Genomic DNA, 144,179 nt, shown 5'->3' on the forward strand with positions numbered 1-144,179 from the left:
GCAACCTCACGAATTGAAACTTTTGTTTTCTATAATTAACATTGCTAACTTGCAACCTTTGTCATAATGATCATGCTCCCACTAACATGATGATTATTAGCATAACACTTATGCTCCCACTAGCTTTGACATGTACTCAGAAATCAGCTGACTTTCTTACCAAAGTTTAGATTTCTGATACTAGATTGTTTTGATAAAACTTTATCAAAATCATACACCTCTCTTAGATAGCTCACATGTGTGTCTAAACAATTTTAGAACTATGAAAAGGGATGTCGTAATCATAGTCTCAATTGTTTAGACCTTTGCCACTTCTCACAAGTCCATGTTAGTGTGCCGGTAAACCACACACGCTCCACTAACGACTTTGAGAATGCAAATATCATAATTGCTATCTAGCTAAAATCTACTTAGTGAAAGTGTTTCCTCACCATCATTTTCATGAATCGGAGAGAAACCTTATGACACTTAGATTTAATAGTGTATGTGTGCTTATCCATGTGAATTTGTCAAAACCATAATCACAAGACAAGGTTAGTGACAAATCCAAACTCATATTGATTAAACTTGTGCAATCTTAAATTCTTGCCATTTGGCAGCTCAGGTGCCTGCCATTGCTTCCAAGTAGTTGTGCAACCAATTGAGAACTCTCAGAACTCCTATGCAAAGCCAACTTGAATAGGCACAAAAATTTCAACACGATAGGTTATAAACCTCAAGTCGTGTGCTAGTGAAGGACTTTAGGTTTTATTCTTGATTAAGTCTTGAAACTTTCAAGAGCTTTAAGACTCCCACTCTCCTCTTGACATATAAGACTCCCTTGTCAAATATTCAAGAGATAGTGCGGATTCTTTATCAAGACTAACACTTTACACAATTGGCCTAAGTTGGTCTCTGTTTTATCCAAAACATCACAACTTACCAATTTCAAATGTACAAGAGTAGATAACCTTTTACTCTTACATTTGACTAGTGTTAACAAACCCTCTTTAAGATATATCACTCAAGTTACAATCTTGGAGTATGACTCTAAGAATTGTTTTGGAACGAAGTATGACTCATCTTTTTGATTTAACCATTTCAACAATTCATGACTCCTCTTCTTAGTCATAAGAATGCACTAAGATGACTTTAGAGGACCAATTGTGATATGGTATCTTAATCATTAAGATGATCATAAACATGATACTAAAGTACTCTCCCATCTTTTCAGATTTGAGAAACTTTTATCTTTCTGCCATACTTTGATTCTTCTTATTCGTTCTGTCTCACATTGAAACTTCTCCAATGCTATAGACTTATACTTAAACTTATAAGTATAACCATATTTACTGAACTTAAGTAAATCATGACGAATAGTCTTCTTGATCTTTTGTGGTGGACTTGACCAGTGCACAAGAATGTGTACTCGATCCCTTAGTCCTTTCCTTATTCAAATAAGGAATTAGTCTTAATTTTCCAAGCTGAAAGTTCTCATTCATCATACTATACAACTTGCATGATTCCAAGTTTCGGTCCAATTGAACCTTGGGTGATGAGAATCTTTCCTTATTTAGTAATATTAGACACTACCATAACCGAAAGAATCAAATCCATTTTTTCCAATATTGCTATCAATGGAATCTTATAAGCAACAACTTTTCACAAATGCCATTGTAAGGATAAATAAAATCAAAACCTTTTTCTTTTATTTTAAAACTTTGCAGAAAAAACTTATCCTTACAATCCATATGAAAACCTTGTTGTTATCTATTCCTAAGCAATATAAATATCATAACTCTTAAGTAATAGCCCAAAATTCTGATCACCGAACCATGCGATTGAAATCCATCTTCGCGATCAGAATCAGCATGTACTTAATAGAGTTAGACAATGGACTTTACCTGAAGTAGAGCCAAACTTATTGACTTTAACATCCTTAGGTAAATTTGGAAGCTTCGTAACCAATGCCCCTTCCTTTGGCAATAGTTACCTATGGACCCTTGATAATGGGACTATCTCAGACTTCGCCTCTCTCTTTACCATTGGGTCAACCGAGTTGACTATGGCCGATCCCTTTCCATTGGGAAGAGAGAGCTTTACTGGATATCCAATGTCATCATTGTCAATGTCCATAGCGTTTTAGGAAGTTGATCTTCGCAAATAGATAAGATCATTAAGGGTCTTGTCTTAGTCTGTTTCATAGGATTCCCAAAAGAACTCACTATGTGACTTAGAAAGTAGTTGAGCCACCAACTTTCTTAAGACTTTGACACCCAACTCTCCAGGCTTGTCAATATGTGACTACATCTCCAAGATGTGATCACACCTAGACCTTGCCTTGCCAATAGGGCTTGAGTGACCTTAAACTTTTTAGGAACTTGTGGGTTAGGGAGAATAATTGGAGGAGGTGAAAGAAGTATGATATCCATGGGACATCATCTTCATTTAGGAAAGCTTGTTTCAAGAGATTTGGGAAGATCATAAATGTCTAGACCAGACATCTTTTTGGGAGATATTCAAGATAGTTGATTTAAAGTCCTTAATATGACACCCAATATGAAATATTAAGGCTAGGACCCAACAAACTATTTTATAACTTAGAAGAGGGATGCCGTAATCCAAGCTATAAAATATTTGAAGGTAGGTGAATGACGATTCACCAATTTCCACCATGAAAAACGAAATAATTTATTAGGTTTTAATTGGATTTGAAAGTCCTAGATCTTTGAGATTCATTGAACTGTTCAAAGGCATGTTTCAATCTCGACTGTGCCCTTCAGGTTTTGTGACTGGGATGCCGAGGATCACAAAACAAGGTGTGAATAACCATGCAAATATACTTGGTACCCTTAATATTTACCCCTTAATCAGTGTGTCGGTTAACCACACACGCTCCACCGATACTATGATAAATATTAAGTTACCCTTTGCCTACCTTGTTAAGTCCAGGTTAGTGTGCCGGTTAACCACACACGCTCCACTAACGACTTAAGCAAAGTGCAAAGTGTAATTTCATGGGTTAGCACCAAATTCATATTTTCCTAAGTAACTAAGATTGGGTATTAATAAGAGTTTAGTTACTTAGTATTTATCATTAATACTTTTAATGAAAGGAGAATTATAGTCCTTGTCCTACCCGTTCGGCTAACGACCCTCCACCAGTCAAGGAAGCGGTGGGTGAGAGTGGACACCCATTAAACTGCCATTTTATAGGCAGTAACCTTATACCCCCCTTATAGACCGGCTTCGTGAATGAGGCCTACTAACGGTAAGACTGACTTTACTCTTATACATATATATAAATATTATTAACTTATAATATTATAAAGTATAAGGGTTGAATTTTAACTTTTAAAATTCTAAGGGCTAACTTGGAATTAAAGTATTCATAAGTGAAAACTTTTCAAATTCCAAAACTTGAGGGCAAGTTTTGAAACTATTCAAAACTAATTAATTCTATAACTTATGAGTTTAAAGTAGTTTTAATTAAAAAAAAAAAAACTCTTCAAGTTCCATAACTTGAGGACAAGTTATGGAAGACTTTAAACTAATTAATAAAAAAAAAAAATTTATTGTAACTTATGGAACTAATTAAGGTTACACTTTTTTTTTTAATTTAATGAAGAGACTCTTGAACCTCCATAACTTGAGGACAAGTTATGGAGTCATAAAACCATTTAATTAGAACTAGACTCTTCATTTTGTAACCTTTGCCAACTTTTATGAGTTTTATGATTCTTAAATGTGACTTTTCATATAACTTGAGGACAAGTTACAAAAACACACTTTGGAATCAACTCTTAGATTAAAATGGATTGAAAACAACTATTTCACACAACTTTTCTATTAATCTAAGAACCTCATAAGAACAAGATAATTCAAATCATCAATCTTCAAGAAATTAGCATGAACATACAAACTAATACAAATCTTGAAATTATGACAATTATCTTAGAAATTGGATTAGCATGAACATTACCACATAAAAAACAAGTTTATAAGTCCAAAAACATCTTAGGGTAATGTTCTTAGTCCAATTCCAGCCAAAACAATCGAATATATGCATCCAACTTGATTTTTCAGCTACTTTTGCAAGTATAACATGAAAACAAGCCTAGGCTCTGATACCACTGTTGGGTTATGAGCATTCTAACACTCCTAAGTGTACATGAAACCCTAAATACCTTGGATCTATGTTTTCTCTATTATACATACAATTATGAACATCCAAGGTATTATCCTAATCTAGCATACAAAATAATAAATATAACAAGATAGAATACATACCTCTTTGATGTAGAATGTCTTCATGAAGCTTGAGTGCCTAGTGCCCCAAGTGTGACACCTCAAATGGTTCACACAACACCAAATACACTTGGAATAACTTGAGAGAAACTTGAACACTCCTTGAAATCGTCTAGCCCTCACACTCACACATTAGTGTACGATTTCTTGAGCCATGGGATTCTTTTATATGGTGGCTATTAGGGTTACACCATGTAACTCATAACTTTACCCATTCCTTATGCTCCATGGATTTTAACCTCCATCGAGTATCCATGGGTCACCCCATGGACTTAGTCCAACATAAGGAATCTTGGATCACAAGCCCACATATATAAGAATGAATGATTTACACAATCAACCCATATATTTAATTAGTCTCCTTTTGATCACTTAATTAATTCCAAATTAATTCTTGATCAATACTAATTAAATAACCTTATTAATATATTAGAACTTATAATATATTAACCAACCTTAAGTGTTATTTCTCTCATTATAGTCTATCCAAATGCATGATGCCATGCAACCCAAACGGACCATGTCGGGTCGGGTCAAGTCTTACCAATTATAGTTATGGACTTAGACATTAATCCAACAGGTTGGTCATGCCATGGGTGATGATGCCGCGTTGGACGCGATGACATGGAGTGATTTCTCAGCCAGTTTCAGGGATGAGTTTGCACCGGTCATTGAGGTGCAGCAGTTGGCACGGGAGTTCCAGGACCTCCAGCAGACGACAGAGACTGTAGCGGAGATCACCGCCAAGTTCAGGGAGAGGGCCCTTCTTGTCCCGCAGTATGTGGCAGATGAGGAAATGAAGAAGGCCTGATATCATGAGATGCTGTGGAGTGACATCAGGCAGTTTGTGAGCAGATCCAACTGCAAGACACTGGAGGATATGATTGCTCGTGCCAGGGAGAGAGAGATCGATTTGGAGATGGAAAGGAAGAGGAAGCCAAATAAGGTTCAGGTTGCCACAGGTTTCGGCAAGAGGCCCACGGGGCCAGATGGGAGATCGGGGGATGTTCGAGGCCGCAGTCGTTGTGGCAGGTGTGGCAGGACGCATGAGGGTGCGTGCAGGAGTGGTAGTGGTGGTGATTCTGGCTGCTTCAAGTGCGGCCGAACTGGTCATTTCAGCAGGGATTGTACTGCTACCACCACCCAGGGATCAGACCTGATATGTTTCCATTGCAGTCAGAGGGGCCACAAGAAGGCTCAGTGTCCGAGTTTGTTTCCAGCAGGACAGGTGATGGCACTTGCCCCTGCGACTTTGAGGATCACCGACGGCCGTTAGGGCCGCGCGGAGGCGCCTGCGGTGGGAAGCAGGGCTTTTCAGTTATCTACAGTGGAGCCGCGAGCAGCACCGAATGTTGTAGGTGCGTATCTTTTTCTCTCCTGGTAAATTTTATTCTTGCTTATATTGTTATGGTACTGCATTGATGTTAGTAAGTGGATATTTTGGAGTATTATATTGCATGTGTATGAGTGAGTTATATGTCATCTGCATGCCATGGATGATAGAGTAGCAGTCCGAAGATGTTTCCCTTAGGTTAGGTTTTCAGGATGCAGTCACTGTAATAAGTGTAATTGGAATTGGGAAGGTGCTCTATTAGTTGGGAAGATTGGTACGGATTTGGTAAAAGTTAGATGGAGCACCAGCAGGAGTACACGTGGCTGACAGTTGGTCGACACATCGGATGATAGGAAGGATTAGAAATTCATTTCAAGCAGGGAGTGGTAAGGGATTAGCCGGATCAAAGTGGGGGAGAACCCTCCGGGTATTCAAGAGAGGTAGCATGCGAAATCTGGAGGAATTGGTGACCTTTGAGGAGGAAGGGAAAGCAGTCCGAGGGACTGTGTGGATAGAGAAGTACAGGAGTGGGAGTTTGGGAAACTTCCCAGCATCAGGTTCATGAAATTGTGATTTGTAGATGATTGGTTTGGGGAAACCAAGTCGGAGATTTTCTCGGCAGAACGCGAGAATAGCTAGGATGTAATACTACGGGATAGCTGTAGCATTCATCAATAGAGAGAGAGAAAGTATGGGAAGTGCGGTGAGATCGCAGGATGACAGTATCATTCGTTAGTTGATGGCTGGTTTGGGAAACCAGGTTGAAGGATTGATAGCAGGACTCGAGTGAGTCAAGACGCAGAGTGTATGAGCGACCGACATGGGATGTTTTCGGATTAGTAGTCAGTAGCAGAGACAGTATGGACAGTGTATTAGAACTGCGGGAGAGCCGCAACATTTCAGTAGAGGCCAGTTAGAGGAGTGTAGGCGAGGGCCCGTATCTCCTCCTAATTCAGAGGAGTGTGGGCGAGGGCCCGTATCTCCAAGATAATAGAATTGGGCGAGGCCCGTGTATCCTAGTTAGCATGACAAGAGATAGATAGAGAATAGTCATGGAGTTTCAGGAAGGTTTTAGGCCTGTGTAGCCTTAGATAGGCGAGACATGGGGGCAGGGTCGCTCAGTAGTATGGTTTGGGTGGGACCCGTAGGCGAGGCCCGAGCATCAGTAGCTAGACAGGTGAGACTAGAGGGGAAAACCACTCTAAGATGTAGTCGGGTGAGACCCGTGGGCGAGGCCCGTATGTGAGTGGCAGTACAGGTGGGACCTGGTAGAGACCTTGTGGTCAAGATAGGGGATCGAAGATCCCAAGTCTAGTAGAGCCAGAGTTGCAGAGTAGATAGAGAAGTTTAGATAGCCGAAGTTTTCTTCGGGAGTCGCTGAGAGCGACTGAGCAATTGAGCTGAGGTTTCGGTAACCGGTAAGAGTCCAGTAACCCAGTTCCTGGCAGATTAGTTGGGACCAGGGTGGTCTTGGTTCATCCGGAAGGCGGATAAGAGACATCAGGATTTTTAGTCGGGGGCAGTATTGATAAGAGATTTTTGTATGGGGCAGTTAGTTGATCGGTTGGGTAAGAGCCGTGTTTTCAGGATTGATGGTAATTAGAGTGTTCTCGGGGTTCTTATCTTCAGGGATTATTTTGTGGAAGAAACGAGCGGAAGGCCAATGGATATGGTCGGTAGGAGATTTATTCTTCGAACAGGAGTGTTGAGAATAGATTGCATGGCAGCTGGTCGTAGCAGACTTCGAGGACGAAGTCTAGTTTAAGTAGGGGAGAGTTGTAACACCCGGAATCCGGAAGACCAAGAAAGGAAAGGAAAACCCTAAGTCAAAGGGGTCAACTCGTCGAGTCCATGGGTGAACTCGACGAGTCGGAGCGGGTTCCGCGTCGAGATTTAAGTGACCGACTCGGCGAGTCAGAGGGAATGACTCGGCGAGTCAGGTCTGGGTTGGGAAACCCTAATTTCCGGATTTGGTACCCTATTTAAGCATCATTTCAGGCCTCCACCCCAGCCTCCATCACTCCCTTTACCTACTCTCGAAACCCTAAGCCTCCATTGAAGTGCTCTCAAGCTTTCTTTGCCATTTTTGGGTGATTTGAAGCTAGAAGGAAGAAAGGAACCTTTGGTGATTCAAGAAGGGGTAGTAGATCCAGAGTTGGTGTGGTATTTCAGATCATTTGAAGGTATGAAGCTCATACCTTGGTTGTTACTCATTTAGATCCCCTTTCCTAGTTAAATTTTTGTCACTTTTGGGCCATTTCCAAGGCCAATTCGTGTATTGTGCCTTTGTGAGCAAAGAGGACTTCAGATCTGAGCATTTCTGAGCTCTAGAAGCTCTGAGGAAGAAGCTTTTCTCAGCTATGGCTTCCTTTCATGACTTAGACCACCATTTTTGCTTGGATTTGGTGTTTTAGCTTCATAACCCTTTGCATGCACGTAAAGTTAGCAACTTTACGTGTGATGCTAGCCTTAGGAGTCCAGATCTACAATTGGGAAGCAATGGAATGGACTGAAATCGACAGAATGAAAATGATGAAGGTGGACTCGGCGAGTCCGTTCTTGGACTCGGCGAGTCGGGTCGAAACCCTAACCTCTTCTGGATGCGAGTCGAGTCAGTGAGTTAAGGCGGTGACTCAGTGGGTTGGTCAGAACCAGGACTAGGACTCAGAAGTTGAAGGACTCGACGAGTCGAGGGGTGACTCGACAAGTTAAGTCGCGATTGTGGGGGTTTCTGAATTCATGAACTCGGCGAGTCAATAGGCTGACTCGGCGAGTAGGGTCAACCTGGAAGGTTGACTTTGACCAGGACTTTGACTCAGCGGTTGGGGAGTTGTCAGATAGCAGTCAGAAGAGTATCAATCAGAGCTTCAGCAGTGCAAGGTGAGTTTTCCCTTTGTGTGGATGGGTCTACGGCCACAATGCCGGCCCATGTAGATATGAGTAGGAAGACACGGGGGTTAGCCCTAGGCAATGTATGCTAGTATGATATTCAAGACCAAGGTCTAATGTTAGCGGGCGGGTGCCCAAGGATCGTTTTACATGATAGTTTATACTTGTTGTCTGTGTGATACATGTATGTGCCTGGTAGGGAGGTGAGTGTGGGCGAGGTCCCGTATCTCACCAATAGCAGAGGGTGGACGGTGTTCCATACCTCATTAGTAGCAGATCAGGGGCGAGGTCCGAGATAGGAGTGGAGTGAGTGTGCGCAGGGGCCCGTATCTCACTTACAGCAGGAGCTTGGACGGGGTTCCATGACTCACTAGTAGCAGGTCAGGGGCGAGGCCCAAGACAGGCGAGGCCTTAGTACAGGAATGCAGTAGAATAGTTATGGTTTATGTGCTATGCGATATGTTATATGTTTGTATATGTTTAGCGGGCGAGGCCCAGAGACAGGCGGGGCCTAAGAGAAACAGATCTGTATCCGAGCGGGGCTCGAAGCCAGGCGGGGCGTGGAGCGGCGGGGCCGAAGTAGCGGGCGAGGCCCGAGGTAGTGGGCGAGGCCCGAAGTAGCGGGCGTGGCCCAGTATTTGTAGTATGTGATTATGCAGGGTATGTGGTAGGTTGGGGAACTCACTAAGCTTCATGCTTACAGTTTTCAGTTTTGGTTTCAGGTACTTCCGGTAGCGGAGGGAAGAGCTCGGGATGATCGCATGGCACACACCATAGTTAGTCAGCCTGGGATGTTTTACTCTGATAATAAGAACATGTTTTGAATTGATACTCCGAACTTATGATATGACTTTTGATATGGTTTTATAAATATGGTTTTAGTAATGTTTTAAAGGAAATTTTTAGTCGTGATTTTTGGGTCGTTACAAAGCAAGTGCAAGACTTGACTCTTCCAGCAGCAACTAAAAGATTTAAGCATGCCAACTCAAGGTATGGAGGACATGGGGCTCCTCAGTGTAGCAATTATAAGAAGTCTCACGAGGGAGCTTAACATGCTTTGGTATGCTTCAGGTGCGGCGAGGAGGGACATTACAGCCGAGACTATAATCAAGAAACACAGAGAGCGTGTGTTTGTTTCCACTACAACTAGAAGGACACATCAAGGCCAGTTGTCCTCTTCTGAAACAAGTGAAATGCCAGATCCAACACCTACAGATTTTAAGTTAACTAATGGATGTCTAAGGGAAAAGGAACCCACAACCAATGAAGGAGTTGTGTTGTTTCCTATCAAGGAAGAGTGAGAAACACTTGTAGGAAGTGTTTAATAGTATACTACTATATCTGTTTTTTGTACATAGTTATTAGTATGTAACCTAGTAATCATCGTCATTGCTTGTAAAATTTTATTACACAATAAAATTCCTTTCTCATGCATGTGCATTTTTAGACAAACATTGTGCTTGTCATGACCTTAACCTATTTTGGTCATGTTATGAAAAAATACCACTTACGATAGGAAAAATTAGTAATACCACGATAAGAATGTTAAAGGTCATTATAAATGACAACCATGAGTTTCTTCAAAGTCAAAAGAAGACACAGATGACATAGGATGAGTTTGATTAAGTTACAAGTAGCAGCAAATGATGGGTTGAACCCAAGTGGGGGAGAACCTACACTTATGGAGAAAGGACAAAGTTCGGTTTAACTTTCAATCTCGATATCAAGGTCCAGGAGAGTAGCAACATAAATAGATGGATATAGTTAGTTTTATTTTAGGGTAATAGAAGAATGAAATCTTCTGATAAATTACCCATAGGCTGTAATTTTCTTGCATCTCAATGAAAGATTGGTCTTTCTTTCCATGTATCTAATAGTATTTAGAAAATTTTCAGACTCCCAGGTACGACCCAGATAATGAAGAGAACCATATAGGTTTGTACATTCGAGGATGTAGGATTATTTGAACGGTTTTGAGCACTACAACAACCTTAAGGTGTACATACAACCCTAGATGCTTTGGATCTATGTTTTCTATAACTATACATGCAATTTGTTTTCCAAAACATTCATCCTAACTAGCCTACAAAACTTAGTTAATTGAATAACAAAACAAGTTAGAAAACTTACCTCTTGTTGTAGCTTAATAACTATAACCTTTAAGAGCCTAGCACCCCAAATGTAATGCCTCAAATGCTTCACAAAACACCACCAACAATGGAGGACTTGAGAGAGAATTACTTGCACTCAAATTTTGGCTATGACTCTTCTTAAGATCACTTAGGCCGATTTTGGATGCTAGAGGACCTCATTTATAGTGTGGCAAGATTAGGGTTACATCCATGCAAACCCTAATACCCATGACCATTCATATTACTTAGGATCCATGGGTTTAAACCTCCAAGGACTATCCATGGACTACCATATTGGTTTAGCCCATCCTAAATAACTATTGTCCCACGCTATAAGAATCCATGATTTAGTTAGTCTCTTTTGATCACTAAATTAATTCCAAATTAATTCTTGATCAATACTAATTAAATAATATGATTTCATATTAATATATTATACTTATAATATATTAATAAATCATAAGTAACCTCTTTCTCAAACGTCCATCCTATCAAATTGTTCTGGTGAAATGCAACCCAAATGGACCATGCTAAATCGGGTCAAGTACATACCAATTATAGTTATAAACTTAAACACCTTATCCAACATTATCCTCGTAGCACAAGATCAAGAATTCAATAGGTATTACAGTTTTCTATAGAGAGCGCCAAGTACTCAAGGGATACACCAGACTCAGGGATTAGATTTCAACCATATTAAGAAATTAGTTAACCCATGCCAAAGAATTTTAGTTATAGGATCAACATCAAGGGATAAAATGTTCTCGTAAGTAAGATTTGAGACACATAGGAGGAGACTGTTCGAAAAGGACTATGCCCATTAAGAATATGGTAATACTTAAGTGTTATATTAGGCTCCAGGGTAGACTACGTGTTTAGTTTAGTTATTCCTTTAGTCGATAAGCGTAAGAATTAATAGAAAACTAGAATCAAATTTCAAACAACATAGGTTAATATAGGACGACAATTAGACTTTAACATCTATACCATGTAGATTAAAGACCCTTAATCAATTGTAGCCTCAAAATTTAGAAAACAAAGATTGGTGGTGATAAGTAGATATTAAGGAAGGACAGTGACTAGGATAGTCTGATAATAAATATGAGTCTTTAGGCCCATCGAAGGGATGGTGACAAGAGCGACCTGGCATCGAAATCCCAGTAGTGGATATGATCACGACATAATGTGATCAAACATACCTTAATATAAGAAGAATAGTTAGAGCCATGCGATAAGGTTATTGGTGACCTAGAATTCATTATAATCTAGTAGATTGGAAGATTAGCAAGGCTTATAATGATTTTTTCACCAATATTAGAGTATTAGTGTTTTCAAGCCAGTATACCCGTTATAGCAGTTTCGGTAAAATTCAGGATGTTGGGACACCTAAACTAGGTTGGAATATCGTTTAGAATCTGGATTTGTGTATGATATGCCATAAAACCTTTTAAAGGCATCTTCTTAAAAATGGGTCCCTTTAGGATGTCGTAGGTAAAATTCCATAGTTAACCATCTTATAACCAGTCAATATTTTTACATCTGAAAGCGATCGTCAAATATAGCGTGTAGATTTTGGAAGTTCAGACAGCCGAATTCCTGGTTTTGGAAGTCTTCGCATGGAGTTCGGGAGTACGTCTACAATAGAAAACGAAGTTCTACAGCTAAATAAGTACATATGGACGAATTCGATGCGACAACGTTAGCTAGATATTAGGTTTATCTTGTAAAACCCAGTAGGATAGTGTGTGGGCATTATCCTAAAGTGCGTCAGGAGTAGGATTTCGGGGACAAAATATTTATAAGTGGGGGAGAGTTGTAACACCCCATTTTCGTCTTAAAGTATAAACGACGAGTCACTTAAACTCATATTGGCCATTTTCATGAAGTCACAACTTCATAAACTTACTAAATTCTCATTGATGACCATTTTTCCCTTTTAGTCAATATTTGACTAAAAGTCAAATCTCTCTAAATTCTAGGTTATTACATTGATGGTTATATAATTTATCAATACATTGAAAAAGGCTTGCGGTTGTTCTATTTGGATCGGTCCAAACCTGTTGGTATTTCTTTGGTGATTCGAGGTAATCTGGGGAAAGCTCATTAGGAAATGGTGTCACACCCCAAAACCGGAACGGCGGAAACATTCTGGGGTGGAGGACGTCATGTCAAGTATCACAACACATGCAGTATAGTAATCAAAGTACAACAACCATTGCATTAATAGTAATAATTTTACATAGGTTACATTTAACAACAACATCAAAGTAGATATAGAAAATAACATAAGATGCAGCTCGGTACAAGGTTGTCTTCACAAAAGCTCCCGGAGTGTACCTGTCTACTGACGACCTGAGAATACAAGTTATTTTGAAAGAGAGTATCAGCATTTTAATGTTGGTGAGTTCATAAGTATTTAATGACATTGATATGAATACATGTTTTCCTTCAAAATAATCTCACTAGATAATGGTGATTTGAGTTTACGGAGTATTAGAAATCTTTCCAGAAAATCCTGTATTTTCTAATAAAAGTAGTCTTCTACCAAGACCCAATTGTTTTATGTTTAAGGAGTAATTTCCCCCAAAGGTAACTATCATTATCAAAATATAGTTTATACTTTAAGGAATATGTGAGAAGGTCACAAGTAAAAGTAATAGGGAAAATAATACTTTTCTTCAGCAATGACGTTGCTGTTTATGAATAAATAAAATACAAACTCCAGGTAGTATTGAATGAACAATACACCTCGGGGAGTCTAAGTGAATGAAACACAGACTCCAGGCGGTATTAAGTGAACAATACGCCTCGGAGAGTCTAAGAAAATGAAATACAGACTCCAGGCGGTATTAAGTGAACAATACGCCTCGGAGAGTCTAAGAGAATGAATTACAGACTCCAGGCGGTATTAAGTGAACAATATGCCTCGGAGAGTCTAAGAGAATGAAATACAGACTCCAGGCGGTATTAAGTGAACAATACGCCTCGAAAAGTCTAAAATAGCCTTTAATCTTAAGTAGATTAGTTTAAAGGTTTTTAAAAAAAAGTGGCCTAATGTATAACTAGGAAAATATGTTATGAGGGTTTTATATCTAGAAGGTACCGTGATGACACTTATTACCTTAAAGCCATGAATTATAAGGTAATTGTAAAGATACTCATAACCATATTGATTGACGGATGTAAACTTGACGACCTGCTGGCGTCGGAATGAATGTGACATTTGTCACCCCTTGGCTTGGTCGGCCGGGACTGTAGCTAGCAGTCAGGATGTGGGATGGTCTGTCCCGTATAGATCTATACACACAATGCCCGCTCTCCCTCCAGGAGACTCTGGTTACCACTCGACAACGGTGAAATCCGCGTCATGAGGATGTATCTCGTGTTTTGGTTTCTATAAAACCTTTCTTTTTACTAAAAAGTATATGCTTTTAGAATATAGATATAACTAAGTTCTCTTTCATGAATGTTATGGTTGGTTTCTAAACTATACCTATTATAGTTTACTTGAGAAGTTATCGGAGTACCTTTGCTACCCAAAGGTATTGAATTGACTGATAGAACTTTTATAACTATATATGTATACATGATATATAACTAATATTTAAACGACCTTCGGACGGATAACCGATACCCTAAAGCCACATCCAAACAAGGAAAAGGAATTAAAGCGAGCTAGCCCTCCTAAGTCCTTTAAACATTACTTATATAACTATACATATACAGGCATGCATTTGACAATATAAAAGAAGTTTTGGTAAAACCTTTGAAAAATTAATAAATAAGAATTGATGACTTGATGTCAGCTTATAAAACAAGATTTGAAAAAAAACTTTAGCTGGATAAAAAAGTTTAACATGCAGAAATCTATTTACCTGACAGTTATTAATCACATGCGATTGATATAATAACTTATCAGTTCAACTTGTATTCCCCCCCCCCCCCATAAAAACATTTAAAATCATTTAAAAAGGTTGATTAAGGGGTATGAACTCACCTGTGGTGGGTGATTCGGATGAACGGATGGTATAGGATGTTAAGTGTCAAGTGAGGACTTGAACACACACTCGGATCCTATTTAACATGCAATGATACATTTATGTATCTAATTAGTCATTTAACAACTAATTTAGCAAGTAAAGACACCCTAATACATGGAAACACTTTGTTTCAAGTGCTAGGAGTACTAAAGGGTTGCATCTAAAGAGAGTATGGCCTCACATTGGAGTTTACTCCCCATATGGTAGCACCATATGGGTTTACGGTTCTTGGACCATTTCCCCCATGAGTTTACGGCCGTAAACTCATGGTAATGGTACCATGGGGTGTTTTAAGGTCTTATACCACCCAAGGAAGTAAGCTAGACTTGAATCAAAGGCTTAGGAAGTGGCTAGGGCTCGAAAGGGCTCACCAATGGAGTTTACGGTCCTTGGACCACCTTTGAGAGTTTACGGTCGTAAACACATGTGTTTACGGTCGTAAACCCATGAGTTTACGGCCGTAAACTCATATTTACCCAACCATTTCGTGTTTTGGTGTTTCTAGCTTATGCATGCGAGGTTCTAGTCCTTTATACAAGCCATAGAAGGTGTTAAGGGCATTTAAACACCACTTGGTGGTGTTTACGGTTCAAGGAGATCCCTTGACCGTAAACCCAAGTGTTCTTGGGGGGTTTTGATGTTCTTCCATGATTTAACAAGCATACTAAGCAAACAACTAGATAGGAGGAGTATACTTACTTATATGAAGCTTGAAGGAGTGTTTAGAGCCCAAGAACACTAGTGTGTGTTCTTGGTGTTCTTGGTGTTTTGAAGAACACTTGAAGATCTAAGAAAAGAGGAGATTTCCATAGATGAAATCGAGTATAAGCACTAGATAAAGTGTTATATGAACGAATCTAGGAAGAAAACACTTACATTTTTGGCGGATTTGAAGAAATGTGATATGATACTTGAGAGAGAATGTTGGGTGTTCTTGAGTTAGGAAGTGAAAAGTGAGGAATGAGGGGTAAACCCATGCTATATGCATGAGTTTATGGAAAAAGGGAGTTTACGGCCCAAACTTCCCTTGTTTGGCCGTAAACACCTAGTCACGGTGTTAATTGTTTATTTGTTCCGCAACACTCCTAACGGATATTTCCATTTATTTGTTCGTTTGACGGAAAATTAAAATAAAATACCCAAACGGACTTAAAACCGGCCAAAAATATACTAGGATGAATTTGACTATTATTTGATGTGCTTGACTGCGGAGTTTATAAAAATGAAAACTTCGAGTTGTCACAAATGGTCAAGTGGATCTTGCGACACTTGAAGGGAACATTTGATGTTTGTCTGATTTATAGTGTTAATGCATGATATACGGACTTGGTTGGATCGATAGAATCATACCATGGAGATGAAATGGTAATAACAAGACCATTTGCATTTGGTCTCGTTTAGAGTCTTGTTTTAAAGGTGGATAAATCTATCATGGTCTATGAAAGTTTTTTAATTCAAAAGTATGATTCCAAGGAGAATCTAGAATATATGTTGACAAGGTCGTTGCCCAGAGATAAGTTCAAGCTTTGCTTGGACTTGGTTTATGTTTGTACGTGTTAAGTCCCTACTGGGTAAAATGGCATGAAGGGGAGGAAGTTCGTGGTTTTTAGAGGAGTTTAGAGGATACTCAAGTAAAGGTGGAGATTGTTAAATGTGACTTGAGCATTAGGGATCATACATGAGGATCATGGATCATATGTACGTATCATGGATCATACGTGAGCATCAAGGATCATATACGAGCATCAAGAAGGGGGATGGTGCATCATCTGATGCACCATAAAGCAAGATATGCTACTCCCAAACAAGGTGTGCCATATTAGGTGTTGAAGCACCACTTTTATCTTAATGTACCATTGTAGTTGCGCCATTCATTATGTAGGATGTTTATAAGTTGAAGATGCTCAATGACGATGCTCATAACCTGAACATGCTTAAGGAGGATGTTCATAAGTTGATGCTGAAAGAGGATGCTCATAAGTTGCATGATGTGCCACCATGATGGATGATGCCCCATCCTGTGTGTAGCTGATGTGAATCCAATCTATCTCAAGGATGAAGGTTCTAGAAGTAATTGCATGGTGGATTGTGATTGGTTGAAACCTTTCATGGGCATATGGATTGATGGGCTTAGCCTATTAGGGTTTTAGGTACGATCTCTAGTCTATAAATAGGGATTCATGCTAGCCTTTTAGATGTTTCTTCAGTATCTTGAATTCTAGATAGTATGTGAATCTCTATAAAATTGTACTTATAACCTTTTTTGAGAACTGGTGAATAAATAATAATCCCCTCTTACCCGTGTATGTAGGTCACTTTAACCGAACCACTAAATGTTGTATCTTTTGTGTGCTTTTGGTTTTATGTGTTATCCATATTACTTCCTAACAAGGGTCATCAGAGCTTGGTAAGTGGCATCAGATATGTTATGATTTTTGACAAGTGTCGTCTGATTTCTTAACAAGGTTGGACAACCAAACTCTCAAATGAACATCTTTTTACTTCTAGCAATGATCCAAAATAAGGAAAACATCTTAGTGTGTGTGTGTGTGTGTGTGTGTATATATATATATATATATATATATATATATATATATACTATGGAGGATAAACATGAACGTTTAGAAAGTAGATGGATTGAAAATGATATTTTATAAAGTTCAATGTCGAATGGGTCAAAGTGACATTTAAAAAGTAGAGAAGTGGAAAAATATCATTTTACAAAGTAAAAGAGTGTAAATTGTTGATGGTAAAATAGAGGAGGTCTAAGTGACAATTAATCAAATTGGTAGTGTTTCAAAGTGTTTGTTTTGGCACCCTAGATCTCTTACTCGTGTTCCGCCCCTTATGCCAAGATATTTGTCGTCAACAAAAAAAATGATTTTTTGTTCGTGTATTTTGTGAATGTATGTTAAAAATAATATCAATTATATCGTTTCGATGATAAAGATAATAAGACACATATCTTATTGTTTTACTAACCATTTTATCTACCATATATATATAGGCTAGGTTATATTGTGGACAACAAATATTGTGAGGTTGAAAGAACGATTCTTGATCGTTGGATGAAAATTATGAATTGAAGTGATTTAGGGTGCATGATATTAAAATGGGAGAGCATGTATAGTATAACAACATTAAAATCTTTGGTAAGGGTATTTAAGTCATTTAAGGTAGATTTAATTATAGAAAATTCTGAATTTTAGGGGATAATTAATTCTTTTAATTTAAAATTTATGGTTTCTAAAAACTAATTCATTTTTTAAATGTTTGTATATATTAATTACAGAATTATAATGTTTTCCTGTTTTTTATTATTTTTTTAATTCGCATTCATTTAATTCTTTTAGAATATTATTAATTTATTCTTTAAGAATTCGTGGATTTCATATATTTTTACTATTTTTTTTAAAAATTTTAATTTATTGATTCATACAGATTTTAGTATATCATTGGTTTTTTTAAAAAAAAATTATATAATTCCGATTTCATATTTATAAATCCATTTTGAATATATTTCTTTAAGAATAAGTGAATATAATCTAATATATTACATTCTTTCAGAATCTGCAAACATTTGGACTAATATATAAATGATAAGCTCATACTTACATGATTATAAGAATCATATAATCAAAATGAAAAAAAAATGATATTTTCTTTAGAATGTAAACCACCTACATTTTTTAAGAAAAAAAATATAGTATTGAAATATATTCTTCCAGAATATACGGAGATAAAGAATGGATCAACAGAATAGATGGATATTCTTCAAAAATAGGGCATTATTCTTTAAGAATGAATAGGACATTATTGTTTAAGAATGGATCAACATTTTTATTCTTGAAAGAATGTTGTGATGAATGGATGCGATTTTTACCTTTGTCTTGCTTCTTTAATTTTGACATTGTTGATATCTCACCTCGTGAACTTGTCAATCTTGCAATCAAAAAATTGAAAAAAAACATCAAATTAATAATTGTGAACCGGAACTAAAAAGCGTTTAATTTCATAAGAGAAAAGAAAGTTCAAGAATGACAACTTGAACTAAAACGATCAAACTTGTTATGAAAAATCTACAAGTCTCACCTTTCCTTGCCTTGCATGATATTAGCAGCCAACTAGAACTAAAACATTCAAACAATCAATATTAATTCAAGATTAACAATAATCTTGATGTGACTGTGTAATTCTAATTGACAATTAAAGAGGAAACAATCAATATTAATTCAAGACGAACGATAATCTTGATGTGATTGTGTAATTCTAATTGACAATTATAGAGTAATTGCTTCCATATACCATGAAATATGATAATTACATCTGTATTTATGATGATAAAGAGTATCTTTGATTCCTGAAAAAATACACACAATAAAAACAAAAACATAAAATTTCTAACTGCATAGTGGAATTGTAACAATTTTTTTTTTCTTTTCTAGTTTGTTAAAACGAACCATAATCAATTTTTTTCTATATATCAAGACCTGAAAGAAAAGGCTAAAAAAATTAAAGATAATTTCTTTATAGCTTTTGACGTGAAGAAGAGAAAACATTTTTTTTTTGACTTGAAGAAGAGGAATTGATTTTTTCTCTTTTCTTGTAATTTGTTTCTGTCGAACAAAAGTAAAGCAAAGCACAATTTTTTTATCTCAACACCAAAAATAGAAGCCCAAAAAGAATAATTAAAGAATTTTTTTCTTATTGTGTTGACGTGAAGAACCAGAGTAAAAAAAAAAAAAAGGATCATACCCATGTTTATGGCATCCAAGATGAAGTTTTAAGATCAAATGTTGGTATGTTTATGGCATCCAAGATGAAGTTTTAAGATCAAATGTGGAGTACCTGTTACTAATCCAAAAGTAATGGAGCTTTGTGAAAAGCTTATCTCTTGTCGACAAAAAAAAATGCAATATTTGTTGATAAAGAATAGTTTGGTTGAGTAATAATATAATAGATATACATTTTTCTAATGGAATCGAGCCTTTTGATTAGGGCATTGAACGAAGGTGATGAATATGAGTAGAAGCTGCAACAAAGTACGAACAGAAAATGTTATGACGACGACCATTGTTTTTTGTAGGGTTTATAAACTAATTTTCCTAATTTAAAGGAAATTAAATGTTTTAATTATTTACCATAATTAAGTATAGATAAGATTACTTCTATGCCCTTGTATAATTTATTAATTATTTAATCATTCTTAAAATATGATTGGTTCATACATCCACACAATCATTGTCAATTCATATTTGAACCTACTTCTATATATATATATTAGGGGTGTGCGCGATGCGGTTTAAAGTCAAAACCGCAAACCGCACCGCATATGTTCAAAACCGCGTTATGCGGTGCGGTTTGATGCGGACGGTGTGTGCGGTTTAAGTGCGGTTTTGCGGTTTGAAGAGTTGCTATATTTTATAACTTTTGAAAAATCTAAAAAACCTTTTGAACTTTTGACATATAAAACTAGAAACTAGAAATGTTTTGCAAAAAACTCAGAGCATATGGTATGGGCAACTTGAAGTGGTGTTATGACAAGAAGCAACAAGAAGAGGGGGTGGTGTTCATGGTGTTATAACACCATGTTAAGAGGAGAGAGATAGAGAGAAAGAGAATTTGGGCAACCAATAGAAAATCACGTTGCATCTAGTCATGGCCACAACAAGAAGCAACACAACTAGATACAACAAGAACGAGATGCAACATGACCCACCTCAACAACAACGAGATGCAACCAATAACACCATGTTAAGGGTGGTGTTGATGCTTCTTAACGGCGTTGAGGATGCTCCACCTCAACAACAACGAGATGCAACATGACCCATACCTTATACTCTCAAAAACAAGTTGCTTTCCGTAATACGTTTGATAATTAATTCCTATTGTATGACTATATTCACTAATTTTAGGCTAATTAACATACCCATTTTTATACGTACCAATATTTTAACTGTTACAAACTTATAATCAGACAATTATTAGTATTTTATTAATCTTAATGATGAAACAATATACTTTCGTTTATATATATATATATATATATATATATATATATATATATATATATATATATATATATATATATATATATATATATATATATATATATATATACGAGGCGGTTTAAACCGCGACTTTGTAATTGAAACCGCACCGCATAGTGCGGTTTAACGATATAACAAACCGCAAACCGCACCGCAAAAGTTCTAAACCGCATTATGCGGTGTGGTGTGGTGCAGTGCGGGCGGTTTATGCGGTTTGTGCGGTTTGGTGCACACCCCTATATATATATATATATATATATATATATATATATATATATATATATATATATATATATATATATAGGGTGACGTTCAGTAGAGAACCATAATTAACCAAGGAGCCAATCTTTTTTTCAACTTTTAGAACTTATTTTTTATAAAAAAAACTAAAAATACAAAAATTCATAACTTTTTATCATTTTTCCAATGATATCAAATTCGATAAAAAAAATTTCGTCAAATTCACAATGTGAATCTTTGAAAATTCACAATGTGAATCTAAATTCACACGGTGAATCCGTAATATATATTTAACATTCACAATGTTAAGTTATGAATTTAGATATTTTTAGTTTTTTTTTCGATAAAGAATAAGCTCTAGAACTTGAAAAAAAAAATTGGTTCCTTGGAGAACCAATAATTATGGTTCTCTATTGAACTTTTCTATATATATATATATATATATATATATATATATATATATATATATATATATATATATACTTAGGTTATTCTATTCAAAGTAATTATTGTGTTATTGTATGCATAAATGTGGGCCAATCATTTTACTTATTTTAAGAAAGTGATTAATACATATTATTTAATTAAATATAATTAAAAAATACCATCTAATTTAACTAGAAGGGTATTTTAGTCAGTTAACATATATTTAATAAAGGAAATTTGCATATTTTAAGGGATCAAAGATTCTATTAATTTTAAAAATCCGATTTTACAAATTATAAGGTTTTTAGTTCGGACATTCTGACAGAATATGTTTGAGTATGTTCAAAAATAAAAATATTCTTGAACCATAAAATAATAAAAATATTCTTGAATATATTTCTTGATCATGACTTTAAAAATTTCTTGTAGAAAAAAAATTCTCGAACCATCAATTGAAGAATTGAAACAAAAATTATATTAATTCTTATAGAATACATGTAACAATTGCTAAGAATTACATTTATTTTTAAAGAATAAAACTAAAAAAACTTTCAAATCTAGAAAAAAAACATCAAAATCTAACAAAAACACTAATACATTCTAAAAGAATAATGTTGCTAAGAGGCGTCGTTCAAATTTCGTGGTCCGTTCTTCAAGCATCAGCTTCTGTGAAAACAAATCCAATTAATACATTAGTGAGAAGATATCCATACTCCATTCCAACATAATTGGAATTCGTGATTCCATTCTGATAGAATTGGAATTCATTTACCAATAATTATATTAATTCGGGGAATTCTAACAGAATATGTTCATGATTATCATTAAAAAAACATTCTTTTCTGATAGAATGCTATAAACGAAGAAATACAATTCTTAATAAATTTTTTTAACATAAGTAAACTTACTAAGCAGCAACAATTGAGTTATAGAAAAACAAGAACACTACTGATTCCCAACATCAGGGCTATCACGGCCTTTCTTGAAATCATCCCATCCTCTCACCCATGGTTGCCCAGGTGTAGCCCTTGTCTGTTTAGATGCATAGCTCTCCAGGTTGTTCATTACCTTGCTACGCACCTCATTGAATACCTATTATTTTTTACCAAAAACAACTTCCCCAAATCAGCGCACTCTACACAATACATACATAAGAAACAAACTAGTACATGAATTCAGGTTTTTCAGTAAAGTTTAACTCACAGGATTCGTCTCGACTGCTTCAGGAGGTTGCTCCTGTCCAGTGAGCCATTTCCACAAATATGGATTTTCCTGCAATTAAAAAGTAAGTAAGATGGATGTTAACCCTAGGTGTAATCTGTTACTGGTAATTATTAGCAATAATATTTGTGGAATTTACCAGGTCGAGGACAGTAATAAGCGATTTGATCCCCTTTACATCTAAAGATCCAATGTGATTCTCCACCCAACTTCGTAGAACTAAGTCCACCTCCAGAAAACCCCTTTGTTTGCTTCTATACAACAACCTACTCCAATTTATAACAAAAGTCACAAATCATAAATGAATCACACTTCTGGAAGTCAAATAGGGATATGAAAAATCAAACCTGTTAGTTAATCTTCGCTTGCTTTCTTCGTTAGACAAATCGAAATCTAGGGATTCGACGACGTCATTAGAAGAATAGAAACGAGAGAATGAATTAACATAAGGCCTGAAACTCACAGAAACCCATCAATAGAAGAACAAAATTTGGCAAAACACACACACACACAAGCACAAGATTATGAACCTGTAGAGAGTTTGATACGGAATGGTGGCGTTTGACGATGCGCTGCTGAGTATACGAGCCGGGGCGGCTGTTGAATTAAGGAAGCGTGATATTCCAAACAACACACTTATGAAGAAGACGATGAAGGGCAACCCCACAAAGGGTCGCTGGTGTCGATTTGTTCAATTTAGGTTTTCAGAATCGGTTTTTAGATAAAGAGGGGCAACGAGATTTAAACTGGAGAGATACCATGATTATAGGGATTATTTTTGGAAGTTATTAAACAAATGACTAAATTACCCTTATTTATTTATTTAATTATTTAATTTTTTATTTAGTTTTGATTGGCCCACATTTATGCATACAATAACACGATACTTAGTTAAAACATTTGAACCTAGCTCTCTCTCTCTCTCTCTCTCTATATATATATATATATATATATATATATATATGTATATATATATATATATATAAACTCATTTTGATGAAAACCAAACGATCGAAACATCAATTCAACACTTAATATTGCATTTGGATGTATTTTCCTAAGGACTTTGTATTATAGTTATTATAGTAAATTAAAGTATTACAGGGGCAAAATTGTAAATTAACATAAAGTTTGTTAGTTTTGGTTCTATTATGTATATATTGTAACGATGGGTGGTAATGAGATTAGTCAGTTCATTCTTAAACTATTTTCTTTCCCGCGTGTAATATGGTATCAGAGCAATGCTCAACTTCCGTTCATGATCAAATTGGTTCATCAATTTGATTTCTTTAATCTTCTTTTTCATCGATTTTGTTTATCTATTTGTTCATTTGTTCTTCTGTTTTATCGATTTTGTTTTGTGATTTGAATTCCTTAATCAACCACTCGTTGCTTAAACTATCGATGAGTTTTATTTCATTTCTTGTTGATTATCAATCATGAATTCGACACCTACTAGTTCTACAATCACTCTGATTGATGATCGTATGCACCCTTACCACTTACATCACTCCTATAGCTCTATGAAGAACAATACCAGTTTTATTGACGGTACTTTTTCTAAACCAAGTAGCTCCGATCAAGCGAGTTATAGTGTTAGTATGTGGAATAATAAATTTGTTATTCTATGGATATTGAACTCTATGTCAAAGGAAATCTCTACAAGTATCATATTCACTGAATCGGCATATGATATTTTGAATGATTTGAAAGATTGATTTCAGCATAGTAATGGTCCTAGAATTTTTTAGATCCGTAAGGAGATTCTCAATCCCAATCAAAATAAAGACTTGATTATTGTTGATTTCGCTAAATTGAAGTTGTTTAACGAGGTGTTTGCGGTTGTTGATTCTTATGACCATCGCAACCTCGACTGTTTGGTTGCTTAGGTCTTGTGGTTTTGGCTTAAGTCTTATGTTTTGAATGTCACAACTTCTTCATACGATTTTGGATTTGAACGATCTTTATAATCATGCGTTCGTATTTCAATCTACTACAACTTCGTTTAGATTACTCCAATTAAAAAGTAATATATTCTCATTTACGATTTTTATATCCATACATTTTTATGATTGTGTGTGTAAATGTTTTTTTTAATCGTAAGTACAATATTTTAATTTAATGAGATTAATCTTAACGAAAGTTGTAGTAGACTCAAAAACGAACACATGGATATAAAGATCGTTAAAATATGAGATTGTATAAAAAATTTACAATGTTCAGAACACAAGACCTAAGTCAAACTACAAGACTTATGCAACCAAGTAGTCGTGGCCACGATGAACATAAGAATCAACATCCCCAAACACCTCATTAATGATTGTCCCATGTAAGATGTCGTGACAAAAACTAAAGAAATCAGTCATAAGTACTAAATGTGTACAAAAACAACAACGACTTATTTTGCATCAAAAAAATATTGAGGACTAAATGTGTACAAAGTGAGAAATATATTACCCTACTAAGTCATTTTTCCTGGCGAACCTGAAGTAGCTGGTCATAAAGACTAAATGTGTACAATTTAACAAGTTGAAAGGGTATTTGTATACGAAAAAAAAAACTCAGTGACCAAATGTATACATTTCTAAAAGTATTTTACTTTGTTTAAGTCATTATCCCTTGTTTAAAATACGTAATCAAAAACACCCCAAAACATGTATGTTAAAGATTTTTATGTCAAATAGTCATTACGGAATTATATCATGAATCTTTGAGTTCTTAAGGGATCCTAACTATATATATATATATATATATATATATATATATATATATATATATATATATATATATATATATGTGTGTGTATATATATATATATATATATACACACACACACACGTATATGGTTAGGATCCCATAAGAACTCAAAGATTCATGATATAATTTAATAATGAAAACTCATAATTTCCCGAGAACTTGAAATCTAAAGGTAAAACGTTAGATCAAAATTAACTCATTAAGGGCATGATCATCATCTTACCAATCTCATTTAATGTTTAATTTTTTTGTGTTATTGGAAATATTAATAAAAAGGTCTAAAAATTAATATTATAAATCAAAACTTTGGAATTTTTTTATAAAATTAATAATTTCGATTTTTTTTTAAAAATGCAGATTTTTTAATTTTTTTAGAAAACATAAATTTAAAAAAATGTATATTATTTTTGAAAAAACTTCAATTTTTTCTAAAAAAAGGAAATTTTAAAAAATCATTAAATTAAAAAAAATGGAATATTTAAAAAAAAAAACTATAATTTTTTAGCCAAAAAATCAACGTTTTAGGTGTATATATGTATATTTTTTTCAAGTGCATATATGCATATTTCTTATACTATAATATTCGTAAATAAATCATAAAAAAACTCATTTTTATTTATTAATCTATAAAAAGAATAGTACAAATATATTGTTCGATACAAAATAAAATATAAAAAACAAAAAATGCTACATAATTTCAAAATATTTTCATGTCTTCATGTCAAGATTTTCATATTGTCTTCAATTTATCACTTTTCACATCTTCAATATTTTCCATTTTCAAATCTACAAGAAAATATAAAAAAAATTGATTAATGCAACAACACTCACAAAAATGCATATGTATATATCATGTAAGATTCACATATGATTATATCATATAAAATTCACATGTGATTATATCTTTTAAAAGTCAAATGTGAAATTTACAAGAAAATTTTTAAAAAAATTAACGAAGAACACTCACACAAAATATATGTGTGCATATAGATGTAATTAATATGTGATTCACTTGTGATTTACATTTGAATCACATGTAATTCATATGTGATTCACTTATGATTTACATGTGAATTAGATATGATGCATATGTGACTCACTTGTGATTCACATATGATTCATATGTAAATTACATAAGATTCAAATATGAATCACATGTAAATAATATGTGAATTACATGTTATTTACATGTGAATCATAAGTAATTCATATGTGATTCATATTTGCATTACATGTGATTCATATGTGAATTACATGTGATCCACATATGAATCATATGTAATTCATATGTGAATTACATGTGATTCATATGTGAATAGATGTGATCCACATATGAATCGTATGTAATTCATACGTAAATTACATATGAATCATATGTAATTCATACGTGAATTACATATGAATCACATGTAATTCGTACGTGATTTACATGTGAATCATATGTGATTCGTACGTTATTTACATGTGAATCATATGTGAAGTACGTGTGACTTTTTTGTTATATTGATAAAAGATTGATTAAATTCAAAAACACAAAGTCCAGAATACAACACTAAAGAAGAAGATGGTGACTATTAGTGAACTATATGCTATATGATTGGTTTATGTCCAAAAAATAATTTAAATATTAGAATGTTTGTAAAGATTCTAATTTTTTTTAAATAAAAAGATTATAATAATAATATTCATGTACCTTTCGTATATGATTACCTCAAAATCCACAGTGATGGTACATAGAGGTAAGAGGATGGAAGGGAAAAATGAAAGATAACCAAGTTCTATAAGAAAAAGATAAAATTCGAATGAAAATATAATATATATATATATATATATATATATATATATATATATATATATATATATATATATATTTCAAAAACTAATGTTTTTTTCCATAAGATCAAATAGACTAATTGGTAAATAGAGAGACAAATACATTGTTTTTTTAATTCCACCAAACCAAAAGTAGAAAATAAAATGTTGAAAGTATTGAGAAGCATTAAGATTTTCTCCTACACTAGCCATGGCAACTGTACCCATATTGGAACGTTTTAGATCCAAATGAATCTCATTACCAAAAAAACGAGTTTGATCCCCATACAAAAATCAAAAGAAAAAGCTATCAATAAATTTGAAAAAAATAAAAATAAAAATGTAATACTTGGAAAAGAGATTCCAAAAATAAATGTCAAGTGAGTTTGTATCACATTGGTTTAACATCGTTAATTTCAAAAATATTGTAGTAACAACCCAAATTATAAAAAGGATTACATACCGGAGGTGCTTCACTTCTATAATGTTTTTGGAAGGAATGAAATTTGTCAAAATGAGTTGTAATTCAATAATAAAAGTTGAATAATTTCCACATATAATAATTCTTTTTATTTGAAACCTGATTTTTAGTTTAATTGGTCTCACTGCCTAGGCATCCCAGTCTAACCGTAAAATCATGATTCATGAACACATAAACATAGGAGACTGACGTTTAATTTGAGAAAACCCAATAAACAAACTTATAAACATCGTTATTAAATGATAAACTAAGTTATGGACTGATATCAACTTATAACAATAGTGAACTTGAATAAAACCCACTGAGTAATTAAAGTTCATCATATTTTAACTTTAAACCACTCACAAAACATAACAGGTGTAAATATTAACACATGCAACATAACCGTGAGTTTTAAAAATTGTAAAATCATATCTACAATTGTCATTAAGAATGGTGATTTATAGCTTAAAGAAGAGTGTTCTCATTATGTTGAAACATAAAAAGTGACCCTCTTGAACTTCAGCTACCGCAGCCAACAAACCCCCGCAGTCAAGTCTCTTTATCAGCAGTCACCAACCGCAGTTTCTATCTACCGCAGTCTTTACTAGATTACTTTACTTTGTCTTTTTGTAATACACTCTATTGTCCAGTATGCCTTGCATGGCTACTCTTAGAGATGTAATCTAGTGATCTTTGTGAGTCTCTATAAATAGAGCTCATTCTCTTGTAAACAAATATATCACATCTAATTCTAATACACATCTCTGAAGTTATATTTTCTATCTCTCTTATTCACTCTTCTTACTTTCATAATCGATTACAACCTCTCTTCGGAGCAAGTCTTTTGTGACTTAATCACTAAGCTTGATCTCACTTATTAACTTGGCTTGAATGCATTCCTCGTTATGAATCAGCTTAAGTGTATACTTGATATAACAATTGTTGTCATTTACATTTCTTTACTTTTCCGCAACTAACTCTCTAACATCTAACTCTAAATATTATTGTTGAGCTTTTAGATCCTTCGAGATTAACTATTCCGCAATATACTTGTTCTAACGTTTGTTCAAGTGTGTCTCTAATTTTTTCTCTCAACAATTGGTATCAGAGCCATAGTGGTTGCTTTTTGAAAATCGGAACTCTGATTTTTCGAAGAGCCTTCTATACCACTGAAGCTCATTTCTTAAACAAAAAAAACTTCAAAATATGGCACAATCGTTATCTCTGAATGTTTCCAACAGTGTTGGTGGTTCTAATCGAGCCCCAATACTTGTTGCAAATGAATATCATCACTGCTCACAAAGAATGGAAAGATACTTAAGGAGACTTGGTAGAGATGTATGGCGATCCGTAGAGGAAGGACCACATGTTCCTGTCCTTACACCAGTCCAAACTGACGGAGCCACAGCAAGACTAGGAGGAGGTCAACCAGCTATGAACCGTCCCACCAAGGATGATCTCGATAAAATGGAAAATGATGTTGTAGCTTTTTATGAAATCTCCTGTGGAGTTGCTCCTGACAACTTCGATATTATCATAAATTGCAAATCAGCAAAAGAGATCTGGGATGTTCTCAAGAATCTGTACGAAGGCTCAGAACAAGCACAAGACAAGAAGCTTACAACTGCACTCAATGAGTTCAACAACTTCAAAGCTCATACTGGCGAAAGTTTGGAAGACTCCTTCAAAAGATTCAACCTGATTGTCACCAAGTTATCCAATGCGGGCACCATCCGCAGTAACCATGAAACAAACCTTCAGTTTCTTAATGGCTTGGGAAGACATTGGACTACTGCAAAGATGATAGTTCAAGGCGATAGAAAGATTCACTCCTTGTCACTCTACAAACTCTATGGGGAACTGCAAGCACAGGAATCCACCGTACTCAAAGACTGTGCTGACTTCGGAGGACCTCTTGCTCTCATAGCACAAACTCCACATAATCAATCTTACTCTCCCTCGTATGACACTTCACCGCAGTCATACGAAGCTGATTCAGAGTACGATGATGAAGAAGAATTTCAAAAGGTAATTGCTCTCGTTAGCAAACAATTCAATCGTCTATCACCTCACTCTTTTCGCAAAAACCAACAATTCAACAAACCACCCTTCAATCGTAACTTCAACCCACAAAACAATCACTCTCATTATCCTAAAAGTTCTCATCCACCACCGCAATCTCAAAATACTCAACCGAAGGAAGCACCGCAGTCTACTCAAATCACTGACTCCGGTACTCCCTCAGAAGAAAAGACTGATGTTGGAGTTTGCCACAAATGCAACAAAGAAAACCACTTTGCAAGAGATTGTAAGGCCAATGTAGTTAAAGACAGAGCATTCTACCTTAGAATGGCTCAAGAGTTGGAAGAAAAGGAGAAAGCAAGGGCATACGTAGCCCATGTCAAGAGAGACCATCAAGTTTGGTCATCTGGAGATGAAGATGAAGCCATCAGCAGTGTCCAAGGCAAAGGGAAGATCTGCATGTTGGCGACTGCGGATGATGATGGGTCTACAAAGATGGACAAAAACTACTGCTACATGGCAAAGGATGGAACTCTAAGCATCGTCGAACAGGTAAAACTCATGATCCAAACTCTAAACTATAGCATGCATGATTGTCAACCTTACATAGATAATCTTAATGACACATGTGTTGCCGTCCTTACAGACTATAACAAAGCCTTAGATGAGAAGAACATTGCGTCCCAGGAGATGTTTCATGTGAGAGGACGACTGGATAACAAAAGACTCAAAATGGCTATGTTAGAAAGAGATTTAGAGTTAGAAAAAGATGCAAGAATGTTGAGTGAAACCCAATTAGAGATAGCTTTGAACCAGAGAGATTTAGCTCAGAGTGAAATTGTACGCTTAAATCTTTTAATCGAAAAATTGTTCAATGAAAGTGAAGCTATTGAAAATTTGGTAAATAATGGAACCGTGGACAATACATACAATTGGGGTTGGTCAAATGGATATCCTACCGCAATGGACTCCTCACCCCGGTTCAATAAAGACAGACTGTATGTCCCTCTAGACCGAGAATTTCATTTCCCAGTCAATGACAAGACCTTTCCCGAAGATATCAAAACTCACTTCGGTAGACTGCATAATATAAGCAACAATTATGTTATTGAGGAAATTGTGCCTGAGGTTTCGGGTCACACAGGTGATCAAATTCCTATCTATGGCACTACTCACCCAAATTCTCAAAACTCATCCGAAGTTGATGAAGAGATTGTCATTGAGAACACTGAAGTCTCGAAAGACTTTCCATCCTTGTCCTCAGACCGCAGTGTTCCTCACTGTAGTCAAAAGTCCCACAAAAATCCCACTGAAGTCCCAACTAAGACTTACTCTGCGGTAGTCAAGTCATCCCTACCGCAGTCTTCGAACAAAAGTTCTGCCACTCTTCAAACAATTCATCATGAATTACCCATAGAAAACTTTGAAGTGGGTCAATGTTCTCAAATCCCTGAATTCTCAAGTTCTGATGACTCAAGCCCACGTTTTCACAAAATCTCAAAGGGTTCTAGGAAACCGCAGTTGAATAACAGAGACTACGGTTCACCAAAATCCTTAGCTAAAAAGGCTTTCAAAAAGGAAATTCGCTCCCGAGGCACAAATAGACAAATGTTTTCAAAAAACAAAAAGCATGTCAGATTTCAAAAATCCAAAAGTCCAGAAAAATTTGTTTTCTCTCACTATTTTTCAAAAAACTCTACCATCAAGAAAACATCCAAGAAGGAATGTACAGTTTCAACAGTCATTCCTAAGTCATCTGACACAACTCAAAAGAGTGTAAAGTCTTTTCGAAACAGTGTTTTTCAAATCTATTCCTCAGATGATCCGAGATGGAAAGGTATTTTACCCATTCCAACACATTTAAAGTCACATCAAAATTTTAACAAGTGGAAGGGTATTCTACCAAATCCAACAAAAAGGACAAAAAAGATATACACGTGCTAAACCTTTTTCAAAACAAACCTTTCAGAAAACAAACAACACTCATGTCAGATCTTTTCAACTCGGACTAGTCAAAAGCCAAACAATTCATCCTTTAGACCGCTGACCAAACGTGGTGTCAGAACTAAAGACATAATCTCAACCTGTAAATGTCAGTGTAGTTGCCAAAATCAGAAACCTCGTAACTTTGCAAATACACACAACACTCCAAAACTACACAAATACCCAGGACTAGGTTTAAAAGTTGACACGAAACCAGTCCCTGCAACCTCGGTTCACGCATCACTCAAAAACTCGTATGTTGTTCCAGGCTCCAAACTAGTTTGGATGCCTAAACTAACCGTATAATTCTCAGGCTTTGTGCAAGGAGGAACAAGAAGATGAATGGTTAATTGACAGTGTCTGCTCCTTGCACATGACCGGAAGGTTAGAATTGTTGGATTAATGTCTAAGTCCATAACTATATTTGGTATGTACTTGACCCGACCCGGCATGGTCCATTTGGGTTGCACTTCACCGACACAATTTATATGGATAGTCTTTTGAGAATAGTATATTTATGATTTATATTAATATATTATAAGTTCTAATATATTAATATATAATCATATTATTTAATTAGTATTGATCAAGAATTAATTTATAATTAATTAAGTGATCAAAACGAACTAATTAAATATGGACTCTTAGATATACATATGTGTAGTGGGCCAAGTTCATTTAGGTTGGGCTAAGTCTTCATGGATAGTCTATGGAGCTTTAACCCATGGATCCTAGGAAATGAAAGGTCATGGGTATTAGGGTTTAACCCTAATCCTCCACACTATATAAAGGGTCTTATGGTTCATGAAATTATACTAGTGGCTAGTGTGGATACACTAACGAGGGCAATAACCGATTTCATAGTGTGAGCCAAGTATCCATATTCTCTAAAGGCTTTCCAAGGTGTTTTGGTGATTTGTGATTCCACTTGAGGCTTCCACACTATTGGGGCTAAGCTCTTAAAGCTTGAAGACATCAAGTTACATCAAAAGGTATGTCATCTAACTAGAACTTTGTAGTATAGGTGCTTCATAATATGCTAGTTAGGATGAAACCTTGGAATATTTAATATTTGCATGTATAATAGAGAAAACATAGATCCAAGGTTTATAGGGTTGCATGTACACCATAGGAGTGTTAGAATGCTAAAAACCTAACAGTGGTATCAGAGACTGGTTTGTTTTCTGTTATATTGATGCAAATGTATTTTTTTTTCAAGTTGAAGGAAAAAAAAAGAAAAAAAAACATGAAGTTTGTCAAATTTTATGATAATTACTTGATTTTATGAAAAACTAATTATTTATAAAATTTGAGTCACTTTACTACAAGAGTTGAATTAGGTCAATTTATTAAAATATAGAATGATATGATTATTTTATTTTATTTGTTTTAAAAGTTTGATCTAAATGGTTTTAAGGAGTTACAAATTTTGTCATAAAATTTTGGAACTCAAAAGTTTTTTTGAAGTTATGATCTTAAGAGTTTTGAAACTTCCATAAGTTATGGATGTGAAATGTCTCATTTATTAACTCTTTAGGTTATGAATTCCAAGAGTCTTCAAAGGATAATTGTCAAAGTTTCAAGATTTGTATTAGTTTATATGATTATCTAATTTCTTGAAAATTGTTGATGTGAATTATCTTTACTTATGAGTTTAATCCAGATCATAGAAAAATTATTTGATTATTGTGTTAATTGGAATATTTGATCTTAATGGTTTTTATGAACTCCATAACTTGTCCTCAAGTTATGGAAAGTGAAGAGTTTTTCTTTTTAAAGTGTCATTAAGTCTCATAGGTTATGAAAATAGAAGAGTCACTATTTTTAATGTCATCATTAAATGATTTAATGTCTTCCATAACTTGTCCTCAAGTTATGGAACTTGAATTTTTTTTTCATTAAACCTTAATTAAACTCATAAGTTATGAAATGAAAAGTTTTGAATAGTTTCAAAATTTGCCCTCAAGTTTTGGAATTTGTAAAGTTTTCACTTATGAATATTTTAATTCCAAGTTAAGCCCTTAGAATTTTAAAAGTTAAAATTCAACCCTTATACTTAATAATATTATAAGTTAATAATATTTATATATATGTATAAGAGTAAAGTCGTCTTACCATTAGTAGGCCTCATTCACGAAGCCGGTCTATAAGGGGGGTATAAGGTTACTTCCTATAAAATGGCAGTTTAATGGGTGTCCACTCTCACCCACCGCTTCCTTGACCGGTGGAGGGTCGTTAGCCGAACGAGTAGGACAAGGACTATAATTCTCCCTTCATTAAAAGTATTAATGATAAATACTAAGTAACTAAACTGTTATTAATACCCAATCTTAGTTACTTAGGAAAATGTGAATAAAGTGCTAATCCATGAAATTACACTTTGCACTTTGTTTAAGCTGTTAGTGGAGCGTGTGTGGTTAACCGGCACACTAACCTGGACTTAACAAGGTAGGTAAAGGGTAACTTAATGTTTATCATAGTATCGTTGGAGCGTGTGTGGTTAACCGGCACATCGATTGAGGGGTAAATATTAAGGGTACCAAGTATATTTGCATGGTTACTTCACACCTTGTTTTGTGATCCTCGGCATCCCAGTCACAAAACCTGAAGGGCACACTCGAGATTGAAACATGCCATTGAAAAGTTCAATGAATCTCAAAAGAATCTAGGAATTTCAAAACCAATTAAAACCTAATAATACATTTCGTTTATCTTGGTGGAAATTGGTGAATCGTCATTCACCGACCTTCAAATATTTTATAGCTTGGATTACGGCATCCCTCTTCCAAGTTATAAAATAGTTTGTTGGGTCCTAGCCTTAATATATCATATTGGGTGTTATATTAAGGACTTAAATCAACTTTACGTGAATTTCTCCCATTGTTGATGTCTGGTTTAGACAACAATGATCTTCCCAAACCAAGCTTTCCAAATGAATATGACTTCCCGAGTTTGGCTCATGGAAGTCATACTTCTCTTCCTCCACCTTTTCCAATTATTCTCCCTAACCCACAAGTTCAAGGTCACTCAAGCCCTAATGGCAAGCAAGGTCTATGTGTGATCACATCTTAGAGATGAAGTTACATATTGACAAGCCGGGAGAGTTGGGTGTCAAAGTCTTGAGAAAGTTGGATGTTCAATCACTTTCTAAGTCACATAGTGAGTTCCTTTGGGACTACTATGAAACAGACTATGACATGAACCTTAATGATCATATCTATTTGCTTGGTGCTGCTGAATCAGCAATGATTTGGAACGATAGTAAAGCAAATTTGATTAGAAGATCAACTTCCCAAAAACTTTATGGACAGTGACAATGATGACACTGGAAATCCAGAAAAAGCATTCTCTTCCCAATGGAAAGGGATTGGCCATAGTCAACCCGGTTGACCAAATAGTAAAGAGAGAGGCTAAGTCTGAGATAGTCCCATTACCAAAGGGTCCATATGTTTATTTTGCCAAAGTAAGGGGCGTTGATTGCAAAGCTGCCAAACTTACCTAAGGATGTTAAAGTCAATAAGTTTGACTCTACATCAGGTAGAGCCCATTATCTAACTTTGTTAAGTTCTATTCTGAGATCCTCATTACATGATGTGACTGGGTCACATGTTGATGTTTTTGAATCAAAGAATAGAGAGAAATCTTAAAGGAAGTATATGTTGATTCTGATCGCGAAGGTGGATTTCGATCGCATCAAAATTTTGAGCAGTTGCTTAAGAAGTTATGATATATTGCTAAGGAATAGATAACAACAATTTTCCATGTGGATTGTAAGGATAAGTTTTTCCGCAAAGTTTTAAAATAAAAGAAAATTGTTTAATTTTATTTATTTGAAGTATCCTTACAATGGCATTTGTGGAAAATTGTTGCTTATATGATTCCACTGACAGCAATATTGGAAAATGGATTTGATTCTTTCATTTGTGGTAGTGTCTAAATTTACCAAATCAAGAAAGTTCCTCATCGCCCAAGTTTCAATTGGACCGAAACTTGGAATCATGCAAGTTGAATAGTATGATGAATGAGAACTTTCAAGCATTGGAAAATCAAGACTAATTACTTGTTCACATGGATGTGTGAGTCAAGTGAAGGACTAAAGGGATCGAGTACACATTCTTGTGCACTGGTCATGTCCACCACAAAGCTCGTTAAGACTATTTGATTTACTAAAGTTTAGTAAATATGGTTATACTTACAAGTTTAAGTATAATTCTAAAACATTGGAAAAGTCTCAATGTATGGCAGAACGAATGGGAAGAATCAAATTAGGCAGAAAGATAAAAGTTTCTCAAATCTGAAAAGATGGGAGAGTACTTTAGTATCATGTTTGTGATCATCTTAATGATTTAGAAATCATATCACAATTAGTCCTCTAAAGGTCATCTTAGTGCATTCTTATGACTAAGAAGAGGAGTCATGAATTGTTGAAATGGTTAGATCAGGAAGATGAGTCATACTTCGTTCCAAAACAATTCTTAGAGTCATACTCCAAGATTGTAACTTGAGTGATATATGTTAAATAAAGGTTTAAAACACTTGTCAAATGAAAGAGTAAAAGTGTCCTACTCTTATACATTTGAAATTGGTAAGTTGTGATGTTTTGGATAAAACAAAGACCAACTAAGGCCAATTGTGTGAAGTGTTTGTCTTGATAAAGAATCCGCACTATCTCTTGAATATTTGGCAAGATAGTCTTATATGTCAAGAGGATAGTGGGAGTCTTAAAGATCCTAAAAAGAATTTCAAGAACTAATCAAGAATAAAACCTGAGGTTCTTCACTAGCACACGACTTGAGGTTTATAACCTATCGTGTTGACATATTCTGTGCCCATTCCAGTTAAAGTTGGCTTTGCATAGGAGTTCTGAAAGTTCTCAATTGGTTGCATAACAACATGAAAGCAATGGCAGGCCATGTACTGCCAGGTGGCAAGAAGTTAAGATTGCATAACTTCAGTCCATATGAGTTTGGATTTGTCATTATCCTTGTCTTGTGACTATGGTTTTGACGATTCACATGGATAAGAACACATACACCATAAAATCGAAGGGTAATAAGGTTTCTCTCCGATTCATGAAAATGATGGTGAGGAAACACTTCCACCAAGTAGATTTGAAGCAGATGGCAAAAGGTCTAAACAATTGAGACTATGATTACGACATCCCTTTTCATAGTTCTGAAATAGTTTAGACACATGCATGCTATCTAAGGAAAGGTGTATGATTTTGATAAAGTTTTATCAAAGCATCTCGTATCAGAAATCTGAACTTTGGTAAGAAAGTCAATAAAGTATTGATTTCTAGAAGTCGAGCTGATTTCTGAGTACATGTCAAAGCTAGTGGGAGCATAAGTGTTATGCTAATAATCATCATGTTAGTGGGAGCATGATAATTATTGTTAGTGTTGCAAGTTAGCAATGTTAATTATAGAAAACAAAAGTTTCAATTCGTGAGGCTGCAGGGATTGAAAAAGTTGTTTTGCTATAATTAAGGGAGAGGATATACTTCATTTCAGTTCTAAAGGCTTAGATTGAGACCCTAATCATCTTTAGTCAATAATATATATATGAATTTCATGTTGGATTGGTTCAACTTAAGGAAATTCTATATATTGCGTTCTCAAAATTCGATTATGATTACGACATCCGTCTTCATAGTCAAATTTTGAAAACATGGCAAATAAAAATATTGTAGCAAAAGACTGGTCTAGAATCATGTCTTTATGTGAGACATCATGAATCATGTACCATTTGCTTTGGGTACAGGATCGATTGCATGTGCTATAATATTTGTCATTTCTAAATTTTTTCAAATGCCCAGAGGCATTAAGAAGGGAAAAGGTCTAGAATTGGATATGACTAAAATGATTAAGCAATTGTCGAGGACAATCTGAGGTTTACCAAAGATTGGTTGCTCAGGGACAGTTCGAAGTATAGTGCTAATTTTGGAAGGACCATATTGTCATATTCTGAAAAGAGGCATCTCTTGTTCAGAAGTGATAGTCAAAATGAGAATATGGAGTTGTCTCTTCATAGGTGGAAGCAATTTGTGTAAGGTTAAAGAAACTTAATGCAAGAAGCATGTTCAAAGCAATGCGCTTTGAATTTGAGACATCGTTTCCATGGAATTTCTCTCCATTGGAATACTCTGTAATGATTGTTGCCAAGTCTTTGTGGCTTTGTGCATAATCATTACAAGAGGAACAGTGCATATAAGTTTAAAATCTAAACAGATTTCGATAAATGTTAGGAATTCTTACATTTACGACAAGGATTTGGAAGTGTGAAAAGACAATCATTGAAATTATGTTCAATCGATCTAGTTCACAAAGTAAGGATCATAGATAAACATAGAGTGCATACTTGGTGTATGGCAAAGCTATTGTTTAAGAAAAACATAGTGTACATGCTTGGAGCATGGGACAACTAGTGTTTTTAATTCAAGTATAAAGTTGATAAAACCGAAACAATGAATAATGAGTAATCAGTATGGTGATAAATAAAAGTGTTTATTTATATTCATAGGGTTTGATACCATATTTGATTCATTTATTCTTGTGTTTCACTTTGCATGTTTTGACTTCCAGAATAACTAAGTCGCTCTTCCTGAATGATTAAGTTATTCAAACCATCCACAGTCGGTCATATGTTGGAAGTAGATATGAATCAAGACTGTCATGGGTTGGTTTGTAGAGGTCCAAGTTGGTGGACAAAGTGGTGCTACAACACTCATGAGTGCTCATAAGTTCTAAGTATTGGATTCAACTCGCGCTCATTTGAATCACTTCATGGATTTTATCACGAGTGATCATGAGACGATAATATCTTATATTCTTCAAACCTAGAGATATGAGTTGTTACTATGAGTTGGTTATACATTGATTGCACGAAAACGCATTTGGTAACTCGATGTTATAAAACGTGCCTTTGTGTATGATTCAACAAGTAGTAGAACAAGCCATATGAGTCGAAGTTTATCCATTCCTTTTACCTTCGGGATAAAAGCGATATATGTGGGCCCCTCGATGATTTAGCAATGACACATGTGAGTGCTTGGCCAAGCCAGGACTGATTTGATTTGTTCAATCAGTCAGTCATCATAAATCGAAAATCGGGAAACAACAAATGGACAGAGAGAATGATTATAATCCATGTCTCAGTCCATATGATATCTAGAATGGAGGAATATATGATCCCTTATCTAATGGACAAGTCATTGACAGAGGTCAGAGTTCATTGACAAGATCAGAGTTCGACAGCGGCTTTAAAAGCTATGATTGCCAGTTGGTTTTTGAAGTCATACTCAACAATAGTTTTAGACTTATCCAAGTGGGAGACTGTTGGATTAATGTCTAAGTCCATAACTATATTTGGTATGTACTTGACCCGACCCGGTATGGTCCATTTGGGTTGCACTTCACCGACACAATTTATATGGATAGTCTTTTGAGAATAGTATATTTATGATTTATATTAATATATTATAAGTTCTAATATATTAATATATAATCATATTATTTAATTAGTATTGATCAAGAATTAATTTATAATTAATTAAGTGATCAAAAGGAACTAATTAAATATGGACTCTTAGATATACATATGTGTAGTGGGCCAAGTTCATTTAGGTTGGGCTAAGTCTTCATGGATAGTCCATGGAGCTTTAACCCATGGATCCTAGGAAATGAAAGGTCATGGGTATTAGGGTTTAACCCTAATCCTCCACACTATATAAAGGGTCTTATGGTTCATGAAATTATGCTAGTGGCTAGTGTGGATACACTAAAGAGGGCAATAACCGATTTCATAGTGTGAGCCAAGTATCCATATTCTCTAAAGGCTTTCCAAGGTGTTTTGGTGATTTGTGATTCCACTTGAGGCTTCCACACTATTGGGGCTAAGCTCTTAACGCTTGAAGACATCAAGCTACATCAAAAGGTATGTCATCTAACTAGAACTTTGTAGTATAGGTGCTTCATAATATGCTAGTTAGGATGAAACCTTGGAATATTTAATATTTGCATGTATAATAGAGAAAACATAGATCCAAGGTTTATAGGGTTGCATGTACACCATAGGAGTGTTAGAATGCTGAAAACCTAACAAGAATACCTTCGGGATTTCAGGCCAATTTGCAACGGTGGAAATGTTACTTTCGGCAACAATGCGAATGGAATCATCCGAGGTTACGGTGTACTCACTACGGGGAACTTCTCAATTCAAAAGGTTGCTTATGTAGAAAGCCTTAAACATAATCTCATCAGTGTTGGCCAACTATGTAAGGCAGGCCATCGAGTTGAATTTGATGATCAATTCTGTTATGTAATGACAAGTGATAGGAGCACCTGTTTGATCAAGTCACGATCCGAGGGTACCATGTATCCTCTGGATGTCTCTCTGATCATTGGCAAACCGCAGTTGTGTTTCCTTTCCAAAGCTGTATCCGAAGTCAGCTGGCTATGGCACCGCAAGCTCGCTCATCTCAACTTCAGATACATCAACACCTTGGTCACTGGAGAGCTGGTCAGAGGACTCCTTATTCTCAAGTTCAGCAATGACACTCTCTGTCCTGCATGTGAATGTGGTAAGCAATCCAAAGCAAGTCATCCCATGGTGATTGACTCTTCAATTTCTGAACCACTTGAGCTACTGCATGTTGATCTCTGCGGTCCATCAACCGTAGCCAATCTCCATCACAAAAAGTACATACTGGTTATAGTTGATGACTTCACACGCTTCACATGGGTCTTCTTCCTCAGACTCAAATCTGAAACACCGCATATTCTCATCAACTTCATCAAAGAAATAGAACTTCAGATCAAGCTTCCAGTAAGACGTATCCGCAGTGATAATGGAACCGAGTTCACTAATCATCCTCTCAACAGCTTCTTGGTATCTACAGGTATCACTCACAACTTTTCAGCTCCTTATACACCACAACAAAATGGAGTAGTAGAAAGAAGGAACCGCACACTAGTGGAAGCAGCCAGATCTATGCTCAACTTCGCACACCTTCCTCTCTACTTCTGGGCTGAAGCTGTAGCAACCGCATGCTTTGTACAAAACCGAAGTATTGTGTGCAAACGCCTCAATAAAACACCGTATGAGGGCCTTAACAACCGCAAACCAAATGTTCGGTTCTTTCATATCTTTGTGTGTAGATGTTTTGTGATCAACAACAGAGATCAACTTAACAAATTTGTACCGAAGTCTGATGAAGGCATCTTTCTTGGCTACTCTACGAACAAGGTTGCTTACCGGGTTCTCATCAGACGTACAAGGCTAATCATTGAAAGCTTCGATGTGAAGTTCGATGACTCTTACATCCGCAACGCCCCTCCATCCACTGAAACCACCGCAATCATGGAAAGTGACATTCCTGCTTCTTCAGGTCCTTTAAATCTAGTTGAAGTTAATTATGACGATCTTTTCGACCCTGTTGAAACGGCGAAACTATCTGAAGTTCTTGTGTCACCAGCCGCTCAACAACAACACGCTGATGTTTCTGGTCCATCTCTATCCGAAGTACCATCTCTCAATACTTTCACCTCTCCGGTTGAGGGGGAAAGTTCTACTCCGGATCAAGCAACAACCATCGAGGTTCCGGTACTTGATGATGCTCAAGTTCCTATCCGCAGAAAATCATTACCATCAAACGTATCTTCGAATTCGGATGATGAACTCATAGAGAACATTGACACTAGAACTGATTCAAGGATTATCACTCTCCCATCCGCAGTCCAGGGGGAACCTTCTCAGATTCCAGAGGAACTCCCATCAGGAGTCCAAGGGGAACCTCTCCAAACGACTCAAGAAAATTCCATTCTCGTTCCAACAAGCCAAGATGATTCAGCAGGATGTTCTCAAATCCAGGGGGAACTGCCATCTTCATCCGCAGAAACTTCTGATATTGAAGACATTCCCTCTACCGCAGCTGCTGATCATCTACAACCTCGTCTACACGTATGGACGAAGGACCACCCACCAGGGCAAATCATTGGCAACCCATCCGCAGGTATCCAGACTCGATCTGCCAAGGACTTATCTGATCATTGTCACTATGCAACATTTATGTCCTCAGTTGAGCCGCGATCGATCAAAGAAGCATTATTGGAACCTGATTGGATTTCTGTAATGCAAGAAGAACTGGAAGAATTCAAAAGGAACAAGGTGTGGCAACTCGTTCCCATACCGCAAGGCCACACTATTGTTGGAACAAGATGGGTGTTCAAGAACAAGTTAGATGAATCTGGTGCGGTTATCAGAAATAAGGCAAGACTGGTTGCAAAGGGGTACAGTCAACTTGAAGGTGTTGACTACGATGAAACGTATGCTCCGGTGGCTCGAATGGAAGCCATCTGAATCTTCTTAGCATATGCAGCCCACAAACACATCAAGGTACACCAAATGGACGTTAAGAGTGCTTTTCTCAATGGGGAATTGAAAGAAGAGGTTTATCTTCAGCAACCTCCCGACTTTGAAAGTATTGAATTCCCTGACCACTGCTACAAGCTTCAAAAGGCAGTCTACGGTCTGAAGCAAGCCCCAAGAGCTTGGTATGAGACTCTTTCTGAATTTCTAGTCTCTTCAGGTTATAAAAGAGGAGTGATTGATCCCACGTTATTTAGAAAAGCAAATGGTGACCACCTTATGCTTGTACAAATATACGTGGATGATATCATCTTCAGATTGACTGATCAAGGAATGGTGGATGAATTTGCTAAGCTCATGACCAACAAATTCCAAATGAGCATGAATAGAGAGATTAATTTCTTTCTAGGTCTTCAAATCAAACAAATTCAGCAAGGGATATTCATTCATCAAGAGAAATACACCACTGAATTATTGAAGAAATACTCTATGGATAACTGTTCCTCGGCTAAGGTCCCTATGGCCTTCGGTTATAAGATCTCTGCTGATCCCTCTGGCGAATCTGTGGATCACAAAACTTATATAGGTATCATTGGCTCTCTTATGTACCTCACCGCAAGCCGACCGGACATTGTCTTTGCAACTGGTGTATGTGCAAGGTATCAGGCTGACCCAAAAGTGTCACATATGACCGCAGCCAAACAAATTCTCCGGTACCTGAAAGGAAGCAAATCTTTTGGTCTATGGTACCCCGCAGGGAATGATTTCAGTCTTCAAGCATTTACCGATGCGGATCATGTCGGATGCAAACTTGATCGAAAAAGTACCTCAGGTGGATGTCAATTTCTGGGAGGAAGACTCGTCAGCTGGTCCTCAAGAAAACAAAGTTGTGTTTCATTGTCTACTGCAGAAGCCGAATATGTGGCCGCAGCCAGTTGTTGTTCTCAAGTTCTATGGATGAAGACACAACTGTTAGACTACGGATACAGAATGCTGCGGATACCAATTTACTGTGACTCTGAAAGTGCCATAGCGATTTCTCATAATCCTATTCAGCACTCCAAGACGAAACATATTGAACTACGGTATCACTTCATCAAAGACCACATTTTGAAAGGTAACATTGAACTCATCTTTGTCCCTACTCATGAAGAGATTGCTGATGTATTTACAAAAGCACTTGACTCTACTAAACTCAATGCGTTCTTACAAATGTTAGTAATGATGAATCCGGACCCTCAATTCTTCTTGAATTAATAGGTACCGCAGACCATTCTTGGTCTCCATTGCGGTCCTAACTGAAAGTCATTTATAATAGATGGTTTTGGTATATCCTGTGTACCGCAGTCTATGTACCGCAACTATATATTATATTTATCTTTCACTGGTCTTTCTTGTTTGTTATTACTAACTTCTTGAACAAGTTCTCTTCTCAGTTTCTCCCACTACAGTCATCCGCAATGGCAAAGGAGCCATCCGCAATGATGTGTCAATCCGCAGTCACATTAATTGATTTTCAGACTGTTCATTCTTTTGAAAAACAAAAAAAACATGGTGTGCTATTTAATGATCCTTCATTAAATAAAACATTAAATAAAAACATTCCTTTGAAAAAACTGCCTCATTCTTTTTTTCTAAACCTCGTGTCAGACCTATTTTAGGTATGATGACAAAATAAAGATTTTCCAAATCAAATCCTTTTAATATGTCTTTTCCTATTACCCCAAACCATCACATTCGTTACAACTTCCCCTTTATCCAACGGATTAATCTCTCCCCCACCACACGTTCACCAGACGTGATACAAAATCTGACATTTCATTAAATGCAGAGCCCTTTTCTGGTTAATCCCAAATTCAGATTTTATCCCTCTTTTGTCAATATGTGGCTGAGATTAAAGACGCTAATTCAAAAGATAAACCCAAACGTTTTTACCCAAATTCACTTAGGTCAAAAACGTTTCCCGCTCCATTAAGTCACTATAAAACCCCTTTCTTCTCCACAAAGAAAAGTTTACGCTCTCTAAACCTTCAACCTTCTTCTGCATTCTTCAAAGCTTTCTCAAACTCTCAACAATGGTGAAATCCGGTGTCTCGAAGAAACAATCCAAGGCTTCTGGATCAGTGAACCCGACTGGTTCAGACTCTCCCACTATTGCTTCAAGCAATTTCAGAGCCATATTTGAAGAACAACCTTCTTACAATGCTCCCACAAAACTCATGATCAAATTCCTGAAAAATCACCCTCTGTTTGGTCCATTCGATGCATTCACAGATGTTGTTCCAATTTCAACCCTCTTCAAATGTGCCTTCTCCGCCTATCGCCCACTCGATAACCCCCAAGAAGTTCATCTAAACCTAATCAATGATTCTTTGGTCATTCTGTCCAAAGAAAAATTCCTCACCGCCATTAACCTCCTTGTTCATCCCTCCATCAAGATTTTCACCCCATCAATGGCGGACATTACTTCGGCACTCTACCAGATGGGTTATCAGAAAAAGATCAAAGGAATTGGCGAATTCAAGAAGAACCAATTGCCTGCGGTCTGGCAATTCGTGTGCCACTTTGTCATCCGCAGTCTATCCGGCAGAACCGGAGGTACGGATAACATGGGTCTCAAACTGTTGGAACTGGTATGGAGCATATTCACAGGACACGATGTGAACTACGGACAGATCCTTTGGGATGATTTTCTACAATACATTCCCAAAGAGAGCCCAAGGGAGAACCCAACCGAACTCACCTTTGCTAGGTTCTGGTCCCTCTGCATTTCAGACCTACATGCGGACGCAGGGATAGACGTGGGCAGTGACATCAACTTCTTCGTCACCAAGGACCTCAAAAGGTACAATCCTTCTTCTGATCAATCAGTTTTTGGCCCAATCCGCAGACTTCCTGTCCATATTCTTTCTACCCTCGGTCTTGAGACTGCTGATGTCTCAGACCACATTGAGGCTACAGAAGGTATTGACCCATACCTTCCTACCCCGCCTCTTCCATCCGCAGTCGTTAACCCTGAAGGCACCGCAGTCCCTTCCTCCACAACTCTTTCCAATATTTCTCATTCCCAAAGACGTCAGCACAAAGTTTCTACTCTTCATGGCCCCTGCAACACCAAGAAACAAGGAACTCCTAAAAAGGATGCTTCCAAGCCCTCCAAGAAAAGGAAAACTCCACCAGCAATCACTATTGTGGAACCTCTCCAACATAACTCCAGCAGTGACTCAGATGAGGATGATCAACCCATTTCAATCCTCAAGAAACGCAAAACCGATCCCTCTTGCCATATGCGTGACCTGACTGATACCTCAGCCTCTCAACAGGCTCCGGTAGTCCTTGGGATGCCCGCACATCCATTCGAAACTACCATCTTCTTCCTTTCAGACTCAGAAAGTGAGTCTGGTTCACAGCAACGAGGAGACTCCCCCCCAGTTGAATTCCAAGAGGATAATACTGGTTCTCGCCCTAAAGTCTCCAGGGCTTCCCGACTACATTTCTTTTCTCCTGAGGAATTGAACTCCATCCTTTTGAATGTCACCCAAACACTGCAAACACCTTCCCAACCGCAGGGCACTTCTTCCGCCCGTGCCAGAACTGAGCCGAGGCCACACTTGACCACGGGTCAAGGAGACCAAGGAAGCTCAGGAAATCCTACTCTGCTTACATCAGTAACAGGTGGTTTAGGCACGGTGAGCACAAATGTGCAAGGATCCGTGAACCCGAGGGACACCTCGGTGCGATTTCAAGGAATTGACGGTGATAACTCTAGTGATTCATGGAGCAAGTATCAACCCTCCAACGAGGGTGAAGCAAAGAAATATGCCGCTTTTCGTAGGGCATTCCAAGCACGCAAGGATCAACAAATCAAACAACAGCAGCTGAAGGAACAAGAAATCCAAGCAGTGTCTAAGTATTGGGCAGATGCAATTAATAATGCCAATACCGTAGCCACCATTCTTAAAGTTCAAGACTGGATGACTGAAATGGTCGAAACCTTCCACAAGACTCAGGAAGCAACTGCTGACCAACATGCTTCCAAAGTTCCTCCCACTCCTACTGCTGAAGGATCACAAGACGAAGGACCCGAAATTGAAGTGAGCTCTGCTCCCACCTTCGGTTTTGATGATGCTGATCTGCAAGAGGTAAACAAACCCTCTCCCTGATGATGACCTCATGATGTTCGATGAAGAAGAAGAATCCAGTGGCTCTCATCATTCGACTTCAAAGCCCAAAGAGAAGAAGAAGAAGAAGAATGATGTCACTAGGAAAGAATTTCTAAGTCTTCAAGCCAAGGTTGATCAAATCCTTGCTACGGTCAAGCCAACTCAACCGCAACCAGAAGATATCCCTGGACCGCAGTCACTAATAGAAAGGATTGAACGCCTGGAAACACGTGAGAGAATGGCTGTGGAGCGTATCTCTCTAAAGGTTGAAATGGGGATCCTGTCCCTTGACAATAATCGTCAAGCTGACCACAAAGAATTCATGGCTGCTGCGGAACGCCTCATCTCTGAGGTAACCGCAATCAAGAAAGATCTTCAAGCAGCCGTTGCGGATCAAGCCTCCCACACTGACAAACTGATTGCTGAGACTCACACTGCTTATGAGTTTGCAATCTCAGTTCTTCATGCTACAATCAACCGTCTGCAGCGATCCTTGTCTGCAAATTTCCATGGTCCTAAAATCCTTCACCTCACCAAGGAGATCCACAGGCTACTCTTCAATCCCACCATCCCCAACAATCAACAACTGGCCGAAGCCCTCAAAGCTCAATTCCAAGAAGTTTTTGCCAGAGTTGATGGCCTTCGTCAATGGCTTGAGGAGGCTCCGGGTCTGAACTCCTCAAGAGGGGGAAGTGAAGAAGAAGAAGTCCATCACTCCAACCATTCCATCTCACAACATCAAACTCCCCCTATCACTACAGAAAAAATTCCTACACCACAACCTTCACCGCAACCATCTCATCACACTCCACCTCATAACTCTCCAGTGCAACAGGAAAACACTCCTGAGAAACCAGAGACTCCCCCTCACTTCAAAAACCTTGTGGAGTACATGTCCTCTCCGAGTTCAAATGACTCTCCTACCACCATCCAAAGGAAAAAAGATTGGAAGGCAACCAAACTAGCTGAAGAAGTTTGGAGACTATGCGGTTTTGATACCATCATGGATGAGTCCTTGATAAATTCTTGGATCAATCCTCACCGCAGACTGCTTGATGATGACTACACTCCCCACCTCACCTATGCGGAACCCCCTTCAGATGGCTACTGGGATGTCCCTGATGGGTTTTGAGCATTCTAACACTCGTAAGTGTACATGCAACCCTAAATACCTTGGATCTATTTTTTCTCTATTATACATGCAATTATGAACTTTCCAAGGTATTACCCTATCTAACATACAATACTTGATACTTGGGTAATCAAATAGATAGAATACATACCTTTGTTTGATGTAGCTTGTCTCCATGAAGCTTGAGTGCCTAGTGCCCCAAGTGTGACACCTCAAATGGTTCACACAACACCAAATGCACATGGAATGACTTGAGAGAAATGGAACACTCCTTGAAATCGTCTAGCCCTCATATTCACACACTAGTGCACGGTTTCTTGAGCCATGGGATTCTTTTATATGGTGGTCTATTAGGGTTACACCATGTAACTCATAACTTTACCCATTCCTTATGCTCCATGGATTTTAACCTTCATGGAGTATCCATGGGTCACCCCATGGACTTAGTCCAACATAAGGAATCTTGGATCACAAGCCCACATATATAAGAATGAATGATTTACACAATCAACCCATATATTTAATTAGTCTCCTTTTGATCACTTAATTAATTCCAAATTAATTCTTGATCAATACTAATTAAATAACCTTATTAATATATTAGAACTTATAATATATTAACCAACCTTAAGTGTTATTTCTCTCATTATAGTCTATCCAAATGCATGATGCCATGCAACCCAAATGGACCATGCTGGGTCGGGTCAAGTCTTACCAATTATAGTTATGGACTTAGACATTAATCCAACAGTCTCCCACTTGGATAAGTCTAAAACTATTATTGCGTATGACTTCAGGAACCGATCAGCAATCGTAGCTCTCAAAAGCTTTTGTTGAACTCTGACCTTGTCGATGAACTCTGACCTTTGTCAATGACTTGTCCATTAGATAAGGGATCATATATTCCTCCATTCTAGATATCATATGGACTGAGACATGGATTATCAATCATTCTCTCTGTCCATTTGTTGTTTCCCGATTTCCAATTCATGATGACTGACTGATTGAACAAATCAAATCAGTCCTGGCTTGGCCAAGCACTCACATGTATCATCTTTAAATCATCGAGGGGCCCACAGATATCACTTTTATCCCGAAGGTAAAAGGAATGGATAAACTTCGACTCATATGGCTTGTTTTACTACTTGTTGAATCATACACAAAGGCACGTTTTATAACATCGAGTTACCGAATGCATTTTCGTGCAATCAATGTACAACCAACTCATAGTAACAACTCATATCTCTAGGTTTGAAGAATATAAGATATTATCGTCTCATGATCACTCGTGATAAAATCCATGAAGTGATTCAAATGAGCGCGGGTTGAATCCAATACTCAGAACTTATGAGCACTCATGAGTGTTGTAGCACCACTTTGTCCACCAACTTGGACCTCTACAAACCAACCCATGACAGTCTTGATTCATATCTACTTCCAACATATGACCGACTGTGGATGGTTTGAATAACTTAATCATTCAGGAAGAGCGACTTAGTTATTCTGGAAGTCAAAACATGCAAAGTGAAACACAAGAATAAATGAATCAAATATGGTATCAAACCCTATGAACATAAATAAACACTTTTATTTATCACCATACTGATTACTCATTATTCATTGTTTCGGTTTTATCAACTTTATACTTGAATTAAAAACACTAGTTGTCCCATGCTCCAAGCATGTACACTATGTTTTTCTTAAACAATAGCTTTGCCATACACCAAGTATGCACTCTATGTTTGTCTATGATCCTTACTTTGTGAAATAAACCAATTGAACATAATTTCAATGATTCTAATTTCACACTCCCAAATCCTTATCGAAAAATGTGAGAATTTCAAATTCCTATCATTTATCGAAATCTGTTTAGATTTTAAACTTATATGCACTGACCCTCCTGTAATGAATATGTACAAAGTCACAAAGACTTGTCAACAGTCATGATAAGGTATTCCAATGGAGATCAACTCCATGGAAACTAAGTCTCATATTCAAAGTACATTGCTTTGGACATGCTTCTTGCATTAAGTTTTCTAATCTTACACAGATAACTTCCACCAATGGAGACAACTCCATATTCTCATTTTGACTATCACTTCTGAATAAGAGATGCCTCTTTTCAGAATATGTCAATATGGTCCTTCCAAAATTAGCACTATACTTCCAACTGTCCCTGAGCAACCAATCTTTGGTAAACCTCAGATTGTCCTCGACAATTGCTTAATCATTTTAGTCATATCCAATTCTAGACCTTTTCCCTTCTTAATGCCTCTGGGCATTTGGAAAAATTTAGAAATGACAAATATTATAGCACATGTAATCGATCCTGTACCCAAAGCAAATGGTACACGATTCATGATGTCTCACATAAAGACATGATTCTAGACCAGTCTTTTGCTACAATATTTTTATTTGCCATGTTTTCAAAATTTGACTATGAAGAGGGATGTCGTAATCATAATCGAATTTTGAGAACGCAATATATAGAATTTCCTTAAGTTGAACCAATCCAACATGAAATTCATATATATATATATATATTCTTGACTAAAGATGATTAAGGTCTCAATCTAAGCCTTTAACTGAAATGAAGTATATCCTCTCCCTTAATTATAGCAAAACAACTTTTTCAATCCCTGCAGCCTCACGAATTGAAACTTTTGTTTTCTATAATTAACATTGCTAACTTGCAACACTAATAATAATTATCATGCTCCCACTAACATGATGATTATTAGCATAACACTTATGCTCCCACTAGCTTTGACATGTACTCAGAAATCAGCTGGACTTCTAGAAATCAATACTTTATTGACTTCCTTACCAAAGTTCAGATTTCTGATACGAGATGCTTTGATAAAACTTTATCAAAATCATACACCTTTCCTTAGATAGCATGCATGTGTGTCTAAACAATTTCAGAACTATGAAAAGGGATGTCGTAATCATAGTCTCAATTGTTTAGACCTTTTGCCATCTGCTTCAAATCTACTTGGTGGAAGTGTTTCCTCACCATCATTTTCATGAATCGGAGAGAAACCTTATTACCCTTAGATTTTATGGTGTATGTGTTCTTATCCATGTGAATCGTCAAAACCATAGTCACAAGACAAGGATAATGACAAATCCAAACTCATATGGACTGAACTTATGCAATCTTAACTTCTTGCCACCTGGCAGTACAGGGCCTGCCATTGCTTCCAAGTTGTTATGCAACCAATTGAGAACTTTCAGAACTCCTATGCAAAGCCAACTTTAACTGGAATGGGCACAGAATATGTCAACACGATAGGTTATAAACCTCAAGTCGTGTGCTAGTGAAGAACCTCAGGTTTTATTCTTGATTAGTTCTTGAAATTCTTTTTAGGATCTTTAAGACTCCCACTATCCTCTTGACATATAAGACTATCTTGCCAAATATTCAAGAGATAGTGCGGATTCTTTATCAAGACAAACACTTCACACAAATGGCCTTAGTTGGTCTTTGTTTTATCCAAAACATCACAACTTACCAATTTCAAATGTACAAGAGTAGGACACTTTTACTCTTACATTTGACAAGTGTTTTAAACCTTTCTTTAAGATATGTCACTCAAGTTACAATCTTGGAGTATGACTCTAAGAATTGTTTTGGAACGAAGTATGACTCATCTTCCTGATCTAACCATTTCAACAATTCATGACTCCTCTTCTTAGTCATAAGAATGCACTAAGATGACCTTTAGAGAACTAATTGTGATATGATTTCTAAATCATTAAGATGATCACAAACATGATACTAAAGTACTCTCCCATCTTTTCAGATTTGAGAAACTTTTATCTTTCTGCCTAATTTGATTCTTCCCATTCGTTCTGCCATACATTGAGACTTTTCCAATGTTTCAGAATTATACTTAAACTTGTAAGTATAACCATATTTACTAAACTTTAGTAAATCAAATAGTCTTAACGAGCTTTGTGGTGGACATGACCAGTGCACAAGAATGTGTACTCGATCCCTTTAGTCCTTCACTTGACTCACACATCCATGTGAACAAGTAATTAGTCTAGATTTTTCCAATGCTTGAAAGTTCTCATTCATCATACTATTCAACTTGTATGATTCCAAGTTTCGGTCCAATTGAAACTTGGGTGATGAGGAACTTTCCTGATTTGGTAAATTTAGACACTACCACAAATGAAAGAATCAAATCCATTTTCCAATATTGCTGTCAGTGGAATCATATAAGCAACAATTTTCCACAAATTCCATTGTAAGGATACTTCAAATAAATAAAATTAAACAATTTTCTTTTATTTTAAAACTTTGCGGAAAAACTGATCCTTACAATCCACATGGAAAATTGTTGTTATCTATTCCTTAGCAATATATCATAACTTCTTAAGCAATTGCTCAAAATTCTGATGCGATCGAAATCCACCTTCGCGATCAGAATCAGCATATACTTCCTTTAAGATTTCTCTCTATTCTTTGATTCTGAAAACATCAACATGTGACCCAGTCACATCATGTAATGAGGATCTCAGAATAGAACTTAACAGAGTTAGATAATGGGCTCTACCTGATGTAGAGTCAAACTTATTGACTTTAACATCCTTAGGTAAATTTGGCAGCTTTGCAATCAACGCCCCTTCCTTTGGAAAAATAAACATATGGACCCTTTGGTAATGGGACTATCTCAGACTTAGCCTTTCTCTTTACCATTTGGTCAACCGAGTTGACTATGGCCAATCCCTTTCCATTGGGAAGAGAATGCTTTTTCTGGATTTCCAGTGTCACCATTGTCACTGTCCATAAATTTTTTTGGAAGTTGATCTTCTAATCAAGTTTGCTTTACTATCGTTCCAAATCATTGCTGGTTCAGCAGCACCAAGCAAATAGATATGATCATTAAGGTTCATGTCATAGTCTGTTTCATAGTAGTCCCAAAGGAACTCACTATGTGACTTAGAAAGTGATTGAACATCCAACTTTCTCAAGACACCCAACTCTCCCGGCTTGTCAATATGTGACTTCATCTCTAAGATGTGATCACACATAGACCTTGCTTGCCATTAGGGCTTGAGTGACCTTGAACTTGTGGGTTAGGGAGAATAATTGGAGGAGGTGGAGGAAGAGAAGTATGACTTCCATGAGCCAAACTCGGGAAGTCATATTCATTAGGAAAGCTTGGTTTGGGAAGATCATTGTTGTCTAAACCAAACATCAACAATGGGAGAAATTCACGTAAAGTTGATTTAAGTCCTTAATATAACACCCAATATGATATATTAAGGCTAGGACCCAACAAACTATTTTATAACTTGGAAGAGGGATGCCGTAATCCAAGCTATAAAATATTTGAAGGTAGGTGAATGACGATTCACCAATTTCCACCAAGATAAACGAAATGTATTATTAGGTTTTAATTGGTTTTGAAACTCCTAGATTCTTTTGAGATTCATTGAACTTTTCAATGGCATGTTTCAATCTCGAGTGTGCCCTTCAGGTTTTGTGACTGGGATGTCGAGGATCACAAAACAAGGTGTGAAGTAACCATGCAAATATACTTGGTACCCTTAATATTTACCCCTCAATCGATGTGCCGGTTAACCACACACGCTCCAACGATACTATGATAAACATTAAGTTACCCTTTGCCTACCTTGTTAAGTCCAGGTTAGTGTGCCGGTTAACCACACACGCTCCACTAACAGCTTAAACAAAGTGCAAAGTGTAATTTCATGGATTAGCACCTTATTCACATTTTCCTAAGTAACTAAGATTGGGAATTTATAAGTGTTTAGTTACTTAGTATTTATCATTAATACTTTTAATGAAGGGAGAATTATAGTCCTTGTCCTACCCGTTCGGCTAACGACCCTCCACCAGTCAAGGAAGCGGTGGGTGAGAGTGGACACCCATTAAACTGCCATTTTATAGGCAGTAACCTTATACCCCCCTTATAGACCGGCTTCGTGAATGAGGCCTACTAACAGTAAGACTGACTTGCTCTTATACATATATTTATTATTAACTTATAATACTATAAAGTATAAGGGTTGAATTTTAACTTTTAAAATTCTAAGGGCTAACTTGGAATTAAAGTATTCATGGGGAAAACTTTACAAATTCCAAAACTTGAGGGCAAGTTTTGAAAATATTCAAAACTAATTAATTCCATAATTTATGTGTTTAAAGTAGTTTTAATTAAAAAAAAAACTCTTCAAGTTCCATAACTTGAGGACAAGTTATGGAAGACTTTAAACTAATAAAAGAATGTAACTTTTCTTTATTTTTGTAACTTATGGAACTAATTAAGGTTACACATTTTATCATTTAATGAAGTGACTCTTGAACCTCCATAACTTGAGGACAAGTTATGGAGTCATAAAACCATTTAATGAGGACAAGACTCTTCATTTTTGTAACCATTGCCAACTTTTTATGAGTTTTATGAAACTTAAATGTGACTTTTCATATAACTTGAGGACAAGTTACAAAAACACATTTTAGAATCAACTCTTAGATTAAAATGGATTGAAAACACATAATCAATTAACTTTTCTATTAATCTAATAAACTCATATGAACAAAGATAATTCACATCAAATTTTTTTCAAGTAATTAGCATAACTTTTAAACTAATACAAAACATGAATCTATTGACACTTATCTTTGAAATTGGATTAGCATGAACATTACCACATCAAAAACAAGTTTATAAGCCCAAAAACATCTAAGGGTAATGTTCCTAGTCCATTTCTAGCCAAAACAGTCGAATATATGCTGTCAGGGGTTCCAAAATTCGATTTTTCAGCTAATTTTGCAAGTATAACAAGAAAACAAGCCTTGACTCTGACACCACTGATGGGTTTTGAGCATTCTAACACTCCTAAGTGTACATGCAACCCTAAATACCCTGGATCTATGTTTTCTCTATTATACATGCAATTATGAACTTTCCAAGGTATTACCCTATCTAACATACAATACTTGATACTTGGGTAATCAAATGGATAAAATACATACCTTTGTTTGATGTAGCTTGTCTCCATGAAGCTTGAGTGCCTAGTGCCCCAAGTATGACACCTCAAATGGTTCACACAACACCAAATGCACATGGAATGACTTGAGAGAAATGGAACACTCCTTGAAATCGTCTAGCCCTCATATTCACACACTAGTGCACGATTTCTTGAGCCATGGGATTCTTTTATATGGTGGCCTATTAGGGTTACACCATGTAACTCATAACTTTACCCATTCCTTATGCTCCATGGATTTTAACCTCCATGGAGTATCCATGGGTCACCCCATGGACTTAGTCCAACATAAGGAATCTTGGATCACAAGCCCACATATATAAGAATGAATGATTTACACAATCAACCCATATATTTAATTAGTCTCCTTTTGATCACTTAATTAATTCCAAATTAATTCTTGATCAATACTAATTAAATAACCTTATTAATATATTAGAACTTATAATATATTAACCAACCTTAAGTGTTATTTCTCTCATTATAGTCTATCCAAATGCATGATGCCATGCAACCCAAATGGACCATGTCGGGTTGGGTCAAGTCTTACCAATTATAGTTATGGACTTAGACATTAATCCAACAGTCCCAATCTCTCCCAATGCCAGATACTTCACTGTATTTGAGCAGTTCGACCGCAGCCTTCCAGACGCCAAAAGACTGCCAATGGAATTTGAGAGACTTAGTCAATTTTATGCTAAGCATGCCTCTCCCGTTGAGAACATATGGTCTAACGATAGACCATCCACAGTCAAGAACTATAAAATCCGGAAGTTCATGAAGGTTGACTTCATCCAATACACTCTGACCAGAAGGGAACACGATTATGTCCGCACCCAGGCTGATTTTCCCTGTATGAATCTGGAAGAAGTCTTTCTCGTCGCTAAGGTGTTTCAACACAAGTCTGAGAAGCACCCGAAGATGAAGATTGCACTTGAAAGGGCTAATACTTTCTTGAAGGAAACAGTCTGTGACTTTGCCAAAATCGACGCAGACATCTACCCCACCATTGCCAAGAAAGTCGATCTGCCACCACTTGACCCCGCACCAATGCCTACCGAAGGCTATGAAGAAAGATCCTTAGGTGCAACCAACTACCCTGAACTTGGAGTCATTTCAAAAGGAAAACCGATAATGTCAAATATTTCATTCCTATGACTGCCATGCATCGCCTCACCAGGAAGCAACTTGACATCTGCCGAAACGCAGTGGAAAAATCAAAGCACACAACTGCAAAAGTCAAGTTTGAGATCTTAAGAAGGATTATCTAGTTGGAGAACATCAGGAAGTTTTGGTGGATCCTGATCAAGTTTCTTAAACTTGATAGCTGATCAAAAGTTAAAGAGGTCACTTAGCGGGAAATTGTTGAAACATAAAAAGTGACCCTCTTGAACTTCAGCTACCGCAACCAACAAACCCCCGCAGTCAAGTCTCTTCATCAGCAGTCACCAACCGCAGTTTCTATCTACCGCAGTCTTTACTAGATTACTTTACTTTGTCTTTTTGTAATACACTCTATTGTCCAGTATGCCTTGCATGGCTACTCTTAGAGATGTAATCTAGTGATCTTTGTGAGTCTCTATAAATAGAGCTCATTCTCTTGTAAACAAATATATCGCATCTAATTCTAATACACATCTCTGAAGTTATCTTTTCTATCTCTCTTACTCACTCTTCTTACTTTCATAATCGATTACAACCTCTCTTCGGAGCAAGTCTTTTGTGACTTAATCACTAAGCTTGATCTCACTTATTAACTTGGCTTGAATGCATTCCTCGTTATGAATCAACTTAAGTGTATACTTGATATAACAATTGTTGTCATTTACATTTCTTTACTTTTCCGCAACTAACTCTCTAACATCTAACTCTAAATATTATTGTTGAGCTTTTACATCCTTCGAGATTAACTATTCCGCAATATACTTGTTCTAACGTTTGTTCAAGTGTGTCTCTAAGTTTTTCTCTCAACACATTACATTTTGAAAAAGGTAAACATGACTCAGGTAAATGTACTCACAAACATACTTACATGATTAATAAGATATTTCCGTAAACGTCACTTCTTCTCTTTTAAGCTTATGTTCTGTAATTTTGATCCATCTGATTCCGATATTGTCAAATTCGATTGTTCACGTTTTCTCATATAGTGTTGGCCGTCAATGGAGAGAGTAGACAGAGATAGTCATCAGTGAATGAACGGTGTAACAATTCTAGATCTAGATGGAATTGTCGAGGCGCGGAGGAGGAGGATACAAAATCAGACGGAGATGCAAGATCGATGAAGGAAAAATGATTAATTCTACATTTGGACAGAACTGGGGAGGAGCGGAGTCTGTGGATTCAAAATCGGCCGGAGATGTGATCTATGAGGAAAAATAACTCCAAATCTAGAAATCGAAGGAAAGAGATGAAGATGAAGGCGGAGGAACGATCACCATCTGGAGGCGAGGCGACGGCGGGAGGAAGGAAGGAAACGGAAGTGGTTGTATCAAAGGCAGGACGATAAAGACGTGTGTGTGAGTGTGAGTGTGTGTGTGAGTGTATGTGTGAGAGAGAGAGAGAGTGAGAGAGAGAGAGAGAGTGAATGAATCCCTATTATTATTATATACTTATAAAGGAAGCATTTTTCCTTTCACCACATTCATTTGAAACTCTCATTCATTTTTCCTTTCATCACATTCATTTGAAACTCCCATGACTTTTCAATTTCTTTCTAATAATGATTATAAGTTGGTTAATAATGTTAAATAAATATAAAACCTAAAGTGTAATCATATACAAACTAAATTTAAATATTAAAAGAATATAGTTTCTTTTAGTTATAAAGTTATATTTTTAACTTTTAACATATTATACTTAATTTATCAGGTCTAATATGTTGTTGTATACAAACCATTATCATTTTAGAGCTACAACTTTTGAAAAATTTGTGTAAAATATTTAAATTGTTAATTTAAATATAACCTTACACGATCAACTTAAATATAAATTTTAGTTCAACTTAAACAACCCAAACAATATTTTATAAATAGTTAAAAGTGATAAATTGTAGTGTCTTTTTAATAATGATTATAAGTTGGTTAATAATGTTAAATAAGTATCAAACTTAGAGTGTAATCATAAATAAACTAAATTTTAATATTAAAATAATATATTTACTTCTACTTATAAAGTTAGGTCTTTAAATTTTAACATATTATAATTAATTTATTAGATTTAATTCATAAAGTTATGTTTTTAACTTTTAACATATTATAATTAATTTATTAGGTCTAATATGTTGTATGTAAACCATTATCATTTTAAAGCTATAACTTTTGAACAATTTGTATATAATACTTAAATTGTTAATTTAAATATAACCTTACATGATCAACTTAAATATAAATTTTAGTTTAACTTAAACAACACAAAGAATATTTTGTAAATAGTTAAAACTGATAAATTGTAGTGTCTTTCTAATAATGATTATAAGTTGGTTAATATGGTTAAATAAGTATCAAATCTAAAGTGTAATCATAAATAAACTAAATTTCAATATTAAACTAATATTTTACTTCTACTTATAAAGTTATGTTTTTAACTTTTAACATATTATACTTAATTTATTAGATTTAATATGTTGTTGTATATAAACATTTATCAGTTTAAAGTTACAACTTTTGAACAGTTTGCACAAAATACTTAAATTGTTAATTTAAATATAACATTACATGGTCAACTTCAGTATAAATTTCAGTTCCACTTAAAAAATCCAAAGAATATTTTGTGAATATTTAAAAGTGATAAATTGTAGTGCTAAACGCAAAAACTAAATTGTAATATCAATTTAACTAAAATATTTCCTAAAGATATTTTTATAATTGTTAGAAGTCTTCAAATAAGTAGCTTAAAATAACTTACAATAACAATAGTTAAAAATAATTCTATATAAATGATTATATTGTTACCTTTAAAATAAAAAAAATTATTTGATGTTTTAAATAATTACAATGATAGAAATTAAAAAGTTAAGCAAATAAATTTTAAAAAATTAATTAACAATAACAACAACTATAAATAACATTAAACCATATATTATATTTAATTTTATTCATTAGTAACCCACGGGTAGAGATCATTCAAAATATTGAGATTATGCAGTTTTAATAAATGTATATATTATCATATAATTTAAAATAATCAATATATTACATCAACTTAGTATACGAATTATTATATCAAATTTAACAACAACATTATTGTTATATTTTAAATATATATATATATATATATATATATATATATATATATATTTGTAAAGATTTCAGCTATATACAACTTTTGAACAGTTTGGACAAAATACTTAAAATGTTAATTTAAATATAACATTACAGGGTCAACTTCAATATAAATTTCAGTTTCACTTAAAAAACCAAAAAAATGTTTTGTAAATAGTTAAAAGTGATAAATTGTAGTGTTAAATGCACAAACTAAATTGTAATATCAATTTAACTAAAATATTTCCTAAAGATATTTTTATAATCATTGAAAATTTTCAAATAAGTAGCTTAAAATAACTTACAATAACAATAATTAAAAATAACTCTATATAAATGATTATATTGTTACCTTTAAAATAAAAAAAATTATTTTATGTTTTAAATAATTACAATGATTGAAATTAAAACGTTAAGCAAATAAATTTTAAAAAGTTAATTAACAATAATAACTATAAATAACATTATACCATATATTATATTTAATTTTATTCATTAGTAACCCACAGGTAGAGGTCATTCAAAAGATTGAGATTATGCAGTTTTAATAGATGTATACATTATCATATAATTCAAAATAATCAATATATTATATCAACTTAGTATATGAATATTATATCAACTTTAACAACATTATTGTTATATTTAAAAAAACATATATTTATAAAGATTTCAGCTATATAAATGCTTATGTGCAAGGCGTGGGCATTCGCCTAGTTATAATTATAATAAATGAATAATTTTAATCACATTTTGCCAAGTGTCACTCTAATACAGTTCCTCATTAATATTATGTCATGTGTCATGTAGATATATTAGACAACTCATTTCAAAATTCAAATTTACATTTTCTAATTATATGTTAAATTTGAAGTTGTAATAACTTTAAAATTTTGATATATCTCTTAATTAATAATTTATGTAAAATGATTTATTTAAAATAGTTGATTAATAATTATAAAGTTTTAGTATAAATGTAGCATCCGGGATTTTCCAGGTATTATTATTGATCATCTTATTTGAAGTTTGGAATGGTTTGGTTTGAGCTTTGACCTTTGGGCTTTCTAAGTGGGCTGAGGAAGCTTCGTACGCGGGGCGTACATTCCCATATACGCCCATCGTACTCGTGAGAGTGAACCGTGGAGGCCATGCACGTATGCGCAGCGTACCAAGAGTACGCCCAACGTACGTGTGCAAATCCTTAAACCCTAAAATTTAGGGTTTACTCCCTATATAAAGAACATAACCCCTGTTGCTTCAGCCTCCCTTCACCCATATCCAGCCACCACGAAAACCCTAACTCTCTATTGTGTGCCTTTGTGTTCTAGATTCCATTTGAGAGTGTTTGTGTGTTGTGTTAGTGAGAAGGGAAGAAAGAACCTTGAAGAAGAAGCAAGGATCCACAAAGAGCTTGTAGATCCAGAGGATTGACATCATTTCTGACTCTTTTGAGGTATCAAGTTCCATACTTGGCCATTGTATGCTTAGATTTGTTTTTGGGGGTGTTTATGGTCCCTTTTGGACCTTATTGTTGAGGCTTCTTGCATCTTTACGATTTCAGAGCCTAAGAGTTGTCCTTTTGGGCTCTTGAAGGCACCAAAGGTCATAAAAATCGGACTTTGATGGTTAATCCACAACCATGCAAGTGTTTTATGTCCATTGAGCTTGTTAAAGGACCAAAATCATGTATTGAGAGCCAACCATGCATGCAAGCACATAAAGTTTGTGACTTTATGGGTTAGGAGGTCTTAGGGGGCTTGGATCTACAGTTTGGACATAAGGGCTTACTGGATTAAGTCATGAATGAAGCCCCAAGGAAACTGGCCAGTACGCTGGGCGTACTCCCTGGTACGCTGCGCATACTGGGTCAACTCCCGGTTTTGGTCAAGGTTAGCGTACGTTGGGCGTACATGCCAAGTACGTCGTGCGTACGCATGAAGAATGGATGTTTTGGGCCTATTGGGCCATGATAGGACCCTTTGGAAATATTATATTAGGACTTGGAACTTTTGGGCCCATTTGGGGGTTAAGGCCCAATTCAGAAATTGGGCAATTAGTGGGCTGTTAGGAAGTCCTTGTTGGGCCATAGGAGGGCTGGGATTAATAAGCTAGAATTGGGACTTATGAATGTTCCAATTGGACCAAGGGGTAAAATGGTCATTTTACCCTAAATAATGGTATAGACTCTGATTGAGTGTTAATGTGATTATGATAGCCGGGAGTTATCGGAGCAGCTGTTAGAGACTACTTTCCGCGAGATTCGTCATGCTGCTTTACGAGGTGAGTTACCTTCCAGTAGAAATGGGTCTAAGGCCACAATGCCGGCCCACTAATAGGGTTGTTTGTTAGATAATTGTCTTTGTGATAATTATCTGGGTTTGCTACTGTCTGATATGTTTTACATGCTAGCATAATATGATGTTATGAGTTTGCGGTAGTAAGGGGAATAGTCCCCGGTTATCGGTCGATAGGCACGAAGGAGTTGTATAGTACCCAGTTATGGTAGACAGTATGAATTTGTTATGTTATCATGTGGTAGTAGTAGCGGTGAGATAGTCCCCGTAACCGGTTGAGATAAACCGGAGGGGTGGGTCGGACACCCCGGTATGTCTGACAGGGGTAGGTTAGGCACCCCGGTATGCCTAGCAGGGTAGGTCGGGCACCTAGATATGCCTGACATTATGCTTATTGTATGGTATGTGGTATGATGGGGGAACTCACTAAGCTTCGTGCTTACAGTTTACAGTTTTGTTTTCAGGTACCTCTTCTTCGAAGGGGAAGGAGTCGGCACGGTAGCAGCGCATCGCACACACACACAATTTCCGGATTATGATGTCCTTGGGATTGTACTCTGACATTATTATTATTTCATGACGTGTTTTTTTCACATTTGACTTATGGTTTATGAGTTGGTTTGATATTGATGCTGCTTTTCGGTAAATGGTTTTAATAAATTACTTAATCAAAAACGAAATTTTTGGTCTAGAAAATTGGGATGTTACAAGTTAGTATTAGAGCCTTGGTTTGAGGGATCCAAACACACCTTCGGGAGTGTCTGGACTCAAATCGAGTGTTTGAAAGATTTTTAAAACAAAATAATTTAAAAAAAAAATTAAATAAGAGGTTTAGAGAAGAAACATAGTGTGTGATGCGTGCGACCGGCCGAGCTCAAGTAAGTCTTCCCCAAGATACCCATACATGTTATAATATGATGTGATATGATTATGAGAACTGCATGGTAGATTAGGGCTAAGAATATAGAAATGATGCCTTATATGCTTGTTGCCCTTGTATGAGAACTGCATGCTAGATTAGGGTTGAGGATCTAGAAAGATGTCTTATGTGCCTGCTATATATGCCTATTGAATTATGTGCTAGAGCTGATTAATTAGTAATATGATAGCCTGAATATGATATGCTTAGTATGGTTACTCAATGCTCGAATGCTGCATGTTTTGTGCTTTTGGGAGTTCTAGTTATCTTTAGCTAACTAGTAAACGAATACGTTAAGTTACATATTGCGAGGACGAAATAATTTCATAAGGTTAGGTCTAGCCCTACTGCGCAGCTCTTGTTTGAGTCCAACCATTGTAGGGTAGGACCTTTCATTCGAAGAATTATCTGGTCTTAGTAATATGTAATGGTATTCACAATCTAGTTAGGTAAAGGTAGCAGGGGTCCCTTATGCAGTTGATGGCGGGGAGTAGGTCTGAAAGTTATCCTAGGGTAAGCCTAGGATGAGATAAGTGCAGAGAGCAGTAGTAGTGGAAGGGACCCGGTAAAGTCAAGGAAATCCTTGAGGAAAGTACGGATAGATGTGGAAGGTAGTATGGGTCCGTACTACTGAAAGCAGAGGATCCATACTAGAGTCAAGGAGGGCCGAGATGGAACCACGAAACTTGTAATGTGTGAGATCTCTCGAGGTTATGTATGACCCTGACTATTATGTGTTTTGTTTTAGAATGGTGATGATTACGCGACATGGAGGAGGAGGAGGTTCAGGGTCAGGATCAGGCTCAGGATCAGGTTCGGGTTCGGGATCAGGTGCCGAGCCAGTTGATGAGGGACTACGTGAGTTCATTGCTTCTGAGATCACTAGAGGCATCTTTGAGTCGACCCCGGTGATTTTCGGGTCGATCAAGGAGGGGATTATCGAGCTGATGGAGGATCGCCTCAGGGCGTTTAGGAGTGACTGGGCGGCTAGCCAGTCAGGGGCGCGCACACTGTCCTTTAAGGACTTCAAGGGATGCGATGCGCCAGACTTTCACGGGGTGAAGGATCCCATTGTCGCCAGGAGATAGATTGCAGACATGGAGTCTGCTCAGTTGACTAGCTCCTGCCCTGAGGTGTCGAAGGTCCGGTACGTTGTTGGACGCTTAAGGGGCAGGGCTAGAGATTGGTGGGAGTCAGTTGGCAATTCTTTGGGAGCCTCAGCTATTGAGGCAATGACCTGGTCAGACTTTGTGACCAGTTTTAGGGCTGAGTTTGTGCCGGCGGTGGAGCTTCAGCAGCTGGCCAGGGAGTTCCTTGATATGAAACAGACGACGAAGACGGTGGCGGAGATTACCGCCAAATTCAGAGAGAGGGATTTACTGGTACCCCAGTATGCAGGAGATGAGGATATGCGGAAGACCCGCTGTCATGATATGTTGAGAGCTGACATCCGACAGCATGTCAGCTACTCGGCATGCCCGACCCTGGATTCTATGATTGCCAGGGCAAAGGAGAGAGAGATAAACTTGGAGCACATCAAGAAGAGGAAGGCAGAGGAGGGACATATGACAGGGGTTTGGGGGAAGAAACCCAAGGGATTCGACTCTAAGTCGAAGGGCCATCAGGGCTGGAGCCGCTGCGGAAAGTGCGGCAAGCCGCATGATGGAGCTTGCAAATTGGGATCATCAGGCTGATACAAGTGCGGCAAGACGGGGCACTTCAGCAAGGATTGTAGAGCCCCTACCCCCATCATTCTGACATCAGAGTTGCTATGTTTTCACTGTAACCAGCGAGGCCATAAAAAGGCCAATTGCCCGAGATTGACAGCAGCGCCAGTGGCGGCACCAACTCCAGCGACCCTGCGGATCACTGATGGCCGGCAGGGCAAGACAGAGGCTCCATTGTTGAGGAGCCGAGCCTTCCATTTGACTACCGAGGAGGCACGTTCCGCACCGATGTGGTGACGGGTATGATTTCTTCTCCCTAGCTTTTATTATATGTTGTTTATGATATTTATGTGCTATGCTATGTGTTTTGTTTAGGATCGTTCCATGTGAACGGTATTCCAGTTCAGGTGTTGTTCGATTCGGGTGCTACCCGATCATTTGTCTCTCTTGCACTTAGCAAGAAGTTCCCTGAGTCTTCAGGCATGTTGGATTGCCCTCTAGAGGTCGAGATTGCTGACGGCCGATCAATTCGAGCATCAGATATTTTTAGAGATTGTGTGTTGAGATTGTTTGAGGAGCGTTATCTGGTAGACTTGGTTCCCATACCATTGTGTGGGAACAAGGTCATCATCGGTATGGATTGGTTGAGCCCTAATGGGGCTGTGATTGACTGTGCGCAACAGTTGGTACGTGTCAGGACCCCAAGTGGGGGAGAGCTGGTGATTCAGGGCGAGAGGCCACAACGTGGACCAGCATTATGCTCAGCATCGAGGGCTAGGCGCTACCTTCAACAGGGTTGCGCCGGATATGTCGCCTACTTCATGGATACCCGGGGGGAGGGTAAGGCGACTGTGAGTGATGTGCCAGTGGTACGAGAGTATCCAGATATATTTCCAGAGGAGTTGCCTGGAATACCTCCGGAGAGACAGGTGGAGTTTAGGATCGACCTGGTCCCTGGCGCGGCCCCGATAGCCAAGGCACCATATCGGTTGGCTCCTCCCGAGATGCAGGAGTTGTCTACACAGCTGCAGGAACTGTTAGACAAAGAATTCATCAGACCGAGCAGTTCACTCTGTGGAGCCCCGATTTTGTTCGTGAAGAAGAAGGACGGGTCGCATCAGATGTGTATAGATTATCGGGAGCTGAACAGGGTAACGGTGAAGAACCATTATCCACTCCCAAGGATTGATGATCTTTTCGACCAGCTACAGGGGGCATTTTGGTTTTCCAAGATAGATTTACGTTCAGGCTACCATCAGATGAGGGTCAGAGACGAGGATGTACAGAAGACTGTGCTCCGGACTCGCTATGGCCACTATGAGTTCGTGGTGATGCCCTTCGGGCTCACCAATGCTCCTGCCGCGTTCATGGACCTCATGAACCGCGTATGCAGACCGATGATGGATCGGTCTGTGATAGTTTTCATCGATGACATCTTGGTTTACTCCAAGACACAGGAACAGCACGAGGAGCACTTGCGAGAGATGTTGGATACCTTGAGGATGGAGAGCTTGTACGCCAAGTTCTCCAAGTGTGAGTTCTGGTTGCGTGAGGTGCAGTTTCTTGGGCACCTTGTTAACCAGAACGGTATTTTGGTTGACCCGGCCAAAGTAGTGATGGATTTTATACAAAAGAACATCCTATGGGCTCATGCAAAACCCTAAAACTTGGATCTAGGTTTCTCTATTGTACATGCAATTCCTCCAAAACTTAAACCCTAGATCTAACAAGCTATGAATGAAATTTAGGGTTTAGATAATACCTTTGATTGTTATGCAGCAATAACAATCTATTCCTCTTGATCTTTGACTTCTGAAAGCCTATTGCCTCAAGTGTTGCACCTCTAATGGAGTCACAAACACCACTAGCAATAAGAATGAAGAAGGAGGAGAAGGATAGGCACCAAAAACGTCCAAAAACCCTAAGGAATCACTCAACCACGTTTTTTGGAGCCCTAGGGGTCTTTATATACTTGTGTGGGCTGCTAGGGTTTCAGGTGAAACCCTAATTCTCTGCTTAGGCCTTAAGCAACTCATGGAGTTCCCTCATAAAGCCCTTAGACGAAATCATATGGGCTTCCCATAGATTTCCTCCAATGCCCTCTCCATTAAGAATCCAATAGCCCAATTGCAACTATCATATAATTACAATTCCAGTCCCCTAAGTTTAATTAATCTCTTTTAGCCACAAAATTAATTATTAATTAATTATTGACTAATATTAATTAAACAATATGATTTCTCCTTTAATATATTATTCTCATAATATATTAATAAATCATAATTAATCCTCTTTTTCCTTAATTTATCCTACCAGTTGCTATGGTGAAGGCAACCCAAAAGGACCATGCTCATAATCGGGTCAAGTACATACCAAAATAGTTATGGACTTAAACACTAATCCAACAGTCTCCCACTTGGATAAGTCTAATAACTATTTTGTAATTACTTCAGAACCTGATCAGCAATCGTAGCTTTCAAAAGCCGTTGTCAACTCTGATCTTATCTGAAGCGTGTCCTTTAGATAAGGGATCATATATTCCTCCATTCTCAAGATATTGTATAGACACGATACATGGATTTTAATCATTCTTTATGTCTATGTACTGTTTCCCGATTTCCGATTTATGACGACTGACTAATTGAACAAATCAAATCAGTCCCGGCTTGGCGAAGCACTTTAGGGTGTCATCACTAAATCATCGAGGGGCCCACAGATATTGCTCTTATCCAACTTTGGGTAAAAGGAATGGACAAACTTTGACTCAAATGATCGTTTGCATTTACTCATCAAATCACACACAACAATAAGTTTTATAACACCAAGTTACTGGTGCGTTTACTTATTATCAATGTGCAATCGACCAGCAAATAACAACTCACACGTCTTGGTTTCAAGAATATATAATATTATCGTCTCACTAATCACTCGTGATAAAATCCATGAAGTGATTCAAGTGAGCGTGGGTTTAATCCAATACTCTAATCTTATTAAAGTACTCATGAACTCTACAGCAAACTTGTGCAATGTCTAAACACTTCAGACAATCTACAGACAGATTCATGACAGTCTTGCTTCATACCTACTTCCAACGTATGACCGACTGTGGAGGTTTGAATAACCTAGTTATTCTGGAAGTCAAAACATGCAAAGTGAAACACAATAATAATACTTAATCCTATATGGCCTCAAAACTTTTGAGTGTAAATAAAACATTTTTATTTAAACACCATATTGATTACTCATTATTCATTGTATAGTGTTTCGTATAATCAACTTAACACTTGAATTATAACAACAGTTGTCCCATGCACCAAGCATGCACACTATGTTTCATATTGTCCTTACTTTGTGAAATAGATCAATTGAAAACTTTTGCAATGATGCTCATTTCACAATCCCCAATCCTTATTATAAGTGTAATAATACCAAATTCTTGTTAATATCAGAATATGTTAAATTCTAACATTTTATGCAACGATCCTTTCGTAATGTCACAGCACGAAAGTCACCAAGACTCCGCCAATAAAATTACAAAGTGCTTGAAGTCTCATATTCAAAGTACATTCCTTTGAACATCCTTCTTTGCATAAAAGTTTCTAATCTAGACATACATTCTTAATCTCCAACTCCCATTTATGGAAACATTTCCATATTTGCCAAATGACAACTTATTCTAAATAGAATCTTATCTATTCATAATAATGTCGATATGGTCCATCCAATACTATACTTCCAACTACTCATAAGCAACGAATCCTTAGTGAACCTCAGATCGTCCTTTGACAGTTGTTTAATTATTTTAGTCAAATCCAGTTCTAGTCCTTTTTCCATCTTAATGCCCCAGGCATTTGGAAAATTTAGAACGGTCGGATATTATAGCATATGCAATCGATGCTATACCCGAAGCATATGAGACACGATTCATAATGTCTTACATAAAGACGTGATACTAGACCAGTCCTTGCTATAATATTTCTAATTGCCATGTTCTCACAATTTCGATTATAAAAAAGGATGCCGTAATCATAACCAAATTTTGAGAATGCGATTATCCTTTCCATATATAGAATTTCCTTATGTTGAACCATTCCAATATAACATTCATATATATTTGACTAAAATCTCACAATCTAAGCTTTTAGATTTGAAATGAAGTATAATATTCTCTCCCTTAGTTATAGCAAAACAACTTTTCAGCCCCTGCAACTTTGCAAAGTGAAACTTTTGTTTTCTATAATTAATATTGCCAACTTGCAATACTTGAAATAATAATCATACTCCCACTAACACGATGATTATTACCATACAAGCATAACGTTTATGCTCCCACTAGCTTTGACATGTATTCAGAAAACAGATGAACTTCTAGCAATCAATGCTTATTGACTTCCTTTACCAAAGTTCATATTTCTGATATGAGACGCTTCTATAATCTTTTATCTAAGCTTCTTAAATTCATACACCTTTCCTTAGATAGCTCACATCTGCGTCTAAACTAATTCATAACTTATGTTACTAAGTCCTAAATGTTCCGACCAATTACCAAATCTCACAATTCGAACTATGAAGAGGGATGTCGTAATCATAATCTAATTTGAGAATGCAATTTTCATAACTGCTATCTTCTTAATATATGTCTTAGTGAAAGCGTTTCCTCACAATCGTTTTCATGAAGCAGAGAGAAACCTTATGACACTTAGATTTTATAGTGTATGTGTTCCTATCCATGTGAGTTTGTCATAACCATAATCATACGACAAGGCTTGTGACAAATCCAAACTCATATGGACTGAACTTGTTCAATCTCGGTTTCTTGCCTCATGGTAGCACGAATGTCCACCATGTCTTCCAAGATGTTCAGCAAATCACCCCTACATATCAATGTACTTTCCATTGATCAAGGTGTTTTGCCTTTATGCATTCAAATGAGTACTTATAGAACTCACATGCATAATTTGCTCAACTGGAATAGTATAGAAAAGGAATATGCCAACACGATAGGTTATAAACCTCAATTCGTGTGCTAGTGAGGATCGAATAAGGTTTATTCTTGATTTGTTCTTGAAACTTTTTTCTAGATCATTAAAACTCCCACTGACTCCTTGACATATAAGGTTCTCTTGTCAAGGAATCATTCCTTGAGTAAACAAATATTCAAGGGTCAGTGTGGTTCTTAACAAGACAAAACACTTTACATAATTTGGTCCTAGTTGGTATTTGTCTTATACAAGACATCACAACTTACCAATTTCAAACGTGCAGGATTAAGAAAACTTTTTCAAACTCCACATTTGATAAGTGTTATAAACCTACTAAAGACATGTCACTCAAGTCACAATCTTGGAGTATGACTCCAAGACTTGACTTTGGAATGAAGAATGACTCGCCTTTTTTACTTAACCATTTTTGACAATTCATGATTCCTCTTCTTAGTCATACCAATGTACTAAGATATACTTAGAGGATCAATCATGATATGGTTCTCAATCATTAAGACGATCATAAAACACGATACAAAAGTACTCTCCCATCCTTTCAGATTAGAGAAACTTTTTGTCTTTCTGCCTACTTGATTCTTCTTATTCATTCTGCCATTCAATGAAACTTTTCCAAAAACTCAGAGTTACACTTAATCTTATAAGTATAACCACATTTACTAAACTTTAGTAAATCATGACGAATGTTTTATCTCTCTTTGTGGTGGACTTGACCAACGCACAACCAAGTGTACCTGATCCCCTAGTCCTTCACTTGACTCTTTGTCAAGGAATTAGTCTCAATTTCCCAAATATGAAAGTTTTTCATTCATCATACAATACAGGTTGCATGATTCCAAGTTTCTGTCCAATTGAAACTTGGGCGATGAGAAACTCTCCCTATTTGGTAAACTTTTGACACTACCACAAATAGCATAACTAAGAAACGCATCCATTTCAACATTGCTAAATAGAAATACACAAACATCAATTTTCACACATGCCATTGCAAGGATAAATAAATAAGATAAAATTTGAAATTTATTTTATTGCGGAAAAACTTGTCCTTACAATGCAATTCAAATGAAAACTATGTTATTACATATTCCAAGCAATCTATTCTAACTCTAAAGTAGTAGCGCAAGAATCCAATCTTCAAGCAATGCGATCGAAATCCATTTCTTCACGATCAGATTCAGCTCACTTCTTCCTTTAAGCTTCCTCTATTTTCCTCGATCCTACAAAACATCAAAATGTAATCTTATCACATCATGTATTAAGAATCTAGAATAGGAACTTAAAAGAGTTAGTGGATTTTACCTGAAGTAGAGCCATATACCTCGACTCTCCCATCTCTTAGATCTCTCAGGTAGTTTGGGCAGCTTCGTCTCCAATGCCCCCTTTCTTGGCAATAAAAGCAAATGGACTCCTTTGGCACAGCACATGGGACAATCTCATACTTAGTCCTTTCTGGATTTCCAATGTTGCCAGTGTCCATTGAAGTTTGGGAGTTTGATTCACTAGGAAAATTTGCTTGACCAGCACGCCAAATCATTGCTGATTCAGCAGCTACAAGCAAATAGGTGAGATCAATGAGGGTCACGTCGTGTTCCATCATATAGTACTCTCTTACGAACTCACTATATGATTCAGGAAGCGAATGAAGAACCCAGTCAACAACCAACTCACCTGAAATCTCGACACCCAACATCCTTAACCTGTCAATGTGTGACTTCATCTCTAAGACGTGTGCACACACAGGTTTTCCATCTTCGTGTTTACTTGCCAAAAGGGCTTGAGAGAGCTTGAACTTTTCAAGCCTTCGAACTTGTGGGTTAGGGAGAACAATTGGAGGAGCTGGAGGAAGTGAAGCATGATTTCTTGTTCCTCGATCAAATCGTGGAATATCATCTTCAAAGGATTCAAGAAGACCATAGTTGTTTGACATCTACAAAACGGGAGAAAATTCAAGTTAAGTTGATTGAGTCCTTAATAAAACACCCAAATGAGACATTAAGGCTAGGATCCAACACAATACTCTACAACCTAGAAGAGGGATGTCGTAATCTAGTTGTAGAATATTTGAAGGTAGGTAATGACGATTTACCAATTCCCACCATGAAAAACAAAAAAGTAATTTAAGTTTTAAATGAATTGAAACTCCTAGATCTCTTGAGATTCGTTGAACTTTTCAATGGCATGTTTAATCTCGATTATGCCCTTCAAGTTTGTGACTGGGATGTCGAGGATCACAAACAAGGTGTGAATAACCATACAAATATACTTGGTATCCTCATGTTACTATCACCCAATCAATGTGCCGGTTAGCCACACACGCTCCATTGATCTATGACAAACATCGAGTTACCCTTCGCTACCAATGCCAATTCCAAATTAGTGTGCCGGTTAACCATACACGCTCCACTAACGTTTCGACAAGGGTACAAAGTGTAATTTCATGGAATAGCATCATATTCACATTTTGCATTAAGTAACTAAGATTTGGGAATTTATAAAAGATGTTTAGTTACTTTGTACTTCATTATACTTATAATGGAAGGTTTCATCCTATCCTACCCGTTCGGCTAACAACCCTCCACTAGTCAAGAGTGCGGTGGGTAAGAGTGGATACCCATTCAATCGCCATTTTGTAGGCAAATTTCTTAAACACCCCTTATAGACCAGCTTCGTGAATGAGGCCTACTAACGGTAAGACTGACTTTTACTCATACATAAATAATAAATTAAACTTTTAATGTTATATATAGTGTAAGAGTGTATTTTATACTTTTAAAATACTAGGTGGTCTAATTTAATAAATTATACTTTTAATTTAATTAAATGTAAACCAAAACTTTATGGATTTATTAACTCTCTTTAATTATACACTTAATTAACTTAATAAAACCATAAGGATGTAATTTGAACTTTTCCAAGTACTAGGGTTTTAGATTTTAATATTTCAAAATTAAACTTTTAATCAAATTTTAAATTCCAAAACTTGAGGGCAAGTTTTGAACTTTTCAAAACATTAGGGTTTGGAATTCAAATATTTCAAAATCAAACTTTTAATAAAAAAAAAATTTAATTCCAAAACTTGAGGGCAAGTTTTGAAACTTTTCAAAACTTTATCAAGAACATTCTAGATCAAAAATTTAAATAAGGCAATTAACAATTAATTGGTGGTTATCTAATTTTGACCTAATCTTTGATTTCATGCAAGATAATTCATCAAATAATTCAAATAATCAAATTTTATCATATAAGGAAATAATTATTCAATTGATATGAAATTATCTTTTATTTTGCTAAGGATAATCAAAAAATAATAATAAAATTCGGATTTTATCAGTAAAAAACGATTTAGGCAATTATCCTTCAGCAAAACAGCAAGAAATCCTGACTTTCCCTATGTCTGACTGCCTGACTCGCCGAGTCACTCACTGGACTCGCCGAGTTGGGCTGACTCGCCGAGTCCAGCAAGTGACTCGCCTAGTCGACTCGGGCAGAGGGCAGAAAAACGATTTTCAGCAGATGAATGTACCAGGCATCACATACAATAGAAGCCAATCAAGGCTCTGATACCACTAATGGGTTTTATACAAAAGAACATCCAATGTGCTCATGTAAAACCCTAAAGCTTGGATCTAGGTTTCTCTATTGTACATGCAAGTCATCCAAGACTTAAACCCTAGATCTAACAAGCTATGAACGAAATTTAGGATTTAGATAATACCTTTGATTGTTATGTAGCAATAACAATCTATTCCTCTTGATCTTTGACTTCTGAAAGCCTAGTGCCTCAAGTGTTGCACCTCTAATGGAGTCACAAGCAGCATTAGCAATAAGAATGAAGATGGAGGAGAAGGATAGGCACCAAAAACGTCCAAAAACCCTAAGGAATCACTCAACCACGTTTTTGGGAGCCCTAGGGGTCTTTATATACGTGTGTGGGCTGCTAGGGTTTCAGGTGAAACCCTAATTCTCTGCTTAGGCCTTAAGCAACTCATGGAGTTCCCTCAGAAAGCCCTTGGACGAAAATCATATGGGATTCCCTTAGATTTCGTCCAATGCCCTTTCCATTAAGAATCCAATAGCCCAATTACAACTATCATATAATTACAATTCTAGTCCCCTAAGTTTAACTAGTCTCTTTTAGCCACAAAATTAATTCTTAATTAATTCTTGACTAATATTAATTAAACAATATGATTTCTCCTTTAATATATTATTCTCATAATATATTAATAAATCATAATTAATCCTCTTTCTCCTTAATTCATCCTACCAGTTGCTATGGTGAAGGCAACCCAAAAGGACCATGCTCATAATCGGGTCAAGTACATACCAAAATAGTTATGGACTTAGACACTAATCCAACAAGTAGAGGTCGTGATGAGATGGGAGGTTCCGAAGTCTCCATCTGAGATTAGGAGTTTTCTGGGATTGGCGGGCTATTACAGGAGATTCATTCAGGATTTATTGAAGATAGTCGTACCCCTGACCCGGCTAACAATGAAAGTTGTTGTTTTTCACTGGGGGCCTGAGCAGTAGGCAACGTTTGAGACATTGAGGCAGAGACTATGCGAGGCGCCTATCCTCGCCCTGCTAGAGGGCGTGGAGGATTTTGTAGTATATTGTGATGCGTCCATCACAGGGTTGTGCGCGGTATTGATGCAAAGAGGACATGTTATCGCTTACGCTTCGAGGCAGCTGAAGCCTCACGAGGCGAACTACCGGATGCACGATTTGGTATTGGGAACGGTTGTCTTCACCCTCAAGATTTGGCGACACTACCTCTATGGGGTCCGTTGTACCATTTACACGGATCACAAGAGTCTGAGGTACCTCATGGACCAGCCGAATCTGAACATGAGGCAACGTCGGTGGCTAGATGTGGTGAAGGATTACGATTGTGAGATCCTCTACCACCCGGGGAAGGCCAATGTGGTGGCTGATGCTCTTAGCCGCAAAGCTGCCCCGATCAGAGACGTTTGCTTGCGGATGAGAGTGGTGACTCCGCTTCTGGAGTAGATCCGAGAGGCCCAGCAGGAGGCTATGAAGGAGGAACATCGGAAGAGCGAGCATATTGTGGGACAGGTTTCCTCCTTCGACTACGATAGCCATGGGTTGTTGAAGCTACATCGTAGGGTGTGGGTTCCCTATCATGGGGGTGTGCGTCAGGTTCCGATGGAGGAGGCGTACAAATCCAGGTTTTCTATTCATCCTGGGGCGACGAAGATGTATAGGGATCTTCGCCCTGATTATTGGTGGCCCTGCATGAAGCGGGATGTAGCATGCTATGTATAGCGGTGCTCAACCTACAGGAAGGTCAAGGCCGAGCACCAGAGGCCACACGACAAGATGCAGCCGCTAGATATTCCCATGTGGAAATGGGAAGATATTACCATGGATTTCATCACCAAACTTCCCAGGACCGCGCGGGGAGTGGATTCCATATGGGTCATCGTGGATCGGTTGACCAAGATTGCCCAATTCATACCGATCCAGAAGAGCATTTCGGCCGAGAAGCTGGCCGATATTTATATTCGAGAGGTTGTAGCCCGACACGGAGTGCCAGTCTCCGTGATTTCTGACAGAGATGTGCGGTTCACTTCCAGATTCTGGAAGAAATTCCACGACGAGTTGGGTACTTGTCTACACCTTAGCACCGCTTTTCAACCGTAGACAGATGGTCAGAGTGAGCGGACCATCTAGACTCTGGAGGATATGCTGCGGGCATGCGTTTTAGACTTTGGTGGTAGCTGGGATACCTACCTTCCATTAGCTGAGTTCTCCTACAACAACAGCTATCATGCGAGTATCGATCGTCCTCCCTTCGAGATGTTATACGGGAGAAAGTGCAGGACCCCGATTTGTTGGGGTAAGGTTGGGCAGAGAGTCATGGGAAGTACCGATGTGGTACTCAAGAAGAGGAAGAGGATCCAACAGGTCCGGAGCAGGCTTCAGACTACTCAAAATCGACAGAAAAGTTATGCCAACAAGTGTCGTTCGGACCTGGAGTTCCAGGTCGGGGATGTGGTCCTCTTGAAGGTGTCACCTTGGAAAGGTGTCATTCGGTTCAGGAAGCGAGGTAAATTAGGCCCCAGGTACATCGGTCCTTTCAGGGTTGTTGCCCGGGTGGGCAAGGTGGCATATAAGTTGGATCTCCTAGTCGAGCTTAGTCAGATACATAGCACCTTTCACGTCTCCTAGCTGCAGAAATGCTTGGTAGACGACTCTGCAGTGGTACCCCTCGAGGATATTCAGGTGGATGATAGCCTGAACTACATCGAGCGACCGATAGCCAATCTAGATAGGAGTACGAAGGCGCTGAGGAACAAGGAAGTAGAGCTGGTGAAGGTGTAGTGGCAGCACTGCAAAGGCTCAGAATGGACTTGGGAGCCGGAGGATGAGATGAGAGAGCACTACCCTGAGTTATTTTCAGCAGCGGCAAAGGACTTCGAGGACGAAGTCTAATTCGAGTGGGGGAGATTTGTTGCATCCGGGATTTTCCAGGTATTATTATTGATCATATTATTTGAAGTGTGGAATGGTTTGGTTTGGGCTTTGACCTTTGGGCTTCATAAGTGGGCTGAGGAAGCTTCGTACGCGGGGAGTACATTGCCATGTACGCCCAGCGTACTCGTGAGAGTGAATTGTGGAGGCCATACACGTACGCCCAGCGAACCAGGAATACGCCCAACGTACGTGTGCAGCTCCTTAAACCCTAAAATTTAGGGTTTACTCCCTATATAAAGAACATAACCCCAGTTGCTTCAGCCTCCCTTCACCCATATCCAGCCACCACGAAAACCCTAGCTCTCTATTCTGTGACTTTGTGTTCTAGAAGCCATTTGAGAGTGTTTGTGTGTTGTATTAGTGAGAAGGGAAGAAAGAACCTTGAAGAAGAAGCAAGGATCCACCAATAGCTTGTAGATCCAGAGGATTAACATCATTTATGACTCTTTTGAGGTATCAAGTTCCATACTTGGCCATTGTATGCTTAGATTTGTTTTTTGGGGGGTGTTTATGGTCCCTTTTGGACCTTATTGTTGAGGCTTCTTGCATCTTTACGATTTCAGAGCCTAAGAGCTGTCCTTTTGGGCTCTTGAAGGCAGCTAAGATCATAAAAATTGGACCTTGATGGTTAAGCCACAACCATGCAAGTGTTTGATGTCCATTGAGCTTGTTAAATGATCAAAATCATGTATTGAGAGCTAACCATGCATGCAAGCACATAAAGTTTGTGACTTTTTGGGTTAGGAGGTCTTAGGGGGCCCGGATCTACAGTTTGGATGTAAGGGCTTACTGGATTAAGTCATGAATGAAGCCCCAAGGAAACTGGCCAATACGTTGGGCGTACTCCCTGGTATGCCGCGCGTACTGGGTCAACTCCCTGTTTTGGTCAAGGTCAGCGTACGTTGGGCGTACGTGCCAAGTACGTCGTGTGTACGCATGCAGAATGGATGTTTTGGGCCTATTGGGCCATGATTGGACCCTCTGGAATTATTATATTAGGACTTGGAACTTTTGGGCCCATTTGGGGGTTAAGGCCCAATTCAGAAATTGGGCAATTAATGGGCCCTTAGGGAGTCCTTGTTGGGCCATAGGAGGGCTGGGCTTAATAAGCTAGAAGTGGGACTTATGAATGTTCCAATTGGACCAAGGGGTAAAATGGTCATTTTACCCTAAATAATGTTATTGACTCTGAGTGAGTGTTAATGTGATTATGATAGCTGGGAGTTATCGGAGCAGCTGTTAGAGACTACTTTCCGCGAGATTCGTCACGCAGCTTTACGAGGTGAGTTACCTTCCAGTAGTAGTGGGTCTAAGGCCACAATACCGGCCCACTAATAGGGTTGTTTGTTAGATAATTGTCTTTGTGATAATTATATGGGTTTGCTACTGTCTGATATGTTTTACATGCTAGTATAATATGATGTTATGAGTTTGCGGTAGTAAGGGGAATAGTCCCCGGTTATCGTTCGATAGGGCCGAAGGGGTAGTATAGTACCCAATTATGCTAGACAGTATGAATTTGTTATGTTATCATGTGGTGGTAGTAGGGGGTGAGATAGTCCCCGTAACCGGTTGAGATAAACCGGAGGGGTAGGTCGGACACCCCGGTATGTCTGATAGGGGTAGGTTAGGCACCCCGGTATGCCTAGCAGGGTAGGTCGGGCACCAAATATGTTTACAGTTTTGTTTTCAGGTACCTCTTCTTCAAAGGGAAGGAGTCGGCACGGTAGCAGCGCATCGCACACACACTCGATTTCCGCATTATGATGTCTTTGGGATTGTACTCTGACATTATTATTATTTCATGACGTGTTTTTATGATATTTGACTTATGGTGTATGAGTTGGTATAATATTGATGCTGTTTTTCGGTAAATGGATTTAATAAATTACTTAATCAAAAACGAAATTTTTGGTCTAGAAAATTGGGATGTTACAATGAAAGTTAAATTAATTTTATATAGTGGTTCCCACGGGTTATAAACTAGTGAATGAATGAATGAATGAACGTGTAAAAAAAACTGATAAGTGAAATACTTTAGGAATTGTTTTATTTTTTAGTTGTATTTAATTAATTTGATTATTAGGGTTATTAGTTTTTGTGATGGATTTACCCTTACGAACTTCTAAAAAAGTCTTCATATACCATCCAATTTGCCAACAATTACAAATATGCCATCGTTGGTCTTAGGTATCGGAAAATTTGATCTAACGCTCCACTTTTAGTTTTCAAGTTCTCGAGAAACACTAAGTTTTCAAATGATCCCTTTCAAATTATCCCAATATAATACCCCGAAAAACGTATAAAAAACGAATTATTTCATCACGCTCCTTAAGCTGTTCCTAACTATTTCTAGTTATTAAGGGCTACCCAAAAAGTATTTTGTTATAAGTTCATAAAGTTATATCAATTTAATTTTGACCTTAGACACCTAATCTAACATTATTGGCTACCAATAAGGTGTTTTGATTCTATCTGAATATCGATGTTCAACATCATGTTTGAGCTGATGCAAGTTAGTTTGAAATCTTTATGATGTTGCTGGTTAGTTTCATTAAAGAATCAACTTTTTTTCCTCTCTCAGATGTTATTGGTAGGTTCGTTGGGCGGTTTCAGTTTATATTTAACTATATGTGTTTTCTGCACAAAACTGGTCAAGAAAAGCTATTTTGTTTATGTTTAAAGTAAAAATATCATATTGTTCTTTATCGTTTTTCTTCTTTAATGAAAATAAGATGCTTTAAACTCACAGACAAATTAATACTATACCATTTTATTTTTAAAATACAATCGTTAAAAATGAAAAAAAATTCTAACAAACGAGGGAGAATTCATATAATAACTTTTTATGTACGGGACCACTTTTGAAACTGTAATATAATATGGACCATTTATGTATCAATATATTTGACCATATGTATGTGTTTGACCGTATGTATGTTTTCAACTATATGTATGTATATGTTAACACAAGTTATATAAGAAAAATTAAAAAGAATAATAATATTAAAAATACTTCTAAATGTATGTTGTGTAATATGAAAATTTTGATATCCTTTTTAATAGTAAATATATTAATATGATGTATGTCAATACATGGAATATAACAACATATATAATGTATCAATATATGTATGTATTCTTTTATAAACAAAGTATATTGTTTAATGTATGTCAATTTATATCTTGCATAATTTTATAAAACAAAATTCATACATATAATATTAGGATAATTTTTATACATATAATATTACATAATTTATAACATAAAACTTATACATATAATATTGGTTTCGTTTTTCGTTTTTTTATACCTTTTTTGGGTATAATATTAGGATAATTTGAAAGGGAAACGAACTTTCAACTTTGTTGACATTTAGTCACTAAACTTTTTTTCATTATCTATTTGCCACTGAACTATTGAAAATGTTCATATTTTACCCTTATGACCGGCTGTTACCGGTCATAAGGGTAAAATGTAAACAGTTTTAATAGTTCAGTGACAAATATATAATAAAAAAAGTTTAGTGACTAAATATGAACAAAATCGAAATTTCATTACCCTTTCAAGTCATTATCCCTATTTTATATATTCAATCATTTTATACGACCATGAAAACACGATAGAATGTCTTCCATAGTCATGAAAAAAGATATAATATGCATATTGATATATTATAAATATACACAAGAAATCGTATACTTGTAGGGATAACTCTTTACTCTTTTGTGGATTAGTACCAGTGACCTTCCGAAGGGTTGTAAGGAAAATCAGATGGCCACTAAATATGTAAGTCATTAGTCACCACCATCTTGAATCCTGCTTTGGTTATTTGTTAAAACATATTAATCTAAAACTTTTTCATTTTTAATAAGTTTAATATCTAAAAAGTGGAAACAAGTACAAACTAAAAGATGGGTGATTATTAAACCCATATGAAAGATACTCAATCCAATCCCCACTAGTCCATAGAAAAATTATTAAAACTCTAGTCATAAAGTGGTCAATAATGTAAAAAGTTTTTAAGTAAAAAACTTCAATTCGATGCCAATTATTATGTTTTGGAGTGATTAAAGATCGCCTAAATATGCCTCCCATAGGCCGTACAAGCTTCCCCCGGCTCCATAATCTTGATATTTAGCTTATGATGAACATCAAGAGCCATCTAATATTATATATTATATAAAATAATCTCAAGTTAAAATGATTATGTTGACATATTTTGCCTCATACATTATAATTTTACAGTATCTCACTGTATAAAACTGACTTTACATGCAGTATGCGTTGTCGCTAATCACGTGGAAGCCATTTGCGACGGAAAAAATATAAAAAAGCACAAGGGTTTTAGGTTATTTGTGACAGATGGCTATCCAATACATAGCATTTTCCAACAGCCATGAAAACAAATTGCCACAGATTTGTCACGGATTTTGAAACAAATTTAGCGATGTATTTTAACGGACCAAATTATGGGCATACTAACTTGGCAGTTATTTACGAAAACACAAGGGTTGTAAGCTAATCTATAATGAATTTAAATATTTTTTTATTAGGGTTCAAGTCTCGTGGTAGACATAGGTGGAATAGGTGTTAGTTTAGGAGTAAATTATAATATTTGTATTTGTTGGTTAAAAAAAATATTTTTTATTAAAAATTTATAAACTTATAAAATAATCAAATTTATTAGAATCCAGAAAAATCTCACACCAAACAAATCCATATTTTCCGGTATTACACAGCAAATAAAACAAATGTAATTTTAATATTATTACAAAGGAAAAGTCATTATATTTTGTTCATACAATCGATCTAGTTTTTATATATTTTTTTATTCAATTAATTTCGAAAAAATGGATAACTATATTCATATTAAGGGATATTAAATGTTTGGTTTTACCCTTTGAAGAGTGTTAGGTTCAATAATACCTCATATTTTGGTTGATTTTGTCATTTTCATTCTTTTATCCGGTTTAGTCCATCTCAGCCGGTCACCAAGCCAATAGGAACTGCTTACTAGGCAATGTTTGGTTTTACCATTTGAAGAGTTTTATGGTGCGTTTGGTTGGTAGGAAAGGAATGGAAATCGAGGGAAAAGGATTCTAATTCCCTTGAATTCATGCATTTGGTTGGACTTAGAGGGGGGGAAATGATTCCTAAATGAAATAAACTTTCCACCATATGGAGGAAAGTGAATTCCTTCCAAAGTTGGATGGAAAACATTCCTTCTCATCTAGGAAAGTGGCAGATTACAAAATACCCCTTGTACTTATCAGAAGACCCACCGCCACTACCATCACCAATTTTAGGGTACAAAGTCATGCTTGGATGTTGAGTCTTAGGTTTTACCCCTTTGTATGTGTAAATGGGTTGAGTCTTTCCTATAAATAGGAGGTGAGTGACTCTCATTATGTAAGGATCATTTTTGGAGTGTTAGACTAGAAAGAGAAATTTGTACAAACCCATTTGTATATCCTTTCTAGATCTAATATGAGCTTACAAAGAATTATTTACTCCTTGTGTTCTTGAGTTTACATGATGATTCACTATATCTTTTCTTATTCCGCACATGTCATCATAATCAACACCACTACAATTGGTATCAGAGCGGGTGTTCTTGATTTCATCAAGAATTGATCCATGGTGGCAATCTTGATTTGGTGATTCATTTTTTGATCTTTGATTTTCGTGATTTGGAGAGTTTTTAGATTCTAAAAATCAAATTCATCATTGTTTTTACTCATAATTCGATTTTCTTCACTAGAATTCAAGTGATTTTTACTTTCTCTCTCTAGAAAACCCATTAAAAACCACTTTCTCTCTCTAGAAATCTTTAAGTTTTTGTGATCATGGTGAATTTGCCATACAATTCTTGGATTGTGATCGTTGAAGGTATCAAATACAAAGTCAATAAAGATCAATATTATGGGTTAGTGTTAAACAGTTTGATTTTTTGGGAAACTATGGTTTCTTATGGAGGATTGAAGGATGATCATGGAAGCTTGATATTTCAACCACTTTGTGAGATTAAATAGTTGGCTGAAATTACATGGTCCATATCAACACGTAGTTGTGATAAGAATGGAGAAGAAAAAGATTTGTTTAAAAAGAAATATGTTTCTCTTATTGAAGACCCAAATGATTTTCGTGCTCTTAAGTTTGTTGAAGTTCAAGACAATGGAGTTCAATATGATGTTCTTGATGTTCTTGGAGTTCATGATAAGAAGATTCAAGTTGATTTTCATGAAGATGAAAAGTTTTTTGCTCGATTGGAGTTCAAACCGATGATATTTGTGTTCTTGTGATTTGTTTGAAGGAATGATTCCTTATCGGAAGCCGGTGATCCAAGAAATTCACAAGTATCAAACTCCAAAAGATTTGATTAAAACTCAAAAAGTTGAAGTTGTGGAAAGTGGGTTTGTTCATGAAATCAAGTCTTCAAGATACAAAAAGATGAGAAAGAAAAAGAAGACGAAGATTAAACGGAAAAACAAGCGGGTTTACTCAAATGTTTTGAAGCCGAAATCCGTGAAACAAATTTGGGTTACAAAGCAACAATCTCCAAATGTTACATTGAATTTGAAGTCAAAACTCAAAAGTGTTGGTGGTTCTTTTGAAGATGTTCTTGGTTTGATGAAAACACGAAGAACACGAAGAACGAGTTGTACATCACGCATAGTGGGTGGTACAATGTTCGATTTGGAGATTTTCTCATTCCAACAAAAGAACCAAGATCTTCTAAATTTGATTCGTTCGTTGAAAACGGAACTCAATTCATCAAAAAAGTATCTCAAATTCTCAAATGGATTCCAAAACGTCCATGAATTCGATTCGTGCTTTGCTTTTTTCATTTTTGATCGTTTTGTTTCGTTGGATATAATCCGTTTCAACCCCATAGTTGATCCAATTATTTTTGTTTAGATCAAATCTAAATCAAAAACATATTCTCACATTTTTTTTTGTTAATTTCGAAATTAATATTTGATATTATTTCGAAATTTTCATCACCGATCATACAATTGGATGAGTAGCCCAACATTTCGAGGTTTATTGTTCAATTATATGTTGAGCCCAAACCTAAAGTCAAGAACTGTTCATCTAATGAAGCCCATTTTTTATCCGATTTCTTCAAAGTCAAAACATCATTGTATCTGTTTTTCAATATATTGAGCCCATCATATTATTCAATTGACGTATGTGATGTTCGTCAGTCGACTTGAACACCAACTTTATCTTGTTGTACCATTGTGCCTGTTCTTCATCATTCCTTCAATAATGCATCTGTTTATAATCAATTTCTTTTCGTTCTATCGATTTCATTGAGTCATTTTAATAATTGTTGATTTGATTCATGTCAAGAATGTTCATGAAATCTAATTTGCTATCGATATTGTTGATTTGTTTCAAGTTGACTTTCTGAAAGTCAAAATCAGACCAATTGGGTAATCGGAGTTTGAATTGATGATTGAAACAAAGGAAGTGATTGATATTAGAATGGACGAATGGACTCCATAGAAGTTGGAATGGACGAAATCTATGGGGAAACCCATTAGAATTCGTCCAAGGCCTCTAAGGAGGGAGTCTATGGGCTGCTTAGGGCCTAAGCAGTCAAATTAGGGTTTCCTAGTTGAAAACCCTAATAGCCTACCTATATAAAGGAACCCCATGGCCCCAAAAACGTGGCTAAGTGATCCTTAGGGTTTCCTGGACGTTTTTGGAGTCCTCCCTCTTCTCCTTCTTCATCCTTATTATTTATGGTGTTTGTGACTCCATTAGAGGTGCAACACTTGAGGCACTAAGCTTTCTGAAGCTAATTACAAGAAGAAATAGATTGTTATTGCTACATAACAATCAAAGGTAATATCTAAACCCTTTATTTCGTTGATAGCATGTTAGATCTAGGGTTTATAAGTCTTGGATGAATTGCATGTACAATAGAGAAACCTAGATCCAAGCTTTAGGTGCGACAACCCGAAATTTCTATCTTGTACAACCGTTCAATTCAATCAAAGTCAGACTCGTTTCGGCTATCTTTCAGCATGGTTTAGAGTCTGTTTGAGTGTTCTAAGCCTTGTACCTTCAAAGTTAGGGTTTAGAAATGACTTCCTTAAGTTCTTCCTGTTTTAAAAGGGCCAAACACTCCTTCATAAGGAGTGTACGGCCGTACACCCATCCTAGCCGCACACTCCCTCATATATATATATATATATATATATATATATATATATATATATATATATATATATATATATATATATATATATGATACTTAGTCATTTTCAATCACTTTTCACACTTTCAAGCCTAGAATTCGAATTCCCTCTCAACTATCTTCAAGATTTCCACTATGATCTTCAAATAAGTAAGTGTTTCATCCTTTGATTAGTTGATACATGGCCTTAACTAGAATCACCCTTTGATTTCATCCATTAAATTCATCTTTTTGGGTTAGATCTTCAAGAACACCAAGAACACACACTAAGTTTTTGGACTCCAAACACCCTTTCAAGCTTCTAGAACGTGAGTATTCCTTCCATAGCTTATTTTATACTAGAAACTCTTGATGTTCCTCATAAAAATCGACCATTTTGCATGATCATCAAGGGTGTACGGCCGTACACACCCCTTGTAGCCGCACACCCTAGTTTGTTGCATGTTTGGGCCTTAAACTCATGTTATGCCTCGAAAATGGAATCACAAATACTTAGGGATACTATATAATACCCTAAATCACCAATTTTGCATGTTTTCATGAGTGTACGGCCGTACACTCATTTGGGCCGTACACCTGGCCGTACACACCTAAGTGTGGCCTTACACTCCCCTTATATAATCATATATGATTGAAACAATTAGTTTCAAGTGTTCCTAGTCCATAAGGTGGTTTCCTTCGATGATTAGTTGTATATACACTAATTATATACATATATATGTCATTATATACTTAATAGGATCCGTTTGTGCTCGAGGTTTCACTTGACAGTTAACATCCTATATCAATCTTACATTCGTATCACTCTCTACAGGTGAGTTCATACCCCTTAATCTACCTTTTAAATGATTTAAATGCTTTATAGGGGGGGGGGGAAATACAAGTTGAAACATTATAGTTATGGAATCAATCATATGTGATTAATAACTAACAAACCAATGGATTTCTTATACTTCAAAAAGTTTTATCAAGCAAACTAGTATTAAGCTCTTATCAAACTCTTTTATATACTAAAACCTTCAGTTAATTCTTTCAAACTAATATGTTATCAAACTCATGTCTATATAGATATTGTTATATAAACAAGGTTGAAAGGACTTAGGACTGATAACCCACTTTATTTCCTGTTCCTTGTTTGGTTGTGGACTTAGAGTATCTTGTTGTTTGTCCGAGTGTCGTTTGAATCTTAGTTATATATTATGTATATGTGTGTAGATATAAAAGCTTTTACCTCAGTTCCAACACCTTTGGGTAGCAAAGGTGTGCAAACATACCCAGTCATTCAAACAAACATTGCTAGCAAACTATAATAGGTATTGTTTAGGAGATTACTACTCACTATTTCTAGTATAATGAAACATACAAGAGTCAGTTCATACATGAGTCAGTTCAAACATACTATAAAGAGAAACAGAACGAACATACTATAATGACAAACAAGGAGAACACACTAAATGTCACACCCCCGAACCAGACGGCGGAAACGTCTGAGGGCTTGCGTGACTTAAATTGAATATCATCACAATGAATATACATGAATCATAACATAAACATCACCATGCATCAATATATTACAACTGACATTGTTCACATCAAGTACATTGTTTTGACATTACAAATCCATAACATAAAGTGTTTGATAGTTTTCAAAAGCACAACACCCTAACATACTTGGTACTACTCCTCAGCTTACCTGTTACCTGAGAATACAAGTTATTTTGAAAACGGTCAACATATGGAATGTTGGTGAGTTCATAAGCAGGTTTGATATGAAAAATGTTTTGTGTAGTTTGAAAGAAAACAACCCAGAAAATCCGATATTTTCTGAAAAGACCATTGTTTATATAAAAGTGTGAAGATCCGTAAATATATGCATGATGATTTCCAGACGTGTATAGTTGAAAAGCTTCGTATTAAAAGTACCAGTGAAAAATGTTGAACTTCCCCGGAAAACCCGATGTTTTCCGACAATAAAAAAATATCATATAACTGTTCGAATTGTTATTCCATCACTTGAATGATTTTTGATTTACCTTGATTACTTGATTATTATTGGATTTATTTATGTGAGTCGTTATAACCATGCATGATAATGACTAATTCGTCTGTCTTGGCACTCTGGTGAACGCCGAAATTGATCTTAAGATTTTGTCACCCTAGACTGGCCGGGTCTAACTGTAGCGAACAGCTGAGGTGTGGGGGAGTCACCCCCGTATAGATCTATACACAAACTCTCGCTCTCTCTCCAGGAGACTTTGATTATAACTACAGACTACGACCGACACACGTTGGTGCCACCCGTTATTACTCACTAAATCCCAATTGACTTTGATTACTATTGATTATCGACCCGTATTTGTTTACTTGGATTGACGATAGGCCTAATAAACGAGGAGAAGAGGATTACAATATCCTACTATTCCCGCGTATTATTTATGGCTATTGGTTATACGAAGAGCATGATGGCTGGTTTCGCATTTGATTCATTTGGACCTTACTAGCATTGCTAATGGGCCACTAAGGCCCAATAGTATTTAAAGCCATTGAGGGTCCCTTAAATATGAAATTGGGTCATAGAGGCCCAATAACATTTATTGTTATCCCTTGGGCCCAAAAATCATGTTAATGGGTCACAAAGGCCCAACAAGCATGATTGGAACTTTCAAGCCCAAAGATTTGAATGTTTACTTGTTTTATGTATAGTTTGATTGTTGGAAAGTTTGATTGGGTGATTTGTTAATTTCGCACCGGAACAAGGCCGGTCGGTTATTTTTAACGATGTTGGAATTATACGCATTTTCATCTTTCCATTTTCATGAATTGTAGTTTGGTATTTTTATTTTAACTCAAATATCTTAAATTAAAATAATTGACTCAAAAATCTTGGTTTGAACCCCTTTCAGCCCTTCTTTGGTAAAATTGACAATTTTAGTCCTTTTATATATAAAAAGACATTTTAAGCCCTTAAACCATTTTCTTGACACTTTTGACCCAAAGACTTGTTCCCGTGATATTTTTAGCTCAAAACTCATTCTTTGGCAGTTTCAACCCTTCCAGAAAAGTATTTTTCGGTTAAAGCCCAAACTTTTTGCAACTTTTACAATTTTGACCCAAAATCCAAAAAGTTTACAATTTTGATCCTTGTTTGGAAATTGCATCAGTTTAACCCCTGAATTTGTTTGATTCACCTTTTTACCCCCTGTTTTGAGAAGTTTACCATTTCAACCCCTTGAAAGTTGTAATTTTCGCAAGTTTTGGCTTAATGGGCCGAAAAGCCCAAGATTTAGCCCAATAAGCCTTAAATTTTATTTCTAACCTTCAATAGAGTATGATATTCATAAAAACACTTATTTTTACTGTTTTGACCCTTTTAGTCCTTAAGAAAACCGTAACTAACAATTTTTCCACTCAACTTTGGTTTGTTTGACAATTATAGCCCAAAAATGAGTTTTATGTTGCCATATGTTTGTTTTAATCTTAGAGGGTAATTTTTCTTAACTTGTTTAGTCTAATATGTCTTAGATCATGTTTATCTTCCTCTTAGATCCATAGATCTTGAGATTTCCATTCTTTTTGTTACATATTTATCACATAAACACATGAAATCACACATAACATACACATACACATAGATCTACACATTTTACTTGTATTCTCCCCCATAAAACATATGAAAACCGAAAATAGAGGGGTATGAACTCACCTTGAGTTTGTGGGTTTGGTTTTGAAGAAGAAATGAAAGAAGATTTTGGTCCTAGCAACTCCCTTGAGTAGATCTCGAATTTAAGAAGATTCTAGGAGTGGATCATGAAAAACTTACTTAGAATGAGTGATCTCACATGAAAATGAAGTTATACAACTTAAGTGTGGTAAGACTTACCAAGAATTGATGATTTTTGATGATGAAACTCTTCTTGAAGATGTGCAAATTCTCGAAAATTAGAGAGGAAATGTAGATTGTTCTTATGAGTTTTTGAGAGGATTTAGAAGAGTGTGTGTGTTTGTGAGGTCTCGGCCGTGAGGAAGAAAAGAGAGAGGGAAAGAGAGAGGTGAGGTGACTTGCTTGGTTGCATGGTGGTTTAAAGCCTTGATGCATGTTAGATCTTATGGAGGTGGCACTCCAAAGTCAACTCTTCTCCTTATTTCACTTATTTTCTCTTTTTTTTGTTTTCTTCTTGGGCCGAGAAAAGGGAAGAAAGAAAAAGAATTTTGGGCCTTTGGTGCTTAATTCCATCTTATGGGCCCATTTTTGATGATTTTTGGCCCATTGGGCTCCTATGATGGATTACGGCCCAATTTGTCAAAAATAATGGGTTTCATAGCCCATTAAAGCTAATTAGGTTAGTTATGGCCCAATAAGGTCCATTAGGGTATTTTATTTCATTCTAGGCCCATTATGGCCCAAAATGTTAAAATAAATGAAAGTGAGTCCAATTAGGGCCCATTTAAGAGTCCTAAGCCCAAAATAGTCAAATTGGGAGCTTATTGGCCCATTAGGCCCAATAAGGAAATCCTAGTCCAAAATGGACTTAAACCGGGATTTCTAGGGTTTCCAATTCTTTGTTGACTATTTGAAAGTTTGTATAGGGTGTTTGATGGAAATTTTTGTTGTTATTGAATAAGCATCATACATGCTTTCACATTTTTGGTTCACAAATGTTATCATTGTTGTTGTTACAAGGTGTAGAATTCCTAGTTGTGACATCATCCCCCCGTTAGAGGGAATTCCGTCCCGAAATTCTTTTTAAAGCTAGATTCGAGAATGCTAGAATAGGTGAGGGTACTTCTGCTTCATCTGGTCTTCGCATTCCCATGTGAATTCTGGCCCACGCTTCGCATTCCACCGTACCTTCACAATCGGAATGCGACTTTGCTTAGTACGCTTCACCTCCCTGTCCATGATTTCGACTGGTTCTTCGACGAACAGGAGATTCTCGTTGATTTCGATTTCCTCAAGTGGAATGACGAGGGTTTCGTCGGATAAACACTTTTTCAAATTGGAAACATGGAACACGGGGTGTACACTGCTGAGCTCGGCAGGTAGCTGCAGTCTATAAGCCACTGGACCGATTCGGGCAAGAATCTCGAAGTGTCCAATGTATCGTGGGTTTAGTTTTCCCCGTTTCCCAAAACGAATCACCCCTTTCTAGGGAGAGACTTTTAACAACACCCGATCCCCGACTTGAAATTCCAAGGGCTTCCGTCGTTTGTCAGTGTAGCTCTTTTGTCGGTCTCGTGATGCTTGTAGTCGAGCTCTGATTTGAACTATTTTCTCCGTTGTTTCACGTATGATTTCCGGTCCCGTTAATGCATTGCTTGATGTCTGTCTTCCTGCTAGTTGAGTATCACCTACCTCAGCCCAACACAACGGTGATCTGCATTTACGCCCGTATAGTGCTTCGAAAGGAGCAACTTTGATGCTTGAGTGATAGCTGTTGTTGTATGAGAATTCGATTAAAGGCAAGTGGGTATCCCACGACTTTCCAAAGTCTATCACACACGCGCGAAGCATGTCTTCAAGGGTTTGAATGGTTCGTTCGCTTTGACCATCCGTTTGTGGGTAGTAGGTAGTGCTCATGTCGAGTTGTGTTCCCATAGCCTTTTGAAGTGATTGCCAAAAACGCGAAGTGAACCTACTATCTCGGTCGGAGATGATAGATATTGGCACTCCATGAAGTCTCACCACTTCTTTGATGTATATTCTGGTCAACCTCTCCATCTTATAGGATTCTTTTATTGGCAGGAAATGGGCGGATTTTGTCAATCTGTCGACTATTACCCATATGGTATCCAAACCATCTGTCGTCTTGGGTAGTTTGGTCACAAAGTCCATAGCAATCCTTTCCAATTTCCACTCGGGAATTACTGGTTGCTATAATAATCCCGAGGGCTTCTGATATTCCACATTTACCTTAGCACAAGTAAGGCATTTGCTAACATAGGTGGCAATCTCTGCCTTCATGTTGGGCCACCAATAATGTTGCTTGATATCCAAGTACATTTTATCTAAACCCGGATGGATGGAGTATCGTTTCTTGTGGGCTTCATTCATGACTACTTCTCTGAATCCCCCAAGCTTAGGGATCCAAATGCGGTTCATGAAATAATATGCTCCGTCCTCCTTCACTTCGAAATTATTTTCCATTCCACGTAACGCTTCGCTTGTTTTGTTTTCTGTCTTCATGGCATCGGACTGGGCAGCTCTGATTTGTGAGGTCAGGTGGGATTGAATGGTTATGGAGAGAGTCTTTACACGACGATTCGAGTATTCTTTCCGACTCAAGGTATCGGCTACCACGTTAGCCTTGCCTGGGTGGTACTTGATCTCGCACTCATAATCGTTTAGCAGCTCAACCCATCTTCGTTGCCTCATGTTCAACTCTTTTTGATTTAAAATGTGTTGGAGAGTCTTGTGGTCAGTGAAAATGGTGCACATTGTACCATAAAGGTAGTGCCTCCAGATTTTCAAGGCGAAGACCACAACTCCCAATTCGAGATCATGGGTGGTATAATTCACCTCATGTGTCTTTAGTTGTCGGGACGCATAAGCTATCACCTTCCCATGCTGCATAAGCACACAGCCTAGACCCTGATTCGACGCGTCGCAGTAAACTACGAAGTTTTCTGTTCCCTCTGGTAGCGATAGTACCGGTGCACTGCAGAGTGCTTGCTTCAGAGTTCGGAATGCAGTTTCTTGCTTACCTGTCCATTCAAAGGGTACACCCTTTTGTGTAAGCATGGTAAGTGGCTTGGCTGTCTTAGAGAAGTTCTGGATGAACCTCCTGTAATAGCCTGCGAGACCTAAAAATTGGCTAATTTCTGTGGGTGTCGTTGGGATCGCCTATCCTTCGATGGCTTTGACCTTAGAAGGATCCACGTGTATCCCTTCTTGACTAACAACATGACCCAAAAAGTTCACACTACGGAGCCAGAACTCACACTTAGAGAGTTTTGCGTATAGCTTTTCGGTTCGCAGGGTTTCCAGGATTTGTCGGAGATGTTGGCCATGCTCCTCTTCGCTTCGAGAGTAAACTAGAATGTCGTTAATGAAAACGATGACAAAGTTGTCGAGGAATGGTCGACAGATTCGATTCATTAGGTCCATGAATGCGGCAGGGGCATTCGTTAGACCTAAGGGCATTACAACAAATTCGTAATGTCCATAACGAGTTCGAAAAGCGGTTTTGGGGATATCCTCTTCCCGGACCTTGAGTTGATGGTATCCAGATCGCAGATCTATCTTGGACAAATAGCTTGCGCCTTGAAGTTGGTCAAATAGATCGTCGATTCGCGGAAGTGGATAGCGATTTTTGACAGTGAGCTTATTTAGTTCCCTGTAGTCAATGCACATCCTAAAGGATCTGTCTTTCTTCTTAACAAAGAGAACCGGAGCTCCCCAGGGTGAGAAACTGGGTCGGATGAATCCTTTGTCCAAAAGCTCACTGAGTTGGCTGGACAATTCTTTCATCTCCGCAGGAGCCAATCTGTAGGGCGATTTGGCGATGGGAGTAGCTCCTGGCACAAGGTCAATTCGAAACTCGACTTGTCTTTCTGGGGGTATCCCCGGAAGATCTTCAGGAAAGACATCCGGGAACTCACAAGCTACTGGAATGTCTCGAATATTGACCTCTTCCTTGGATTTATCCACTATATGAGCCAGAAACATCAAGTCTTTCTTTCGTAGATACTTCTGTGCCTTAATGCACGTGATAAGACGAAGGTTTATGTTGGGTTTGTCTCCGTATACAATCAGGGTTTCGTGATTTGGAAGGTGAAGGCGAACGGCCTTCTCGTGACACATAATTTCAGCATGGTGGGGGCTTAACCAATCCATGCCAATAATCGCATCAAAACTCCTAATGGAAACAGGCATTAAGTTTATTTGAAAGACATGTTGGTTCAAGGTTAGGGTACATCCGATATAGATTTCCCCAGTGGATTCTGCTTTCCCATTGGCCATTTCCACCGTAAAGGTTTCATTAAGCTTCTGGGGTTGTTGCTTTAACAAGTGTTTAAATCTATTGCTCACAAAGCTTCGTTCTGCTCCGGTGTCAAATAGGATGCATGTATAAGTGTGGTTTAGGAGAAACGTACCGGTGACAACTGTGGGGTCCTGAACCGCTTCTCCCTGACCCATGGTCAACACTCTTCCTGTTCCCCCATTCCCAGGGTTGTTGTTGTTGGGGCAGTTTCGACGGAAATGCCCAGTCTTTCCACATCCATAGCAGGTGTGGCTCGGTCCTGCATTGTTGACGCTGTTGTTGGTGTTGTTGTTGTTGTTGTTGTTGTTGTTGTTGTTGCGGTTGTTGCTGTTGTTGTTTCCTTGCTGCTGGTTCTGGGGAGGATATGTCCTGCAATATTTTGCCGTGTGACCCTTTCGATTGCAACTGGTACAATGCATCTCCCTGCATTCGCCATTATAATGGAGACTGCACTTGTTGCACTTTGGGAGATTTCCGGAATACTGCCTAGGAGCACTTGGAGCAGCTGAGACTGAAGCATGTGGTGTGGAGGGAACTTGGGTGGTTGCAGCATTAACTGTCGCTGTATGTTGCTTCTTTGACGACTCCGAGCCTTGTCGTCCTTTTCTCTTGTTGTTCTTTCCTTTCTTGTTGTCACTCTCCTTCTTGCCTTCAGCTTCCCCTGGCTTCTCGCCCTTCTTGTTGTTGTGGTCGTACAGCTTCTTGGCCAATCTCTTGGCACTGTCGAAGGTTTCAGGATTTGCAGCTATCACATTTCCTTGGATTGGGGAGGTTAATCCCCAGATGAATCGTTCGATTTTCTTTCCCTCTGAAGTAATCATGCCAAGACACAACAGTGACAGTACGCTAAACCTAGATATGTATGCGTCAATCTCGGAATTTCGGACGGTGAGATTCCACAACTCCTGTTCCATCTTCTGAATTTCGCCTCGCGGGCAGTACTCGGCCATCAGCATTTCTTTCATCTCCGCCCACGGCATAGAGTTGGCTACGGGGAGAGTCATGGCTTCCACGTGTCCGTTCCACCAGGTGAGAGCTTGATCAACGAACGTGCATGCGGCAAACTTCACCTTCATCTCCTCAGGGCACTCGCATATCTCGAATACTTATTCCACCTTCTCAATCCATCTTTTTAGGGTTATCATTCCCCCAGTGCCATTAAAGGTTCGTGGCTTGGCATTAGTGAAATCTTTGTAGGAGCATGTCTTGGTAGGTCCTTGATTTATTCTGTTGTTCGAACTTCTAGCCCATTGTCCATTGCCTCTTCCATTGTTCCCTTGGTGAATTTGTGCCATGGCTGCGGTGACCGCAGCAGATACAGCTGCTTGGAATGCAGCTGAGTTGACTTCGGGTGGGGTTGGCCCAGGGTTTCCACGGGTTGGTCGTTGAGGCATCTTTCTGTCATGGAACGGAAATATGTTGAGTGTCTAGGATTTCTGCGAGTTTGTGGTCCTATAAACTAGGTGTAGTGCATGTACTTAAGTTCTTTCACATGTTAACATACAATTATGGAGACTCAATGCATAACAGATAACAATATCACAATAGAACACACATATTTTTCACGAATAATATCCGTACTTTGATACATGAAAATTTGCTCGAAAGAGCATACATAAGTGGTGCAAGTTCGACAGCGTAACGACTCTATGAGCAGTGTAATCACTTAAACATAGAGTCGACGGTACATAACATAGATCATAGTACTAGTAGGGTAAGGCTGATCCTAACACTCTAAGGAGCGCCCGATGACGGCAACGAGGTCATACATCGAAGTGTTTGTTGGATTAGTGTCTAAGTCCATAACTATTTTGGTATGTACTTGACCCGATGGTGCATGGTCCTTTTGGGTTGCCTTCACCAAAGCAACTTGATAGGAAGAATTATGGAGAGAAAGGATTAAATATGATTTATTAATATATTATGAGAATAATATATTAAAGGAGAAATCATATTGTTTAATTAATATTAGTCAAGAATTAATTAGTAATTAGTTTTGTGACTAAAAGAGATTAATTAAACTTAAGGGACTGGAATTGTAATTATAAGATAATTGCAATTTGGGCTATGGATTGCCTTATATTAAGGAGTGGACGAATTCTATGGGGAAACCCATTAGAAATCATCCAAGGCCCTTAAGGAAAGGAGTCTATGGGTTGCTTAGGGCTTAAGCATCCAAATTAGGGTTTCCTTGTTAGATAACCCTAATAGCCTCACTATATATAGAGCCCTTATGCCTCAAAAATGTGAACAAGCTTCCTTCTAGGGTTTCCATACGTTTTTGAGAGCCTCCTTCTCTTCTCTTCTTCATCCTCTTGCTCTTGGTGTTTGTGAACCATTAGAGGAGTGACACTTGTGACTCTAAGCTTTCTAAAGTCATTACAAGAAGGATTCGAGATTGTTATTGCTACATAACAATCAAGGTATGATCTAAACCCTAATTCATATGTTAATATTGATTATCACATGCTAGATCTAGGGTTTAAAGTCTTGGATGAATGCATGTACAATAGAGAAACCTAGATCCAAGCATTAGGGTTTGTATGAGCACATAGGATGTTCTTATGTCTTAAACCCATCAGTGGTATCAGAGCCTTGATTGGTTTCTATTGTATTGATGCCTAGCATATTCATTCTTGTTGCAAAATCGATTTTTTGGCTCCCTGACTGCTGAACTCGGCGAGTTCCAATGTGGACTCGGCGAGTTGGCTCCAACTCGGCGAGTCCATAGAGGAACTCGGCGAGTTCGAGCGTCAGAAGGAGGCAGTTTCAGGATTTCTTGCTGTTTTACTCATGGATACTTGCCTTAACTGTTTTGGGTCATTAAAATCCGATTTTAAACATATTTTGAGTATATCCTTGATTAAACAAAAAGATAATTATCAATTGATTAGATAATAACTTCCTTATATGATTAAAGTTTGATTATTTGTATTAATTGGGTAACTTATCTTGCAAGAAATTGATTTTAGGTCAAATTTAGATAATCATTAAATTAATTGTTTAATTTAAATTATTTGCTATTTGATCCTTGTGTTTTTGAAATGTTTCAAATACTTGCCCTCAAGTTTTGGAATTTAAATTTTGATTAAAAGGTTTGATTTGAAATATTTAGATTCTAAACCCTAATGTTTTGAAATGTTTCAAAACTTGCCCTCAAGTTTTGGAATTTAAAAGTTGATTAAAAGTTTAATTTAGAAATGTTAAATTCTAAAACCCTAGTATTGTTTTGAAAAGTTCAATTCACACCCTTATGGTTTTATTAATTAATTAAAGTGTATAATTAAGAGAGATTTAATAAATTCATAAAAGTTTTGGTTTACAATTTAATTAAATTAAAAGTGTAATTATTAAATTTGACCACCAAGTATTTTAAAAGTGTAAAATACACCCTATACTATATATAACATTAAAAGTCTAGTATTATATATATGTATGAGTAAACAGTCAGTCATACCGTTAGTAGGCCTCATTCACGAAGCTGGTCTATAAGGGGTGTTTAAGGAAATTGCCTATAAAATGGCGATTGAATGGGTATCCACTCTTACCCACCGCACTCTTGACTAGTGGAGGGTCGTTAGCCGAACGGGTAGGATAGGACAGAAACCTTCCATTATAAGTATAATGAAGTACAAAAGTAACTGAATGCTTTTACAAAATTCCCAATCTTAGTTACTTTAGGCAAAAGTGAATTGATGCAATTCCATGAAATTACACTTTGTGCCCTTGCGAAGACGTTAGTGGAGCGTGTGTGGTTAACCGGCACACTAAATGGTTCTAAGCAAAGGTAGCAAAGGGTGACTCATTGTTTGTCATAGTTCGGTGGAGCGTGTGTGGTTAACCGGCACATCGAATAGGTGACTGTAACATTTGAGGGCACCATGTAAGTTTGCATGGTTATTCACACCCTGTTTTGTGATCCTCGGCATCCCAGTCACAAATCGAGGGGCATATCGAGATTTAAACATGCCATTGAAATGTTCAATGAATCTCAAAAGATCTAGGAATTTTCAATAGATTTAAAACTTAAATTTTTTTTTTTCGTTTTTCATGATGGAAATTAGTGAATCGTCATTCACTTACCTTCAAATGTTCTGCAATTTGGGTTACGACATCCCTCTCCCAAGTTGTAGAGTATTGTGTTGGGTCCTAGCCTTAATATCTCATTTGGGTGATTTATTAAGGACTCAATCAATCAACTAACTTGAATTTTTCTCCCGTTTTGTAGATGTCAAAGTATGACAACTATGGTCTTCCCAAATCCCGTGGAAAAAGCTTTTCACATGAAGATGATATTCCACGATTCGATCGAGGAACACGAGATCATGCTTCACTTCCTCCACCTCCTCCTATTGTTCTCCCTAACCCACAAGTTCAAAAGATTGAAAAGTTCAAACTCACTCAAGCCCTTTTGGCAAGTAAACATGAAGAAGGAAAGTCAGTGTGTGCACACGTCCTAGAGATGAAGTCACACATTGATAGGTTAAGAATGTTGGGATCTGTTGTCTGTGAGGAGCTGGCTGTTGACTGGGTTCTTCAGTCACTTCCTGACTCATATAGTGAGTTCGTAAGAGAGTACTATATGATGAACCACGACGTAACCCTCATCGATCTCACTTATATGCTTATTGCTGCTGAATCAGCAATGGTTTGGCGCAATGGAAAAGCAAAGTTGATTGGTAAATCTGCCTTCAAGACCTCTATGGATATAGAAAATGGCAACGAAAGACATGCTATGATCGAAAAGTTTGATCATAAGAGAAAGGCAATGTCTGAAGTAGTTCCATGTCCTGTTCCGAAAGAGTCGATTTGCTTTTATTGCCAAGAGAAGGGGCATTGGAGACGAAGCTGCCCTATTTACCTAAGAGATCTAAGAGATGGGAGAGTCAAAACGTATGGCTCTACTTTAGGTAAAATCCATTAACTAACTCTTTTAAGTTCCTATTCTAGATTCTTAATACATAATGTGATAAGATTACATTTCGATGTCTTGTAGGATCGAAAAAAAGAGAGGAATCTTAAGGGAAGAAGTGAGCGGAATCTAATCGTGAAGAAATGGATTTCGATCGCATTACTTGAAGATTAGAATCTTAAGCTACTACTTGGAGTTAGAATAGATTGCTTAGGAATATTTAACAACATAGTTTTTCAGTTGAATTGCATTGTAAGGACAAATTTTTCTGCAATAATACAAATTTTGATTTTATATTATTTATTTATCCTTGCAATGGCGTGTATGAAAAATTGATGTAAGTTTCTATTATTAGCAATAATGGATTTGATTCTTATTTATGTTATTTGTGGAAAGGTCAAGAATTTACCAAATAGGGAAAGTTTCTCATCGCCCAAGTTTCAATTGGACAGAAACTTGGAATCATACAACTTGGTTGCATGAGAAATTTCATATTTGGAAATTAGACTAATTCATTGACAAAGTGTCAAGTGAAGGACTAGGAGATTGAGTACACAAGGTTGTGTGTTGATCAAGTCCACCACAAGAGTAACAAAGATATTCGTCATGATTTACTAAGGTTAAGTAAATATGATTATACTTATGAGATTAAGTATAATCCTCAATTGATTGAAAGAGTTTCAATAAATAGCAGAACGAATAAGAAGAATCAAGTAGGCAGAAAGATAAAAGTTTCTCTATTCTAAGAAGAAGGGAGAGTACCTTTTTATTATGTTTTATGATAGGTCTTACTGATTAAGAACCATATCTCAATTGATCCTCTAAGTGAGTCTTAGTGCAATTGTATGTCTGAGAAGAGGAATCAAGAATTGAAGAAATGGTTAAATCAAGAAGTCAATCATACTTTGTTCCAAAACCAAGTCTTAGAGTTAAGATTGTGAATTGAGTGACAAGTCTTAAGAAGGTTTATAACATTCATCAAATGTGAAATTTGAAAAGGTTTTCTTATTCTTGCACAATTGGAAAGTTGTGATGTCTTGGATAAGACAAAGACCAACTAGGGCCAATTTAGTGAAGTGTTTTGTCTTGATAAAAACTACACTAACTCTTGAATATTTGTTTGTCGAGAAATGTTTATTGACAAAAGAATCTTATATGTCAAGGAGTCAGTGGGAGTCTTAATGGTCTTGAAAAGTTTCAAGAACTAATCGAGAATAAACCTTATCGATCATCACTAGCACACGACTTGAGGTTTACAACCTATCGTGTTGACATTATTTTGTTTCTGTGCTATTCCAATTGAGTTAATTATGCATGTGAGTTCTATGAGTTCTCATTTGAACGCGTAAAAGGCAAGGACCTTGATCAATGAAAAGTATATTGATAGGAAAGAGTGAGTTGCTTAACTACTTGGAAGACATGGTGGGCACTCGTGTTACCATAAGGCAAGAAATCAAGATTGAGAAAGTTCAGTCCATATGAGTTTGGATTTGTCACAAACTTTGGTTTTGACAAATTCGCATGGATAGGAACACATACACCATTAAAATCTAAGTGTCATAAGATTCCCTCCTTCATAAAAATGACTGTGAGGAAATGCTTTCACTATGAGAGATTTTAAGAAGATAGTGATTGTGAAATTGTATTCTCGAATTCTATTATGGTTACGGCATCCCTTTCCATAATTCGATTGTGAGATTTGACAATTAGTCTGGATTGTTTGGACACACATATGAGCTATCTAAGGAAAAGGTGTATAAGTTTAAGAAGCTTAGATAAAGGATTATCAAAGCATTAGGTATTAGAAATATGAACTTCAGAAATTCAATAAGTATTGTTTTCTGGAAGTTCAGTTGTTTTCTAAAACATGTCAAAGCTAGTGGGAGCATAAGTGTTATGCTTATATGATAATAATCATCATGATAGTGGGAGCATAAATGTTGTGTTTGTATGATTATTAAGGCAAGTATTGCAAGTTAGCAATATTAATTATAGAAAACAAGAGTCATACTTTGCAAAGTCGTAAGGGTTGAATAGTTGTTTTGCTATAATTAAGGGAGAGAATATTGTACTTCGTTTCAATATCTAAAGCTTAGATTGAGAAATTTTAATAAATTTAGTCAAAGGATACATAGTGTGTTCTTAAATTTCGATTATGATTACGGCATCCCTCTTCATAGTTCGAATTATAAGAACGAGACACATAAAATATTATGGCAGAAGATGGATAAAGCATCATATCTTTATGTAAGACATTATGCATCGTGTTCCATACGCTTCGGGTATAGGATCGATTGCAAGTGCTATAATATTTGACCATTCTAAAATTTTCCAAATGTCTAGCACATTTAGAGGGAAAAAGGACTAGAATCGGTTTTGACTAAAATAATTAAACAACTATCAAAGGACGATCCAAAGCTCGTTGAGGATTGATCGCTTGTGAGTAGTTGGAAGTATGGTATTGGATGACATTAATATGAGTAGATAAGATTCTATTAAGAATGAATTGTCATATGGCAAATATGGAAATGTTTCCATATTGGGAGTTGGATATTGAGAATCTATGTCTAGATTAGAAACTTTTATGCAAGAAGGATGTTCAAAGGAATGTACTTTGAGTGAGAGACATCATATCTATAGAATTATTTCTGATAGAGATTGGCCAAGTCTTGATGATTTTGAGCTATAACTTTCCGAAAGAATCATTGCATAAAATGTTAGAATAAGTAACAAGAATTTCATATTCTTATACTTATGATAAGGATTGGGAGTTGTGAAATGAATATGATTGGAAATGTGTTCATTTGATCTATTTCACAAAGTAAGGACCGTAGGTAAACATCGTGTGCATGCTGAGAGCATGGGACAAGTGTAGTAATAATTCAAGTAAGAAGTTGATTACCCGAAACAACAAATAATGAGTAATCGATATGGTGATAAATAAAAGGTGTTTTATTTATACTCAAAGGTTTGGGACCATATAGGATTAGTATTATTCTTGTGTTTCACTTTGCATGTTTTGACTTCCTGAATAATTAATTATTTCAGAATAATCGAATTATTCAAACGGACCACAGTCGTTCATATGTTGGAAGTAGGTATGAATGAAGACTGTCGTGAATTGGTGTGTGGATTGTCTAAAGTGTATTAGACATAAGCAAATGTTTGCTGCAACGTTCATGAGTGCTTATGAATATGATTTGAGCATTGGATTAAAACCCATGCTCACTTGGATCACTTCATGGATTTTATCACGAGTGATTGGTGAGACGATAATATCTTATATTCTTGAAACCGAGATGTGTGAGTTGTATCTTACGAGTCGGTTACACATTGATAATATGTAAACGCACCAGTAACTTGGTGTTATAAAACATATTGTTGTGTGTGATTCGGTGAGTGAGTGCAAGCGAGCATTGAGTCGAAGTTTATCCGTTCCTTTTATCCAAAGTAGGGTGAAAGCGATATCTGTGGGCCCCTCGATGATTTAGTGATGGCACCTAAGTGCTTGGCCAAGCCGGGACTAATTTGATGTGTTCAATTATAGTCTGTTGTTAGTCGTCATAAATCGGAAATCGGGAAACAAGACATAGACAGAGAGAATGATTTAAATCCATGTCTCAGTCTATACGATATCTAGAATGGAGGAATATATGATCCCTTATCTAAAGGACACGCTTCTGATAGGATCAGAGTTGACAGCGGTTTTTGAAAGCTATGATTGCAGATCAGGATCTGAAGTCATACGCAGAATAGTTATTAGACTTATCCAAGTGGGAGACTGTTGGATTAGTGTCTAAGTCCATAACTATTTTGGTATGTACTTGACCCGATGGTGCATGGTCCTTTTGGGTTGCCTTCACCAAAGCAACTTGATAGGATGAATTATGGAGAGAAAGGATTAAATATGATGTATTAATATATTGTGAGAATAATATATTAAAGGAGAAATCATATTGTTTAATTAATATTAGTCAAGAATTAATTAGTAATTAGTTTTGTGACTAAAAGAGATTAATTAAACCTAAGGGACTGGAATTGTAATTATAAGATAATTGCAATTTGGGCTATGGATTGCCTTATATTAAGGAGTGGACGAATTCTATGGGGAAACCCATTAGAAATCGTCCACGGCCCTTAAGGAAAGGAGTCTATGGGTTGCTTAGGGCTTAAGCATCCAAATTAGGGTTTCCTTGTTAGATAACCCTAATAGCCTCACTATATATAGAGCCCTTATGCCTCAAAAACGTGAACAAGCTTCCTTCTAGGGTTTCCATACGTTTTTGAGAGCCTCCTTCTCTTCTCTTCTTCATCCTCTTGCTCTTGGTGTTTGTGAACCATTAGAGGAGTGACACTTGTGACTCTAAGCTTTCTAAAACAAGAAGGATTCGAGATTGTTATTGCTACATAACAATCAAGGTATGATCTAAACCCTAATTCATATGTTAATATTGATTATCACATGCTAGATCTAGGGTTTAAAGTCTTGGATGAATGCATGTACAATAGAGAAACCTAGATCCAAGCATTAGGGTTTGTATGAGCACATAGGATGTTCTTATGGCTTAAACCCATCAGTGTTGTGCCAACAACTGGGCCATCTCAGTCATTTCTCTAATGACTTCATCTCTTTCCTGTTCAGCCTGCACCGCTCGTGCTTCCATGGCGAATAGCTGTTGCCGCAGAGTAGCAATCTCAGCTTCTGGAGAGCGATTCTCCCTCATGGGATTTCCTGGTGGGGCGGGGTGGTCCTGTTGCTCCTCGCTGGCAGGTGATGTGGCAGAATCCTCGTCTGTGTCTTGTTCTTCATCCATGTCGTCATCGGTCCCATCAAACTCGTAGTCAGTGTTCGTGTACTCGTCAGGCCCAACGTCGTGTGCTTCTCCCTCGGGCTCGTCCTCGATCATCCCGTGGGCCACTAAGACCTGATGAAACTAAATGCCCTGGTGCTCTCCTTCCATGGTGACTGAGAGAAGGTATATGAATAGACTATCATTACTCCTACGACGTTTTAATTGCTATATGATTTGAGTTGATGTTCTCTTCTTGGTAATAAAGGGGGTATGTTTTTAGGTTTACCAACCATCGTGATTTCCTCGGGGCATGTGATAGTTGTACCTCGGAGGAAATGTAGTTGATCAGGCTACATTCACTCCTTAATACGGCTATGAACAGTCCCAGCTTAACCGAGATGCTAGCATTATCTTATTTGATTTGGTATTATGTTATTTTTCCTATATCGCACAAGTAGAGTTGTTTTATCGTTGTGTTTTATTTGTTTTGTTTTGTTCAGAGTTGTTTTTGGTCCCTTCTTTGGTTTATAGTTGCATATCAATGTGTGGTTAGATATGCTAGTTCACTATAAACAGTGCTCTGATACCAACCTGTCACACCCCCGAACCAGACGACGGAAACGTCCGAGGGCTTGCGTGACTTAAATTGAATATCATCACAATGAATATACATGAATCATAACATAAACATCACCATGCATCAATATATTACAACTGACATTGTTCACATCAAGTACATTGTTTTGACATTACAAATCCATAACATAAAGTGTTTGATAGTTTTCAAAAGCACAACACCCTAACAAACTTGGTACTACTCCTCAGCTTACCTGTTACCTGAGAATACAAGTTATTTTGAAAACGATCAACATATGGAATGTTGGTGAGTTCATAAGCAGGTTTGATATGAAAAATGTTTTGTGTAGTTTGAAAGAAAACAACCCAGAAAATCCGATATTTTCTGAAAAGACCATTGTTTATATAAAAGTGTGAAGATCCGTAAATATATGCATGATGATTTCCAGACGTGTATAGTTGAAAAGCTTCGTATTAAAAGTACCAGTGAAAAATGTTGAACTTCCCCGGAAAACCCGATGTTTTCCGACAATAAAAAAAATATCATATAACTATTCGAATTGTTATTCCATCACTTGAATGATTTTTGATTTACCTTGATTACTTGATTATTATTGGATTTATTTATGTGAGTCGTTATAACCATGCATGATAATGACTAATTCGTCTGTCTTGGCACTCTGGTGAACGCCGGAATTGATCTTAAGATTTTGTCACCCTAGACTGGCCAGGTCTAACTGTAGCGAACAGCTGAGGTGTGGAGGAGTCACCCCCGTATAGATCTATACACAAACTCTCGCTCTCCCTCCAGGAGACTTTGATTATAACTACAGACTACGACCGACACACGTTGGTGCCACCCGTTATTACTCACTAAATCCCAATTGACTTTGATTACTATTGATTATCGACCCGTATTTGTTTACTTGGATTGACGATAGGCCTAATAAACGAGGAGAAGAGGATTACAATATCCTACTATTCCCGCGTATTATTTATGGCTATTGGTTATACGAAGAGCACGATGGCCGGTTTCACATTTGATTCATTTGGACCTTACTAGCATTGCTAATGGGCCACTAAGGCCCAATAGTATTTAAATCCATTGAGGGTCCCTTAAATATGAAATTGGGTCATAGAGGCCCAATAACATTAATTGTTATCCCTTTGGGCCCAAAAATCATGTTAATGGGTCACAAAGGCCCAACAAGCATGATTGGAACTTTCAAGCCCAAAGATTTGAATGTTTACTTGTTTTAGGTATAGTTTGATTGTTGGAAAGTTTGATTGGGTGATTTGTTAATTTCGCAACGGAACAAGGCCGGTCGGTTATTTTTAACGATGTTGGAATTATACGCATTTTCATCTTTCCATTTTCATGAATTGTAGTTTGGTATTTTTATTTTAACTCAAATATCTTAAATTAAAATAATTGACTCAAAAATCTTGGTTTGAACCCCTTTCAGCCCTTCTTTGGTAAAATTGACAATTTTAGTCCTTTTATATATAAAAAGACATTTTAAGCCCTTAAACCATTTTCTTGACACTTTTGACCCAAAGACTTGTTCCCGTGATATTTTTAGCTCAAAACTCATTCTTTGGCAGTTTCAACCCTTCCAGAAAAGTATTTTTCGGTTAAAGCCCAAACTTTTTGCAACTTTTACAATTTTGACCCAAAATCCAAAAAGTTTACAATTTTGATCCTTGTTTGGAAATTGCATCAGTTTAACCCCTGAATTTGTTTGATTCACCTTTTTACCCCCTGTTTTGAGAAGTTTACCATTTCAACCCCTTGAAAGTTGTAATTTTCGCAAGTTTTGGCTTAATGGGCCGAAAAGCCCAAGATTTAGCCCAATAAGCCTTAAATTTTATTTCTAACCTTCAATAGAGTATGATATTCATAAAAACACTTATTTTTACTGTTTTGACCCTTTTAGTCCTTAAGAAAACCGTAACTAACAATTTTTCCACTCAACTTTGGTTTGTTTGACAATTATAGCCCAAAAATGAGTTTTATGTTGCCATATGTTTGTTTTAATCTTAGAGGGTAATTTTTCTTAACTTGTTTAGTCTAATATGTCTTAGATCATGTTTATCTTCCTCTTAGATCCATAGATCTTGAGATTTCCATTCTTTTTGTTACATATTTATCACATAAACACATGAAATCACACATAACATACACATACACATAGATCTACACATTTTACTTGTATTCTCCCCCATAAAACATATGAAAACCGAAAATAGAGGGGTATGAACTCACCTTGAGTTTGTGGGTTCTGTTTTGAAGAAGAAATGAAAGAAGATTTTGGTCCTAGCAACTCCCTTGAGTAGATCTCGAATTTAAGAAGATTCTAGGAGTGGATCATGAAAAACTTACTTAGAATGAGTGATCTAACATGAAAATGAAGTTATGCAACTTAAGTGTGGTAAGACTTACCAAGAATTGATGATTTTTGATGATGAAACTCTTCTTGAAGATGTGCAAATTCTCGAAAATTAGAGAGGAAATGTAGATTGTTCTTATGAGTTTTTGAGAGGATTTAGAAGAGTGTGTGTGTTTGTGAGGTCTCGGCCGTGAGGAAGAAAAGAGAGAGGGAAAGAGAGAGGTGAGGTGACTTGCTTGGTTGCATGGTGGTTTAAAGCCTTGATGCATGTTAGATCTTATGGAGGTGGCACTCTAAAGTCAACTCTTCTCCTTATTTCACTTATTTTCTCTTTTTTTGTTTTCTTCTTGGGCCAAGAAAAGGGAAGAAAGAAAAAGAATTTTGGGCCTTTGGTGCTTAATTCCATCTTATGGGCCCATTTTTGATGATTTTTGGCCCATTGGGCTCCTATGATGGATTACGGCCCAATTTGTCAAAAATAATGGGTTTCATAGCCCATTAAAGCTAATTAGGTTAGTTATGGCCCAATAAGGTCCATTAGGGTATTTTATTTCATTCTAGGCCCATTATGGCCCAAAATGTTAAAATAAATGAAAGTGAGTCCAATTAGGGCCCATTTAAGAGTCCTAAGCCCAAAATAGTCAAATTGGGAGCTTATTGGCCCATTAGGCCCAATAAGGAAATCCTAGTCCAAAATGGACTTAAACCGGGATTTCTAGGGTTTCCAATTCTTTGTTGACTATTTGAAAGTTTGTATAGGGTGTTTGATGGAAATTTTTGTTGTTATTGAATAAGCATCATACATGCTTTCACATTTTTGGTTCACAAATGTTATCATTGTTGTTGTTACAAGGTGTAGAATTCCTAGTTGTGACACTAAATACTATACAAAGAGAACATACAATACACTAGGACAGGGAGAACATACTATACAATTACAAGAAAACTATAACACTAATGTGAGCCACTGCTTCATGGCATGGCAATCTACTGCCGTGTCACGTTTTGTAACCAGAGTCTCCTGGAGGGAGAGCGTGAATTGTGTATAGATATATACTGAATTGACCATCCTACACCTTGCTGCTAGCTACAGTGAGACTTGCAGGTCTACGGGTGACAAATGTCATAACATTTCGACGTCTTCGAGCGTCGTGTTTTCTACTAGTCAATCAAGTATGGTTACAATCATATCACATTATACCCTAATTAACAATTGATTTAAGGTAGTTAGTACAACGGTAGTTACTATATACAATACTACAATACATTATTATATTCCCTTTGCATTCACTTTGTGATCTTCTCACATAAAAAGTAATGTAAAACTATATTTTAATAATGATAGTCATACTTGGGAAAAACACTCACTTTTACAAACAAACAACATTCAGAACATCCGGGCCTTAGTAGAAGGCTACATTTCTAGTAGAAAATATAGGATTTTCTAGAAGATTCAAACATTTACTACAAACAATTACAAACACTTTCATCAAAACTTATACAAACATTTGAAACTAAAATACGTATGAACTCACCAACTTAAATGTTGATCTACTCTTTCAAAATAACTTGTATTCTCAGGTCACCAGTAGACAGGTACACTAGACCAGGTTTTGAGAAGACGGAGCACTTTCAAGACTCGTCTTTATTTTTTATTCATATTTTTGGTGTCTTATTATTATTGCACAAAACACACTTGTATTGAATTATACTATTAATGCAATTGATGATGTTGTTGCTTGTTTACTATTATGCATTGTTATGATATTGTACATGACGTCCACCTCCCCCGAATGTTTCCGCTAATTCGTTTTGGGGGTGTGACATTAGGGTTTTGCATGAGCACATAGGATGTTCTTGTGTATAAAACCTATCAGTTATGCGGTTCAACGATGTTCTGCAGAAAGTCGTTTCTGATGAATATTTGAGGTAAACTTTCCTGTTTCGAGTAAAACTTTTGTAACATTTTTCGCAAGACTGTTGTGTATGAAATTGTTGAAATTGTATGATACACATTTTAGGTTTGAGTCGTACTGTGACAACCCGAAATTTTTTTGCTTTGAAAGCTCAGTCAGTCAACTCAACTCAGTGTCAGACTCATTCCTGCTATCATTTAGCACAATTTAGAGTCTGTTTGAGCATTCTGAGCCTAGTACACTTAAGGGATAAGTGTTGGGATTTATCTGCTAAAGCCACAGTACAAGATTCAAGCCTTAAACTCCAACATATGGAGTTTACGGCCGTAAACATGGAGTTTACGGCCGTAAACTCAACCCTGGCTATGAACTCCCCTATATAAGCTCATACCCTTCATTTTTCTTTCATTATTTCATTTCCAACTCAAGAACACTTGAGTTTTCTCTCAACTATCATCCCAATCTTCATCCTTGATCTTCAAAAGTCGTAAGTGTTCTTTCCGTGATTTGTTGTTCTACTACATCTCCTAGTTATACTCTTTGATTTCATCCATGGAAATCATGTTTTCTTAGATCTTCAAGTTTCACCAGGAACACCGTGAACACACACTAGTGTTCTTGGCCAAAATCAACCATTTCAAGCCTCTATATCATAAGTACTCTTCCCTACACTTCATATCTAGTTAAGACTCATGCTTAGGACCTTGAAAACATCAAGAATGCAAGACCAAAAGGAGTTTACGGCCAAGCCATCTCCCATGGCCGTAAACCCCTATAAAGGTGCCATTTGAGCCCTAAACTCTTCCTAAGGCTTGGATTTGAGGCTAGAACACTCCCTTGTGCTTTGTAAGACCTTGAACCATCACCAAACTCATCATTTAGAGAGTTTACGGCCCAGGAGTAAACACCCTTGGTCGTAAACTCCAATTAAGGTCAAGTCTTGGACCTTAAACACATCTAGACTCTTGCTAAACCTTAGAACACTTAAACCCTTGAGACTCCCTACCTTTAAGGCCCTAAATGTGATCATTTAGAGAGTTTACGGCCAGGAGTAAACTCCCTTGGGCCGTAAATACCTCAACACTCTCCAATGAGTTGGTCTTTCTTATCCTTAGGTAGAGCAAAATTCCCTCAAACTTCCCTAGCCTTCAAACACCCTCATATGCATCTTTGACCATGAGTTTACGGCCGTAAACTCCCTTGGCCGTAAACACAAGGCCGTGAACACCAAACCATGGCCATAAACACCCTTTAGGTCAATCACATGTGATTCCAACACTTGGTCAAAGTGTTTCCTAGTCCCGGAAGGTGTTTCCTTTCATATAGTTGCTTATAAACACCATTATTCATGCCAATGTATGTCATTTAGGACTTATTGTGTCTCGGGACTTCATTCGTGGAGCTTCACATCCTTACGCGCATATCCATTTGAATCACCCACATCAGGTGAGTTCATACCCCGTAATGAATCCTTTAACTGTTTTAAACATTTTAAGGGGGGAATACAAGTTCAACACAATTATAATTGTGTAAAATGTTTGTTATATACATTTTCAAAAGATTGCTTATGTCCTTTATAAGTGATCAAAACATTTCAAAAACTCTTTTAAGATATGTTGCTTTATAGTTTAACAAAACTCCGTTTTTAAAGTACAAGCACATCTTAGTAGATAAATGAGTCTTTTCAATAACAAGTTCAAGTAAAACATTAGTAAACTATAATAGGTATAGTTTAGGATGATACTATTCATTACTTCTAGTACAATGAGGCATACAAAGAGTCAGTACGTACATGAGTCAGAACATACTATAAGAGAAACAGAGAGAACATACAATACTCACTATGATGAGAATTAGAGAGGACACACTACACTAGTACATACAATTCATACATATTATACACTGTACAGACAGAACATACTATACACATACTAGAATGCTACAACATGAAGTAAGATACCACTCCTTTGGCATAGTCGTCATCGGTTGTGTCGTGGTTGGCAACCAGGGTCTCCTGGAGGGGGAATATGAATTTGTGTATAGATCTATAGTGGATTAACCATCCCACACCTTGCTGCTAGCTACAGTGGGACCTGCAGGTCTACGGGTGACAAAATTGATCTATACTGGACTGACTATCCTACACCTTGCTGCTAGCTACAGTGGGACCTACAGGTCTACGGGTGACAAATGTCATTACTGTTCGGCGTATTACAGCGTCGTGTTTATACTAAGTCAATCAATATGATTACAATCATATCACATGTTACCTTAATCATTAATGGATCTAAGGTCGTTAGTACAACAGTAGTTACTATATACAATACTACAATACTTACATTTTCTCCTTTCTTTCATAAAGTGACATTACCACTTGAAAGTCAAATACAAACTATTTTCGAGTTAAGATAGTTATAAACTAGGGAAAACTTACATTTTTACATACATACATAATATTTGATGCCTTGGTAGAAGGCTGCATTTAGTAAAAAGGGGACCATAATGCTAACCTTATGATTACTTAATGTATACATCAAAGGATATATATATCAATTAGATCCGACAGATAATAGGATGTGTGCTCTCCGCTTCACTTCCTGTTCCTTGTTTGGTTGTGGGCTTGGAACAGATTCACCCAGTCTACTATCTATTCGATTCTAGATATATATATGTTTCGTATACATTAAGTCATCATAAGGGTACCAAGTATGGGTCAAGTCATAGGACACAAAGTCAATGCACAACTTTCTAGTTTCAAATCAGAACTCTTGGTATTCAAAACTAGAAACTTCCCAGTAAAGGGTTTAATCCATTTTATTAAACCAGTATAAACTTAAAGGACCTTAGGTGATTAAATCTATAATACCTTAGTTTATACATCATGATTATATATCATTAATACCCAATAGATAGTTGGATGTGTGTTTTCCGCCTTACTTCCTGTTCCTTGTTTGGTTGTGGGCTTAGGGCAGATTCACTCAATTAACTATCTATTCGAGATTAGATTATATATAGCCAGTATAAACTAAGTAATTATAGAAGTAATCACAGTGGTCACCATTTTGTAATAAGAAATAAGGGTTTTCTTAAAGAATCTTTTCCATCAAATATAAAGGAACTATTACAATTAACTCCATGAGTAGCAAGTGAATACACCAGGGTTATATACAACAATGATCAAACAAACAATGGGATGTGTGTTTTCCGCCTTAGGGCAGATACATACAATTGATTGTTTGTTTACTCTGAGTCTTCTATATCTTGTATCCACTTAGTACTCATAGAAAGGATTGTAGAGTCATTTTTACTTATCTTTCATTAAAGTAGGAAATATAGGACTTTCTAGAGGAACAGGCGAACTTTTCTAAACAGAACTTACAACTTACTACATTTTTCAACTACATTTTACAACAACTTTCCACAACATACTTACATCACTAAAATCTTATGAACTCACCAGCTTAATTGCTGATCAACTCTTTCAAATAACTTGTATTCTCAGGAGACTAGTAGACAGGTACTCGTGCTGGGAACTCAGAAGTTGGAGCATAGTAGCTTCAAGTCTTGTTTTGTTATTTGCTCATGTATTCTATGTTTTGTGAACACACACATTGTAAACACTTTCTTTCTAATGAAATGGTTGTTCATTACTCGCTTACTACGATACATGTCTTGTGATACTAAACATGACGTCCTCCACCCCCGAACGTTTCCGCCGTTCCGGTTTTGGGGTGTGACACGTACCCGAAGAACGCATGTAAGAGGTTTGTAATGGGTCAGAAACCCACCATCATAACTGACGACAACCCAAATAAGGATATCAACATTGCATTTTATAATTTACCTGTCATAAAAAGGTACATTTTCTTCTACTATTATCAATTCACTACTACTTTTTCCACCATTTGTTTGAAGATTTCAATTTTTAATATATAAAGATTGAGGGAAATGAGCACATCTGAGATAGGCAGACTAGTATCAGTTACAGTAGTGGTGACTCGTACTAGTGAGGTTAGACCAGAACTCCTTCAGGGAACTTTCAAGTGCTTGGATTGTGGAACCATCATAAAAAATGTTGAGCAACAATATAAAAACACTGAGCCCATGATATGCATTAATGCTATGTGCTCAAAGAAAGGAAACTGGGCACTTCTTCGACAAGAAAGTAAATTTGCAGAGTGGCAGAGGGTCAGGATGCAGGAAACATCAAAAGAAATACCTGCAGGATCCCTTCCTAGATCATTAGATGTCATTCTTCGCCATGACATTGTTGAACAGGCTAGGGCTGGTGACACGTATGTAAATTCACACACATTTTTTGTTTCTTTACAAAGATGTAGAACATAACTCTTTTAACTTTTATACTTCACTTTGCAGGGTGATCTTTACTGGCATTGTGGTTGTGATACCTGACATTTTCGCATTGGTAGCTGTGACAACCCGAAACTTTTTCCGTTTCTGTTACGCGATTCTGTTAATAAAAATTCAAATTTTGTTAACCTTTCCGTCAAACTTTTTGGTTTAATAAAATTAATCTAGCTATATTTAATTAATTACGAGTCGGAACCAAAAATCGCGCGGAAACCCGAAAATCTCGAAAAATCAACATCTTTGGTCTAAATGGGATTACGACCGTAAACTCGCCAATCTTCAGAAACCGTAAACTCGTGTTCAAAGACCGTAAACTCGTGTTCAAAGACCGTAAACACCTTTTTGGTGGTACTTTTGGCTGAAAACCCATTTCCTTTGATTCGAGCAAGTCCCGGTAACATTCCTCAAACGAATTCAAGTGTTTTCTGACACTGTATCTAACGAAATCGCTGATTTGGATATATATATACGTATTTATTTGATAATAGGATTTCGTTAAGTGTCACGTGCAACAACTCGGGAATCTTCATTTCAGTCAACAACTCCACGCAACAATTGTGAGTTCATACCCCTACATTTTTTGCATTTTTAATGTTTTCAGGGGGGAATACAAGTTAAACATAAACATTTTCTCGAATATACATAAAACTTATGCAAATTTTATACTTTAATTCCCTTTTGTACTATGCCGAGCATAAGGGGTGTTTTTACTAAAATTGCATAGTTTTCCAGACACGCTATTCGCTACGTTATACATGCAAACTATAATCGGTATAGTTTGGGATCTCTCTAAAACTTATCAAACATCGAAACTTTCACTACTAAACATATGCACTGGAACAGAAACTGTTTACAGTTTATATCACTGCTCTATCATGATTTTCATAACTGTAATTATCACTATATACGGTATACATGCGGATTTTCACTACGGTAGAACGCTACTGCACTACATGTAAACTAGATTGTACGATATTGTGAGGTGCTACTTCACTACTGTACCCTTAGGTGTACAGGGATAAATCCTACCACTGTACAACCAGAGTCTCCTGGAGGGAGAGCGTGAGATTTGTGAATAGATCTATTCGGGACTGACAATCCCACATCTGGACTGCTAGCTACAGTTAGGCGGGCACGCCTGAGATGTACAAATGTCATTTCACTCAACGCCTAAAGAACGTTGGAAAGGTCACTAGTCATATCGTTAGGCTGGGCACTTCAGGAGAAACTGCCCCAAAGCAACAACTGGTGGCAATACAGGGAGAGTTTTGGCTATGGGCCAGAATGAAGCAGTTGCTGATCCTACCGTTGTTACGGGTACCTTCCTCCTTGACAACTCTTATGCACGCATTCTCTTCGACTCTGGTGCGGAGAGGAGTTTTGTTAGTCATACGTTCAAACATCTAATCAAATGTAAATCCCAACCTCTAACCGAACCATTTACCGTCGAAATGGCTAACGGAAAGAAGGAGAGCACTAACGACATATTCATAGGTTGCACTCTTACTCTAGACAACTATTCTTTTCCCATCGACCTTATGCATGTATCCATCAAGAGCTTCGACGTCATTATCGGCATGGACTGGTTAAGCCCCAATCATGCTGATATTCTTTGTTTCGAGAAAGCTATCCGTCTCAATCTTCCTTCTGGCGAAACCCTTATGATTTATGGTGATAAGCTCAGTTCGAACCTCCGTATCATTTCATGCATCAAAGCTCAGAAATATCTGCGGAAGGAGTGACATGCATTCCTAGCTCAGATTGTCGACGAAACGCAAAAAGTTAGAGACCTCGAGAGCATCCCCGAAGTCTGTAACTTTCCTGATGTCTTTCCTGAAGATCTCCCAGGAATCCCTCCCGAGCGTCAAGTTGAGTTTCGTATTGACTTGATCCCCGGAGCTACTCCTGTAGCTAAATCTCCATACCGTTTAGCACCAGCGGAAATACAAGAATTATCCAGTCAACTCAATGAGCTGATCAGCAAAGGATTCATAAGGCCGAGTTCCTCACCCTGGGGAGCTCCGATCTTATTTGTGAAAAAGAAAGATGGATCCTTTCGGATGTGCATTGATTACCGAGAGCTGAATAAGCTTACCATCAAGAACCGATATCCCTTACCCAGAATCGACGATCTCTTCGACCAACTTCAGGGAGCCAATTATTTCTCAAAGATCGATCTAAGATCAGGGTACCACCAGCTGCGAGTTCATGAGAATGATGTGCCCAAAACAGCATTCCGAACTCACTATGGACACTACGAGTTTGTAGTAATGCCCTTTGGTCTAACCAACGCACCGACAATATTCATGGACTTGATGAATGGGGTGTGCCGCCCTTTCTTAGACAAGTTCGTGATTGTGTTAATCGACGACATACTTGTCTATTCGCGAAGTGAGGGCGACCATAAACAGCACTTAAGGCAAGTGTTGGAAACGTTAAGGGCAGAAAAGCTGTACGCGAAATTTTCGAAGTGCGAATTCTGGATCAGGAAGGTGAATTTCCTTGGGCACGTGATTAGCAAAGAAGGGATACACATGGACCCTTCCAAGATCAATGCGATTGAGAACTGGTCTGCACCAAAGACACCCACAGAAATCCGGCAATTCTTGGGTCTCGCGGGCTATTATCGCAGGTTCATTCAGAACTTCTCCAGAATCGCTAAGCCTTTAACCACCCTGATGCAAAAAGGGATAACCTTTAGTTGGGGAGCCAAGCAAGACACTGTATTTCAATCATTGAAGCGGGCCCTATGCATCGCACCTATCTTGTCCCTGCCCGAAGGGACAGAAGACTTCGTTGTCTACTGTGATGCATCCAATCAGGGCCTAGGATGTGTTCTGATGCAGAGAGGAAAGGTCATCGCCTATGCCTCAAGGCAGTTGAAAATACACGAAGTCAATTACACAACTCACGATTTAGAGTTGGGAGCAGTGGTCTTTGCGTTAAAGATCTGGAGACATTATCTTTACGGAACTAAGTGCACTATCTTCACCGACCATAAGAGCTTGCAGCACATCTTTGATCAAAAAGAGTTAAACATGAGACAGCGACGATGGGTCGAGCTACTCAGTGACTAAGAGTGCGAAATTCGCTATCATCCCGGCAAGGCCAACGTGGTAGCAGACGCCCTCAGTCGAAAGGAGTATTCAGGGCGTAAGGTGAAGGCACTAACAATGACCATCCATTCCCATCTATCCGCGCAAATCAAGGAGGCTCAGCTGGAAGCTTTAAAACCCGAGAACGTGACAGACGAAGCCTTGCGGGGAATGGACAAGAACTTGGAGGTCAAAGGAGACGGAGTGTACTATTTCATGAACCGAATCTGGAACCCAAAGTTCGGTGGTTACAGAGAGGTTGTCATGAATGAGGCTCACAAGACTAAATACTCCGTTCACCCAGGTTCGGATAAGATGTATCTGGATCTCAAACAACTCTACTGGTGGCCAAACATGAAAGCAGAAATTGCTACCTTCGTGGGCAAGTGCCTGACTTGCGCTAAGGTGAAGGTTGAATATCAGAAGCCCTCAGGTCTACTTCAACAGCCAGAAATACCTGAGTGGAAGTGGGAAAGGATCACCATGGATTTTATCACCAAGTTACCCAGATCTCCGAGTGGGCACGATGCCATCTGGGTAATTGTCGATCGGTTGACGAAGTCCGCCCACTTCCTGCCAATCAAAGAAAGCTTCAAGATGGAGAGACTCACACAGATCTACCTTAAAGAAATAGTTCGTCTTCATGGTGTACCGGCATCCATTATCTCCGATCGAGATAGCAGGTTTACATCAAGGTTCTGGCAGTCTTTACAGAAGGCTCTTGGAACTAAGTTGGATATGAGCACGGCTTATCATCCGCAGACTGATGGACAGAGTGAGAGAACAATTCAGACCTTAGAAGATATGTTGAGAGCCTGCGTCATTGACTTCGGCGCGTCATAGGACACTCATCTTCCTTTGGTTGAATTTTCCTACAACAACAGCTACCATACCAGCATCAAGGCTGCGCCGTTTGAAGCCCTCTATGGCCGTAAGTGCAGATCCCCTCTGTGTTGGGCTGAGGTGGGTGACACGCAGTTAGCTAGGGGTCAAGTCCCTGACAGTACTCTCACTGGTCCTGAAATTATCCGAGAGACAACTGAGAAGATTGTGCAAATCCGAGAGCGTCTGAAAGCCTCACGGGATAGACAAAAGAGCTACGCCGATAAAAGACGTAAACCCTTGGAGTTCCAGGTTGGGGACCGCGTCCTTCTGAAGGTCTCACCCTGGAAAGGCATGATACGCTTCGGAAAGCGTGGAAAGCTAAACCCAAGGTACATTGGACCATTCGAGATCCTTGCTAGGATCGGTCCCGTAGCATACAAACTCCTATTACCCCGAGAGCTCAGCAACATCCATCCTGTTTTCCACGTATCGAACCTAAAGAGGTGTCTGTCTGATGAGACACTTGTGATTCCTCTCGATGAGATTGAAATCAATGAGAACCTCAACTTCGTGGAAGAACCGGTCGAAATCATGGACAGAGAGATCAAACGAACGAAACAAAGTCGCATCCCGATAGTGAAGGTTCGCTGGAATGCCAAGCGGGGACCTGAATTCACTTGGGAGCGCGAAGATCAGATGAAACAGAAGTATCCGCACCTCTTTCCTAATCCGTGATTTGTATTCTAGGTTCGAATTTCGGGACGAAATTCCCTCTAACGGGGGGATGATGTGACAACCCGAAACTTTTTCCGTTTCTGTTACGCGATTCCGTTAATAAAAATTCAAATTTTGTTAACCTTTCCGTCAAACTTTTTGGTTTAATAAAATTAATCTAGCTATATTTAATTAATTACGAGTCGGAACCAAAAATCGCGCGGAAACCCGAAAATCTCGAAAAATCAACATTTTTGGTCTAAATGGGATTACGACCGTAAACTCGCCAATCTTCAGAAACCGTAAACTCGTGTTCAAAGACCGTAAACTCGTGTTCAAAGACCGTAAACACCTTTTTGGTGGTACTTTTGGCTGAAAACCCATTTCCTGTGATTCGAGCAAGTCCCGGTAACATTCCTCAAACGAATTCAAGTGTTTTCTGACACTTTATCTAACGAAATCGCTGATTTGGATATATATATACGTATTTATTTGATAATAGGATTTCGTTAAGTGTCACGTGCAACAACTCGGGAATCTTCATTTCAGTCAACAACTCCATGCAACAATTGTGAGTTCATACCCCTACATTTTTCGCATTTTTAATGTTTTCAGGGGGGAATACAAGCTAAACATAAACATTTTCTCGAATATACATAAAACTTATGCAAATTTTATACTTTAATTCCCTTTTGTACTATGCCGAGCATAAGGGACGTTTTTACTAAAATTGCATAGTTTTCCGGACACGCTATTCGCTACGTTATACATGCAAACTATAATCGGTATAGTTTGGGATCTCTCTAAAACTTATCAAACATCGAAACTTTCACTACTAAACATATGCACTGGAACAGAAACTGTTTACAGTTTATATCACTGCTCTATCATGATTTTCATAACTGTAATTATCACTATATACGGTATACATGCGGATTTTCACTACGGTAGAACGCTACTGCACTACATGTAAACTAGATTGTACGATACTGTGAGGCGCTACTTCACTACTGTATCCTTAGGTGTACAGGGATAAATCCTACCACTGTATAACCAGAGTCTCCTTGAGGGAGAGCGTGCGATTTGTGAATAGATCTATTCGGGACTGACAATCCCACATCTGGACTGGTAGCTACAGTTAGACGGGCACGCCTGAGATGTACAAATGTCATTTCACTCAACGCCTGAAGAACGTTGGAAAGGTCACTAGTCATATCAAGCATGGTTATACGACTCACATTATGTATAAATCACTTTTAGTTTACCAACCTGGCATTCTTCAGCGGTTTTATTTATACCAAATAGAACTAAAACACACTACGCATACTGGCCGAGCCAGGGTTTTCAAAACAGAACCATTCATGCTATGGTTTTACATATAAAAAAAATACTTATACTTGTGATTAGCTTAGGTTAGTCACCTGAAGTAGTATTTTCGCATATCACTACGGTTTTCAGAAACGAACATTCATGGTTTTATACGAAATCGATAACGCTACATTTTCACTAAAGAAAATATCGGATTTTCTTGAGACTACACAAACATTTCAGCTCGCTCATCAACAAGTTTTCATTACAAATTATTGCTTATGAACTCACCAGCTTTATGCTGATATTTTTCAAACTGCTTGTATTCTCAGGAAATCAGTAGACAGGTACTTGCTGGATTCTCGAGAACTGAAGCATTAAGAGTTTTTAAGTTGTTATTATGCAAAACTATTGGATGTAATACAGACTAAGTTTCAAACAAATGTAAAAATTTTTATAATCACTGTAATGGTTGTGTTGCTATAATTGCTGTTATTCATTGGTTGTGATGCTATACATGACGTCCTCCGCCCCGGAACGTTTCCGCCATCGGTTTCGGGGTGTGACAGTAGCTCCTGGAGAAAGAGATGAAGTTCGTAGAGATGGTGGTAGTAAACGTGATACCACTGGCACTGTTCAAGAAGGTGTTAAAGGCCTCCGGGCTTTGGGAGTTAGAGACATTTGTTATCGCCATGCCTTTATTGCCAATTCAGGTTTTTCATTTTTCATCATTTTCCACATTTTTTTTGTCAATCATATTTCTTTAAGGAACATCTATCTGCAAATTGTTTTTGTGGGGATAGTCAATAACATTGATTCCTTGTTCAGATTTGTGATGGGAGAAGAGATGTTGACATAAGAAATAGGAAGAGGGATGCTGAGGATGAAGACAATCTACAATTCACGGTTCTTGTTTTGTCCCCTTTTTGACCCATTATATATATCTTTATTATCTTATAAAAGAAATCCCACTATTTCTATAAATAGATTCAATATAATAATAATATTTTTTTAAGACGTACAAATATGTAAGCTTAAAGTACAAATAGTTATGAATAAAATAATATTAAATTTGAAGAAGTAAACAAGTCAGGAAAATTTCAAATTCCTTAATTACGGATGGATAGGGAGTAGGGTGGTAATTATTTTGTTCGAAACCAAAAAAACCGAAAACCAAATCGAAGTGAAATCGATTTCAGACCAAACCATATTCAAATTCGGTTTTTGGTTTGATTTGAAACCAACCCGAATTTGTGAATTTGGTTTTTGGTTCGAGTTTCGGTCTCATGAAGTTTAGACCAAACCAAACCGAAAAACCGAATTTATAAATTAATTAATTTAAAAATATATTATATATTTATATATTAAATAAAAACAATAATTATATGTTAAAAGCATTGTAATTTATGTTTGGATTTTTTGTATGAAATTTTAATATTTATGTTTGCAACTTCAGGTTTCTATGTTTAAAGCATTGTAATTTATGTTTGGAAAATTGCAACACTAGTTTTTATTTTTAGGTAATATTTGGTTTCCTCGGTTTTCAAACCGAATCAGAATTCGGTTTTCGGTTTTGTTTGGAAAATTTGAATTCGATTTGGTTTGGTTTTCGAATTGGACTAAAAAAAATTTCAAACCAAGGAAACCGATTCGAGGAAACCGAAAAAAACCGTAAACCGAACCGATTCCCACCCCTAATAGGGAGAATAATTCAAAAGTTTACAAAATTTTGTTGGGTTCTTATATCATCCCATATCATTGCCCCTATATTTATGCATAATTTAAGGAGTTAATTGTTACACGCCCTCTCTCATATTTTCTCTTCAAAAACGAATGATGTCGCCCCAACCATATCCATCATTTGTTAACGCAACCACTATGGCCACTCTCCTCCTCATGTCTTCCTTAACCCTTCCTTAACCCTTAACCGGTGACCTCCACCAACACTCATGCGAGCCACTACTTTTCCTTTCCGCCAAGAATGCAGCTGTCGTTATGCTTTTACTCTCCGTCAAGAACCACCACCCTAATTTCGACACCTTATCTCTTGAATCTCGCCTTCTTCCCCATCGGAAGAACATAAAATTGGGTTCTTCATCTGGAAATCTAACCACAAAATCTTACCCCCGTGGCCCCGCCACATTTTCTCTGCCTCCCATTCTATTGTGCAATCTCCCCAAATTTGTTTCTTGGAAACCCTAACTACACAATCCGACAACCACCACCAACCACCACTCTTGTGTTGCTGCTAAACCGACCGCCTTCATCCACCACGACGACGATGATCATTCGCCACGATCTACCAATGTCACCATTCTTCTGGACATGCTCCCTCCATTCACACCTCCAACCACAAGGTGGATGAAACTAGGGATGAAAGTGGGTCCAAACCCGGACCGTTGGACCCGGACCCGGAAAACCCAGAACCCGGAATTGACGGATTATAAGACCCGATACCGGACCGGTATACGGGAACCGGTTCCGGTTCGGTTCCGGGTATCGGACCGGGTAAAGTGGGTATGGAACCGTTTGGAACCGGAAATTGAACATTGGAACCGGAAACCCAAGATTGGAACCGGAAACCTTTAAATTTGGCAAATTTTTTGTTCAAAGTGTTCATTTAGTGATGGTTTCCATAATGAGTAGTTATAGTTGTCTTTCATGTGTTTTACTGCATGATACTATAAGTTCCATAAGATGTATTCGTTGAGATCAAGTAACAGCTGGGTATGCTTAAGTTTCCCACTAATTCCCACTTTTATAATGTTAATTGTTAAGCTTATAAAGAAAAAAAAAACGTATGTAAAAATGACATTATGAAGAAAATAAGTAAAACATCCAAAATTAGTTTCCCAAACATCATAACATTTAAATATGTTAAACCATCAATAGATGGGTATGTTTATATTCCAATTTTGGGGTACAAAACAACTAAGTGAATGACACTAGGTTACACCAGGGGATAACTTCAACTAACAAAGTGGGGAAACAGGGGATAAACAAAAAAAATACTTAGAGCCTAAGTATTATTGATTGAAAACGTTTTCTGGGCTACATAAAAATACCACACGAAGGGTCCATTTATACTAACACAAAACAATCATAGTAAAACACACAAAAAATGGAATAAAAACTTTTAAATAAGAAAACTTCCAAAAATACCCCTGCTCTTATTTGTAATTTCTACAGATTCATTCACATGTTTTTAAGTCCCTTTGATGATTTACATGTTTTTTTACTTAACCTCTACTGTAAAACAAAATCCTAAACATCCAAAACTAAAATATGGCAGCTTTTCCGAAAATACCCCTAAAACATAATCGGTAGTGTTTGTGTAATCCAACCTTTCCAGGATTCTGTGATTGATCACCTGTTTCGTAATAGGATTGGAATCAAAGACAAGAATGAAATCGCAAACTAGAATACCAAGATGGGTTTATTTTTACTTTAATAATGAAATAAATGGCCACTTAAAGATCATGATCATAACCATCTACACATCGGAAATTGTTATGTCAGCATTTAGAATCAACTTCCATTCGGTAATAACATACATGGAGCCTATGATCATGAAAGTCCCACTTCTTTTTGACACATCCCATAAAGAATGCAACATTTGTAGTTTCAACAAAGCTTTGATAGTTAATAGGTTTCACTAACACCTCCAACACTGTTCTAATTTATCTATCAGTCAAAGAATGTGATAAATCAAGATGTGATCTGTGTATAAACATTGACATTCATGAATTACCACATCTAATTTGCAATTATCATAGAGCCATGTAGTGATTAAACACTAAGTTAATTAACAACAAATTTGTAAAAGGGAGCAACTAAAAAGTCGATGAAAATTAGCCCAAAAAAACTCGGTAAAGTAAGATGATTTATTGAGAAAGATGAACTGCTTCCATTAAAACACTGTAATTTTCTTCCTTTTCGAGTTGATTGTCTCAATGATGAATCTATCCTAATAGTCGTTGTCGATCACAATAACCCTTCGTGCGTTCGATGTCAAACCCAACCTGGATGAATGATCAAAATCCACACTTCGACAGTGTCTTTTTTTAGTACCCGTTCAAATTCCGGTTCAGGGCCTAATAAACCGGGTCTGGTGCATTTAATTCGGTTTTTTTTTCTAATCCGGTTCTCAAACCCGTTGGACCCGGAACCGTTGGACCCATACCCGGAATACCCGGAACCCGGATAAGGTCAATTTTTAGAACCGAGAACCGAACCGTTTAAGAATTTTCCGGTTATACCGGTTCCGGTTCCGGTTCCGGTTCCGGTCCGGTTTTCCGGTTCTATAGCTCATCCCTAGATGAAACGTTCAAGGGCATATACTAATTTGATGATTGACCATTTTGTAAGATTTTTCCCAAAACTATGCAAATACCGTTTTTTTGTACCAAGAAATGTACAAAATACTTTTCTTTTCGAAGTACATTTGTCGTTCTTTTTCCTCCCGTAACGTTTCTACATGCTTAATTACTTCCACGTTGACTGATTATATGGTGCAACAAAACAATGGCACATCAAAAGTCAAGTTTGTGTGTATTATGCTCCCAACATGTGTTCTGGTGCTCTTATTTAGGTACGTTGAGTTGGGGTTTCCTCTTCTTTTTCCTACCATGACATTTTTGTTAGTCAATCAAATTCACATGTTTGTGATGGTTTTATTTGGTTTTTGAATCTATTATGGTTTTGGCGAGGTCAGGAAAGTTGTTGCTACCTTCTCCTCTACCATCTGTCAGTTGTATCTCACTTGAAATCCTCTTGAACTTCATCTCTTCAATCATGTTTTTTTGTTGATTATGTTGAAGGATCTAACTAGGTATAAAATGTCATATCTCCACATATTTATTTTTGATTAATCGATGTCTATTCTTATGTTGTAAAAAGGATTTCCTTTATTTTCTTTGAGTGCAACAAATAGTGATATTAATTCAATTTACACAAAAAATCTCTACACTTTCCTTGATCATTAATCTTCAAATCCCTCTAAATATACTTGAGTTCATCGATATATGATATGGGTCTGATTGGTGGTGGCAAGTCAACTATCTTGGATTGAACTATGATTATGTTGAAAATTCAAATTTGTGGTGCTTCAAAATGTAACCATCTTTGATAAAAATGGTTGATTCAACATTACTTTTGATGTTTTTTACTGTTAATATATATGATTAAACTTGTAATATTTGTATTTTCCTTGACTTTTCCATTCTTTGCAGGAATTACTACACCTGGCTAAAGCCATTTGGTGTTAAAAGCATAGGAGTATCCATATCTAGCAAAGTCTGGTACATTCCCAAGAAATAAAAGCTTGTATTTAAGAAATAAAAGCTTGTATTTAAGCATAGGGGATGATGGAGTACGTTCTTCTCGAAACAACAGGATTCTTGCTGTGGCACCTAACTATGTTATTCATTAAAATGCATTTAACATGCTTTGCTTTCAAATGTTGTTCAATTGATTAAAAGTCTTGATTTCTATGGATATATCCTCCAAATGGTTGTTTTAGTACAAAGTCTTTAATTTATTTTCTTTGGCCACAATATATATATATATATATATATATATATATATATATCCTTCACCACTAATTTATCATCATTCACTATAATAAATAACTATTAGTGTAAACAATTAATATACCGATTTGGATAGTTTCTTGATTCTTATATGAAAGGTATCATAAATAAATTCTTATTATTCATCATGTATCTCAAGCAGCTTCAGATGCTTATAAAGTATGAGAATGATAACAATAGAAAAATAGCAGAGGGACTTAAATTGCCAAAAACTATAAATTGAAAGTCAAACAAACCAACCGAGGACTCAAAATGGAAATAAGAAAAAGTAGAAGGAATGAAAACGCAAAAGAGGTGTTGATATAATTTTTTTCTAACAACCTTAAATAAGAAAAAAATAAAAAATAAAAACCTGTTATTATTGTCCGTAATATCAACTTTATTAAAACTTAATAAATTTAATGATCTTTAAAACCTACAAAAAGTTAAGCCATCAAATAAAAATAATTTCAAAACTTTAATTACCTTTAAAACGTGCAAAATAGATTGGGCTTCTGCTTCATATACTTCTCTACTTTGATAAATAGCTGATGAGAAAATTATTATTTTAAAAGCGTAAGTTATTTTTTATATATTATAAACACTCTTATTTGATTTCATATACATTGACCATTTTTTAGTTACCTAAATTTGCAGTGAATAGAACATCTTTTACATCGATTTATTTTAATATCGACTTGGGTCGGAATTCAGAGCATCGGGTCATGGCGGCCCAGCCCGCGAGATGTGGCGGGAAACCCTAACATGCACTCCTTATTTTCCCCCCAAAAAGTGCATACACTCATTCATTCATCTACTTCCCGATCAACGAATTCACTTCCACAGTTCTGCAAAAAAAAAAAAAAAAAAAAAAAACTTGAGGAAGGCAGTAGCCAGGCAACAATATGGATTCTTTCGGCGGCGCATATTTCACCGACGAGAAAGCAGCTAAGGTCGAGAATATCTTCTTGGAGTTTCTTAAGAGGTACCACATCAGGTTTTTCGTGTAGATCCAAAACAAATTGATGCAATTCATATTATTTGACAAGTTTTGGTCTATTTTTATTTTATTTTATTTTATTATCGTTACAGTTTTAGATTAGATGCCAATTCGTGGGAACCTTTCTATGAATCGGAAATCGAAGCAATGAGACCAAACGAGTCCAGCACCATGTTCATCGATTTCTCTCATGTTATGCGGTTCAACGATGTTCTGCAGAAAGCCATTTCTGATGAATATTTGAGGTACACTTTCATGTTTCTAGTAAAATTTTACTAAAATTTCTCGCAAGACTAATATAATAGGTCAGAACGCATGTAAGAGGTTTGTAATGGGTCAGAAACCCACCTTCATAACTGACGACAACCCAAATAAGGATATCAACATTGCCTTTTATAATTTACCTGTCATAAAAAGGTATATTTTCTTCTACTATTATCAATTCACTACTACTTTTTCCACCATTTGTTTGAAGGTTTCAATTTTTAATATATACAGATTGAGGGAACTGAGCACATCTGAGATAGGCAGACTAGTATCAGTTACAGGAGTGGTGATTCGTACTAGTGAGGTTAGACCATAACTCCTTCAGGGAACTTTCAAGTGCTTGGATTGTGGAACCATCATCAAAAATGTTGAGCAACGGTATAAATACATTGAGCCCATGATATGTATTAATGTTATGTGCTCAAAGAAAGGAAACTGGGCACTTCTTCGACAAGAAAGTAAATTTGCAGATTGGCAGAGGGTCAGGATGCAGGAAACATCAAAAGAAATACCTGCAGGATCCCTTCCTAAATCATTAGATGTCATTCTTCGCCATGACATTGTTGAAGAGGCTAGGGCTGGTGACACGTATCTAAATTCACACACCTTTTTCGTTTCTTTACAAAGATGTAGAACATAACTCTTTTAACTTTTATACTTCACTTTGAAGGGTGATCTTTACTGGCACTGTGGTTGTGATACCTGACATTTTCGTATTGGCAGCTCCTGGAGAAAGAGCTGAAGTTCGTAGAGATGGTGGTAGTAAACGTGATACCACTGGCACTGTTCAAGAAGGTGTTAAAGGCCTCCGGGTTTTGGGAGTTAGAGACCTTTCTTATCGCCTTGCCTTTATTGCCAATCCAGTGCAGGAGTTTCATTTTTCATCATTTTCCACATTTTTCTGTCAATCATATTTCTCTAAGGAACATCCATCTGCAAATTGTTTTTGTGGGGATAGTCAATAACATTGATTCCTTGTTCAGATTTGTGATGGGAGAAGAGATGCTGACATAAGAAATAGGAAGAGGGACGCTGAGGATGAAGACAATATACAATTAACGGTTGTTGTTTTGTCCCCCTTTTGACCCATTATATATATATATATATATATATATATATATATATATATATATATATATATATATATATATATATATATATATATATAATCCAAAGGAGCTTAGGAATAGTATTTTTTTAGGCTTTAGGTTTTTGCCACAAAAGTTTGCTGAATTTGACACTTTTAGTCTTACATTTTTGCCTTTTGATTAAGTTTTTGTGCCTTAAGGTTTTGTCGTAATATCAACTTTATTAAAATTTAATAAATTTAATGAGCTTTAAAACCTACAAGAAATTAAGCCATCAAATAAAAATAATTTCAAAAGTTTAATTACTTTAAAAGGAAGAAAATAGATTGGTCTTGATCTTCATATAGTTCTTTACTTATTTTCTACTTTCATAAATAGCTGATAAGAAAATTATTATTTTAAAAGCGTAAGTTATTTTTTATATATTATATTATAAACACTTTGATTTGATATACATTGACCATCTTTTAGTCACCAAAATATCCACTTGGGTCGGAGCATCGGGTCATGGCGGCCTAGCCCGCGAGATGTGGCGGGAAACCCTAACACGCTCTGCTTATTTTCCCGCAAAAAAGTGCATACACTCATTCATTCATCTACTTCCCAATCAACGAATTCACTTCCACAGTTCTGCAAAAAAAAAACTTGAGGAAGGCAGTAGCTAGGCAACAATATGGATTCTTTCGGCGGTGCATATTTCACCGACGAGAAAGCAGCTAAGGTCGAGAATATCTTCTTGGAGTTTCTTAAGAGGTACCGCATCAGGTCTTTCGTGTAGATCCAAAACAAATTGATGCAATTCATGTTATTTGACAAGTTTTGGTCTTTTTATTTTATTTTATTTTATTATCGTTACAGTTTTAGATTAGATACCAATTCGAGGGAACCTTTCTATGAATCGGAAATCGAAGCAATGAGACCAAACGAGTCCAATACAATGTTCATCGATTTCTCTCATGTTATGCGGTTCAACGATGTTCTGCAGAAAGCCATTTCTGATGAATATTTGAGGTAAACTTTCCTGTTTCGAGTAAAATTTTAGTAACATTTTTCGCAAGACTTTTTTGTATGAAATTGTTGAAATTGTATGATACACCTTTTAGGTTTGAGTCGTACCTGAAGAACGCATGTAAGAGGTTTGTAATGGGTCAGAAACCCACCTTCATAACTGACGACAACCCAAATAAGGATATCAACATTGCATTTTATAATTTACCTGTCATAAAAAGGTACATTTTCTTCTACTATTATCAACTCATTACTACTTTTTCCACCATTTGTTTGAAGATTTCAATTTTTAATATATACAGATTGAGGGAACTGAGCACATCTGAGATAGGCAGACTAGTATCAGTTACAAGAGTAGTGACTCGTACCAGTGAGGTTAGACCAGAACTCCTTCAGGGAACTTTCAAGTGCTTGGATTGTGGAACCATCATTAAAAATGTTGTGCAACAGTATAAATACACTGAGCCCATGATATGCATTAATGCTATGTGCTCAAAGAAAGGAAATTGGGCACTTCTTCGACAAGAAAGTAAATTTGCAGACTCTGCTTGATCTTCATATAGTTCTTTACTTCTTTTCTACTTTCATAAATAGCTGATAAGAAAATTATTTTTTTAAAAGCTTAAGTTATTTTTTATATATTATATTATAAACACTTTGATTTGATATAAATTGACCATCTTTTTGTCACCTAAATTTGCAGTTATAATATCCACTTGGGTCGGAGCATCAGATCATGGCCGCCCAGCCCGCGAGATGTGGCAGGAAACCCTAACACGCTCTGCTTATTTTCCCGCCAAAAAGTGCATACACTCATTCATTCATCTACTTCCCAATCAACTAATCCACTTCCACATTCTGCAAAAAAAAAAATTGTGGAAGGCAGTAGCTAGGCAACAATATGGATTCTTTCGACGGCACATATTTCACTGACGAGAAAGCAGCTAAGGTCGAGAATATCTTCTTGGAGTTTCTTAAGAGGTACCGCATGAGTTTTTTCGTGTAGATCCAAAACAAATTGATGCATTTCATGTTATTTGACAAGTTTTGGTCTTTTTTATTTTATTTTATTTTACTATCGTTACAGTTTTAGATTAGATGCCAATTCGAGGGAACCTTTCTGTGAATCGGAAATCGAAGCAATGAGACTAAACGAGTCCAACACCATGTTCATCGATTTCTCTCATGTTATGCGGTTCAACGATGTTCTGCAGAAAGCCATTTCTGATGAATATTTGAGATAAACTTTCCTTTTTCGATGCAGAGTTTGGTGAGAAGGGAAGGACATCTGATAGTGGTAGATGACGAGGCACAAGGGGATGATGGAGTACGTTCTTCTCGAAACAACAGGATTCTTACAGTGGCACCTAACTATGTTATTGATTAAAATGCTAATATGCTTTCAAATGTTGTTGATCGACTAAAAGTGTTGATTTCTATGGATATATCCTCCAAATGGTTGTTTTAGTAGAAATGGAACTTTTAAGTCTTTAATTTATTTTTTGTGATTTAAAGTCTTTGGCCACAAGATCCACAATATATATCATTCGCGGCTTATTTATCATCATTCACTATAAAACTTTAAAAGTGAGTAAAAACCCAACCAACGGACATAAAAACCGACAAAACCGCAACTGATAGAAAAGTTGATGGTGCGGATTTAATTTTTGCAAAAACCGAAGTTATCGGTCTGGTGCGGTTTTTATAAAAAAACCGGGCCACCAAAACCGAAATAATAAATTACTAATTTATATCATATACATAATCATATATCGCATATTATCTAAAAAAGTAATAAATATATAGTTATATATAGATATGCATCGATAAATATTTACAGTTTATTAATTTAATGACATTGGAAAGCTTTTAAAAGAAGGCCGGCCCATTATTCCATTCTCCACTTCGTGTTCTTGTGTTAGACTTAGACGAGATAAATGTGTGTTTAATTGTGTTTAATTGTGTTTGTGGAACCACATATCATAATTTTGATAGAGGTCACTGTTAGTTTTTTTATACATAAATAGGTTTTATCATTTTGTATGACATAAATAGTTTTTTTTTCTATAAAACATATTTAATCTGTTTATTTATCAATGCTTTTGTATTTGTATATATAAAAAGGAACTTGTTTCAGAAAATGATATGAAATAAAATCATAAATTATTATTTAAAAAAAAACGTTGTTTTTAATTTTTTTTTTGTCCATATGTTGGCTATTTAGTTAAAAATTAGTTGACTTATTTTCAAAAAATGGCACCCAGGCAAGAAGTGGATTTGCAGAGTTACAAAAATCTCAACCCACTACAACAGAAACCGCACCAATGAATATGGCTGGTTTAAAATCGAAACCGTACCATTTAAACTAAACCGCAAAACCGAACCATTAAAAAACCGCACTCATCGGTTTTAGTACGACAAAAAACCGCACCTTGCATGTAACATCCCAAAAATCCAGACCAAAAATTTTATTTTTAATATAGCAATTTATAGAAAACACTATCAAGTTATTCCATTTCATAAAACCATAGATCATACGTCTCAAACCATATCATAAAATAGTAATAAAATCAGAGTACAATTCCCAGAAATCTCATATGCGGAAAATCATGTGTGTGTGATACGTTGCTACCGTGCTGGCTCCGTTCCCCTGGAAGAAGAAGGACCTGAAACAAAAACTGTAAACCGTAAGCACGAAGCTTATTGAGTTCCCCCATCATACCACATACCATACATAACCAGGTAGTAGCTACCCATTCGGTCTCTTTCAACCGGTAACTTGCCTAGCATATTAGGGTGCTGGCCTACCCCTTCGACCCTGTCGACCGGTAACTTGCCTAGCATATCAGGGTGCTGGCCTACCCCTTCAGCCCTGTCGACCGGTAACTTGCCTAGCATATCGGGGTGCTGGCCTACCCCTTCGGCCCTTTCGACCGTACCGGGGACTATTCCACCCCCCACTCTACCATATAGCATCCTAGTGCATAAACATATAATCATATACTGCCTAGCCTATCTGGGTGCTGGCATACCCCTTCGGCCCTATCGACCGGTATTGGGGTCTATTCTACCCCTCCTATCTCATATCACATAACAACATAGCATAATAGCACATAACACAACATATAGTTACATACAGATAATTATCACAAAGATAATCATCTTTACTGTAACTCCTACTAGTCGGCTGACATTGTGGCCTTAGACCCACTTCTACCGGAAGGTAACTCAACTCAATGTCGTAATGTAGCTGAACTGTCCTCGGTGCTGGGATCAACTCCTCTCAAACTCATACACATAACAATCTCCTTTAATTACCTTTTCACACTCATAACCCTTTAAGGGTCAACTCCGATCAATGGTCAAGGTCAAAGGTGAACTCTCAGGTCAAAGTCAACCTTTTGGTCCAAGTCAACTTTCTGGTCGACTCAACTCACCGAGTTGGTGCATCAACTCGTCGAGTTCCCCAGGTCCATAAAACTCTGAGGTCTCGATCCTACTCGTCGAGTTGTATGAACAACTCATCGAGCCCCCCCCCCCCTAAGTCCCAATCTGTCCAGTCGATTTCAATCGGGCTTAACGTATCCAAAACGTAGATCTGGCCTCCTAGGGCCGATATAACACATAAAGTTACAAACTTTACGTTCATGCATGGGTTATTTAGCTCAAAAGGCCCTAAAATGAGGTTCACAAGTTGCATGGGACTACCATGGCCATAAAGTTGACATCTTTATGCCATGGAGTCCCTCAAAGGTTCCAGATCTGAAGTCAATACCCCAAAACATGCTTGCATCCATGAATGGTTCCAAAATATGCTCCTAAAAGCCCTAAATGGCTCCATGAAGGGATCTAGTAGATGAATGAAGAAGGTATAGACTTTATACCTCAAATGAGCTGGGAGCATAAGTGTTATGCTGGTAAGAAAATAATCATCATGTTAGTGGGAGCATGATTATTATTCTAAGTATTGCAAGTTAACAATATTAATTATAGAAAAAACAATGGTTTTACTTTGCAAAGTTGCAAGGGTTGAAAAGTTGTTTTGCTATAATTAAGGGAGAGAATATTATACATCATTTCAAATCTAAAAGCTTAGATTGAGAAATTTTAGTCAAATTTAGTCAAATATATATGAATGTTATGTTGAAATGGTTCAACATAAGGAAATTCTATATATGGAAAGGATAATTGCATTCCCAAAATTTGGTTATGATTACGGCATCCCTTTTCATAATCAAAATTGTGAGAACATGGCAATTAAAATTGTGAGAACATGGCAATTAAAAAAATATATATTATAGCAGAAGACTGGTCTAGTATCACGTCTTTATGTAAGACATTATGAATCGTGTCTCATACGCTTCGGGTATGAGATCGATTGCATATGCTATAATATCCGACCGTTCTGTTTTTCCAAATGCCTAGAGCATTAAGAGGGAAAAGGACCAGAACCGGAATTGACTAAATTAGTTAAACAACTGTCAAAGGACGATCTGAGGTTCGCTAAGGATTTGTCGCTTGTGAGTAGTTGGAAGTATAGTATTGGATGGACCATATCGACATTATTATGAATAGATAAGATTATATTTAGAATGAGTTGTCATATGGCAAATATGTAAATGTTTCCATATTGGGAGTTGGATATTGAGAATCTATGTCTAGATTAGAAACTTTTATGCAAGAAGGATGTTCAAAGGAATGTATTTTGAATGTGAGACTTCATTAAGAGCACTTTTTAATTTCATTGGCCGAGTCTTGGCGACTTTGTGCTGTGATATTACGAAAGGATCGTTGTATAAAATGTTAAAATCTAACATATTCTAGTAGTGGCGAGAATTTTGTATTCTTACACTAACGATAAGGATTAGGAATTGTGAAATGAGCATCATTGGAAAGGTTTTCAATTGATCTATTTTACCAAGTAAGGACCGTAGGTAAACATAGTGTGCATGCTTGGAGCTTGGGACAATTGTTGATATAATTCAAGTAATAAGTTGATTATCTGAAGCATTATACAATCAATAACGAGTAATCAATATGGTGACTAAATAAGAAGTGTTTTATTTATACTCAAAAGTTTTGAGGCCATATAGGATTAAGTATTATTGTTGTGTTTCACTTTGCATGTTTTGACTTCCAGAATAATTTGGTTATTCAAACCTCCACAGTCGGTCATACGTTGGAAGTAGGTATGAAGCAAGATTGTCATGAATCTGTCTGTAGATTGTTTAAAATGTTTAAACATAGCAAAAGTTTGTTGTGGAGTTCATGAGTGCTTTAATAAGATTAGAGTATTGGATTAAACCCACGCTCACTTGAATCACTTCATGGATTTTATCACGGGTGATTAGTGAGACGATAATATCTTATATTCTTGAAACCAAAACGTGTGAGTTGTTATTTGCTTATCGGTTGCACATTGATAATAAGTAAACGCACCAGTAACTTGGTGTTATAAAACTTATTGTTGTGTGTGATTTGGTGAGTGAATGCAAGCAAGCATTTGAGTCGAAGTTTATCCATTCCTTTTACCAAAGTAGGATAAAAGCGATATTTGTGGGCCCCTCGATGATTTAGTGATGACAACCTAAGCGCTTGGCCAAGCTAAGACTAAGTTGATGTGTTTAATTGTAGTCTGTTTCCAGTCGTCATAAATCGGAAGTCGTGAAACAATATATAGACAAAGAGAATGATTAAATCCATGTCTCAGTCTATACGATATCTAGAATGGAGGAATATATGATCCCTTATCTAAAGGACGCGTTATCTGATAAGATCAGAGTTGACAGCGGCTTTTGAAAGCTACGATTGCTGATCAGGTTTTGAAGTCATGCAAAATAGTTATTAGACTTATCCAAGTGGGAGACTGTTGGATTAATGTCTATGTCCATAACTATTTTGGTATGTACTTGACCCGATTATGAGCATGGTCCTTTTGGGTTGCCTTCACCATAGCAACTTGTAGGATGAATTATGGAGAGAGAGGATTAATTATGCGAATAATATATTAAAGGAGAAATCATATTATTTAATTAATATTAGTCAAGAATTAATTAAGAATTAATTTTGTGGCTAAAAGAGATTAATTAAATAAAGGGGACTGATATTGTAATTATAAGATAATTACATAAATGGGCTAATGGACTCCATAGAAGTTGAAGTGGATGAAATCTATGGGGAAACCCATTAGAATTCGTCCAAGGCCTCTAAGGAGGGAGTCCATGGGATGCTTAGGGCCTAAGCAGTCAAATTAGGGTTTCCTAGTTGAAAACCCTAATAGCCTACCTATATAAAGGAACCCCATGGCCCCCAAAACGTGGCTAAGTGATCCTTAGGGTTTCCTGGACGTTTTTGGAGTCCTCCCTCTTCTCCTTCTTCATCCTTATTGTTTATGGTGTTTGTGACTCCATTAGAGGTGAAACACTTGAGGCACTAAGCTTTCTAAAGCTAATTACAAGAAGGAATAGATTGTTATTGCTACATAACAGTCAAAGGTAATATCTAAACCCTTTATTTCGTTCATAGCATGTTAGATCTAAGGTTTATAAGTCTTGGATGAATTGCATGTATAATAGAGAAACCTAGATCCAAGCTTTAGGTGTGACAACCCGAAATTTCTATCTTGTACAACCATTCAATTCAATCAAAGTCAGACTCGTTTCGGCTATCTTTTAGCATGGTTTAGAGTCTGTTTGAGTGTTTTAAGCCTTGTACCTTCAAAGTTAGGGTTTAGAAATGAGTTCCTTAAGTTCTTCATGTTTTAAAAGGGCCAAACACTCCTTCATGAGGAGTGTACAGCCGTACACCCATCCTAGCCGCACACTCCCTCATATATATATATATATATATATATATATATATATATATATATATATATATATATATATATATATATATATATATATGATACTTAGTCATTTTCAATCATTTTTCGCACTTTCAAGCCTAGAATTCAGATTCCCTCTCAACTATCTTCAAGATTTTCACTTTGATCTTCAGATAAGTAAGTGTTTCACCTTTGATTAGTTGATACATGGATTTAACTAGAATCACCCTTTGATTTCATCCATGAAATTCATCTTTTTGGGTTAGATCTTCAAGAACACCAATAACACACACTAAGTTTTTGGACTCTAAACACCCTTTCAAGCTTCTAAAACGTGAGTATTCCTTCCATAGCTTATTTTATACTAGAAACCCTTGATTTTCCTCATAAAAATCGACCATTTTGCATGATCATCAAGGGTGTACGGCCGTACACACCCCTTGTAGCCGCACACCCTAGTTTGTTGTATGTTTGGGCCTTGAACTCATGTTATCCTCGAAAATGGAATCACAAATACTTAGGGATACTAGATAATACCCTAAATCACCAATTTTGCATGTTTTCATGAGTGTACGGCCGTATACTCATTTGGGCCGTACACCTGGCCGTACACACCTACGTGTGGCCTTACACTCCTCTTATACAATCATATATGATTGAAACACTTAGTTTCAAGTGTTCCTAGTCCCTAAGGTGGCTTCCTTCAATGATTAGTTGTATATACACTAATAATATACATATATATGTCATTATATACTTAATAGGATCCGTTTGTGCTTGAGGCTTCACTTGACACTTAACATCCTATATCAATCTTACATTCTTATCACTCTCTACAGGTGAGTTCATACCCCTTAATCTACCTTTTAAATGATTTAAATGCTTTATAGGGGGGAATACAAGTTGAAACATTATAGTTATGGAATCAATCATATGTGATTAATAACTAACAAACCAATGGATTTCTTATACTTCAAAATGTTTTATCAAGCAAACTAGTATTAAGCCCTTCTCAAACTCTTTTATATACTAAACCCTTCAGTTAATTCTTTCAAACTAATATGTTGTCAAAATCATGTCCATACAGATATAGTTATATAAATAAGGTTGAAAGGACTTAGGACTGATAACCCACTTTATTTCCTGTTCCTTGTTTGGTTGTGGACTTAGAGTATCCTGTTATTTGTCCGAGTGTCGTTTGAATCTTAGTTATATATTATGTATATGTGTGTAGATATAAAAACTTTTACCTCAGTTCCAACACCTTTGGGTAGCAAAGGTGTGCAAACATACCCAGTCATTCAAACAAACATTGCTAGCAAACTATAACAGGTATAGTTTAGGAGATTACTACTCACTATTTCTAGTATAATGAAACATACAAGAGTCAGTTCATACATGAGTCAGTTCAAACATACTATAACGAGAAACAGAAAGAACATACTATAATGAGAAACAAGGAGAACACACTAAATACTATACAAAGAGAACATACAATACACTAGGACAGGGAGAACATACTATACAATTACAAGAAAACTATAACACTAATGTGAGACACTGCTTCATGGCATGGCAATTTACTGCCGTGTCACGTTTTGTAACCAGAGTCTCCTGGAGGGAGAGCGTGAATTGTGTATAGATCTATACTGAATTGACCATCCTACACCTTGCTGCTAGCTAAAATGGGACCTGCAGGTCTACGGGTGACAAATGTCATAACATTTCGACGTCTTTGAGCGTCGTGTTTTCTACTAGTCGATCAAGTATGGTTATAATCATATCACATTATACCCTAATTAACAATTGATTTAAGGTAGTTAGTACAACGGTAGTTACTATATACAATACTACAATACATTATTATATTCCCTTTGCATTCACATTGTGATTTAAGGTAGTTAGTACAACGGTAGTTACTATATACAATACTACAATACTACACTGGACCACGTTTTGAGAAGACGGAGTACTTTCAAGACTCGTCTTTATTTTTTATTCATATTTTTGGTGTCTTATTATTATTGCATAGAACACACTTGTATTAAATTATACTATTAATGCAATGGATGATGTTGTTGCTTGTTTACTATTATGCATTGTTTTGATACTGTACATGACGTCCTTCGCCCCCGAATGTTTCCGCCAATTCGTTCTAGGGGTGTGACATTAGGGTTTTGCATGAGCACATTGGATGTTCTTGTGTATAAAACCTATCAGTTATGCGTTTCAACGATGTTCTGCAGAAAGCTGTGACAACTCGAAATTTCTATCTTATAACAACCCCTGCATTCAATCAAAGTCAATCTTTCAATTTCTAAATTTAGCAGTTTTGGAGTCAGTTTGAGTGTTCTAAAGCCTAGTACTTCAAGAGATAACAGGAGAGAGGATACTTTAGGGTAATGTGTGCAACATTTAGGTTCCAAAAATCCAAGAAAAGGGAGTTTACGGCCCAAATGGTATTGGGGTCGTAAACCCTAAGGGGTATATAAGTGGCACTTAGCCATTTTTGTCATTTTCAACCATTTTCAAGTCCTAACCTGATTCTCTCTCAAGTATCATCACTAGATCTTCAAATTAGTAAGTATTATCTTCCTTGTTTGTTAGTAAACTTCATTATCTAGTGTTTGTGAATGATTTCATCCATGAAATCTCTTCATTTGATAGATAATCAAGCATTCTTCAAAACACCAAGAACACACACTAGTGTTCTTGGACCTTAAACACCCAATCAAGCTTCTAGATTGTAAGTACACTTATCATAGCTTCTTGTGTGCTTGATTTATCTTGTTTACACTTAGAAAACACCAAGAAATCATAAGATCAAAGGTGTTTACGGCCAAGGGATGTTCTTGGGCTGTAAACCCTTTTAAGTGGGGTTAAATGAACCCTAGTCCCTTCTTTGGCCTTGGACACTAGCCTATAACACATTCTTGAAGTGTATAGGACCTTAAACATCAAAGAAAACATGTCCACATAGAGTTTACGACCGTAAACTCATAAGGAAATGGTCCTTAGGTCGTAAACTCTATAAAGGGGTGATATTGTGCCCCTAATGCTTCCTAAGGCTTGGACTTGATCATTGAATGCCTACTCATGACTTATAAGACCTTAAATCACCCAATGGCACTTAGTACCATGAGTTTATGGCCATAAACTCATGGGGGAATTGAACTTAGGCCGTAAACTCCATAAGGAGTGGTCCTTGGGCCATAAACTCCAATGCCATGCCATACAACCTTTAGATGCAACCCTTCGGTACCTATAGCACTTGAATCAAAGTGTTTCCACGTCCTAGGGTGTCTTAACTTGGTTAATTAGTTGTTAAATGACTAATTGGATGCATATGTGATTCATTATATGTTAACTAGGACCATTGTGTGTGTTCAAGTCTCCACTTGACACCTAGCACCTTGTCCAACACTTCCGTACAATCCACTCACAACATGTGAGTTCATACCCCTTAATTAACCTTTTAAATGTTTTTAAATGTTTATAAATGCTTTTATGGGGGGGAATACAAGTTCAATCATGATAGTTATTATACCAATCACATGTGATTAATAACTATCAAACTATGGATTTACTACACTTTTAGCTGTTTTACCAAGTATACTACTTCAAAATGATTTCTCAAAACATCTTTTCATACTAAACTCTTTATCAAACTGTATTTCATACTAATATCTTTCCTTTCAAACTCCATTACAATTATGTTTCAAACAAAGGATTTCTTATGCTTTAAAATGTTTTTATCAAACAAACTGCTTTCAAATCATTTTATAAACTGACATTAAGACATCAACTCTTATTTATTAAACTTTTCAAAGGTTTTACCAAAACTTCTTTTATCCTTTTATATTGTCAATTGCATGCCTATATATGTATAGTTATATAAGTAATGTTTAAAGGACTTAGGACTGCTAGCTCGCTTTAATTCCTTTTCCTTGTTTGGATGTGGCCTTAGGGTGTCGGTTATTTGTCCGAATGTCGTCTAAATATTAGTTATATATTATGTATACATATATAGACATAAAAGTTCTATCAGTCAATTCAGTACCTTTGGGTAGCAAAGGCATACTTTCGGTTATTCACATACATTACTAGTAACTATAATAGGTATAGTTAGGAGATACTATTTACTATTCCTAGTACAATTGTTAAAAGCATGTCTAGATATGTATAGTTATATAAATAATGTTTGAAGGACTTAGAACTACTAACTTGCCTTATTTCCTTTTCCTTGTTTGGATGTGTACTTAAGGTATCGGTTAGTTGTCCGAAGGTCGTCTAAATCTTACATATATATTATGTATACATATGTAGATATAAAGGTTCTAATCAGTCAGTTTAGTACCTTTGGGTAGCAAAGGTATACGTTCATATATTCATATATATATATATATATATATATATATATATATATATAAATAAATTTCTAGTAAGCTATTATAGGTATAGTTTTGAGTATATATATGATTTCGTAACATAAATGTGGATTTCGACCTAGCAATACTGTTAGAACAAAGTTCTGTTAGCATCGTTAGATTCTAAGCAAGCAAACAATTATGAATGTAAATATGAACACGAGTATGGCTTTGAATATGTCGTATGATTAATGCTTCAACACCTCAGAAGAGCTCGATTAAGAACTTCGACTGTAGAGGTGTTTAGGGTTACAAAACAATAAACGAAATGATCAACTCTAACTAATGCATACATGCATGTATATTTATAGTAAAACCCTATTGGATAATCACGGATGGACAGGCCCGATGCGGATACCAAACATAAAGCCCATGACGCAACACAATTAAACTCAACAATCTCCCCCTTTGCGTCAATGGAACCGAAAGCTCACTTCGGTTGAGCTGCTGAAGACTTCTTTACTGTTTTGAACACCTTCGGAATGATAACCAAAAGATGATGACGGAACGTTATGTACCACCGAAGCATGTCACTGAAGTTCTTCTTATCTGCTTCCGAGTTCTGCTTGCACCGATGAGTGATGTTGATGATGTGCTCTAAGTAGTCGGTTGAAAATAAATGTTTATCCACAAGAGCGAATAAAAATCTGTGAGCTTCGCCTTTGGTAAACATCACAGTGAGATGTGTTGAATCTATTTGGCCCATCTTCATTTTGTTCACATCTCATGGTTTCGGTGTTGGCTTGATGGTCGGTTTCTTATTCATCACTCTCGCTATCTCTTGATCCATAGCTGCAACCTCATGGATGTAAGAAGCCAACATCCTCTTCAAGTGCTCCAATATCGGCTCATATTCTCTCGGATTTGTGAGCAGAATATTGAACAAAAGAATCCAATCGTGAGGATTTAGATTTGGAAGGTCTGCCAGGGAGATAATCGACACCGAGTTTGCAGATCCTCGTGTGATTTTGAAATTGACATTTACAAATTTCCCAGCAGGCGTAGGTTTCAGTACCTTGACAGTGATTATCTTCTGTGCGCTCCATGTCAAGTACTGAGGTTGTCCATACTTCAGATAGAAATAAATAAGCTCTCGGTCAACCTTTGGATGAGGAAAAGGAACCTCAGCAGTCGAATCAAAGCAGTGAAATGTGAATGCCTTTCGTGTTATCGGCATGTCGAACTGCGAGTCCTTGGAATTATCACAATCAAATGAAGCAACAGGTTCCAACCAATAAATACTTGGAAACTCTATAGCTTGATTGATAAGTGCCTCTTTTGTCCATAAGGGAAACAAGGCCTTTTTGCAGTTCAAGGCTTATTCTTCTTCCTTGTTTCTCCTTTCCCTCTCCTCTGCTTACTTTGCAACTTTTAGAGTTTCATCCAACTCTCGGTCTCTCTTCTTTCTTTTGAGAGCCTCAGCAATAGTTTCTTCAACATCACTATCACTGTCATCATTGATCTCCTTTTGCTTGGCTTGTGAACCAGAACCTGAAGCTACATTATCCTTCAGTTCGGTTGTGACTTTCGGCTGAGCAGATTCTGTCTTAACAATAACTTTCGATGAAACATGAGCCCCTTCTCCCCCTTGTTTTGGAGGTGTGAATCTCTCCGAAACACCCTTCATTTCGTGTAACATTGCAAGGGCAAGAAGAAGTTTTGTAGTGAGATGATTTCTGATTGTCAAAGTAAGAATGGGATCATGAGCACCAAGAAGATTGGTCAACATGTCCTTAACATCCCCAGCACAGCTACGAAATACGGCCCTTTCGGTCTTTAACAAAGAAATCTCTTTTTCTGCTTGGGCAAGCTGCACTTTCTGTACTTCAATTGTGGAGGATTGCCGGGCCAGATCTTCCTTCAGAGCACTTTCTGTTGCCAAACCAGCGTGAAGAGATGCAAGACTAGAATCCACCAAACTAATAAGTGAAGTGTTCTCGGTTTGGATAGATGAACGCATAGCCTCAAACTTGATTTGCTCTTCTTGAAGAGACTTAGAGAAGGAATCCACAGAGATTTGTACCTTGGCTGCATTTGTGTCGGCATGCCCTTTCAGAGACTCGAGAAAAATCTGAGTGGTATGAACAATGTCAGTAACATCATTGGTGGCCTTTTTGCAAGAGGAGGTAGACGCATCAATAGCTTTTGTGGATTTTTCAATAGACTCAGGTATTGCTCTAGAGCAGTATCCATAAAGGCTTTGAGCACAACACCACTATAGGATTTGCTGTCATCAAGCAATCTATCCAATTTCTCATGAATGCTCTGTAAGTGATGGCTGGTGATTGGAGCATCATCATCCTCATCAGTAGGAAGCCTGTAGGGACTGAAGTATGTAGATTCATACTCATCATTAGCACCACCGAGAGTGGCACCAGAATCGGTTGAGTGTGAGGGTGAAAGAGGTTTAGTGATGACTGGAGGTTCTGTTTCAGTAGTTGCCCCCGTATCATATACGTTGACTACTACTGTCGGTTCAGGAATAGTAGTGGTAGTGGATTGGGAAATTATAAGAGGTGGTAAGGAAGTTGTTGTTTGTGATGTGGTAGGTGGAGGAACAGTAGCAACCGAAACTGGAACTGACTGTTTCGGTGATGGAGGTGGGGTTGGAAGTTTGTTATGAGGAGATTCGGTTGGAGTAGGAGAGTGGGGAGGAATGTTACCTCTCGGTGAGTCATGACGAATTTCCTCTTCTTCATCTTCCTTGTCATTTTCTGAGCTAGGAGGAGTAGGACTCTTGGACTTTTTGGCCATCTTTTTAATCTTCTTAGGTTGAGAAGAATCCCCTTTTTCTGACTTGCACTTCTTTGACTTAGAAGACTTAGGCTTATCCTCCTCTGTTGTCTCCTTCTTGGTTGTAGCCCGTTTCCCTCGGTTGCCAGGCTTGTCCACAGCATCCAGGGCAGCCTGCTGTTCTGGAGAAAGAACTCTCGGTTCCTTAGGAGTGAGTTTGCAGTAATCAGCCATAACATGACTCTCTGCTGTAACACATCGATACATAGACTCAGGAATAGAGCCATTATGAGGGAACTTTGTTGGATCAGAAATGATGATCTTCTTGGTGTGAAATGTAGCAATTGACGCAACTAGGGTATCCTTCATGACAGGAATGTCCAAAGTAGTAATCGCCCTTCGCGTAATAAGAGTCCAGAAATGACCACACGAAATTTCTAAATGCCTCGTAGAAGTGTTGAGGCTCTGCACCACCTGAGACCAGATAATTGTCCCATAATCAAGATTGATACCATTGTAAAGGCCATAGAGAAGGGTCAGGAAACCCTTGATGGTGCCATCAGAACCACCACTCCTCTCTGCTAAACTCTTGATGAGAAGAGTAAGCAATCCATTCCACTGAGATGGTAAACACGACTTCTTAACCTTTGTAACTGTTGTGAGCACATCCGTATAACCCATCTCGTAGAGCATCGTAAACAATTGAGTAGTTGTGATAAAGTCTGGTGAGATGACAGAGGAATCCACGGCAAGATGCAACAACGAACAAAATCTCCCTTTTGAAATAGAAGCCTTTTTAGAATGGATTTGAAAGTAGATTCGTTCTTTGTTCTTGTCATATGTGGCAGTAGAATAAACCTGCGATAAGAGCGACATTGGGACGGCTTCCACCTGCATTAGGGATAGAACCAACGGTGAATACTTCAAACATTCAACTACATGCAACATATATGAATCATACAGAAACGGGTTAAGTTCGATGATCATATTCTGATTTGGCTTGATCGAAAGTAATGCGGACGAAGCAGTCTGATCGTGAACTGATGAAGAAGTCGCCATTGTTGATCGAAGAAGGAAGATGAACAGTTTGAACTTGCCTTGTAATTTGAGAGAATTTGTTGTTGGTAAAAGACAAATAAAAGTAGAAACCCTTTATATACCGTTGCCAGGAGAGAGAAAAATCATTACGATAATGACATGATCACAAAAACGTCGCCTGAAAAAGCACGATGTGACAGGTTGGTTACTCCCAGGTATACATCAGCACGCGTGGGTATAGAGTTTTCTGAAAAATAATAAAAACAGAAAGATAAAATATTTTTGGGTTTTGAAGTTTTCTGAAAAATAATAAAAACAGAAAGAAGTCAAAAGAATAGAGATAATAGAATATACAGAACATACAACCGAAACCTTATCTTTATTGAGTGAAGCGAAATAGACCGAGCGTTCGGTTCATTTCGGTTCCTTAAAATTCCAGAGCCGAAATAGACCGAGCGGTCGGTTCATTTCGGTTCCCGAAAATTATGGAGCCGAAATAGACCGAGCGTTCAGTTCATTTCGGTTCCTTAAAATTCCAGAGCCGAAATAGACCGAGCGGTCGGTTCATTTCGGTTCCCGAAAATTATGGAGCCGAAATAGACCGAGCGTTCGCTCCATTTCGCCTGTCTAATTTTTAGTGCAAGATTTGAGGATTCGGTACCGACTCTGCTTCCATCATTCCCAGGCCTTGTAAAATTTTATTGAAACTTGCTTCAGGTAAGGCTTTAGTGAATATGTCAGCCAGTTGATCAGAGGATCGAACAAAATGCACTTCCACGTTCCCATCTTCTACATGATCCTTGATGAAATGATATCTAAGTGCAATGTGCTTAGTTTTTGAGTGTTGCACTGGATTGTGACATATTCTTATTGCACTTTCGGAGTCACAATAGAGAGGAATCTTCTTCATACTCAGCCCGTAATCTCTCAGTTGACTTTAAATCCATATAACTTGAGAAGTACAAGATGCTGCAGCTATATACTCAGCTTCGGCTGTTGAAAGTGACACACAGGTTTGCTTCTTGGACTGCCAGCTAACAAGTTTCCCGTCAAGAAATTGGCATCCACCTGTAGTGCTCTTTCGGTCTAGACCACATCCTCCAAGATCAGCATCAGAAAAAGCTTGAATGAAGAATCCAGATCTTGCAGGATACCAGAGACCGAGAGATGAGGTTCGCTTCAGGTAACGGAATATATTCTTCACTACCACCATGTGAGGTTCTCTTGGATTAGCTTGAAACCTAGCACAATAACAAACATAAAACATAATGTTCGGTCTACTAGCTGTTAGATACATAAGGGACCCTATCATTTGACGATATAGTGTTATGTCAACAGCAGGTTTTTTAGAGATGGTGTTAACTTAGTGCCAAATGCCATAGGAACCTTCACTTTTGAGTCTCCTGTCATGCCAAATTTTGTTAACAGGTTCTTTGTGTACGCCTCCTTGTTGATAAAGATACCTTCTGGTCCCTGTCTAATATTCAAACCAAGGAAAAAGTTAGTCGGACCCATTGCGCTCATTTCAAATTTAGTCTCCATCAGCTTCCTGAATTCAGCTGTTAAGCTAGGATTCGTAGAGCCGAAGATGATATCATCAACATAAATCTGAACTATCATTAGATGTTCGCCTTCTTTCTTTCGGAAAAAGGTTGGGTCAACCGAACCTTGCTTAAATTTCGACATTTTCAGAAAGCGAGTTAAAGTTTCACACCAGGCCCTCGGTGCTTGCTTCAAACCATAGACTGCTTTATCCAGCACATAGCAATGATCAGGGAATTTCTCGTTCACAAACCCAGGAGGTTGCTCAACATACACTGTTTCTTCTAGTTCTCCATTCAAGAAAGCGCATTTGACATCCATTTGGAAAACTTCGAAGTTTTTATGAGCATCATATGCCAGAAAAATCCTAACAGATTCCAATCTTGCTACCGGAGCGAAGGTTTCCTCATAGTCGATTCCTTCCTCTTGGCAATATCCTTTCACCACCAACCGAGCCTTGTTGCGAATGACGTTCCCCTCTTTGTCCAATTTATTTCTAAAGACTCATTTCAAGCCGACCACAGAAGCATCTTTTGGTGTGGAAATCAGCCTCCGAACTCGGTTGCGTTCAAACTCATGGAGCTCATCTTGCATTGCTTGAACCCAATCAGAATGATCAAGTGCAACATTTACAGTTTTCGGTTCGATTTTGGAGATGAACGAGTTAAACATACAGAATTCAACTTTAGAGAATAATGTCGTTTGTTTCGCTTTCAATTGAGAACGAGTAAGAACTTTCTCAGAAGATTCACCAATAATTTGTGCTTTGGGATGGTCCTTGGTCCATTTCACTAATGGATGATAATTTGGGTCATATGCTGGATCCAATTCAGCATTCACTTCCTCTTCAAGTTCTGATAGATCACCCTCGCCTTCGTCAGTTGTACTCTCCTTCTCCCCCTCGACTGGCAAAGTGTAACCTGTGGCAGCATCAGAGTTTGCATCCTCTGTGGGAGTTGGATTCTCCCCCTCGATTGGACTACTATTGGGTGGTTTTGAAGCAGTATTTTCCCCTTCGCCTGGACCTTTATGAGTTGGGAATGGAATTGGATTCTCCCCCTCGAAAGATACTCCATTTGTCTTTGGTTCTTTTGAACTCTCCCCCTTGAACATTGAGTCGTTGATTGGCGAGTCAGTTGAGGATTGAGCACCTGTAGTTTTAGGAGGTTCACTTTCCATTTCTTTTGCAGCTTCATCAATGATCTTTTTGAGATCATCAATTTTGTTATCTGCTGCTTTCGCCTCTGAGTGTGCCGCTTTCTCTGGTTCATCGAATAACCGAATGTACTCTTCAAATAAGTTGGATATTGGAACCGAGACCTGTCAAGATTCCGGAAATATTTCCTCTAAGTCACTTTCGCTCCTTTGAACTTTCTTCATGTGATTATCGTCAAAGGTTACGTAATATGTTTCTTTAATTCGTTTGGAGCGTTTATTTAACACTCTGTATGCTTTTGATGTTAGCGAATAACCCAGAAAGATTCCCTCATCGGCTTTGATGTCAAACTTATTTCGGTTCTCTTTAGAATTGAAAATAAAGCACCTTGAACCGAATATGTGGAAAAATTTAACATTTGGCTTTCGATTGTTTAAGATCTCATATGGAGTGATTGAGAATCTCTTGTTGATCAAGGACCGATTCTGAGTGTAGCACGCGGTTGCAACTGCATCAGCCCAGAAGTATAACGGAAGAGAAGCGAAACTGAGCATGGTTCTGGCTGCTTCACATAAAGAACGGTTTCGTCTTTCAACAATCCCATTCTGTTGTGGTGGATAAGGGGCCGAAAAATTGTGAGTTATCCCCTTATCAGGCAGAAAGTCCTCAAAATCTTTATTCTTGACTTCCAGCCCATTGTCACTCCTGATATTCCTCACCGTCTTTCTCAGCTGTACTTCCACTTGCTTGATAAATGTCTTCAACTTGGGAGTTGCGTCTGATTTCAGTTTAAGAAAGAAAACCCAGGTGAAGCGTGAAAAATCATCTACAATGACAAGAATGTACTTACTACCACCGATGCTCTCGATAGCCGAAGGTCCACATAAGTCAATGTGCAATAGTTCAAGAGCTTCAACAATCTTTGTATTGATACGTGTAGGGTGGCTCTTTCTGCTTTGTTTGCCCATCTCACACGCTGCACACAGATGTTCCTTGTCAAACTTGAGAAGAGGGAGGCCTCGTACGTGATCACCAAGCACCAACTTATTAATGTCTTTGAAGTTTAGGTGCGATAGTCGTCGATGCCACAACCAGCTTTCATCTGTGTTCGCCTTTGACAGCAAACATATTGCTGGTTTTCCTCGTATTGGGTTGAGATTTAAAGGGTACATCTCTCCCTTGCGTTCAGATTTCAACAGAACCTTCTTAGATTGTTTCTCAATTATCTCAGAGCCCTCATCATCAAGTGAAACCTTCAAACCTATGCCCACAACTAATTGTGACACACTAATGAGGTTATGTTGCAATCCTTCCACATACGCCACTTTTCGAATCGAGAAATCTCCATTGGTTATCATACTGTATCCCTTGATTGTTCCATACGAGTTATTTCCATACTTTACACACCCACCATCTTTCAGGGACCGAAACTCCCTCAG

General features: G+C 37.1%; 1 protein-coding gene across 1 annotated transcript; it reads right to left on the bottom strand.

Annotated features, from left to right (window-relative positions):
- Positions 1-22,342: 22,342 nt before the first annotated feature.
- LOC145139468 (succinate dehydrogenase assembly factor 2, mitochondrial-like) lies at positions 22,343-101,004 on the bottom strand. The gene is made up of 6 exons (XM_079073282.1): positions 100,756-101,004; positions 23,149-23,294; positions 22,966-23,070; positions 22,758-22,884; positions 22,601-22,669; positions 22,343-22,489 (listed from the first exon to the last, which is right to left on the bottom strand). Exons 1-6 carry the CDS (start codon positions 101,002-101,004, stop codon positions 22,343-22,345), a joined length of 843 nt encoding a protein of 280 aa, XP_078929408.1.
- Between the last annotated feature and the right edge of the window lie 43,175 nt (positions 101,005-144,179).

The sequence above is a fragment of the Lactuca virosa genome, chromosome 9, assembly GCF_052849685.1.
Source record: "Lactuca virosa cultivar CGN04683 chromosome 9, Lactuca_virosa_CGN04683_v6, whole genome shotgun sequence".
NCBI classification, from domain to species: domain Eukaryota; kingdom Viridiplantae; phylum Streptophyta; class Magnoliopsida; order Asterales; family Asteraceae; genus Lactuca; species Lactuca virosa.

Coding starts and splice junctions, on each gene's coding strand:
- LOC145139468 (XM_079073282.1), bottom strand. CDS start 101,004: ATGATCGAGGACGAGCCCGAGGGAGAAGCACACGACGTTGGGCCTGAC. Junction 22,885..22,965: donor AAGCGAAGATTAACTAACAG/GTTTGATTTTTC, acceptor AAATTGGAGTAG/GTTGTTGTATAGAAGCAAAC. Junction 22,490..22,600: donor AAGCAGTCGAGACGAATCCT/GTGAGTTAAACT, acceptor AAAAAATAATAG/GTATTCAATGAGGTGCGTAG.